The sequence below is a fragment of the Doryrhamphus excisus genome, linkage group LG14, assembly GCF_037039965.1.
Source record: "Doryrhamphus excisus strain RoL-2023G ecotype Guam linkage group LG14, RoL_Dexc_Guam_v1.1, whole genome shotgun sequence".
In the NCBI taxonomy this organism is placed as follows: Eukaryota; Metazoa; Chordata; class Actinopteri; order Syngnathiformes; family Syngnathidae; genus Doryrhamphus; species Doryrhamphus excisus.
Window position 1 is genome coordinate 13,327,728 of NC_136370.1, and position 137,864 is coordinate 13,465,591.

Here is a 137,864-nt window from a genome sequence, read left to right on the forward strand (position 1 = left end):
TTTCATATTTATTTGAGCCAAATTTTGAGGAAATGTGTGCATTTTACCCCAAATCCTTAAAGTATTTCTCTCCATAATTCCTCTTTTTTTTTATATATAGATTTTTTTTTACAGTATATGCATCATGTTTTGTCTTTAAGTATACATTTGGAATTCTTGTAATATATTGCAACTAAATTATGAAAAAAACTTAGCTTTAATGTAATTATTTTGTCTTCCAATGTAGCTTTGATGCACTAAAAAAAAAACTTTTTTCTCTATGAACCACGCCCGACAGACTTTGTTAGTGAGATGATATATCTAAAGCTTTAAAATTTCCAAATTTGCCTTCCTGCGCTGAATAAGCCATTTAATTTTTGCACTAATTTTTATCTCTCTTCTTACGCCATTACAGACATCAAAAAAGCCTACCAAAGCAATTTATAAAGCACATTTCTGTACATATTTGCTGAATACATTCATTCATGCACGGTTCCTAATGAGACACCCATGCACATACAGTACATGCGTGTACTCACGCATATGATACTTCAATCCCTGAAGGAGACACAGTGTAGGGATGAAGGGAGGCGGAGCGGCGTCAAAGTGGTGTCTTCTTACACCGATGGCAATTATGCAAAAGAAGAAAGCCGTTCGCCGTGCACAGGCCCCTTTGTTCTGGAAAAATCCGTAAGAATTTTGAAGCCCTGACGGCCTGTCGCTTGTGGTCTAATTTACTGATCGCTGGTGCCAGGGGCTTCCTGACTATGCCAATATTTCACACGTCTATGCAGGATCATCTTGGTATGAGCCACACTGCGGTATTTACAGCATGTATCAGGTATCTTATCTATGAGAAGATCTTACACAACGTGAGTCATGACTTTAAAAGAGGCTTTGTAGTAAAGGCCAGAATAGAGAATAGAATCCTAAAGTCCTGTTATGTTATGCAGGTATGCAAACATACTAGCCTTTTCCTTCTTTTCCTTCCTCCTCGCCCTCTTTTCTTCTTTGTGGTTGAAGACTGTTACGATAGTTAAAAAAAAAAAATCACACAGCTAGAGAAACCAAATACATTTTTTTATGCGTACAAAAGCATTTGCAATGAGAAAAGTGTGTGGTAAAAATCTTCATCTCTGATGTCAATTGTTAATGTAACAGTAGGAATCCAAAATGTACAAGTGAACTGTAATTTATTGTATATTGGATTAATGAGCACAATGTTATTTCTTTTTCTTTTTAAAAGAATTTTCTTTCCATATACCCAAAATATTAACTTACTTTCCCTGTCTGTTTCAATGCTCAAAGCATGTACATCTGATATGTTAATTTAAAGAATCTCTGTATGTATTAATATCATTCATGTTTCCATATGGAGTGCTTGTAAAGTTTTCAGATAATGTAGTTTTTAATAATTTTAATTAAAAAATGTGTTACAGTTTCCATTGCATTTATTTTAATAAAGAATGTGTGAATGAGAGGGACCCAAGAGGAAGAGTGAGGTTACAGGGAGAAGAGATACAGAAGGTGGAGAATTTTAAGTACCTGGGGTCAACAGTTCAGAACAATGGAAATTGTATAAAGGAGGCGAAGAAGCGAAGAATACAAAACTGTTGTGAGACCAGCCATGTTGTTTGGTCTAGAAACTGTACCCCTGAGGAAAAGACAGGAGGCAGAACTGGGGGTAGCAGAGATGAGGACGCTGAGGTTCTCATTGGGAGTGACCAGGATGGATAGGATCAGGAACAAGTACATCAGAGTGACATTACATGTTAGAGACCTTGGAGATAAAGTAAGAGAGGCCAGACTGAGATGGTTCGGACATGTCCAGGGAGATATTGGTAGAAGGATGCTGCGCTTAGAGTTGCCAGGTAGGCGACGTAGAGGAAGACCAAAGAGGAGGTTTATGGATGTAGTGAAGGAGGACATGAGGGTAGTTGGTGTGAGAGAGACAGATGCAGAAGCTAGGGTTGGATGGAGGAGATTGATTTGCTGTGGCGACCCCTGAAGGGAAAAGCCCAAAGAGAAAAAAGTTATGACAACTAATCACTCCTCAAGTCCTTTTTGGAGGAAAATCCCACCCAAGTTTGATTTTTGGATCAGTATTCATGGACACATTCTTCAACATTATTTTCTTAGCTCTTAAAACAATACCATGTTGCAACAGTTGAAACTCAATGCTGCCATGTCTGGATTATGAGGCCTCTTATAATTGAACACAGGAAGGTGTTTGAAGAGAAAATGTTCAACAGAGGGTAGCATACTCCTCCAAAAACAGAAACCTTCATATGAGATGAGCAGAAACCAAAACGTCATAAAGGTTAATGATACAATTTAATGCCAGAATGTCTGCAGTATTTATTTATTTGTACTAGCCGGGTGACATAGCGTACATGCCAGCACCTCCAATTCATTACAGCTCATTCTCAGAAAACCTCTTTCATAAGCACCCTGCTCTCTGCCATTAGTGATACTACCAATTAAGCACACCTCTCAAAGGGTACAAAAACTGTCAACACAGTAGTACCCAGGGCATAAATAAAGCACAAACCTGGAATTCAACTCCACCCTCCCAATGCCTCAACGCCAACACAAATTCCCACGAGTAAAAGTATCATGTAATAACAGTTTCCATTGAGGTTCCATGTTCCAGCCACAATATCTAACTGATGGAAGGAAATAACAATAAAATAAAGCCTGAATCTAACCATAAAGATGGTTTAAAGGAATGTTAGCGTAGACCTGCCAACATGTACAAATTTATAGTACTCTTGAATATGCTTATACGCTCTTCATTTTGTCGCATTTTCCTAGAAGTTTCAGGAAGTTCAATTCAAGATTGTGGATTGCAGTGCATCAAAGAAAAGGAAAGCCATCCCAGTGGAAGTGAAATTAGACATCGTAAAATGGTCAGAAAGAGGAGTCATATCGACTAACAGGGGACACATGATTGGTCTAAGCCAGGGGTCTCAAACACGCGGCCCGCCGGACACTTTTTGAGCCCCCCACCTTGATATGAAAGTTTAATGTTAGTGCGGCCCACGCAAGTTTGATATGGTTGCTGTATGGTATCATGTACCCAGAAAAAAATATTATGTTTGATTAATGACCCTCGTGAGGAAAAAGCGGTAGAAAATGAATGAATGAATGAATGAATAATGTTCATGTTAAATGTTAAATAACTGTTAATAGTTATCCTCCCTAACTGTGTGGAAGTGGTAAGTTTTTGGCTATTTAAGTTTAAAGGAAATAACTTGAAGGCTACTGTTTAGGTCGCTAGCTCTCTAGTTTGCGAGTTAGCATGTGTCTCAAGACCCTGCAGTTGCGCAATATGTTGTAAATAAAAAGAGTATAAATGTGACTATAGTCGTGTTTTGTCATGTCTACAGGGCTCTAATAATGCTTTGTTCATTTTAATCTGAAAAAAATAATTTGTCTACCCACCAACTATATGTGGTTTCTTAAGTTTTTATTATTTGCTGTTTTATTATTATTATTATTATATTTATTTATTTATTTATTACTGATTGATTGATTTTCTTTATTCTTGATTTGTTTATTTATTTTTCATCTTATTTTGTGTAGAAAAATAAAAATTAATATATTTGAGAACAGTGGAATGTTTTATCAGAGCTTTTCTTGTAGAAAATCCGAACCAAAGCACTGAAAAAGTTTGTATATTTTTCTGTTTTTAATAAATGCGTTTTTTTTGGGGGGGGGGCTAGCCCAGACCCTAGTTCCAGTGGCTTCCAGGTAAATTGAGTTTTAGACCCCTGGTCTAAGCCATTCAACTGTCAAAAATAACAATCCTTGAACATGTGCAAGGATCTGCTATGAAATCGACAGTGTTAGCTTAGCAGGACAGGGCAATATTTGCATCAACAAATTTTATATGTTTGCATTTGTTTGGACACTCTAATGCAATTGAGTCTGAAAAATAAACATACGAGATGCTACCATAGTCAGTGTTTAGATTTGAGGTCTCTTGTGGTTAACCAGAAATTGAATAGCAACTAATTCTCGAATACAACCTGTTGATATGCCAAGAAAGGCCTCTTACGTTTCACAATTTTCTTCTTTCTTCTTCCCATTTAGATCTTTTTTTTTTTTACTTTTTTCATGTAGACTTTTGTTGCGTAGATGTGAGAACTCTGTGTGTGGGGCACTGTTGGCAAAACAACAAAGCCTCGGGATGCACACTGCCTTGATCTACACTGTATTCTATTAAGTTTGCACACTGAAAGCATCTCCACGCACGCAAGACGCTATCTGTTACACACACTCACACACAGGATCCCTTGCTGACAGATTTTACACTATCTCATAGCCCAGATATAGTCTGAGCTTCCCAGTGTGTCTGACAAATCCCCGTAGTTTTCTTCAAGGCTCCCGACTGTGTGCTGCGAGTGTCGTCAGCCTCTACCTTTTTTCCTTGCCAACACACCCCGAGATCCACCCACCCCACTCAATCCCCGCTCACCAAGCACAAAGAGAAGATGATAAGCTTTCAATTAGACGGGGCTCAGGGGGATTTTCCAGCTGTCTTCACATGTTCTGTGAGAGCGGTTCTCTCGCTCGTCCACATGTGGGGAGCAGAAGAGCTCTCATCTGGACATATACAGTACATGAGCTGCTTTATATTGTTCCTCTCAGTTCCTGCTTATGCTGTTCTTCGTGAAGGGAAAATGATGATAAGAAGATGGATTTTGCTGTAATAAACAGGTTTTTATTTGTACGTTTTTTCCTATGTATCATCACATGGCTTAATCCTCCTCAATTAATCAAAGTTCTTTAGGGAAAATATGAGATTCAAACTTGGGCGCAGGCACAGAGAAAGAAGGCATAAAATGAGACAGTGTTCCATAAGACATTTTGTGTCACTACTGTTTTTAACAAAAAAAAAAAACAAAAAAAAAACGCATTTATTAAAAACAAAAAAATTTAAAAACTTCGCTTTTGGTTCCAATTAAGAAAAGCTCTGATAAAACATTCCACTGTTCTCAAATATCTTACTTTTTATTTTTCTACACAAAATAAGATGAAAAATAAATAAACAAATCAAGAATAAAGAAAATCAATCAGTAATAAATAAATAAATATAATATAAAACGGCAAATAATAAAAACTTAAGAAACCACATATAGTTGGTGGGTAGACAAATTATTTTTTTCAGATTAAAATGAACAAAGCATTATTAGAGCCCTGTAGACATGACAAAACCCGACTATAGTCACATTTATACTCTTTTTATTTACAACATATTGCGCAACTGCAGGGTCTTGAGACACATGCTAACTCACAAACTAGAGCGCTAGCGACCTAAACGGTAGCCTTCAAGTTATTTCCTTTAAACTTAAATAGCCAAAAACTTACCACTTCCACACGGATAGGGAGGATAACTATTAACAGTTATTTAACCTTTAACATGAACATTAATCAAACGTAATAATTTTTTCTGGGTATATGATACCATACAGCATCCATATCAAACTTGCGCGGGCCGCAAGGTACTACTACTGTAGTACCTGCATACAAAGTTACCTCACAAGCACCGACTGAACTCTCCTACCCTAAACGAACCCATGAGAAGAAGCGGGCTAGAACCGGTTCAGTTTGTATGCATGGTACATGACCATGAAGTCTATTTTCTAACCGGACTGGTGGTGGGAACACAGGCAACAGTCCAAAACCAAGGTTCCCACAGATTGATCACGAAAAACAGGGGCCAGGGGCTGAGAAACCACCAGAGCTGTGATGCAACCGTTCTCACACCGACGCCTGGTGCTGCCTCACGGACCGCGAAAGGGAAGGAAAGAAAGAAGCGTTCGGAGGGATCCCACTGAAGGTAGTTTCTCATCCATGCTCGGTCTACAGAGAGTACTCTTGTGTTACAATGCAGCGTTCCCACAGTGGGGCTCCTCTCCGTTGGTTTTGGTCTCAGAGGATCACTTAAAACTAAGGGCCACATGGAAGACAATTTACACAGTTGCAATTAAAATGTAGTTTTAGGTGATACACATACAAGATTCAATATATATTCAATTTCTTTAAGATGTAGTCTTGTTTTTATCCAATAGCATAGTGTTACATCACAATCCAACTCGGAAGCAGCTCAATGCAATGCCTCAAGGCTCATCTAAGTTCATGGAGCATTATGATATTTGTAGAATAATTGAGCATAATCTCGACTGTTTGTCCCAACCAATGCATCGTTTTTTTCTGGGTCCACAGATAATATAGGTGTGGTCTCCAAAGTCAACCACAACAATTTTTATATCAAACCAATTTTTTGGTCATTCATAACTTTAATTTAAATTTTAATTTAATCTCTATCACCATACGTGTTAACGTTTGCATTTGAAAATAAGGAAGAATGGAACAAATGGTCTTTTGACTAAACATGCACCAACCGATTGGCGACCATTTCTTCCATTTTGGGGTTCTGCGATCGGTTGCGGGGGTGCTGGAGCCTCCTATCCTAGCTGTCTTTAGGTGAAAGGCAGTGCCAGCCAATCACAGGGCACATATAGACAAACAACCATTCACACTCACATTCATACCTATGGACAATTTGGAGTCGCCAATTAACCTAGCATGTTTTTGGAATGTGGGAGGAAACCGGAGTACCCGGAGAAAACCCACGCATGCACATGCAAACTCCACACAGAGATGGCCAAGGGTGTGGGGCCTGCGCGCTAACCACTCGTCCGCCGTGCAGCCCCCGATTCTTACATATGAAACCTATTTTATCCACCGATCTTTCAGACCTTTGCAAAGGTCATTCTGCTCTTCCAGACTGACATCTACGATCCAAGTTAAGGTTAAAAGTAAAGCTGGGAGGAGCGAAGAACCCTTGGCCCACTGTTAGCTACAAGCAATTCTTGCATTCTTGCATTGAAATACAAGAGTGATAAGAAAAAAGGAAAATGAGAGCATTGACTATAAAAATAGCATGATTTATGAATTATTTTTGAAAAGCCGGGCTGGCAAGGGCTTACCGTATCCATATTTGTGTAGATATGGCTTTATAGTGAAGTGGGGCTATCAAACAGGTAATAGTGCAGACTGTCATCAAATTCACCCTGGGTTAAGTCCCAAAAGCATACACAAATTCGTCTTGTTTATAAAATACCCATGATCATGTTGCTATGGCCTCAAGTGTCATTTTCGGACAGTGCTCATTAAAAAAAAAATGCTGATAAAGTTAGAAGATGACTCATCTGTTCTCTCATTGATTTCCAAAAACCCAATAAGTTGACCAGAAACCATAAGAGTCTTAATAGAAGCCAACAGACCACAGCATGGCGGTGGACCAGTGACCAAGACCTCCGTAAGGGATACACTGGCTAAAACCACAGAAACCTGTATTTAAAAGCCGAAATCGATTTAAGCTTGCCAAATGTGTCCACCCAATTAACCCATCATTGAATTATTGGTGTAAACTAGATGTTGTCGTACTAAAGAGCTTGTAGTTTTACTGAGACTTGTGGACTAAAGCTACGACAAGTTGTATTTTTAAGACTTTGCAGTGAACCTAAATATGGTTTTACTAAAAGAGTGGGTCAGTTTCCCAGAAACAATGCGAGTTGTTTCCCATGCACGTTCATGAGAAATTACTTTTTTTTCTCATTTTCTCGGAGAAAAATCACAATAATGATCTGTATACACTGTGCACGCTGCTTGTTGTATAAAAGAGGAAATTAGCATTAACATGTACACAGAGCGCAGTGCCACACGTTGTAGCTACTGTATATGTGCCAGGCTTCTTTCAGTGTCCTCAACCCCTTCTCGGGGGGGTCCTGAGTAAAATGGCAAGGGGGGGAAACATATTAGGTCCCAGTGGACCAGGTCTCTGCTCACTTCCTGCTCGGGGAACACGCTAAATTGTAGTTCACATAAACACACTTTCTATCTTTCTATCTTCCGCACTGTTTTCATCCAAGTGCGCATGCAACATGAGGATGATTGTTCAAGTCTGTTTTAAGTCACATGGGAATGAGACTGCCATTGGCTTGTATTGTTCCACTTATTTAATTCCCACTGCCTCGTTCACATAGAGCAAAGAGAGTTAATACATTTCAATTGTTATTATGAATGCATTTGGTAATAGTAATGGATTTATTACATTTGAACATGCATCAGATTACAATTGAGTGCATCCCATAATCAGTTCACAGTTCCACATGTCCAAAAGGAGTAGGAAGAAGCAAAGCTTATTAAATCCTAGTGGTAGTTTTACAATCAGTAACTGTTACATTTGTTCACTTCCTGCTTTCCTAATATAGTTAAAGTTTTTTGTAATGTTTTTTTATTTATTTATTTATTTTTATTTTATTTTTGACACATATCAAAGTACGAGGTGATATGACCATACAACAGGGGACTCAAACACGCGGCCCGCGGGCCAAATGTGGCCCGCAGGACATTAGTTTGAGGCCCCCGCCTTGATATGAAAGTTTAATGTTAGTGTTAATTAATGTTCATGTTAAAGGTTAAATAACTGTTAAGAGTTATCCTCCCTATCCGTGTGGAAGTGGTAAGTTTTGGGCTATTTAAGTTTAAAGGAAATAACTTGAAGGCTACCGTTTAGGTCGCTAGCTCTCTAGTTTGCGAGTTAGCATGTGTCTCAAGACCCTGCAGTTGCGCAATATGTTGTAAATAAAAAAAGTATAAATGTGACTATAGTCGTGTTTTGTCATGTCTACAGGGCTCTAATAATGCTTTGTTCATTTTAATCTGAAAAAAATAATTTGTCTATCCACCAACTATATGTGGTTTCTTAAGTTTTTATTATTTGCTGTTTTATTATTATTATTATTATATTTATTTATTGCTTTGTCTATCCACCAACTAATTTGTCTATCCACCAACTGCTTGTATTGTTTCTTGAATTGGCTCATCGTTGTGCATTGTTTGAGGGTCTTGCTCAATCCATTCCATAGTTTGAGTCCACATACTGAAATGCTATGGCTTTTTAACGTAGTCCTAGCATATAAGTGTTTCAAATTTAGTTCTTCCCTGAGATCATTTATCATTCATCACAATCAAACTGTATGACAGTTTGAGTCTTACTACATGGAAGTAACTTCATGACTAAGCACATTCCCAAACTGTCTGACGACTGCAGGCAGTCACTGAAGTGTCCTGCATTGTTGCTGGACAAGTGAGGTGATGAAAACGGATTGTTTTAGTGATTCTGTCTCCTGCTTGTTCTGTGTGTGTGTGTGTGTGTGTGTGGTTGTGTTACACACCCCCATGTCTGGTCAAGGCTGCCCGTAGGCCCCTGCAAACCAGTTCCCATGGTTCCATGGTTCCACTATACTGATGACCTCAGGGGACACCTCCCACTCACTGGTTTGTTTTCATCCTTAATGGGAGATCATTTTACACTCTTTATAGTGTGTGTGTGTTTTTGTGTATTATACATGCACCTGCACTGACAAAGGCAAATAATTATTGACTGTGTGTATTCCTCATACTATGATGACAAAATATTCGGTACACCATGAGATTAAAAAAAAAAATCGACATAGCTCTCATAGGGATGAGTAGAATATGGTCATTATGGCGGTTCAACTACACTACATTACATTTTTTATACATTGTTTGAATTTGATCCCATCAGTTTTCTATAAAATAACAAATAATATGCAAAAGGCCTATTTTTCTCAAATATTGTTCACAAATCTGTGGCTACTGTTGCTGTAAGGGTGTTGGATGTACTGCCAAATTTCCTGAAATGCTGGAGATAACTTTATGGTAGAAAATTCACAAACAAGACAACAGCTCTGGTGGACATTCCATGCCTATTTCACGCTCCCTCTACACATGTGTAGCATTGTTCTACGTGGAAACAAGTGCACAGTTTGGAGTGGCCTTTTGTTGTGTGCAGCCAAAGACACACCTGTGCATTAATCATGGCGTCTAATCAGCATCATGATATGCCACACCTGTGAGGTGGACTTTAGAATATTTCACTTCAGTGTGCCCCTCATACGAATACTTCCGAGATTAAATGTGTCATGTATACAAAATAAAGTTATATTGAGTGTGCAACAGGTTAAAGCCAGTTTATTTATGATACTGCTTTTAAAACCAGTATCATAAATAAACAAAGCTTATTTTGAGCTGACACAAATAAACAAAAAACATGTTTGTGTCAGTGAGAGTTCGCACTCGCTCACATTTTGTATTTGTTGAACGTTTGTGGCCGAGTTTAAGAGCCAATATGGTAATATTAAAAAAAAAAACAGTAACACAAAAATATGCTTGCTGACTGTATTGTTTTAAATAATCCCAAATTGATAACCTTTTACATAAAATTTTAATGTAATTATTGTTGTAGTTGCACATCAAATCGTTTACCACAAATAGATAAAAACATATTCATGTCTGCTTTTAAATGTGATTAATTGTGTTAACTATGGACAAAATGCGATTAATTATTTTAATCGATTGGCAGCCCTAGTTATAACAATGAATACTTTTAAGTTCACATTGATAGAAATACAAAGTGATGCCCAACTAATATTATTACATATGATAACAAATAAGTTCATTATTTTTCGACATAGTTTTGCTATAGTTATCGCTTTTATATAGTTATTGTATTTAATTTTTGTATAAAGGTATTGTGGATTCACGGTGGACCGGTGGTTAGCATGTTGGCCACATTGCTTTGTCATCTATGTGTGGAGTTTGCATGTTTTTCGTGTGGATTCCAAAAACATGCGTGGGGATATTCCATATATTCCAAAAACACGCATGTTAGGTTAATTGGTGATTGTAAATTGTCCATAGAATGTGACTGGGAATGATTTTTTGTCTATATGTCGCCTACAAGTAGCTGGTGACTAACCCAGGGTGTACCCCGCCTCTCCCCGATTGTCTCCAGCATACTCCTGTGACCCTAACAAGGATTTATATTGTATTTCAGGGTTTTTTTATGTATTTGTAATTTTTTAACTATGTAAATTGGTCTTACGGATTACAGACAATAGTAAAACCAATGCCAAAGAGTGTAAATATGTAAAATCTTGGGTTGGGTTGGCTCTGTGTGAGTTGAGCGACATCCATACAGCAAAGTGTTTCATGATTGTTGGCCTGTAGACAGCAGACACCTTCAGTTCTTCTCCTTTTGTTTCTGCCCATGAGGCATGGAGGAAGATGAAGGAAGAACATTTTTCTGGAGAAGTCCTACAGGGAGCATTCTTATTTTGGAATAATCGCTTTTAAGTGCTGGGATCTTACAGCCAAATAGTCCATGGAACAAAGAGGGTTTGTAGGGGGGGGCGGAAAATGAAGAAGCTACATTCAAGGCCTGGTAATGAAGGGATTTTCCTGAAATGACAGTGAGGAGGCAGATCAGAGGGAGACATGGGAGAGGTAAAGCAGAGAGAATATATCAGATCAGGGAGATGGAAAATAGCTCCACTGATCCTAAACAGGCTTTTTATGAATATAGATGACCTCAGCCTATGACATACTATGACCAGAGGGCTGGCTACATTAATTTAAGTGTTATATTCTCCTCTCAGTTTGACGCCTGCAGGTGTTTGTGCTTTGAGAGAGGCCGTACACCTCACTTTAGCAGGGGTAACGCTGCTTGTGTCAGCCAGGAACATATCAGGCTCTGGGCTCTGTAGTAAACGATACAAAACACCATATTTTCTACATAACTGGATGTTTGCCCAGAAGGTTCACTTCACAAACATGGCAGACGTGGAATTGTTATTACTTTCCCATAATAGTGTACATTACAATAATCCCTCATTTAACACGGTTAATTGGTTCCAGACCTGACTGTGATAAGTGAATTTCCATGAAGTAGAATTCCTTATTTATAAATGAAATATTTTCATAGTTACAGCAGAGTTAACCTGTTTACAATCTGTTAGAACCCTCTAGACCAGGGGTCTCAAACTCAATTTACCTGAGGGCCACTGGAGCTAGGGTCTGGGCAAGGCTGGGCCGCATCAGGTTTTCCAAAAAAAAAACCCATTTATTAAAAACAGAAAAATATACAAACTTTTTCAGTGCTTTGGTTCCGATTTTCTACAATAAAAGCTCTGATAAAACATTCCACTGTTCTCAAATATTTTCATTTTTATTTTTCTGCACAAAATAAGATGAAAAATAAATAAAAAAAATCAAGAATAAAGAAAATCAATCAGCAATAAATAAATATAATAATAATAATAATAAAACAGCAAATAATAAAAACTTAAGAAACCACATATAGTTGGTGGGTAGACAAATTATTTTTTTCAGATTAAAATGAACAAAGCATTATTAGAGCCCTGTAGACATGACAAAACACGACTGTAGTCACATTTATACTCTTTTTATTTACAACATATTGCGCAACTGCAGGGTCTTGAGACACATGCTAACTCGCAAACTAGAGAGCTAGCAACCTAAACGGTAGCCTTCAAGTTATTTCCTTTAAACTTAAATAGCCAAAAACTTACCACTTCCACACAGATAGGGAGGATAACTATTAACAGTTATTTAACCTTTAACATAAACATTAATCAAACGTAATAATTTTTTCTGGGTACATGATACCATACAGCATCCATATCAAACTTGCGTGGGCCGCACTAACATTAAACTTTCATATCAAGGCGGGGGCCTCAAAGTAGTGTCCTGCGGGCCACATTTGGCCCGCGGGCCGCGTGTTTGAGACCCCTGCTCTAGACATAAAATAACATCCCTATAATACATTTACAATCATATTACCCAATAAAGTAGACATAATAACGCTTGTTTGTGTCGCTGTAAATGTGAAGGATCAGACTGGTGGGCGGACAGGAAGGAAGAATTGAGTTTTAGCTTAGCGTGGGTTGCAACCACAAAACAATAGCCTGTGTTTTTATTAGGGAATATTGTGCCTGTTGTGAGATAGATAATTCAAACTTGCAATGAAAGCTTGTTGTTCCCAATTAAGTCCAGTACAGGGTTGTAGACGTTGCATAATCTAGCCATTCACTTTGTATGACCTCTGCTTAGTTTTTGGATAACCCCGCACAATGGTGACCTAAACGCCTTCTGTCTTAAGTGTGTGACAGGTAAACAAACAATATGACCAGTTTGTACTTATTACAGTATATATATGAAATATGTGGGGCATTTGGTGCAAAACTGGAACAATACATTTGGACTGTATTGGACTTTTTATGATAAGTGCCACTCCACTGTGCTCCAAAATCATTCTGTGTTATGCCAAACAGTGGCCCTGCAGTTTTCTTTTTGTGGTTTCTTGGAAATGCCCCCACTTTTCCGGCCTTGCTCCAATTTTCTTTAAATACAACAGTAATTGGTTTGATTTCCTACCTCCGGCCTGGTGGTGAGGAGGAGGTAGGGGGGGTTATGAGGAGTGGTGGGAGCGAGTGAGGGCCAGGCAAAAGGGGACCACAGCAGGCGGGCCACACGCTTGGGTGGTAATATAGTTTAGACTCGAATGCCAGCTCTACTATTCCCCCATTTAAATGCTGTTTATGGGCAGATCCTGGAAGCCCATCAATGGAAAACTGGCATAAATCAGCACCACAAAGCGAGCCAACACATTAAAACACACAATACTTCCACAGACGGGTGACACATTGAAAGAAAAGAAATAACATTAAGTGTCTAATTGATGTGTTGGGCCACCATGAGCCTGAAGAAAAGCAATGTATTTTGGCATCAAGTCTGCAGGAACAAACACGGTTCCTGCAAAAATATTTAACCATTTGGTTTTCTGGAATTCTGGGAGACAATTAAAACAACAGTCAGCTCCGAAATCAAAACCAGTCTGCAACATATCATATCTGAACTGCTATTTCCTGCTCTGTCGGGAGACTATAGCAACCATCTAAAAAGAATATATTTGTTCTGATGGCACTGGTAGCATCAAAATAAAATACTTGTCATGCACTGGACTGTGGCGTAAACCAGAGGAAGCCACAATTGTAGACCTCCAAAATCAGTGGAGATTTTAACACTATACACACCCCTCCTGAAAAAGCAGAGTGCATATGGGAGAAACTGGATCCGCATGTTGAAAAGTCCCCAGTCTGGAGTACGAGAGGTGTTGATTTTTACCGTAACCAGCAGCGACCCAAAGAAGACTGGCACGGGCTAGTCCAAGGCCAACGCATGCTTTTTACTGTCCAATGGGGAGACAGCGGAGGAGTTGGACTCCTTATGATGTCTGGAAAATAAAACAGACACTTTTCCAACCAAAGCATGATTCTGAGGTATGTGGTCCAGCCACAGAAGAAATGGACCCTGAAGGCTTCCGTAAAGCTTGTGTGTTGGTGCAAAGCTCACATAAGAGACTTTTCTAAAAATGGCATAAGTACACATGCACACGCATACACACGACGTGCGGCTTTCCCGGCAAGCCACCATCCTCTTGGTGGAAAAATATGGTAAGCGATGCATTTAAGCCCAGAACTTTGACGGATTGCAGGGACATAGTGGCATTAAAGACAGGCAGAGTGGGGGAAACTAAGTATCACAATATCCAGGGAGAAGACGAGTTTATAGAGCATTAAATAATCATAGCATAGATTGACTTTTATTTTCTTGATGACAATATTTTGGTATGATAAAAAAAGAAGTTGCATGTTTTGCTCTTTTTGAATGCATCGCTTGTATTGTTTTTTTGGGAAGGAGGCACATAATTAGAACATTCCAGTAACTATTTTACTCTCCCACTGTGCATTTCTATGCATGTTTGCATCCAGTTTATGTCAACACAGTCCTATAGATTCAAATGGCCATTGTGAATATCGTATGCCAGCATATGTGAAAGCCAGACCAACCCAATAATTACAGTGATCTGAAACAGTGAAAACCACAGTCCCTTTCCATGCAAAAAGGAGAGGCACAACCTTTATAAAAACAAGCTGGTTTTGGAAGCAGAACCAGGAGTCAGCTAAAAAACAAAAAGATTCCCTAGTGCAACGACACCCATGCCTCTCGTCTAGGCTTTGTACAACACAAAAGAACAGTAAGGATTTTTCTTTGCTTTAAAAAAAAAAAAAAGATAATGATGAAAATATCACCGGCCATCATCCGATGGATCGGAATGGCTGTCCGTCAAGACATTAGTCAATCCTTGGCCCAAATAAAGGTTGTTAATGCGGCAGAATGCAGTCCAATAACCATCAGAACAAGAAACATCTTCAAAGGCTTTGTCTCCTTCAAAGCCCAAAAAATACATATTAAATTATATTTAAATTATATAGAGTACAGTTCATTGGGACAATGAAAGATGGCTTCCAACGTTACTGACATGACAAAGTGAAAGCACAGTGGAAGGGGCGCCATCATGATCCGAGGTGCTTTTGCCTTCAATAGAACAATGGAACTTCAGGTTGTGCAGGGGTGTCAACAGGCTTATGACTGAAAACCCACATTCATTCATTCATTCATTTTCTACTGCGTATCCTCACAAGGGTCGTGGGTGTGCTGGAGCCTCTCCCAGCACACCTATTACCAGCATCATGATGCTGGACTGGTCGCCAGCCAATCACAGGGCACATATAGACAAACAACCATTCACACTCACATTCATACCTATGGACAATTTGGAGTCGCCAATTAACCTAGCATGTTTTTGGAATGTGGGAGGAAATCGGAGAAAACCCACGCATGCACGGACAGAACAGAGATGCTGTGTGCCTTGCACGCTAACCACAGCCTGAAGGCCCACGTCTTAGAACCTCCTTAAGATCAGTAAAGTGTAAATTCTGGCAATTTTTCCAACTAGTCGTGAAATGTTGATCATAACATATAACATATAATACATGCCATGCCGCCATATTCTAAAATTGAACCACAGAAGATTTACGCAGGTCCATCTGAGAAGAGATAGACGCATGTAAACATTTTCTAAACTGCAAAGTTTGTCTTAGGTTGTCGTGTAAACGTATCCCTAAACTCTGAACTCATCTTGTAAGATCTGAGAAGTAATAGCGACTATCTGATTATTGCTTAAAGCATTCAGACAAAGCCTTTTGTTACTTACTTAAACCACACAGCCTGCAAAGACCTAATGGAAGTCTAAAAGCCATTAGACTGCAGGGCTTAGCCAACACAAACCATGAACACGGGCTTTGAAGGGGCAGCTAAGGGCGATCAATATACCTCTACTCCTTCTCTTTTGCTCCACCGGTGTTAAATCTAAATGTCACAGCATCCTCAATGGCTGCTGGCGTGTAAAGTAGACCCTTTGGTTAGGAGAAAAAAACAGGGAGGAGGAGCCTGCACCTGCAGAATGAAAAAAGATCACAAGCGTCCATTAACTTAAGTCGATTGCCTATTGCTGCAGGGTTGTCACACTTATTTGGACGGTGCTTAAAGGTGTTTCAAGGTAAACTTGAGCCAAAAAATGCAGGCATCAAAACAAAGCTTGATTCTCAGGGATGTGTTGTTATTCAACTACTGCAGACATAATGGCAGGGAGGAGCCATTCTGCTAATGCAGGACTGGCAAGGAAAAAGTGGCTTTAAGATGGATGGCAGAAGATCAACTTCAAAGACATCATGTCATCATCAATGTGCCAAGTCGCTCGGAAAGGGAAGCTGCGAGTTCACTGTTGCACAAACTTCTCCTTCTGACACACACACCTGGAATTCCTATCTATCAAGTATTTGTTGTATAATTGCAGTTTTCATTCATTCATTCATTTTCATTCATTCATTCATTTTCTACAGTTTTTTTTCTCACAAGGGTCGCAGGGGGTGCTGGAGCCTATCCCAGCTGTCTTCGAGCAAGAGGCGGGGTACACCCTGGACTGGTGGCCAGCCAATTACAGGGCACATATAGACAAACAACCATTCACACTCACATTCATACCTATGGACAATTTGGAGTCGCCAATTAACCTAGCATGTTTTTGGAATGTGGGAGGAAACCGGAGTACCCGGAGAAAACCCACGCATGCACGGGGAGAACATGCAAACTCCACACAGAGATATCCAAGGGTGGAATTGAACCCTGGTCTCCTAGCTGAGAGGTCTGCGCGCTAACCACTAGACCGCCGTGCCGCCCTTAATTGCAGTTTTACATCTGTAATTCTCCAGCTACCAAACAGAAATCCACTTCAGACTTGACACATTGAAGTAACATAACCTGCCAGGTAACGCTAAGTGGGCGTGGCTGCTGACACTGCAAGTCTTTTAAGTCAAACCGTTTTTTCCCCGGCACAGACAAAATAAAACAGGCAGCTATTGTCAGCTCTGAAAGAGACAAAACAAACCTGACAAAGGCCCTTCGGAGGGCTGACATACCTGATGTCACAAGGTATCATACAAACACACAAGACTTAAGAGATGCCCCTTTGTGTGTGTGTGAGTGTGTGCGTGAGTCGTGGGCGTGTGCGTGTGTGTCTTTGAAGCCTTACCACCCACATGTCTTTTTATCCCTCCCTTTGCACACAAACATCCCTCCCATGCTTCCTGTGAAAAAAAAGTGCTGACAGTGGAAAGGAAATGGAGGCAAAACCTGCAGATGCTGTACTGTAAAGTGGCTTTACTGTGACTGAGCACTCTCTTGTGGCCGAAGTCATGAACTGCAACGTTGTCTTAAAACCTTACTGTGACTTTACCAACCCAACTGGCAGCAGTTAACCGCAGCTTTGCCACAGGGTATAACTGCAGGACCCACTGGGGTGAGTGGTCAGTCAGGAATCAGGGGTGAAGCAGTTTTTGTGAGCAACCCAAGGGGGTCTACCACAGCCCCCCTATCTCCCCACCACAGTAGCCACCGAGCCCCGGAGAGAAAAAAGCCACCCCACCACATTTTAATGAGGGCTAAAATAAACAATGTGAGCCCACAAAACCCACCCTGACTGGTTGACTGTAGGCATTGGAGGAGGGCAGATAAGCTTTTACTTGGTGGTTTGGGAGTTGATGTGGTATAGCTGATGCTCCAACAACACTGCCAGAGAATTGCAGTTATAAGGGTGAAGTTTCATAACCTTACCACATGCAATTATATGAACCATTGCCGGAAAGATTGTTTGATCAAATGAATAATGGCAATACAGAGATAAAATAACACATTTATAGTCAAATTCTGTACACATTTAACGCCATTGCTTCCAAATTTTTTACATCAAGGGCTGCATATTGAAAAATCTCACTTAATATTACACAATATTATAATTTTGTTATAAGCCTAAAAAAATTATTTTATTTGTACATGTACAATAAAATATGAGCAATAAAAAATTAACATTGGTTGAACAGAATATAATTTTACAATATTTCTTATTGCACATAAATCCTACATGACACTTACAAAAGGAAAACTGCACTTTGCACTTTTGGGATGGCTGTGTCTTCCAGCACGATACATGTGCTCCAGTTCATTCATTCATTTTCTACCACTTTTTCCTCACGAGGGTCGCAGGGGGTGCTGGAGCCTATCCCAGCTGTCATCGGGTGAGAGGCGGGGTACACCCTGGACTGGTCGCCAGCCAATCACAGGTCGCATATAGACAAACAACCATTCACACTCACATTATGTGCTCCAGTTGTCGGGTAAAAAAAAAAAAAAACACTGACAGCAAACAAGCATCTTGTTGAGTCTCCGTATCGAAATTGACAGCAAGGTATCCGCTCTTCCTTCCGTGACTGCACACAAGCGGCTAGCGAGGCGTTGCGTTAATCCGCCAGATAAATAAAATTCATGTTGGCTGAGACAATAAGAATATTGCTGTTTGTTTGTTTCTTTCAAGTTTTTCCTGATTACGGAGTTGCCACAGCACATCTTTTTGAACCGTATACTGATTTTCGGCTTGAGCCCTTCCTCACGAATACCGATGATGCTTACTTGTAAAGATTTGAACCCACGGCATCCACTCCAAAGTCCAGAATGCTAACCACCACACCACGGCAAGCTGTAGCTTGGTTAATATACAAGTCAGTTATTTAAATAGGACACCGTTGGCATTTTTTAAATTGGTATCTCCCATGATGTCCATTGTTAGCTAGCTCAAACTAAGTAGTTTTCTCCCGTTGCACAGACAAGGGATCGTGAATGATGGGCAAAATTTAAAAAAAACAAACAAATTCACAGAGGGAATTTGTGAGTACTAAAATTGCTTGCATTTGCCAATAATATTTGACATCTTATATTCTGGACAGTATCCTTTTACAAGGTTCTCCATTGGTGCCTCACACAAATGTATGTATTATATCTAATAACTATAATAAGGAGCTTTAGATTTTTTTAATTATGTCTTTTTTTTCCATGAACTGAACCTATAAAAGCACACAAGCCATGTATACCAGCCTTGACACCAGATGCTCAAATACTGACATTAACTGCATTTGAAACCCATTTTGAAAAGCCAAATATATAAGAATATTCTCCAGTTTCATGCTTTCCACCAATGTGCCACTGTCAATTACTCTAAGCATCCTGATATGTCATGCAGAACTATCAAAGGCTTATTTATGACTTATATATGCCCACCAGACAAAACCCCTCTGTGGCAGCCAGAAAAGACATTAAGATTGATGGGTCAATGACAGCTTGTATGATTTTAAAGCATTTGGCAAGAAAAACACACCTTTGCTGCAGGATCAACATGGCCTAAGCACCCTTCTAAGCAGTTACAGATGAAGGGTTGTGGAAGCCGATGCCAATATAGCTTCTGACAGAAAGCCAACGTTTCTGTAGGGCCAAATAAAGGACACGGTATACATTATATTGTGCGTGGCACCTGAACTATAAAAGGTATCGACCAACAACACACAACAAGGTTCTGTGTGTGTCTGACTAGCATCCGCTGGCACAATAATTTATATTATCCATCTATTTTCAGTACTGCTTGTCTTTTGTTTTTAATGTGAGGACCTGGAAAAAATGCCTCCAAACACTGGGAGAATATTGAACAATTTACACTTCATTTTTTAGTAATTCTGGGTGAAAAATATCAGTACATTGCAAACGGTGATACCATATAGATCCACAAATGCACATCGTCCAACTTTTTTCACACATTGCAGATCCAGTACCCACCTGGGATATCAGTGTGTACCCTTGAGCAAGCTACTTCACCAGTGTAAATATTTAGCCAGCTGTATAAATGGCTGTTGTGTAAAACGGGCAAAGTGAGAAAACCAGGGAAGAAATAGTTAATGAACAGAAAATGCTCCAATTCGAATTGTCTAGGGGATTTAAACATCTTTGTTGTGTACACTTTATGTACATCATGTGTATATTATCATCTTAACAAGGGAAATGTGACAACATACAGTAACTGTACATAAAATCTGTTTTATCTTATTTCAGGTATGTCTAAACTTTTTATATTGTTACTTTTGTAACATTTATTTAAAGGGGACTGACCTAGTATGCTTATTTTTCAGCCCTTTGTATTGAGATGTGGACTCCTATAGAGCAGCTACACATGAAAATTCACACAGAAAGCTTTCTAGATCTTACAGAATGTGCACCTATTCCAGTTGTATTTCCTTGGATTTCCTTGTTTTAATTCATTCCATCCACGGCCCACCTCCAGGCACGCCCACTCTAATTTTGTTACCAGTTACCGGTAGCTCATGAGATACTGGAGAAACTTGACTTACTGGGGTTGAACTCAGAGTGGTAACGTAGGTCCGCGTTTATGAAGTGCAGACAATCTTGGCACAACATCAGTAGTGGAAATGAACAAGTTTTTTGCGGGCCTACCCATGTTTTAAGAAACTTGGGTGGTGAAGGCTATTGGGCAATTCGCAACTGCAGACATCCATGAGCTTGTATGCACGTATGCACACTCTATAATGCTACTACACAAACAACCACTACAGTGTTAGGACACTGAGTACATAATGCCACACAAATAACCTCTTCCTTACACAAAATAAACAGGAGACTGATAAATTGTTGCTTACAGCTTGCGTAAAGTTGGAAAGGCAGCAACAGTTTGACGGTAGATCAGCTTTGCCAAAACATGTCCAATATTTTTCTCTTCACCTGGAATCTGCAACTCCAACCGCTTCTGGTCACCTCTTTAGGTAATTTAAGATATTCTTCAAACAAGAACCAACTATTTCCTGGAAGCCATTAGCACTAGCTGTGAGCTAAGAGTGTAAAATCAGGGCAGTGAAACAGTGCAGCAGAGCGGGGGAGGGTAAACATACAGCTTATATCCGGGAACGCCCATATAAGGATGTCCGGTTCACTGTGAAGTCACAGGGAGCCAGTGTTAGAAAAAATGACTCACAGCCATCCCAAACTTCTTTCAAGGCTCACTTCCAAATGCACAAACCTAATTATCTTAAACTTTGGAATAGTTTTACACAATAATACAACATTCCGAAAAGTGGAAAAGGCATAATAAACAAGCTTTTTTTAAATCAATTATTAGTATCAACATGTCAGCCTTTTCTCTTTACATTGTGCTGTGTTTCCCAATTTTTGCAGGGTTTTGTTTCTGTTTCTACAATCTAATTTAAAAAAAAAACAGCATGCCACAAATGGCCCTCGCTTTGTCGCCCTCTCATGGTGGGTGATGATGGAGCATTCCACATGTAAGCACAAGCCGTCTTTACAAAATAACTCCTAAGCATTGACACTGACCCTGCGTGTATTGAGTGTGTGATCTGAATGACAGACAACCTTGTTGTGTCTCCTCCTTGCACACCCCCAGACATGAACGCCCAGTTTTGTCTGGGTGAAGTTCCTCCATTTGAATTAGAGGTAGGGCCTGTCTTCTGTAAAGAGGGGGAGGTTGGAACATGAAACGTGAATCATCTGGAGAGCATCCAACAACTACACGCCCCCACATTCAAGCTACAAAAAAAAGACTTGTTTGGTCTCCACAACTGTCTGAATGTTGGTGGAACACATGGTGGAAAGTCTTTCATCTCTGTGTGGAGTTTGCATGTTCTCCCCATGTGTGCCGCTACATATTGCAAAAACATGCTAGGTTAATTGGCAACTCCAAATTGTCCATAGGTATGAATGTGAGCGTGGTGTGAATGGTAAGACAGCTGGGATAGGCTCCAGCATGCCTGCGACCCTCGTGAGGATAAGCAATGTGACCTTCATTATTCCTATTAACGAAGAACTACTTTATTGGTGTAGTGACACCTCGCCACACAACACCGACAGGAAGTTCTGGTCATGCACATATTGACCAAAGTACAGCAAAACACCTTATCATGAATGTACCTGTACTACATGGTCACAACATGTATATAAAACCATAAAAACTGATGTAACAGACCTTGTAGGCACAATAAGTATGTCCATTTACATGCTTTGGTTGGCAGATCTCCTGACTGTATGGCCTTGGTATATCATTCATTTTCTACCGCTTATCCTCACGAGGGTCGCGGGCGTGGTGGAGCCTATCCCAGCTGTCTTCGGACGAGAGGCGGGGTACACCCTGGACTGGTCACCAGCCAATCACAGGGCACATATAGACAAACAACCATTCACACTCACATTCATACCTATGGACAATTTGGAGTCGCCGATTAACCTAGCATGTTTTTGGAATGTGGGGGGAAACCGGAGTACCCGGAGAAAACCCACACATGCACGGGGAGAACATGCAAATTCCACACAAAGATGGCCGAGGTTGGAATCAAACTCAGGTCTCCTAGCTGTGTGGCCTGCGCGCTAACCACTCAAACACCGTGCAGCCTGGTATAACATTGAAAACAAATTAAAACACATGAGAATTCCAGTAAGAAGTTTATTTCAATTTGGTTTTTGAAAACAATAAAAATAACAGCAGACCTTGAATATTATCTTAGGTAACAATGGCAAACGAATGCATTGAAACGATCCTGTAAAGACAAGTAAGGCAAAGAGGAGAAAGCTCATGGAAAATTTTAATCTGAGCGGCCAAGAAATGACCCCATGTCCTCAAACCGTGACCATGAAATGTATAAAATTTGCACAATCAAATCAGAGCAATCAACACATATTTACAATTCCTTTTATCAATTGTGTCTGATAACAAAACTTGTGAATGCTAAAGTACTTTTTGATCTACTGTAATCATTAACATATATTAACTACTCTAAGAATAATCAGTCAACTGGTGATTTGTTTTCATACTATTCTGCTTGATCCCGTTTGCGTCTTAAATATTTTCAGTGTCACCTGTATTAGCACATAACTGCAGCTTCTTGTCTTTCCATTCATTTTTTATTTATTTATTTTTACATCAGGAGTCATGTTTCCACAGTGAGACCAGAATAAATGTGCCACTTTGCTACTCCAGCTGGACACTTAGCTTCAAAAAGCTAAAAAGTGTTCTGTTTGGTGGACATATTCTTTCAATGGCAATATGGTGAAATCATACAAGGCAACAGTGGACAACCATTTGTGAGCTACATTTGATGAACATGTGAGGGAACTCAGGTTCTGCAGTACCTACACATCTGAGCTACAATAACTTCTCACCTTTTCGAATACCAGGTAGCTTTACCTGGAATTACAGATTTAGCAGATCCATTAGATCACAGATTTGGATGAGTTTTTGTTAAAAAAAAAAAAAAAAAAAAAGACACTTCACAAGCCAAAAGAGCAGAAACTGCTTCTCAGCATTCATTTTATAACCATTTTACAATCAAAGAGCAGTTCATGGCCTTGTCCCTCCTGACACAGGAAAGGACACGTATCAGGGAAAGAAAGAAATACCGATTTGGATACAAAGGGTCTGGCTGCTGTCACTGTGCCTCGCAATTCATCAGCAATCCAAAATGAAAGCTATTAATGTTGAATAAAATGTTGCTGAATGCACTGGACATGTTTATGTAATCAAAGATGAGTTAGGAAGGTAAGAAAAATATGCACTTTGTCTTTCTCATGTGTAAGCACTTCAAGTCCATGTGCTGCAGAGTAGGTGTGTAGCGGTACCAGTGGTCAGGGAGTTCAGGACAGGTTATCTTATTTGACGAGCCTCTTAGCTACATCCGCGTATGCGATCTCGATCTCCCTGTCGCCGGGACAGGTGTTGGTGAACTCTTCCCGTGTGTAGGCATTGTTCAGGTACTTCCAGATAGCAGTCATCTCCTTGGGGATGTCAAAGCCTCTGTACTTCTTTGCCACCACCTAAAAAGGTACAGTGTCATGTAAATTACAGTAAAAAAATACAAGTGTCTCAAGCACTATAATGTTTTTGATGTCTCCTACAATCAAAAACATGGAATACATTAAGTCAAGGTGTTGTGGGCATATTTTATTCCACATTCATTGCTATTGGTTTTAGGTAAATTCAACCAATATTACTCTCTTTTCATCATGTATCTGGTCCAAAAGGTCTGACGAAAAGTTCTGGCACTTTGGATTACAGATTCCTGTAACACCCAGAAATACACAGTGCCCTTGAATGCCTCATCAGTATGCATTGTGCAATTGTTACTTAACAGTCGTTGATTATTCTGTGTTTGTTCTATGAACAAATAAACAAATGACACACATACAAAGCTGATTAAAGGATTCCCTAGCTGAAATATGTCCTCTAAGAGAACCTTTACCACTATCCATACTTCATAGGACAGTCAGAAATTCATAGATGCTTTGTTTAGGCACTCACTTCCACGTACTAATAATTTGTTAGGTGCACTGTGTGGGAAAACAGAGGTTCCTCTGTACAACACAGATCTGTTGCGGTTATGATTTCATTCGTAGTAGGTAGCAATTCAAATATTCAAAATTAGTTACAGCATCAGTTACAGACTCAAGAATGTTTTGTATAAAAAAAAATACTCATCAATAGTATTTAGTGCAATGGTTTCAAAGTTTACCGCAAACATTTTACATATACAAGTATGTTATGTTTTATAGTAATCATATCAGGGTCACTAAAAAGTGTGTGCACCCTAAATGTACAATGTACATACATAAATATAGAAAATATTTATAAAAGGAAGTAGAGACCTTTGGGGCTTTGTCATTTTAAAAGCAAATAAAACCCCATAAAAGCTCCTTAAGATCCAACAGTGAAAAATGTGAATACTTTTCAACTGGTCTTAAATGCTGATCAAGCGTGTATACAGCAATATCACATACATAACAGAAATCAGGTAGAGGCAGCCAACTTGGCTAAATTCAACTACCAACTATTTCATGCTGCTGGTACACTTACTTTGACGATATGCAGCTTGGGAAGCAAATTGCAGTCGGCCAGGGTCATTTCCTCCCCATCCAAGAACTTGCGAGTGGAAACCTTGACATCCTCAATGCTGTTATGATCGATCTCGTCTGGCAAAGGTGAGCGGAGATACTCATCCAGTTTCTGCAGAGTCTTCAGCAAACCTCTCTCCAGAGCTACACAAAACCACAAATACTTCATGCTTCAGCAGGGCCTCCACAGTTTAAATATCATGTCCCAACACATGGGGGCAGTATTTCATCAACATGCATTGTGGAGATTTTTTTTTTTTTTTTAAATGGAGATATATGATTTTTTTTGTACTGTGTGCCTCTTTAATGTTTGATAGCAGTAACACTTTCTTTTTCTTCAGTTCAGACATAGTTCTGGGTATATGTTTAACATAAGGTTTTGTCCTCAGCCTGTATATATTCATTCATCTTGGGGTTGGTTATTAACAAGTCATGGTATTGTTGAAAAATATGTCATGAATGTCTGTGTTCCAACTGTTTCACAGGGCCCTTATCAACGCTGCATAGCATACAGCCCCATGCTGTTTACACAGTCTTGCCTTTCAAATTGCTCAATATTGTCCTAGGGCGGCGAATAGCCAACTAATGTCACAAGATCATGCCATTCTGTGATTACAGTTAACATCCGTTACAGCACGTGAACGCAAATATTATTGAAAATACAGCTCCTGTGGGGGTGAACTGGTTGATAATCCCAAAGGATGCAACTATCATCATTAGTTCATGCCGAGTAGAGCTGCTCTTTTGTTTGTTCCACAGTGCCCTAGCAGGTGAGGAGCCTAAGGACACTGGGAGGCAGCAGAACAAAAGCTCTGTGTTTTTGATTCATGCCTGAAAGCAACCAATCAGGGCTGGGCAAGCAACGTTGCTAGGTAACCTGAAGAATCTCTAAGATTGGTGGATGGGTTTCTGGCAATCTGTACATCACATTATGTGTACGTACATGTACATAGTAAGAAGAAAATGAGTATTAAACAGTGTTAATCAGGAATTCCTGGTACACGTTTGTATGCATCAGAGGGGATGCCTACCTTCATTTGCATCTGGTTTTGAGTTCTTAATGAAGGCTGAAAACTTAGCAAAGATGTCCATACCAGCTGTGTTTGACTCAGGGTGTCTCGCACCAAGTTTAATGTACCTGCAGGAGAAATTATACAAAAAGAAATTCATATTTACAGTGTGTTTTGCAACAGTTTGCATTGTGACCACATACAAGGTCATGGCACACTGCTATCACAAAAGGTGAGAGAATGCTCACTTGGGCGGGCAGAGGACATCCTCAAGAAACTCCTCAATCTTGTTGACGTCTGTTTTGACCTCGCCATTGAAGGTGACGAAGGGAGGGTGTGTGCCTGGGGCGAGGTCCTGCAGATCCGCAGGCTTCCTGCAGGACACAGAGGGAAGATTTTCAGTGAGGTGAAGATTACAAGGCCAAGTTTGCCATACCACACTGAGCACTGCTGTGCTATAAAATTGTTGCATCCTCAGCAAATGTGTCTTATCTGTGGAATTTAAGCCTGCATTTGCATTTCAAACCAGATGCCTCTTTTGGCAAAAGACAGACACACACAGTTATGAACATGTGTGGAGTAATTAGTGTGTACACAGACGCTTTATTTCTCTTTTGTATTTGACTATTGAAAGGGCCAAGAGCTGGAGGAGAGCTGTGTTCTGTGACTTTATGAAGCATGCGGAGTTTGCCAAGTTTTGGGACAAGGCATCCAAGGGCACAAAAACAGGAAATAACATAAATCCTTAGGCATGCAAAAAGGAAGTGGCACCCTCGGCCAGTGATATCACTGAGCAGCGGTAAGAACTGAAGCAGCCACTGAATCGCAGGATCTCATTACTGTAATAAAACATTTGACCTGGAAAAGGAGGTCAACTCATGAGGGTCAATGGTTTTCGACTTGTACCTGTGACATTTCCTCCTTCGGACCCAACAATGTGATGGTCTTTAAAATGAATGCAGTGGCAAGAACAATTACATATGCTGCTGAGTATGCGGCCATCCTCCATTGCCTTTTAGAGGATTTTCTTCAGCTGTTTTAGGTTACACACCCTTTGGCACTGTATGTTAGGCAAGCTATATGAAGGAATGGCAAAGTCAATGCAAATTGCTAGGCAAATATTCTACCTTTTATTACAAGACAATTTATCATGTGTATTTGGCCAGGAAGCTGTGGCATAGAGGTGGTGAGCAGCTGCCACAAGCTTTGATATAAAATGGAGGGAATCCTGAATGACAGTCAAATTGACACATTCAGGGACATCGGTAGAGAACAGATGTCAAAAAGACCATAGCCGTAAATAGTCTGGCGCTTGGATGCCCTGGCTTGGCAAGTAGGAAAGAATTCCAACAACATTTTAGATGTATCACACTGAGGAAAATGGTGTGGGTTTAGTAAAGATTATCTGGAGCTGGAATCCACTTGTTTTCTTGCAACTGGGGAGGAAATGCAGTGAAAATTGCAGAGCATCAACCATATTTGGATCTCTGTGATGATAAATGACATGTTGTCCAGCAAAGCAGGCAGGATGTGTGTGGAGTCTGTAGCCTCTAAAGAGCCTAGTTGTTTGGTTTACTCAAATTTTGTTCAGCCTGGGAAAGGGTCATGGGAAAACCAAATAAACAGTGGGAGGCAGTGAGCATGTCAGGGGTGTGGTATATCAAAGTGTTACAGGAAAAGCTATGTGTGACCAAATAATAAATCAGAACCCTTGATATTATAATAACCAATGCTTTTTTTAAAGTACACCCTTAACAGGGAAGCCTATTAAATGTGACATTTGCAAGTGTAGGGCAACCTCACTACCAAAACAAGTCAGTTGAGATATCTGAGGAGCAGAGTAGGACAAGCATACCTCTTGAGGTCTACTGTGGTAACGTTGAAAACGACGCCTTTAAGCCACAGGATCATGAAGAGCCTCTGGGAGAAAGGACAGTTCCCGATGCTCTCGCCATCGCTTCCTGCCTATAATAGACACAAGCACAAATTTAAGAACAGGAATGTTGTATCACATCGTCAGAATAAAAGAGATATATACAGATGACACCATTTGCAACCATGTACTGTAATTCTAATAATTCTCAAATGTCTCCAAAAATGCACAGTGAAACATCACCATGCGTTCATATCTGTGTTGCACAAACATTATGGTCCATTTGTTGGCATTGTACATGGTCAGAGAGCCCTTTACTAACAAAGACTTTAACACACATGACTGGCTGCACTAAAAAGACTGGGGGGCCGATGGCCTTCTCTAATGCTCCAGCACACTATGTCTCCATTTATCTGTAGAACAACTTTGCAGAGTAATAGGAAACCTCTGATGTGACTTAGCCATGCTGTCTTCTTCTTTCCTCTAATTTGAGACTGCACAAACACAAGAACGTACAGTGGTGGTGGGAATGAGATCAATTCAAGTGGTGTGGACCCGCTTAATAATGACAAAGCTGACTGTTCGGTGGTAGACCAAAAACACAACACAATTTTGTCAACGTGTGTTTTCTGGAATAACATCTCGACGAAATGTTGCCATTTTTTTCAAGCCACTACTTATAACTTCAAGACCAGCACCAGTAACTTTTATCTTGAATAAACCTGGAGGCAAGAACTCCAAGTTGAATTTGACAAACTGTCCTTGTAGATTTGTCCTTACCAAATATCATGACATCACGACTATTAACAAAAATAAATAAAATGGAGGTACCTCAGTACAAGTACAAACAGTGGACCCAAGGGATTTAACTTGCCAACAAAAGGTATCTTCAGCAATGGTAGAGGTCTGGTCATCGTTTCTTAATAATAATCGCAATAATTAGCGTGCGCCTCTAGTAATCACCTCAGATGTGCAGAGACAATGCATAAAAGTAAGGTTGATTTCTACTTGAGAACAACAACTGTATGAATTTTAAAAGTGGATTGTCATGACCGTTCTTCAATGGAAGACTTTGTTTTGGTGTTCTGGATCAGTACAGCAGCTCCTTGCTGTTGTGCACAGGCCGGCTGCTGTTGTCCTCTGTGTAACACCCTGTGGGATGACTCTCTTTCATCTGCTGGCCTCTATTGTACGCCGCCTGTCCCTCTGCATCTACCCACCCGCCCACCCACCCACAATCACTTTTGAATTCAATATAAAAGACGCGCATCAGTGCCTCTGTTCGGCAAACTGATGAATGAAATCATAGATGCACCTTGTTTTATACAAGTGGACTTTCAATACCTGGACCCGAGTCCATTTCAGTCACAGCACCACTAATATACAGATTCAGGTCAAGAACAAGGGTGGCAATGCGGTAGAATAACTGTTACCATGACAATGGCCAGGCACATGAGTGGCAGGGAGAGATCCGGTGTGATGGACCAACTCACAGGCAACGATTACTTCATTCTTCAAATGAAAACACACAATGTGATTTACAAATCAGGACAAGAATGTTTTACATCCAAGACAAAGACACTGGCCATTGTCCACATCTCTAGAACCCTGTTATCATAGCCGCGGCAGTGCTTTCCTCTTATAAAGACTCCAGAGTAGAGTGCAGTGTTCTGCCAAAGACAATGATAGCAGGGATTTGATACAGAGTGAGAGACACAAATTGTAGGAAATGAGGACACCATTAGGCATGGTAGGTAGTGTTATTTGACAGGAGGGAGAACCAGCAGTAATAAATGCTTGAAATGGGAGGGAGAAGGGGAAAAAAAGACGTTTGCCATGCTGCTCAGTTTTTCCTCCTCCTCCTCCATTCCATCCCTATCCTTATCCTTATCCTTATCCTGGGCCCCTCTGAGTCAGAGGGCGGGGCGTGTTGGACACTGGAGGAGTGGAGGGAGAAACTATTCCAGAAATGTCACTTCGTCCCGCCAGAAAGTGTGCTTTGTTTACTTGAAATGATGTGACGATGCTGGTGGTCGGGTTAAACTTGACAAGCTGTGCTTCTGTTAACAATAATCTGACGGTTTACTGTATAGTACCACCTTCAACGTCATTGATCTAACAGTACAATTAATTTTAGAACATTTTTGTAAATATGTTAAATAGTATAAAAAATAAAACATCTTTGTTCATCTTTCCCAGCGAGAGCACCACTATAAATAGTACGGTAGTCAGCAAAGGGCTCCTACCGAACATTCTACACAGAAACAACACAAAGCAGTTTTTGTGTGTACTTTTAGGTACATCACCAGTTCACAACTAACAGGAATGGGCTTGGGGGTTGCGGGGTAGTTGACGCCCCAATAAAACACAGGGGGGGGGGGGGGGTAAGGCAGAAAAGCTACATGGAACAAGTTAAACACTTGTAGAGAATGACGCACATTTTTCCAAGTAAAATCAACATCCACAGAAACGGTTAGTAGTGGTCATGCTCTTGCCTGGTATGTCACAGACAATGACTCGCATATTGCAGACGGTTACATCATCTTTGACAGAGTTGACCCCCTGATGTGAATATGAAACTTCCAGGCAACAGGACAGCTGACTAGAACAAGCTCAAAAGGATAGCCCTTAAGTCAACATGGTTTGTTTGTTTAATGTCAAATGACATATAACTAACTGCACAGTGGAGGGTGTGACTCGTGCTGAGGTTGACGTTAGCTTGGCGCTAGCAGTACAATGATATTACATTGGGAAAATAATCTTGTGTGTCTTGATATCATCTCTTATTTCTATCATCAGATACATTCCATATTAAAGTGGCCATTTCAGAGATATCAACAATAATGCAAAGGCTATATCTCAGCACTGATGATGATGGTGATGATTGGCTTTGCAGAACATGACCTACCACTGGAGATGATGTGCATGTTTAAGAGAACAAAAGGCATCTGTCTTCTTCACAAGTACAGACCTATAACATTTTGCGAGGTGGCACTTAAAATGCTGTCTTGCTCCACCTGCTTCCTCAGCTGTTGGGTTATTTATGGACACAACAAATATAGAAGTGCAACATTATGTTTTATAGGTTAAATTTTACAATAATAATACAACTTGAAGCCATATTTTTTTCCAGACTGGTGATGGTAGGAGGCAGCAGGGAGGGGATAAATGAATCCTGCTCAGCCCAAGCAAAGTCCACTCAGTCAGAGCTCACAGCCTAATTTTAGTAACTTGGCGGCCCGTGCGCAGCTCTCCCCAACTCACTTTATATTCTAAAATTGGGTGGGCTCCTCGGCAAGTTCAGGCCACATTTTGACCGAATAAGGAGCTGAGGACGAATGAGCTCAACAGCTTTCCCCTCTAGGCCCTGACACACAGCAGGGATTTTCATTTGGGACGAGTGCAGCTATGGCAACCACATGGCCCAACTTGCTGCACAGTGCACAGGCATGCAGACTGGTATAGTATTGGGCCTTTGACAGTAACCGGACACAGAAAGTGAATGTTTATATGGGTGAATGAACTAGGCAGTTATTTTTAAATGGAAATAACTTGTATAACTTAATAAATTAATATTTTTCAGTATACAGATAAAATCAAGACATACTTGTTTAATAAGTAGATAATGTTCTAGAAGAAGCCAGATTTAATGCATGACATGATGCCTGAGCACATTTCATTGGGTAGAAATGTATGAAAACAGACCTATTTCAATACCAAACTTCATTTTTGCATTCAGAATTTTATCAAAATGTCTGTATTCAATAATCTGTGATAAGTAGACAACTACAATTACAGCGTTCGATGTCAGAAAAGCATTCAAATTAATTACAGATTATTAGTGGTTAAGGAGGCCCATAATCAATATTTGGAGCAGATCTTCATTTGCAGTGAAAATGTAAAAATGTGGAAAAATACAAATTTAACTTGGTTTTAACTGCCTAAAGCATATTTCAAAAGCATCTCTTAGAAGTTAAATAAAAAGCTCCCTGATATGTCTCCACAGTACATATTTACATAGAACATTTATAGTTTTCAGTTCAAAACACAACAAAAAGTACATGGCGTTATTAACAAGCTCAGCAGCCACTCTTGTAAAGTTATCTTAAATCTTCTACAATAGCTTCCAGAATTTTTTTTCAGCCTTCATCTTATCGTACTTCCTTGCAACAACACAAGACTGAAGGGGGACGGAGAGAAAGACAGAGGCGTGGCTGTATCCAAGCCAAAATAACCCAGTTTTAAAGTGATTTCCTCATATCGGCCAGTCAGATTTAATAAATATCAGCTCGGCCATTAATAAGCCCCTGTGGAGTACCGTAACTTAAAAAGCTAAAGAAGATGTCATTTAAACACACATTAAATGTTACTGACCACATATAAGAGCCATGCAAAGTTACAAAAAAAGAGTTGCACTTTTTTCCAAACTTAACTACTGTAATTAATTATTGAATTCATTAAAATGTGCCTGTATTATCTATGAGTAACCAGCAGTGGATGGAATGGGTGATGACTATACTTGGTCTCTAAGCCCTACTATGGCCAGAGAGGAGTACAAATACAATTCAGATCATTCCAGATTGCGGCAGGCCCATCATATCCCATAACAAGGCTCTGACTCAGCATGACCTCACTCAGTGGAAACCTCTAGACATCCACTCAGACACAGGACTACGGTGCTAGTGCACATAAACAAAAGGAAACTATCGACTTGGAGTGGAAAACTGAGAATGGATTCTAAAAGAGGGGAAGAGTAAGTCATTTTAGATCAGTGTAGAAATGATCACGTTCACACTTTAGAGCTGTTGCCAGCGTCTTATGTTGACACGTCTTACACACTCATTAACTTCAAAGCCAGATAAGTATGGCAGCCACAACACACAGGTTGCAGAATATGCAGTACCATCATAGACCATTACTGGCGTATAAACATTTGATAGCGCTGTTCTTTTAGAGACAACAAAGGCCATGATAAAGTATATTGACCATTGAGGTTTAGTGAACAGGAATTAGAAGTCATCTTATCCTCACTGTTCTGGTAAAACACTTTGCTTTACATTCTGTTTGCATTAAGGCTCCTCTAAGATGAATAACAAAGCTGAAATACAAGCACACTGGATTGTGTTGCGAATGATTGAGTTACAGGTACTGTATTATGCTCATGCGTGGGCTCATACACATGCAGCAATGTTGATGGGGACTCACTACACTGAAAACCTAAGACCAACAAGTGCTAAATAGAATGGGTCCCTGGGAAATTCAATGGGTCACTAATGGAAGAAACATGTATTTGTATTTCTTATATTATTTTTATATTGTAGTGTCCTTTGATGGTGGTATGGTATGATATTTTTCTAATTATCAGATGTATCAATGTCAAAAGTTTACAAATACAATACCAAACACAGGCAATGTTGACGTACTGTCGCTAGGATGAGCAGTAGTACTGTAGCAGACAATACACTTCCCGTGCGAGCTCACCGCACAATGACACAGCAGTCCAGGCACAGTGAGGGGGAACTACCACTGTAGCTACAGAACCAAATATCCAACATCAAACGTGAAACTAATTTTATCACGGTACACTGCGGATACGTCTGTATGGTGGTGTTGCGTTTTCTTCTTCCTGAGAGTTGCTGGAGTCCAGTGTCCACCAGCTTCGAACCGCATTATCACACCGACTATGATTGTGTGTGGTCCAGAGTTGCAAACGTTATACCGCACCCGGATCAGCCCAATCTTGCGGGGAAGACAATTTTATCCGATCTTCAACATACAGCGGATCGCCAACCGATCAAGAAAAAACCCTAAAAAAAGTTTAAGTTGTATTGCCTCAGACATTACCCATCCTGATCATCCTCTTGGTGACCAGGTACTGCATAATTTCTTTCAGGTATATTCCAAGCTTTCATCTCCATGGTACGCATGAGACATACACAAACACAAAGAGGCATTATGCCATCAGACATAAAGGCACCTCAAAGATGTTTAGTGGCTTTCACTATTCACTTGGATTAGTGACAGTGTAACATGGCCAAAACATGAAGGCAATCAGAGAAGAAACTATTCTTCATAAAGACCGACCAAGGATGTAGTGTTTCCATAAGTCCAAAGGATTTCTCCTTACCACCCCATGACATGGCCTCATTGAGTGTAAAGCGGAAGTGTATAAAAATAGGCTGCCACCAATATCTAATCCTTGCTTGGATGAGGCCAAGGGTCGATCCTCAGTCTTTCTTAAATAACCCACACAGTATTTTACAACCAGAAACAATAAACACCAACATCTTAGGAGTACCAACACTTGGGAGTTCCCATAGCAACTTTTGACAATCATTGCAACAAACACTGCAGGGAGCGCTTTTAATTTTCAAGTTAAGCTCTCTCTAAAGCAACTTGTGTTTGACTTGCAGTATTTGTGTGCTTTGATTTGTGGCAGTACACAGGCAGATATAGCAGTGTTGTATGAAGAGTACGGTTGGTTATCAGCTCCAAGCATGCCACACTGCCCCCATGGCAACCTGCATGACTACAATCATCACTGTGTCTAACACAGCACATTAAGACCAGCGGCGTCAATAATAGATGTGGACATGCCAGACACTTGTGCAAAATACAAAGAATAAAAAAAACACATGAGACTATCAAACTTATGCAATATGTACAATTACAAGCCACTTTTTCCAAACCAATCCAATTTGATATTTGGTGCTTATAACAGCTACAGATCCATAGACTCACAAGCTTTGCATTTGTATGTCATTTAACATTAATACTTGTAGGACAGATTAAGCCATTCGATTTTCACCTACACACATTTGAGTTCAGAAAAAATGTCTGCGATATTGTGTCAATTATCTAGTCAAAACATTGAGTTTATTATCCAAGGTTGTCATCCTATTAACAACCAAGTGGGATATGCTTTTGTTTCCACCTCCTTTGTTGTGTCTTCAAAACCAGAGTCTATGAAGGATGCAGTTCTTGAAAATACCCAATCGGGCTGGGCATCGAGTCTCAAGCATCAAAGGGAACCTGGACTTACATCTCCCTACTCCCGGGATCATTCAGTATTTCTATTGCAAGATTCAATGCACACTTAGCCAACCAGAATAAATAGCCGCGAACACCAACCAACAAGAAGCAGCTAAAAATGTGGCTCAATTTCATAAAAAGGAACAGCCGGTTCAGTACATTATCATGCAAAGGAGGGTGCAACCTGATTAAATGTTGGAAGTCAAACAATAAATTACATCTGTCTAGTGCCAGCGTAAACCAGGGTTTATCCTACTGATGAGGAAGGACGAGAGATACTGCTTGGCATGTTTTTTTTCTATTGACAATACATTGATTAGCATTGCAATTAAACGTACTGGTTACACTAAATGGTGCTCCGTTTTGCAACAAAAAGGAGGAAAAAGAAACTTGTTCATAGTCCAAAGAAGGAGTGGCAGAAGTAAAGGGTTGGCCGTTGACGCAACCTCTCATAAACCGTCATAGAAATGTTCTGGACTCTAGAAAAAAGGGGCCCCTACACACTCATCCCAAACAAAAAACTGCACTGCACGTCAGCAGCAGTTGGAAGGAGAATGTTCCTATTTGAATCAGCGGTGTGCTGCGCCTCTCGCTCAAAGACAGCTAGGATAGGCTCCAGCACCGTAGTGAGAATAAGCGGCATAGAAAATAAATGGATGGATGAATGAATCCAGGAAAAATGGTAAACTCACAGAGACCAACCAATGTAAATAAGGTATCATTGTATAGCACTACAGCACTCCTGCCTCTGGTGTGCCAATCACACTCCCCCTACTCCGCCTTTCCCGCCCTGCTTAAGAAAGAGTCAAAGGCCTTGGGGTTTACATCTGCCTTGAACAATGCCAATCAAAAGTCCACATTAAAGAGACAGTGTTCCTCATATAGAGAAATTATCATACAAGTTGTTCTTCGCAACAGAACAATACACAATGCAGATCAGTCCGCAGAATTGTGTATATATTCTCTATACAAAAGCACTGTCATGCCAATGACATTGTGGCCACGGTTTATATTCATATACACAGTACAATGAAATTCTTTGCGTTCCACAATGAATGTCAGTAACACATAAAGGAATAAAGAGAGAGGGGGAAACTATATGTACAGTGCTTTCAAAATAAGCCCAATTTTTTTACATATATAATGGTACACACAGTATAACTAAAAGAAGTGACTGCCCCTTTCTTTCCTACAAGGCGATGGGAGAGGTGCATCCGCCCTGCCTGTGTCATGCAGGGGTAATGTACGGAGCTCCAACTGCTAGGAGGCTCCGCTATGTAGACAATAGCACATGAACTCAAAGGCTAAAAGGGACATGTTCGCTATGCTTAATGGTCTTAGCCCAACACGTGGCAAAAGCTAACGTTCCCTTCATCCTCAAAGCAAAACGAAGCATACAGTTCCGCGGTTATTTCATTATCAGACTCATAAAATATAATAAAACTTACCTTCACAAAAAGCTCAATAACAGGCTCCTTATCCGCCTTTACGCCGTTCTGCGGTACCGACAGTGACATGGCGACCGCTACTTTCTTGTAACTTTAGCTAGCAAAAATACTACTTTTCGTCTTGGACTACCACACCCGACTCAGCTCGGTCCTCTTCTCCACCAACACCCCTCTTTTTTCCCCCGCACTGAGGTCCACGTTATGCTTTGTCTGCCCTGAAAGAGTCCGGACTGGCTGCTGGAGGTACAATGCCAACAAGGAGATAGCGGAGACGATCACACGCTCTTGTCCCAACGTCGCCGTAACTTAAAGCGATGATGTCACAGGCGCGCAAGTCTTGCTCATTAAGCAAAGACAAGCTGAGAAGTGGATTTTTTTTATGGAGTGACGTCGTCAGCAGCGCTAAAATACAAAAAAATGTAGTGGGAGGGTTTGAGGAGTCTCCTTGATGGGAGGGACATAATATGGGAGGAGGAAAGGATACCCACCGAGAAACACACTGGAAAAATGTACTGCACTCAGTGACGTGCATTCAGAGGAGGTATTTGAGGCAGAGCCACAGCAATCATGATGAAATAAAACAAAACAAATAACCATCGTTAATATTTGTCAATTTAACTGTTAAAAATCGCCCGTGTAATGTCTTTAGTGTATTTATCAGGGCATTCAATACCGGTAAGCATTGAGCTGGAAGATACGTACATGCCACTGTTGTTCTAACAGAAGAAAATAACTTTTTAACAGCAGCCGCTCGAACTGGCAGAAAGTCGATTGCATTGAAGATATTTTTATGCCCTGCTGAATAAATGAATTTGTCTGCCAAGATGGAGGATCATATACTCACTCACCAGGTGGTCACACTTCTGCAGAACTTCTCATGTAAAAGGCAGCATGTACGTCATATACAAATAAAAGGTAAGAACACGCCCTCCAGTTACTAAAATAAGACAGAGAAATATTTGATGACTTTTAAACAAAAGTGAGTACTTTTATCCTTTTAACAAAAAAAACACGACTCATCACATCACTAACTGTTATTGTCCTCATCCCGTCCCCCAACTTTTCAGGTGGTAGTTTTAGTAGCCATTAATACCAGTAATATTTCCATTATTTAATGAAATTCATGTTTGGGTGTTTTATTCAATTATTGCATGTGTGCTGGCTTGATCGAATGTCCTATTAGTGTTTATAAGCATCTCGTTACCCGTTAAATGCTTCCGAGTGTTACCCCTCGTACATATTGAAATGGTATTTGATAGAGCATTCCATTAAAAGAACAGAAATCCTATAAAAGGTTTTAATTCTGAAAGGATGACAACACAACTCAGGGTACTAAATACAAAACAAATCAGTCTCACATGAATTAGCTTGGCTCAAGGACGTGAAAAATGTATCAGTTGAGATGGCTAAATTCAAGGATCCTCTTTAAAACAAACCAAAAAACAGCTGGTTAAACCATTGTGCACTGCTATAACAACCAGACTGTGACTGCTCAGGATGTAATAGAACTGTGTATATTGTGTGTGTAGTTTTCCTCTATATGCCATAGCCAGTGGTTCATGCACATCAGAAACAGTCACTGCACATGCAATCACTTCAGGAGAATCTACTTTGGGTTCTGGGGAGGGGAGGAAATGATACCTGTGCATCTCTGCCATCAGTATACATCATTCCCATGCTAATCAATGTAGTAGTTATAGACAACACACTTTTTACAGTTTAGATAACAGGCTGACAAATCACGCTCAAAAGGAACACCTCAAAATGTAACAAATCTGTATAAAGAAAACAAATGACTGCAGAACTGACAGTTTGTACATTCTAAAGCTGAATCAGGTTGATCACAAACATGAAGGTTACACGGAAACTTTTTTTCAAGGGGGGGGGGGGGGGGGGGGGTATTAGGACATTTGTGATGGAGACACCTGGGCCTTTCGCATAGAACGCAGCGCTTTCTCTCGCAGGTGTTTCTCAAGGTCATCCAAGCTGTCATCTACTTCACTCTCTGATTCCTGAAAGAGGACACCATTTCATTTTTACTAAAGACATAATCTTGTTTTCAAACAATACACCCATTACTGTCATATTGTACACAGTTTACTGAACAGGAATTAGAAACCCTAGGGCGCTTAGGAGAACATAACAGACATAACCTTTCGTGATTCACCATCTTCATCCCCACCCTGGTTCTGCTGGCTGTCTCCAGTCCCTGCGTTGCCGCTCTTCTCCTTCTTATGCTTCTTGTGCTTCTTATGCTTCTTGTCTTTCTTATGCTTCTTCTCCTTCTTCTTCTTCTTTTTCTTTGCGCTGCCATCAACATCTGAATTCTGCAAAACATTTTAAAATGTAATTAAAAGAAACTCCAAAAATTAAGACAGTATGGTCTGAAGGAAGAGAGTAGTAATAAACTACCCATCTAACAATTACCTGCATTGCCTAAATATTTCAGTTGTATTGGAAAACGTCACACAATGACATTCTCGACTTGTTCAGTTATGTGTATGTAGATAAACTGGAGAATTTTAGACTATGTTCATGAGAATCTTAGGCCATGTTCACATGAATATGGATCAGAAAAACACGCACACCCCCTTGTCTACATGCAAACCTCGGTTTTTGTCTTTATTTGATGATTCAGCTCAAGTCCCACAGATTGCAGTCATCCCATTACAACCACTCGTCTACTGTTCGGCTACAAAGATTCGAATGAAACAATGACAGCAGCTTCTCTATGTTCTCTCTATGCTTCTAAATATGTCGTAGGTACATTCTAATGAAATATTTTCAGCTATCACTGTGGTCCACATACTGAAAGACATTATAGAGCAACTCATTAAGCAAATGTGAACTACAGTGGATAGACGTTTTTTTTCCCCCCACACTAGAATGGTGTAATCATGTGTTTTTAAATATAGGAAAGTAGGAAATATAGGAGTAGGAAATTCAGCGTGTGTAAATATGTTAAAACTGATTGTCCTGCATAGTATTTAGAAAAAGCAATGGTAAGTTAAAATAATTAAATGAATAACCATTAACATAAAGCCAACCTTGCTAGGTGACCGGCTGCCAGAACCACTGCTGGCCTTCTTGGCTGGTGGCGGGGACACACTGGCAGAGCGAGATGGTGACGGGGAGGCGGACGCAAGTGCTGGGCGTTTCACAGCTGCTGGCTGAGGGGAAAGGGATCGAGACCTGGAGGAAACCCTTCTCAAGGGCTGGGCACTCGGTGAAGGTCTGTGGTAGAGCAAAGTTGGTGATAATGGGCCATTTATATAAAGACACAAGTACAATCAAATCATGTTCCTGTACCAAAAAAAATGGCACAAGCAGTGACGTACCTCTGGTTGTTGCGTGGCTCTGGGGTACGTGAAACTCGTCTGATAGGCTTTTCATTGTGTGATGGTGAGTGTCTTCGCTGGTTGGAGGTTTCAAAACGTCGCACAGGACTGTTGGAACCTCTGATAGCGCGGCTGCGGCTTGCAGGGGAAGTGGAGCGACGGCTTGAAGCTGCTGCTGGAGGCGATCGTGCATCCCTACTTGGCCGACCGGAAGCTACCATGGGGCTTCTTCTCTGTCTAGGGGGGGAAGAAGAGGAGGGAGGTGTGCGCCTCCGCTGAGCAGGAGAGCCTCTACGTTTTGGGGATCTAGAAGTGCGCCGTTTCCCTCCCGGTGAAGCACGCCTTGTGGGAGAGCTAGATAATTTCCTCTTCTGAGTCGGAACAGGTGAAGAGCTGTAACGACGCTGGATTGGAGGTGAATAACGTCTGTTGGAAGGAGATCGTCTACGGGGAGGTGGGGAAGGAGACCTGTAAAGCACCACAAAACATTTAGGCTTTAAAAACGTGCTGAAAACGATGGGACTCGCAATGTCCAATGAAGTTGTGAAGTCACAATTTTTTAACACAAGCAAGTTAGACAAGTTAGCTTGTTTGTTCTAAAAATACTACTATTTAGTTTAAAGAATATTTATAAAATTATTTTTTCAATTAATTTATGTATATATTAAAAAAACAGACCACTTGACATTTGGCTTTTGTTTTTGGTCCATATCGCCCAGCCCTAACGCAGATACTATACTGAGAACACTTCAATACCTTCGTCTCGGAGAAGGCGATCTGCGACGCCTTGGGGGAGTTGGAGAACGGCGTCTGCGAGCACCAGGAGATGGTGATCGCCTTTTCCTGAAAGAGATCATCATGATCATGACCACCAAGCAGTCAATGTAAATTTCTGCAGTGGTTGTCCAACTTTTTACTGTCATATACCCCTTCACACATTTGACCTGAAGCTCTATACTATACAGTGAAGAAAATAAGTATTTGAACACCCTGCTATTTTGCTATTTCTCCCACTTAGAAATCATGGAGGGGTCTGAAATTTTCATCGTAGGTGCATGTCCACTGTGAGAGAGATAAACTAAAAAGAAAAATCCAGAAATCACAATGCATGATTTTTTAACAATTTATTTGTGTTATACAGCTGCAAATAAGTATTTGAACACCTGTGTATCATCTAGAATTCTGACCCTGAAAGACCTGTTAGTCTGCCCATTAGAAGTCCACCTGCACTCCATGTATCATCCTGAATCAGATGCACCTGTTTGAGGTCGTTAGCTGCATAAAGACACCTGTCCACCCCATACAATCAGTAAGACTTTAACTTGTAACATGGCGAAGACCAAAGAGCTGTCCAAAGACACCAGAGACAAAATTGTACACCTCCACAAGGCTGGAAAGGGCTACGGAGCAATTACCAAGCAGCTTGGTGAAAAAAGGTCCACTGTTGGAGCTATCATTAGAAAATGGAAGAAGCTAAACATGACGGTCAATCTCAATCGGAGTGGAGCCCCATGCAAGATATCACCTCGTGGGGTCTCAATGATTCTAAGAAAGGTGAGGAATCAGCCCAGAACTACACGACAGGACTTGGTCAATGACCTGAAAAGAGCTGGGACCACCGTTTCCAAGGTTACTGTAGGTAATACACTAAGACGTCATGATGTGAAATCATGCATGGCACGAAAGGTTCCCCTGCTTAAACCAGCACATGTCAAGGCCCGTCTTAAGTTTGCATATGACCATTTGGATGATACAGAGGAGTCATGGGAGAAAGTTTTATGGTCAGATGAGACCAAAATAGAACTTTTTGGTCATAATTCCAATAAGCGTGTTTGGAGGAAGAAGAATGAAGAGTACAATCCGAAGAACACCATCCCTACTGTGAAGCATGGGGGTGGTAGCATCATGCTTTGGGGGTGTTTTTCTGCACATGGGACAGGACGAGTGCACTGCATTAAAGAGAGGATGACTGGGGCCGTGTATTGTGAGATTTTGGGGAACAACCTCCTTCCCTCTGTCAGAGCATTGAAGATGGGTCGTGGCTGGGTCTTCCAACACGACAACGACCCGAAGCACACAGCCAGGAAAACCAAGGAGTGGCTCCGTAAGAAGCATATCAAGGTTCTAGCATGGCCCAGCCAGTCTCCAGACCTGAACCCAATCGAAAATCTTTGGAGGGAGCTCAAACTCCGTGTTTCTCAGCGACAGCCCAGAAACCTGACTGATCTAGAGAAGATCTGTGTGGAGGAGTGGGCCAAGATCCCTCCTGCAGTGTGTGCAAACCTGGTGAAAAACTACAGGAAACGTTTGACCTCTGTAATAGCAAACAAAGGCTACTGTACCAAATATTAACATTCATTTTCTCAGGTGTTCAAATACTTATTAGCAGCTGTATCACACAAATAAATTGTTAAAAAATCATGCATTGTGATTTCTGGATTTTTCTTTTTAGTTTATCTCTCTCACAGTGGACATGCACCTACGATGAAAATTTCAGACCCCTCCATGATTTCTAAGTGGGAGAAATAGCAAAATAGCAGGGTGTTCAAATACTTATTTTCTTCACTGTATATACACCCTTTAAAATATCAAAATTAAAATAGAAAGTTTGCCAATAATGACAAAGCATCTAAATTATGAAAATGCATATGATAAATGCCTGATTTTCAGGAGGTATCCTCCAATCATAGTGACAGGTTTCACTGCTGCGCCGTGCAGGGATTGAAACACATATATAAAATGAAATCCTCAAGATTTAAAAAAACACGCTTAATGCAAAAATAATCAAACTATGCAACTTTGCTTATATGATGCACACAGAGCAATGACCAACTTAATGGTCAGTTATGGTCCTTTCTGCTACGTTCTCCTTGCACCGTGAGGCATTCACACCTACTTGGGGGGTTTGCGTATCATACTTTGGTAACCTAAGATTTTCTGCATATAATAATATTATACTGACCTAGGAGAGGCATCTCTGGGTCGCCTACGCATGGAAGGCGTGTGGCTACGTCTCTTCCGAACATCCCCATTTCTTGCACCTGGTCCTGCCTTTGGCCTCTTAGATATTTCATCTTCTGAGGAGGAGGATCCTGAATCTGAAACCAACACAATTGATTTTAGGGCAGCACTTAATAATAAAGCAATCAGTGAATGTCATGGAAAGACTTGCTGCGCTATGTGAAGGGAAAAGATCACAGATAAAAATGCATACAACCTGAAGATGACTCCCGATTTTGTCTGCGATATTGTCGTCTCTGTTGCACTGAATCTGCTGCTGTGCCTTTCTCGAGTTTATCCTCATCTGAAATATTTCATTTTGAAAGGGCCAATATCAGCGACAATGGAACTTAGTTTGCAGAAAACCAGCTTAATGAGAACATACTGGGTCATTGTGTTGTCTGATACCTCAAGACATTTTTTTCTAAAAGCACCTACCTGATTCGGACCCAGAGTGCCTGGTTTTAATGTTATCCGAAGGTGAATCACCCCTTGCATCAGCTTTTCTCTTAAAACCTAAAAAGCAAAATTAGATAATGGATTAGGCTGTCATGGCTGTATGTACTTTAAAATTATGCATCTGTAAATAAATCATCACATTTAGGACAAAAACAAACACAAATGTAGAGGCCTTTACCAGATGATCTGGGAGGAGATGCTGAACCTCTTCCCCTTCTTGCCCGTGGTGATGGCGATCGCCTGTCTTTCCTGGGGGGGCTAATAGAGGCATCAATAATGTGGGGGGGTTTTCGCAGGGGTGAGTTGGATATTCTTTTCATTAGTTTTTTGGGTGAGTGAGAGCGTGAGGAGCTACTGCCATATGATGAAGCAGAGCGAGAGCGCCTCCTGTGGGACACAGATGAAAAGACATTCATTTAAATTTAAAAGTACAAGTACAGGTATGGTGGAAACAACCGTGGCCCAGTAGAAACATAAAAGTTTTGGCAATGAATTAAAAGGAATACTCAAACCCCAAATAAAGTCTGAGAAAGCACCAACCTGCGGACAGGAGAACGCCTGTGTCTGTTTCTGGAGCTGGTAGGGCCCCTTCTGGGTGGGCTTCTTCGACGTGGAGACAATCTCCTTCTGGGACTCTGCCTTCTACGTGGAGAGTAGGATCTTAAAAAAACAAAAAAAACAGGAATATTAGGGTCCTTTAAAGCAAGTATTGAATGAACTCAAACCAGCAACAAATATGAGAAATAACCTTGAACGAGAGCGTCGTTTGCGATAGTGGGAATGAGAACGGGAGCGGCGGTGAGGTCTTTCCTTTCTACTGTCTTTCTCCCTATCCCTGGACCTTTCCTCTTTCTTATTTATCTCATGCGACGGCTCTTTGTCTTCAGTCACAGAGTCTGCTTTCACACACTCCATAACAGTTTCACTGGAGGTCAAGAAAAGGAATATTAGCTTTAAAGCAACCTTGAATTAGTTCAAATGTAGATGATACAAAGTGTACTCAACTATACTAACTTCAACTAACTTCTAACAAGTAAAACAGACCTCGTGGAAGATGCCTCTTGGATGACTGGTTCTGGCATGGATCTTCCTGATGTATCAGGCTCCATAGACTTCTCTACAGGTTTTGTGGGCAGCTGCATCAAGGGTGGAGGAGGTGAGTTTCCACCAGCTGGACTAGCTTTGCGCCTTGGGGACCGTGAAGGACTACGCTTCCTTTCCCGCCTCACTGGTGACCTGCGCCGTGGAGATGGTGACCTTCGTCGTGGCGATGGTGATCTCGTCTTCCGTCTGGACAGAAAAAAGGAGAAAGCTGTGATTCCTGCACATATCCAAGCTTCAGTCCGAGATCTTTCCCAATATGAACTGTGGTGTTTCCCCCAAGTCAGCTGGTTAATTGTAGCAGTGTGTTCTAGGGTTGGGGGTGTGTGTTAAGATGGCATCTTTTGCATAATTGACCACTTGTGTGTGTGCGCATTATGTTATGTTTTCAAAACTTTTTAAACAACAGAACATGAAGTACTTAAAGGCATACATTTAACTACAAAGGTTAAAAAGAGGAAATGGCCCAAAGGAAATGACAGGAGCTGTCAAAAGTTTGGGATCATTTGAAACTCAAAACCGACATCCGGCCTGTCAAAGCTTTTCATGTGGCCCGCTAATGACCCAAATAATGTAAACCCTTCAGTCTAACCAGAAAGGTGCTCCTTTATGCAGTAGTCAGTGTTGACAATTTGTTGACTACAGCTGAAGCGTTTGTAATTATGCAGTTATGATGCCATCTAATGGATGGTGGTCTAACTACATTCCATTCAGTTTATAAGTATGTGTGGCAGCTTTTATTTGTGAAAAGGGTCCACCACAGATAATGGAATGAATGAATGGGAAAACCTGGACTACATTACCTTCTTGGGCTCTTCGACTGAGCCCTCTCTCGTGAATCCTTTTTGTCGTCCTCCAGTTTCTTCAAAGATGCAAGCTTCTCCTGTTCAATCTGTAGGAAGAGCCCAACACAAGCCTCACTAACAATACAGCATCTATCCCAAAATAACATTAATAAGATGGTTACTGGCTGTGCACTGCACTGCACTGCCTAAGTGAGGTTATTTACTCATATCAAATTATACTGTATGTGTCAATTAACATATAAAATAAAGAGGTTCATAATTGGGAGTACATCCCACCTGTCGCTGTTTGATTTCCTCTTTTTTCTGTTCCAAAAATGGAGTTGGGATGCCAGCAATGTTCTCCTGGGCACTCAGCAACAGGGGCCAGAGGTCTTTCATAAACTCTCTGGCATTTTTCCCATTCAGGAAACCCGTCAAGTTAATCTGCATCATCTTGCTATCCGGGTGCTGCAAAACACACCAAGTACGGAAGAGAAGAAAAAGCATTTTGCTTTTGAAATAATGGAACAAATAACATCACAAAGAGGTAGAATCCATCTTTCTACCTTCTATTTCTCAAAAATATACCTGAGATTTTCATTAACTGTACAAAAAAATAATTTGCTAATACTTAAAGTATCTTAATCCCAGAGTACACTGGGGGAAAACGTGATTCTATCTGAACTCCAACTCTTAAATTTGATAATGTGAGATAACTCAAGAGAGAGAGTTCTAACAGATCAAAACTTGCATGCACTATTGCTGTCAATGCAAAATGCAAATTTTAGTTGTTGCTCCTCAAATATATACACTATCAGTTACTATGAATCAGATCTTGTGTTTAAAATGTCCTCAACGATATCCCCTCGACTTAAACCTGTATCCCTTCCCATCCCATATTCCCTTGTAGTCTCCCCATAGTCTACCTCAGGAGTTTAATAAATATCCACAATACAGAGTGCATTAAAACCCAACACTTTAAGCACAGTTCCGGTGTCTTCAGTGAGTCCCGTGGGATCAGTGGGCATGGAGCTCCCTTGGCTTGCTTCCGCCTCACTACAGCTTGAGACTCAACCACCTTGAGCTTAATGTTATATCATTTATCTAAATTGCAAGAGACGAACAAGCAATAATGAGTACAGAGTAACACAAAAAGGTGTTATTCAACACATGAATGTCAATTCAATGATCAGTCTTACTATTATCAGAAGTGCTATTTAACTTAGCTTAATCAATCATACCTACCCATGAAATATGTAAACAGATACACATGTGGTTACTTGTTTTATGGAAAATTCAAGACTAACTAGAAGGCCTCTGACAATACTGACTTCCACCAAGATTAATTAAATGTAAATGCGGCTTGCCTATCAACACTGATGCTTATTACCATTTCAAAAGGGAATTAATTGTATATTATAGTATTCTGAGATTACAGTGGAACCTTGGTTAGCATCATGAATTAATTCCAAGGGCCAAAACAAAAGGATGTTGACCGAAACAAATTTTCCAATAAGAAATTATGTCAATCCTACTATGCCATTCCAAAAAAAATTTCAGAGTCAACTCCTGACAACAAAGGATGTTTTGTCATAAAATAAAAAAACAGTGTGAGTCACACAGCATATTAATATGACAAGACACGTACTATATTATAAGCTAACTGGAGAATGCATGCAAACAGAGGCAAAATCTTGGTGTAACCGGAAGACATGCTAACTGAGGTTCCACTGTACATTAAAAAAAAATGTACTTGGGGGGAAAAAAAATTCTCAGACAAGTCAAATTTAAAAAAAAAAAAAAATTAGATCGATTATTTATGAGGATTTGTGAACATTACTAAGCTATGGGATGTTTAATGTCTTAATATCCACTTGGCATGTTCATTATATACAAGGGTGTGGTCACAAACCCATTTGTATCACAACCAGGTGAAAAACACCCGATATTTCGAAAAAAATTGAAATCAGTTGAAAAGCTTCTGTGTTAATGCAAATAATTAAGAAAATTTTTACTCTTAAAGATCTACTGCGCAGTCACAATGTACAAATGAAGAACTCAGACACTGGGTGCCTTATTATTATACTGTACATTCTATGCTTTGTTATCAGCCATTTATAAATTACCAACTAAGGGTATATCAGATGGGTTTTCTGGGAAAAAAATGCCTCTTTTGAAGACAAAAAGCACACAGGAGTGAGTTTTCCAAAGTAAAAAAAAAACGATTTTAAAAATCTGCAAACTTGCAGGGTTGTGAATATGCGGGGATCTACTGTACTTTAAAGAAATATGCAACTCCCCCCCTATATACCTACATCTTCAGCCGCATTTAAAGGGATCTGGACATTTTAATGATGCCCTGTAAATATCTCAAAAGGACATTATTATAGCATTTTTTAGGTGTGTCTATCACTGGCATGATATTAATGATCCCTACATATAACTCACCTCAAAACACACACTGCATCATGAAGGGAGAGTTGGGCTCAGTGACTTTGGGCTCAGGAGAGAGCTAATTAGGTGTTGGTGCTATACTTCTGATGCAAGGTATAACATCCATATTGGTTCAGGCCTTTTAAATCATAAATCACATCATCATTAGAAGTATGCTGAATAAAGGCACTTTTTCACATAACAGCAAAACATTGTTGTTATCATCACACCAATGGCTATTTTAACCACTCATTTTGATTAAGGTGAGCACTTCCCTCAGTTGACAAAAAGTGACAAGTAACCACAATTAAAAGCAATACCTTATCTTCAAGCTGGTTAAATATGAACTCTATGACGACATCATCCTCGAACCCCAAAATCTCCGTCACTCGTTGGGTAATCCAGGGCTTTATGACTTCCAGGTTCACTTTGGTCATATCCACCTATGAATCGGTTAAGATAAGCAAATGAAAAACTGAAGTACACAGGAACAATTTCAGCTCTGTGATACTAACATGACGTTAATTGTCCAGATACGGAATTTATTCTCATAAAATTGCTATTTTTTCTCATTAGAATGCAGTTTTTTTCCTCCAAATATTTTTATTTATTCTTGTAGAATTACAGCTGTTTTTCCATTTCTGATGGGATTTTTCCACCAACTATTCAACTTTCTTCTTGTGCATTCTCTTTCCTTAATTAGGGCTTTATTCCCATAATATTTAGACTTTATTCTTGTTACATTACAACTTTTGACACAACCTAATTTTGCCCAAATATTATTCTGTTCATTCTTCACAACATTTACATAAAAACAATGTATTTTCCTTTAATATTTCAAATTATGCTACTAAAATTAATTAATTTTTCCTCATATTATATTGTTCTCGTAAATTTAAAAATGTTTCTTTTAATATTGTGATTTTATGCGTGAAAATCATTTCCAATTATTTTCCTTGTAAAAGTAAATCAGTTATCCTTACAATGTACCGTAATCCAATAAATAAATATAAACAACCCGGCCCATAAATGGCTCCTTTGCTGCACTTTTGACACCCTGCTCTAATCCTGTAGTATAAAAAAAACACACACACACACACACAAGCTATACCACAAAACATACACTTGGGCTAAATGTTGATCAAACGTGGATTTTGTGTACCTTTTTGTCGAGACATTCTGCAAATTTCAGCTGCTTCAGTAGCTTCTTGTGCTTGTTGCTAAACCGGTTGTCTTGCTCCGCGCTAGTGCCCTGTAAAAATACATGAATGAACACATGTCATCTGATCTAAAAGCATGGCAATATGACAACACATGCAAAGGCCGTATGTGTCGCCCATCAGACTGTTTCTGTTTGGATGAAAATAACAATTCTGGGAACATACAATTACTGCAATTGGATATTTAATGTATTGGCAAATGACTGAGCAGAGCGGCTCGAGGAATCGGGTTATTTCAAGCAATAAATGTAACATATGACATTGATAGCGTCAAGCTAACTTTGGCTAAATAAACAGCTTGTGTAATCCTGTACAGACAAAATCAACAATATAGCCATTGGCATTTAAAATATGTTCAATAACAGATTGTACATGTTTTACGATGGACATTAATACTGCTTGTATGTAACCCAACATTAGCAATGGAAGCAAGGCGCTCACGAAGGAGGAAACGACGAACCAGCCGGTCGCCATCTTTATTAGCAAAGGCTAGCCGTTTACGTTAGCCAGTTAGCAAAGTTGGACGTCACTTTCAATTCAATTGTCAGGCGAGACTAACTTTAAACTGAATTCACGGTTATAATACGACCTTACAAGTTGTGCTATAGTGGTTAACCTCCGGTCAAAAGACAATTTGTGGTCAAGGCAATGGTGCCTCTCACCAGTTGATAGTCGGAGCCCTTACACCGCAACGTTTGTGAGTCGTTCGCGACCAACACGATATGCAGATACCGAATGTACGCACAGAGCAAAATATAGATCTACAGTAACATAGTTCTTAAAACAACGAAAATGTAAAACAACTTACGCGGAAGAAACCCGCGTCCATCTTTGATGAATATGAGAGGATCGAAGGCCGCTGCTGAGTGAGACGTCTTCAGTGCTGTGGTAGCCTCGTGAAGAATGCGCCTCTATCGGAAACACCGGGAACTACAACCACTGGAGCAGCTTAACTGTGGAAAGCCCACAGTTGACCCTTTCATGCCTTTACCCTAAACACGACGTGTATTCTTCTTCTTTTGGTTTTATGGCAGGTGGCACCCAACGTAAAAGGTGGACGTGTGTCCTTTCAACAACAAACAACATGTCTGCCTTCAGTCAAATTGACATTTGATCCTTGTTTATCATAATAATAATAACAATACATTTACATTACACTTAAACACAGGAAATAAACTTAAATGGCAAAATGTGAACACATAAAATCTTAAGCGTCAACATGGAGAAGGACAGTAATTTTCATTAAGGTGGAGCAAGGTGAAGCTAACCGATATTGATAAAATAAAATAAATAATATTTGTGAATCAGCTAGGAGACCAGGGTTCAATTCCACCCTCAGCCATCTCTGTGTGGAGTTTGCATGTTCTCCCTGTGCATGCATGGGTTTTCTCCTGGTACTTCGGTTTCCTCCCACATTCCAAAAACATGCTAGGTTAATTGGCGACTTCAAATTGTCCATAGGTATGAATGTGAGTGTGAATGGTTGTTTGTCTATATGTGTTCTGTGATTGGCTGGCGACCAGTCCAGGGTGTACCCCGCCTCTCGCCCGAAGACAGCTGGGATAGGCTCCAGCACCCCCGCGACCCTTGTGAGGAAAAAGCGGTAGAAAATGAATGAATGAATGAAAAAAAATTAAAGTAAGAATTGCAAAATTTTCAAATTTCCCAGTAAAATAAAGAATAAAACCTAGATGGGGCTGCCATAAATGTCTGCTTGTGCAAGTACAAATACACAAAGTCATAATACAACAGTAAAATCATACATAGCAATACTGAGTACATTTATTTTTTTATATGAAGTTTTTATATGAAGGTCTGATTTAAAGCACACAGCATTTAATATATATTTTTCAAAGTAATTACAAAACAGAAGGTTTTAATTGTCAACTGGTTTTCACTCATTACCAAAACCACACTATTGGCAAAGAGATTGGAAAAAAATCTCTGTTAGATGTTATGGTATAGGTAGAGAAGTGTGTACAATATTTAATGTTCGTTCTATTGTGTGAATGCTGAGAGTCAACCATTCACAATTTTATTCTATGACAAAAAAACACAAAAGGTTATAATGGGCAGAAAAGCATTGTTTATGGTATTGTATGCTTAATCACAGACAAGATGATAGAAAATGAATGATCTGGCAATGGCGGAATCTTGTGTTCACGTTCTCCATTAACTTCTTACTTCAGCTTGGTGACAGCACCTCTCAGCATGCACACAATATTTTTGCGAGAAATTGCAATTACTAGTTTATAAAAAGGTCAGAACACGTCATCACAATCGTCAATGAATGTTACATTTTAACAGCCTGAGCTTCTCGAGTTAAAAATAATGTTTTTTTTTTAAATCCATACCAATTTTCAGTTACAACGACAAATAAAACAACACAGATGAGTATGTAACAGGACAGTATGTACTTCCTGAAACAGTCCTAATGTGCCCGTGTGTGTGCAAATGTATCATATTGTCCATTTTACACAGTTCTGCATGATAATTCAGGATGAAACCAACAGTAGTGTAATGGCAGAAGGTTGAGGAAAAGTTAGTTAGTCCATAGAGCAGATATTGCTAGCTGACTGGTGAACACTTTTCTGGAATGGAGTGCAGCATATCTGAAACCAGCTCCTCAAGCCCAAACGCTGGCGCCCAGCCCCAATCTCTCCTGGCGTTGGTGTCATCAAACCTCACTGGCCAGCTGTCTGCTGCAGAGATGCAAACATAATGACAGAGTCAATGATGCTCAACCTTATATATACTATATAACAGAGTCATACCAATGGTCTGACGAACAGCGTCTGGGTTGTAGGTGACCTTGAGATGAGGGAGATGCTTGCGGATTTCTTGGGCCACTTCCTCTGGAGTGAAGCTCATGGCAGCGATGTTGTAAGTGCGCAGGGACAGCTGGCACTCGGGAGCCTGCATAAACTCTATAGTGGCACGGTGGCAGTCAGAAATGTGCATCATGGGAAGACGAGTGTCGGGGCGCAGGTAACACTCATGGTGACCCTTGCTGAGGGCATCATGGAAGATCTGAACAGCATAGTCTGTGAATAAAGAGGTTGCGAACGCTTACTCCTTAACACCTGACATGATAGGACAGTATACAGTAAATTCAGATGTACCTGTTGTACCTCCCCCAGGATGTGTGTTGAAAGATATCACTCCTGGGTAACGCAAGCAGCGGAAGTCCAGTCCATATTTATGATGGAGGTACTAGAAGAAGTGTATTGATGTGTTATTCTGTGTCAAACGTTGATGTGGATGTTGAACGAAAGGGTCTTTTAAATTGATCCACCTCCCCCATTAGTTCGCCATGAACTTTAGACACCCCGTAGATGGTTCGTGGTCTTTGGACGCACAGGTCAGGCACAGGGTCACGAGGAGAAGAAGGACCAAATGCTCCAATGGTGCTGGGCACAAAGAGTCGCAGACAGTTCTCCAGAGCCAAGTCCAGCACGTTATGAAGACCTTGATAGACAACAGAAAATCAAAGCTACGTGAACATAAAAAACATTCAAAGTGTGACTGATGTAAGTGCGTCTTTTTACAGCTGACCTGTAATGTTGATTTTGCGTGCCAAAGCCACATTTGCCTCCCCGACAGCACTCAGCAGGGCACTGTAGTGGACCAGCCAAGTGATGTGGTTATTTACAATTAGTTCTCTGAGATGTTTGTAGTCCAACACATCAGCATATACAAATGGACCTGATGGAGAAAGAAAACAAGGAGTCCTGTCATAATTCATGATCAAATGTGCTAGTAAGAATACTGGATAGAAGTTGTGCAAGTTAAACAGAATATACCACTCTTAAAAACATGGGGTGGGGGCTTCTTTATATCTGACAGGATTACGTTCTCTGTTCCATACTGTTTCCTGGCCAACAATTAAAGCATAGAGTCATCAGATTTTCAGGCATTTTACATAGCAAATTAATTATGAATATAGCTCACCTGAGTAACTGTGCTAGCCCCACACCTAACTGTCCGAGCCCACCTGTATGAAATGTATGACATGTAAATTATAAAATTGCATGGAGTTTTACATAGAAGACAAAATCAGTGTTGTTGTTGTTGATACTTTGTATTCTTACTAAACAAGAAAAATTATTGTTCCAAATTGTAATCCACAATTACAACAGTTAATAGAAGAGCCAATCTAAGCAAACTTTGTATTGTAAAATATCTATCCCTAGTTATTGGCTGCAAGAGAAAGAGATGTCTCACCAGTAATGAGGACACGGGGGTTTTCCTGGGTTTGTGGTGGATTACAAGTCTCATTCCTATTCCACCTGCTTGTATTTCCATGTATGAAGCCAAAGCTGCGACAGGACAAATTCTGAACCCAGTTGAGAAAACCTCGGCAAGACATACCCAGACCAGGCAAAGCACAGGCTCGTACACCAGATTGCATAGCCGGTAGCTGTCCTCAAAAAATGTAAGTAAACTGAACTTGGAGCATGCTGACAGCACGAAAACTGTATCGGTCGTGTTCAGAAGGAACACTGTATAAAAGTTGTGTTGAATTTCATTAAGCGTACACCCAAACTGAGCTAAAACAGTTGGTACATCCACAAAAAAGATTGAGTAAAGTTTAAACAAGTATTCTAAAATGCAAAGAAGCCCACCCGGCCGGTCACCCGTAAAGCAGCGCCAGTTGTAGAAAGAAGCTTTGTGGTTCTTGTCTACATTTCACATTCACTTGCACTTGTGCCCCTTGCCTAAACAGGATAATGCTGACATGCTGTGTACAGGGATTTGTATTGTGAACAGTGTTTAGCTGAGCTTAACAGGACTGGGGGGTGTGTCCATGATGCTGCCTTTACTGATAATGTGCTGTATATTCAACAGCAGGGAAGTTTACAAAGGTAAGCAACCGATTTGGAAGGATAATAACCATGAAAAAAATAGACTAACATTATGCACATGGGGATTTACATTGTGAAACCGATTTCTTCTGCTCACTTTTTCGTCAAGTGCATACCAACATATGACAGATTGAAGAATCGTGGTGTTCGTGAATGATTTTTATTATTAGTTATTTTCTCCCTTGGACACAAATCCCAAATCCATCATTAGTTTTTAAATAGTTGTAGACTATGGCTTTATACTCAAAAAAGTGTACATTTGTACCAGTCGCTGAGATGATGTTGACTATATTGTGTACTACTTTTAGTATATAAATTTATATTAATATTAATTATAATATATATATATCAATAGTATATATATAATATTATATTATATAATAATTATAAATTATAATATTAATTAATAACATTTATAAATGTTTAATTTTACTCCAGATGTAACAACACAGTTATGAACAAAAATATTATTTTTTATTTCAGTGTCAACAGTAACTGAGTCTTACATTTACACTCAAAAACACTGTCCAGTCAATGTTAATGAGGACCGATGTAGGAGTCAAAATTGGAAAGTCAAGGTATACGTTGTATCATTCCTTCTTATAAATACACCTGTTGATGAACAGTCATTAGCTGAGTGGCATCTTCCCCCACTCATTGACCATGTTCCTTATTTCCTCCTGGACCTCTTCTAAGTGACGGGTCTGTTGGGTCCACCTCAGAAAAAAGCCTGTAAAAAGCCACAAACTCAATGGGATATAGAATAATTTAAAAAGAAACATAGGGTATAATTGTTGTCGGTTATAAAGAATGCTGACCTCCACCAGGGCTGAACTACTGAAATGCGAAACTTTGTTTTTCACCCGATGTTAGCAGGGAACTTCATGGTTCATGGAGGATGATGTAAGACATTATGATGGATGAAATTGTACCATTTTTGGAAACAACGGCTTGTTTTGTTTTCAGAGAGCTACTTGCAAGTTTCCCTCACCAGACCTGACAACACTGATGCATCATCATCATCAAACGAAGCTCACCTCTCCATAGCTGTAAGGACTGTGGGTGAATTGAGGGCCAAATAGCCAACTTGGTGTGCTCATACAGTGGGTTGGTGTACTGCTCTCTCTCCTTTGGCTTCAACAGGGCCCGAAACAAACAGTGAGTTTTCTTCTTCACTTCTAGTGCACAGCTGAGCAGACAGGACAAATGTCATAGAATTAGATGTTTCATTCTGAACCACATGGAAAAAATCAGGACACTTACAGGATCCTGATGAGATGAGATACAGCATGTTGCTAAAATGTTACAGATACTGTATGTGTTTGTCAGTGTCCTAAATGTGTTTAGCCAAAACTGTGTTTTTCATGTATGGCTGCAAGAACTACAGTTCCCATGATGCTTAGAGTAGTCAAACAGACAGTATCAGACATGTCCGCAATGTCACAATTCTTATGCAGCGATCATGTTTGATCTGACAAATCTTAAGTAAGTTTGATCAAGTGTAGAATTACTACAACTTCTGCTTGAAGTTGAATTTGAATTTTGGTGAAAAAAACATCTCACATCTCACAGTAGCTAACGAGTGATGCAAGTTTTAAAGTGTCTCTCTGTGTTTTTCTCCTTAAATTTGGTGGGTGCGACTTTCCATGACTGTAAGTACAACATGGTGTTTACCATCAATTCAAGAATCAAGACAAGACTGACCGTTCCATATCACTGTTACAGAGGAAGGTGCCGTAATTAGAGGCATAAGCTTCAGTCGCCAGCCTCAGTAGCAGCGCCTCCGAAAAGCCGAGTGCAAGTGGAAACTGGCGCCATAGCTGCCACACACAGTCCAAGAGCAAAAGGAAGATTGGGGACTCTTGTTGAAGACGAGCATGGGAAAAGGCTGAGTGGGCGCATCGCTGTTGAAATGGGTGTCCTGCCTAAAGGGAATACATACAGTATATATTCATATGCAAAATATACAATACATATACTGTATCCATTCATCTCTACCCATTATCCATTGCAGGGTCATGTATGCAAGGACAGCCAGGACACATATTAACATATTATTAACATACACTTGTACACGCAAATAATTTACATGAGCAAAGGCAAAATACATAAATTACACACTCAATTACCTGTACACCCATTGCTCACATACTGCTCACAGTTGTCCCTCGCTATACCGCGGTTAGAAAATCTCTCCCTTTCACACTACATAGAGACTGGCTATGAAGCCAGCAGAGTCGAGCCGATATGCCACAGCTGAGAAGGACATGCTATCCACTCGTTTTATGTGGAAGTGGTTTATTTTTTCCCCACTCCCAATAAGTAAATTGGAGAGGCAAACTAGTTTGGTAGCTTCCTATGCTAGATGCAGCTGTCTGTTATGTCCCTGCAATAGTGTGTAGAGTGTCCAGAGTGGCTACTGGGTTGTTATTATATGTCTGCAGGGCCCTTATAATGTTTAAACCCATATTTAAAAAGTCATAAATATGTTTTCTGTGCTCTTTTGTTTATTAATATTGAATCCTACTTTGCGGAAATTCACATAATGAGGTCTGGTCTGGAACCAATTGACCGTGATGAACAAGGCAGGACTGTATAATATTAAACACTCCTGATGAAAATATTAAGACCAGTTGAAAGATAGTAAGAATGTACATTTTCACAGTTGGACCTTAAAAAGAAAAAATGTAACCTTGACTGTACTGGTGACTTCTAACGTTACTGGCATGACAAGGAGATCCCAACTGAGATGTTTTCCCACACAGCACAGAGGAGGGGGCGCCAACATGATCTGGGGAGGTTTTTTTCTTCAATGGAACAATGGAGATTCAGGTTGTGCAGGAGTGCAATAAGTGACTTAAGTTTTTTAAGATCCAAGAGTGCAAAATATAAATTCTTGCAATTTTTCAGCAATCTTGATCAGGAGTGTATACATGTGGTAAAAGAGTATAAGTATAAATACTGTTGAATCAATGTATTATCTGTTAGTTTCCTCTGTGGCCAATCACTGGGAGGTAATCTTTAATTGCTTTATCAACATGCAAACAGAAAAGTGTAACACAAATTGTCGTTCAATAAAACTAGGCTTCAGTGTCTACCATGACCCTGAACACAACATGTAGTACAGAACATTAATGGAGGATTTCTGACAATCCTTGCATGCACCTGTACAAACTCCCTCTCTAGAAGACCCAGGAAGCCATCAAGTGTACGACAACTTGGGTCCATGATGATTTGTGCAAGAGTGCTGATAAGAAGAGTGCAGTCTATCCCATCAGAGCCGTGAACCAGAACAGAGTGACCATCCCTGGGCCAAACACAAAAACAGAAAACAGTAGGCCGTACTATAGTAGTGAGGATACACGTGGACTGTATATGCATGTGGTAAACACCGCATGGAACAAATGCCTACCTCTCCACACACTCTGCCAGCAGGCCAGCAGTTGACAGAGCAGTCTGGACGTGAGACAACCACTTGGAATTTTCTAGCTTACTGAGCCAGCGGTCCATATTATGGGACTTGTCAGCACAGGCCTCCACCAGCTTGATTAGACTCTCTTGGAGTGTTTTCCCCCTATACAAACACAATTAGTCATTACATGTGCATATTCAGATGGTTCTTGTATATCATGACACTGTTAAGGTACTTCTTTCTCTTTGGGCTTTTCCCTTCAGGGGTCTCCACAGCAAATCAATCTCCTCCATCCAACCCTGTCTTCTGCATCTGTCCCTCTCACACCAACTACCCTCATGTCCTCCTTCACTACATCCATAAACCTCCTCTTTGGTCTTCCTCTACGCTTCCTACCTGGCAGCTCTAAACGCAGCATCCTTCTACCAATATATTCACTATCTCTCCTCTGGACATGTCCGAACCATGTCAGTCTGGCCTCTCTTACTTTATCTGCAAGGTCTCTAACATGTAATGTCACTCTGATGTACTTGTTTCTGATCCTATCCATCCTGGTCACTCCCAATGAGAACCTCAGCATCCTCGTCTCTGCTACCTCCAGTTCTGCTTCCTGTCTTTTCCTCAGTGGTACTGTCTCTAGGCCAAACAACATGGCTGGTCTCACACCAGTTTTGTATACCTTTCATTTCATTTTAGCTGAAGCGCTTCTGTCTGAAACTTTTCTATTAAATATGCAACTCAAACTCATGACACTGTGAAGACAGGCATCTGTTTTTTTTCCTATACACACCTTTCCATTTGTCTGTGCAGTCTCTTCCAGTTGCTGTAACATGATTTGGATTCAAACCCGCCACCCATCATGCGGGCCTGCTGTGCCTTCTGAGGTGAGCGTGTGTCAATAATGTAACCTTTGTCTGAGCCCTCAATCACACACCGCAGGAGCAGTTCATCTTCCTTGCAACGCTTCCGATTGGCTCCCACCAGCGGCTGCCCACTGCGCAGGATTACCTGAGAATAGATTTTTGTTTTTTATTCAAACCCAATAAAGCTAAAAAAAAAGTGTAGAGAATTAAGGGAGGACACCAAGGCCTCACCATGCCATTCTTTCTGTGGTAGTAGCAGAGGACAGGGAAGCGTCCACCCTGCCTGAATTTGGCCACCTTTTTTAGCGCGTCATCACTGATTGCCGTAGGCACAATGACAGCGGGGGGGTAAGATGGACATACGGAGTAGTCTTGATTCACAGTGCTCAGTCTCCACCTCTCATGCTGCAAATGGGACAGGGTGCCATCAAAGCATATCAACTCAAATAACAGCAGGAAATGTTTACAAATAGAGCATAGTGACATTACATAGCATCTAATCAGTTTGCTGTGATGTCATCTTAGTACTACATACAGCCTCTGTGATATGCTGTCACACATACAACATACTACTTTTCTTTTTTTTATATATGCTATTGTTGTATAGCTGAAGAAAGGAAATAAGCTGTACATGTGTGGTGTTTACATGCAGTAAGAGACAATGCATCTTTGCAGATTTGGACCAAATTATGATGCACAGTACATTGGGATGTTGACTTTTAACACTGTCAGGATTGCACAACGGTAATCTTTGGAACAAGGGATATCCTGAATCTTGACCCACTACACAGCACTTTTTCCCTGGCACATTCCTGTCATGTGATTGTTGGCACACAATTGGGAAAAAGTTGTGTTGTGTTGTGTATTTTCTATCTTACAAGCTCCTTTGTTTCCGTGTAATGCTTCTCAGGGTTTGAGAGGCCCCACTGGTCCCAAGGGATGGCATTGGATGGTCTATAAAAGAAAGGGTACATCTCCACCACACAGTCCAGACAGGACAGAGTCTGGAGAAAGCAAAAATGAAAGTTATGAAAGCTGCTTGGATAGTTGTTTCATGTCAGTGATGTATCGTACCTCGATAGATTGTGCGATGTTGAGACACTGCTCCATGCCTGGGATGTCAAACTGGAGTACACACAGATCCTTACACTTGATGACGATGGTCCCTGAAGATCCAGAAACCCTTAAAAAAAAGGCAAACAATTGCAACAATACTCCTTTTAGATGGCCCATGCTTTGCAGTGCAGAAACGTGGGCTTGCACAATGTTGTTAAATGGGACTTCCTTTTTGCTGTCAAAAACTGTCAAAAAGTTTTTAAGCTGCAGATGACATGAAAAAGCTGTTAGTAGTAGCGAGCCACACACACAACAGTGAGGGAGAACAGCAGCAACAACAACATATTTCCTGTCGGCTGCAGGTGCAACACTTTGCTGACACATTGCAACACAAATGATCCTCCAACCTTTCGCTGCGGCCCGTGTTAGAAAAGAGGCCGTAGTAGCTCAAAAGGTTTTCCACACTGCTTAAAAGACATTTGAGGTGTCATTAGATATCAAACAGTTGTGAGTGACACATAAGTAGATCATGCTCTACCATGCTGGGGGGATAAATGTCATGCTTGTCTATTTCATGCTTACATACTCACTCAAATGTCCTCACCTTTTTTCAATAGCATCAATGTTTCTGAGGAGCACCAGAAGTTGCCGAGGGCTGTCCTCCTTCCGGTCCGAGAAGAGCAGGTGGTGGCCGGTGACACACAGGGTGCCTCTGCTAGGTGGGTGCAGAGGCTGCTGGAGCACAACATCTTCTACATTGGCAGTCTTGATATGCTCAGAAAACTCCATTCACCCCAAATCAAGCACTAGCAAGCTTTGGCTGCTAATGCAATGATCACTTCCTTGCCTGCATGAAAATGAAAGCAAACTCCCTCACTGTTACTCCTCCTCTCCTTCCTTCTACTGGCCCGGCTTCAGCTGCATGAAAAGAAATGGGTGCTTCACTCCGCTTCTCCCCCCCGAGCATAGGCCCTAACATGCATTACATGTTCTTAATACTGTTGCAAGCCGTTGCTTGCTCAGGCGGCAACTATTATAAGTGCACATCTTCTTTCTCTTTCGTTCTTTCTGTTTTCTTGTCTAAAGAGCCTGATGTTCAGATCTGTTAGACACGAGTCACGTGTCTTGTGCAAGTGTAACCATACCATGTTCCTTATTGTAATTTTGTTAAGTATGTTCAGAATGAACTAAATCATTAGCACTTATTCACATCTATTTATGAATGTAAGTGCTGGTACTATTTATCTACTTTTTGTACTGTAAAGGAACATCACAATACATTTGAATATTGTGCAAAAGGTTCATTTCAGACTCTAAGTTGTGAATGTGAGGGTTAATGGTTGTTGTTGTCTATATGTGTCCTGTGATTTGCTACCGCCCAGTCCTGTAACCCGCCTTTTGCCTGAAGTCAGCTGGGATAGGCTCCAGCATACCCACGCCCCCTGTGCAGACAAAAGGATGGATGGAGTTCAGACTAACAAATGGATGTGGAGCTACTTTTACATTTCTTCTTAATTTATATATTTTTTACAAGTATTTAACTTTACTTTCTTCAAGTACATTTTTTTCTCAGAATATTTTGACTTTATTGTTGTCATATTGTAACTTTTACCTAACCTATTTTTTCATTTTATTTTAAACTGCACTTTTGTTTGGTTTGTTTCTCATAATATTATGATGTTTTAAATGATTATTTTCAAACAGTATTTTAGTCTTTAATATTTCAACTTTATGCTATTTTTGTCTGAATGTTATGATTTTATTCTTCAAATATTTGGTGTTATTTTTGTAAAATTATTGCTCTTTTTTCAATTTTTGCAGTATTTTTGTTTTCTTGTTTAATTGTATTTTTTTACAATGGTGAGAGACGATTAAAAAAAAACAGGCCATAAGTGGCATCATGGCCGCACTTTGGACACCACAGAATTAAAGGCTTAGGAAGTTTGCTCACCAGTAGTTTACAATATGTTTAAAAAATTTGATACTGAATCTTATTAGCTGTAATCAATCTACACTGTAAGCATCAAAAATATTTTAAAAAATACGTTTTTGAAATACTTGCGTAATGAATCTATGAATTACTAAATGAACTTTTCAAAGATATTTTAATTCATTAACATGTACTTGTACACACACGGAAAGAAAATGAAGTTATGACTCAATCATGCGAGGACAAGGTGTAATGTACCAAATAACCACTAGATGGCGGCATGGTAAAATTAAGTTGAAAAGCTATCTCCGGCTGAGTCTAATTTTAACAACATAGTATCCATTTCTTTTCTGTTGATTCGTTATGACAACTGATGAAAGAAAACACAGTGGAACATCACAAAGCATGTGATCTGAAAGAAATGTAGTGTGTGCGGCAATCCAACGTAATCGTTTTTGGAGGAGTGGTAATATATGTTCCTGTTTATTGAACTTCCACACACAAGGATCCTTATGGCAAGTGGGATGGGCGGCCATTGCTTCTAACCGCCTATAAAAAGGAGTTTCTGACCTGTGGCGCTTAAAAAGGCAGGTCTACAGCAACAATTTGACACTGAGATCATCTCTGCTCATATGGAGTTACAACATTCAGGAGGCGAGGGAGACACGGGAGGTCTGGACAAGGTGAAGGCGCTGACGGAGAAGCTGAAGTTAGAGACTCGCAGACCATCCTATCTGGAGTGGCAGGAGCGGCTCCAGAGTGGACCGTGGAAGGGCAAACACCCACCCGAGCCTGACAACCAAAGTGCGTTAAAACACAGCAATCCGCAAGTGATCCCAAACATCTGTGGCTTTGACACTCTTGATGACGCCTTGCAGTTTCTCAGGAAAGAATTGGTGAGTCCGACAGAATTTTAGCTAATTAATCTAGGTGGTGTGTGATACTGCAAACTTTGGTATTGATTTGATATAAATGACACATATGACACATATTTTGGGTAAATAAAAAAAAACGATTCATTTTTTTATTACATACACTTGTGGTGTCTTTCAAATGCTGCCTTCAAAGCCCTCCTGTGTCCTATAGCTGTAGTTCCAATGTAACAATACGAAAAACAACCCAAAAACACAGATATTCATTCAAATAAACATAGAAGAGAACCGTCAAATATCATATACTGATACTGAAATCCAATCCAATGCTTGATCGTGCACTTCCTTATTTGTATTTTATTAGGGTACATTTGCTTTACTTTCCCCCTCAATAAAGTATCAAAGTATTCTGATCCTTATTTTTATCTTCAAATACAGAATTTCTGATTCAGTGGATCTCTTGAGATTGTGCAGGTGTACCTAATGAAGTGTATCCTAAGTGTAAATAATGTAACCTGGTCGAGTGTGTTTGGGTTCTGTTTACTTTACTTCTGTCTACTACTTTTTCTATGAAAAAGCCTATCTGGCTACGGTAACAAGCGGATGCTGGAGCCTATCCCAGTTTGGGTTCTGTTTACTTTACTTCTGTCTACTACTTTTTCTATGAAAGAGCCTATCTGGCTAGGGTAACAAGCGGATGCTGGAGCCTATCCCAGTTTGGGTTCTGTTTACTTTACTTCAGTCTACTACTTTTTCTATGAAAAAGCCTATCTGGCTACGGTAACAAGCGGATGCTGGAGCCTATCCCAATTTGGGTTCTGTTTACTTTACTTCTGTCTACTACTTTTTCTATGAAAGAGCCTATCTGGCTAGGGTAACAAGCGGATGCTGGAGCCTATCCCAGTTTGGGTTCTGTTTACTTTACTTCTGTCTACTACTTTTTCTATGAAAGAGCCTATCTGGCTAGGGCAGGGGTCGGCAACCTTTACTATGAAAAGAGCCATTTTACCCAATGCCCACTGAAGAAAAATAGCCTGGAGCCGCAAAACATATAGTATGTTTAAAACAACATTGGAGGGAATTTGGGGGTATCAAAGTAGTTCAGATAAGAAAAGACGAGTTGGAGTACTCTTGCTAGTTTTGGAGATAAACTTACATAAATGTATGTGTAAACTACTGTAAACGTAAAAACAAGTTCCCATGCCGCTGTTTTTAAATTATCTCAAATTTATTTTTTAGATTTGTAGGTAAGTATTACTTGTTTTTCTTCATGTACTGAACTAGATAGCAGTCAGAACTCACTCAGGATGCATTCATGGTCTCAGACAAAGTTGGATTTTTTAAAACTCATTACAAAAGACGTGCATTTTCCCCACTCGGGTGTTAAAAATATTCAAGCATCGCAAAGGGAGCCACAATAAAGAGGCTGAAGAGCCACATGCGGCTCTGGAGCCGCAGGTTGCTGACCCCTGGGCTAGGGTAACAAGCGGATGCTGGAGCCTATCCCAGTTTGGGTTCTGTTTACTTTACTTCAGTCTACTACTTTTTCTATGAAAAAGCCTATCTGGCTAGGGTAACAAGCGGATGCTGGAGCCTATCCCAGCTGACTTAGGGCGAGAGGCGTGGTGCACCCTGGACAATAGACAATCATTCACACGCCATACCTATGGACAATTTAGAGTCGTCAATTAATCCATGACTGACATGTTGTCCATCTACACTCAAGTGTTTTCTCTCAACCTGAAACCTTGATGCTCTACATACGTCAAAGGTGATACTGTAACGGCTCACTTTTTCTCTCTCCTTAAGAGGGAAATGCAAGTTCAGGACAACCATCTGGCTCGTCAGCTGATCCGCCTTCGTGGGGAGATCCACAAGCTGAAAGTGGAGCAGGTGTGTGAGCGCCACAAGGAGATGCTAGACAATGCAACGTACGAGCTGGAGGAGTGTGACGAGGAGTCCGATTTGCTGTGTGACATCCCCATGAAGGCCACCTTCGCTCTGTCCACCCCACTGAAACACCTGGGCCTCACCAAGATGAACATCAATTCCAGACGTTTCTCACTTTGTTAAAGTTTTTTGTTCCATTTCATACCACCAAATGTTGAGTCCATATTTACTCTTTGGGAGGTCTAAACTGTGTCAACAAAGGGAAGCATGGGTGCAAGCTATTTGCAAAATACACAATGGCGTGTCATCCATGGAAAGTACACACCAGCATGCAAAAGCTAGCACAGATGCACCACTACATGAGGTACATTTGCAAAGCAAGGGATGTATCAGACATTATATTCCTCATGCTGTCACCAGCGAGTACATGTACTCTTTTGTCTAGTTAAATTTAAAATGGAGGTGCTAGTACGATCATTTTGAGTACCATTTATTTGCTCGTAAATTACACTAAATGTTTTGTGTGAGCTTTTGGCCACATTCCCACATTAATGTGTTTCACTTGTGTCACTTAGCAGCATTTTGACACCTCTTTACCAACCCAAAGCAACCATGTCCTCCCCACCACAGTGATCACAGACAGGAGGCGGGTCTTATTGTGTTTTTTCCATGACAACACACACACACACTGCTAAGTGCCTATTTTAAGCTTTGTGTCTGCAAAGAGAACAAAATATGTTCCTTATCTTAGCCACAAATGACCAATAGCTTTAATGAAGAGTTACATGTTTTCTTGTGAGGCAATGCATGCTTGTTCATACAAAAGATCTAAATTGCAAATAATGATGTACATTTTAATTGCAAGTCAATATTAAAGACACCAAAACAGATTTTAAAAGTCTGCATGTGTTGTTATGCTCTTATTCGACCTTTTGACACTACATCGAAGGTTTGAGGACAAGAGATCACTATGAATGTGGTTAAAATTTTATCAGGCGTAAAATAAATAATGCAAATACTGGTATTTCACTATTTGTTTGGCATTGTTGCCAGGCAACCACTTTGAACTAAAGCACTTATCCGGTTAGCTTGGCTTGCTGGCTGCTGTCAGTACTTGCCAGTCGTTTATTTGAAAGAATCTGTCAAGTCTGTTCTGATCATCTGTTCCTGAAATGTAGTGAGGAAAAGCACCAAAATAGTTTAAAACTCAAAGTATCAACAGCAGACTAAACTAAAACATTGTGGTTGTACCATTTTCTCGGGACAAATATTCCCACAGACACACGCCAACATCTTGTAGAAAATCATCCCAGTGGAGTGGAAGCTTATCTGGTGTGAAAGAGGAACTGTGACCTACTACTTTTGTCCATACACTGTATCATGTACCCATGCTTTTGAAGTCACCTGACACCATCCCAGTGTAACATCCCGACATGTGAAGAGTAGAAGTACAGATATTGCTACACACAATTATTGGTACAAGAAATCAAATATGCCTTGGCAGAGTGTAGCCTCTGTGTGAAAGAGAGCACGACTAGGACCGTCGCCAACGTGGCATACATCAGGACATGGATGACCTCGTGTGTGCCTTGGAACCTCTACAGTGGAAATGAATATCATATAGAAAATGGATAGAGGTCACGGTATTGTACCCTGTGGCTTTGTTTGTCATTGAGTTTCTTTACAATAAAGTGCTGCTTACTTAGGTTTCTCTTGCCACTCTGCTCTGCCCTGCAGCTTGTTTCCCTTGACATTTTCCCCACATCTTTTCCACATTGTTATTATAAGAGCGGAGGCTGACACTGGACTGGAAATAAAGCATGTCACAGATAAACATATCAGGACACTTGATTTAATCTCGAAACACATTTCAAAGACGTCACTGAAGTAAACGCTGCTTTAAAAGGTTTATACAAGCGTCAGTGTGTCATATGAACGTGCCTGCACCTGCTTAGTCAACATGGGAGGTGAAAAAGACAGGAAACATTACGCATAATGATATAATCATAGTGTCTTACTTTAACTGGAGAATAGAATGATTTCCTGTAAAATTTCCAAGCATCAGTGCTGATGAGGAAAATGGGAATACCCTTCAAGTGGGATGTTTTTCATTCGATGTACCAGATGACCAACTCATCTCATACGTACACCACACACTTCATTTGTGACGCCTGTAAAAAGGTCAAGAAATCCTAATCCTAACACAGCATTGCTCCGTTTTTAGTGGACATTTGGTATTGTGGTGTATAATGTAATATACAAAAAAAAATATTACTTACTTTCAGTATGTAGAATCTGTAGTACCTTTGACACTGCCAGTTGTAGTGGTATTTTTATGTCGCTGTTCTGTATAAATGGGTGGATCGACCCAAATACAGCGAAACCTTGGTTAGCGTTCACCCTGTTTTTCGGTTAACATAAAAAAATTACAGCACAACTTTGCATCACTTTACATTCTGCAGTTAGTGTATAATAATCTGCACATTTTGTTGTGTTTCCATGCATTTATTGTTAGCATGGAAACAGGAACTGGAAGTCAGCTACGTTGCCCTTTTATGACATAATCAGCGGCTGACTCTCAAGTGCATTATTTTATAGTGCATAAAACTATTCTAAATGCAAAAGATGACAAATGAAAGGGATACATTAACATTTAAGCTTTAAAAATATTTTAATTTTAATTTTAATTTTAATTTTAATTTTAATTTTAATTTTAATTTTAATTTTAATTTTAATTTTAATTTTAATTTTAATTTTAATTTTAATTTTAATTTTAATTTTAATTTTAATTTTAATTTTAATTTTAATTTTAATTTTAATTTCTATGCCTATGCCTATGCCTATGCCTATGCCTATGCCTATGCCTATGCCTATGCCTATGCCTATGCCTATGCCTATGCCTATGCCTATGCCTATGCCTATGCCTATGCCTATGCCTATGCCTATGCCTATGCCTAAGCATATATGCTTATGCTTTTGTGCTTAATTTAGGTTTAAAAAATGCAGAATTTGCCACAATATGCATATTTTTCTATTGACAATAGCAGTATTCAACAAGAAAACAGCATGATTTAAGTTTAAATGTCTAAAAGGAGCCAGTTCACCACTATTTTGGGTCCACTTGTTCTTTGTGTGGTGTAATACGTGCAAACAAGCATTTCATATTCAGACATTAGGATAATTCAGTAAATAAAATACACATTCTACACTGTCAAAACCAGTCTGTTCTAAGGCAGTCCTTCATGCACACACTTCAGAAGACTTCCTGTCATGTTTGGACTCACTTCCTATCTGTGCATGCAGTGTTCAGCATCTCACCACAAGAATAAAGATGTGGTCCACAGTGGAAAGGTTTTTCGAAAGATACCTCACCTCTTCAACCTGACACCAGAGTTTGCAGTTTGTGACAGATGAGTAGTGTCTGGTAAATTATATTAATGGAAGAAAAATTTAAACTAAAAGACCACATGACAGTCAGTGAAAGACAATTCTAAAGCTCTCTGCATGTAAGTCAACGGTTGGTGCCAAGACTGTTATGTATAGAATAAAAACTGGAACTGGATTGTGTACTGGAACAATCATGTCTTAGTGTTGTGTTGTCAAGTGTTGTCCTAACCCCTTCACCACGAGCCAAACGCTTCTCCAGCTACAATGCTTGCACACTAAGCACCTGTTAAATGCTTGCAGAGCAACCCTCATCCTCTCAACGACAGGAAGCTCTCCTCCGCTTCTTCAAAGTGTGTTCCTTTGTGTGCGTGTCTGTGTGTGTGTACAGACACACACCGACACTCGCAGAAATGAGTTAGTTCAAACAAGACAGGCGGATGATGATATCTTTACTGCACAAGTGATGAAAAGTGATTACTAGATAGCTGCTTTTATCGAAAATACCTATGGCGGAACCTAAATTCTGATACTATTGGGTGCGTGAAGTCACGTTTTATATCAAAAGAGGTGAGTAGAGCATTGTGATCATCAATATAAAAAACATTACACATAAACGTATGTATATGATTTTAATTACAAATGATATTTGGATTGATTATTTTTTGACAAATTCTATATACTATATAGCTACATATGTATATACAGCCTATTTTGAGAATTTTACAGAGAGAAACAAATATTTACAGGTGGAGATATGGTCTTTATGAAAAAAAGCCAACAATGTTTATCATATAGAATTATAATAATTCAGAATCCTTGTTTTATTTAGCATCAACAGTGATTACACAGTTTTCAGCATCTTTCTGGATGTTGTTTAAAAATAGACACAAAAATACAAATCCTTCTTTGGTCAGTACTGTCTATCCATGAAAAATATCAAAGAATAACAATTAGCGGGGTTTATTTTGGAAAAGCTTAATCTGCAGGTCATAAGAAGAGGAGTCCCTCAGTGGAAAATGCTGACTTTGTTTGCAAAAGCAACATTTTCCACTGAGAGCATAAGGAAGAAAGTCAAGAATTTTGTGTTCCTTGGAGTCTTGGGCCGCATGATTTTTTTTCCCAAGACTCTGAGACTTTGGGGGAGATAGATTCTACAGTTATCCCACTGACCTGGTTCTTTTCCAATGTGAACCATGTGATGTTGATTTTGAAACATTTTGGTTTAATCTGTGGTAGTTTTGTGTTTCTTGTGTCCTCAATGCAAATCTCTGAAATTCAATGTTTAGAATTTTATATAATCATTAATACTAACCATTATGAATTGTTATATACAGCATGACAAAGTGAAGTTATCTTGCAGAAAAGATGGGATGCAACTGCAGTTCAGATTACTCGGACACTGAATGGATCGAGAATTTGGATGTCATTTGTGAGCACTGTAACTGTCCCATACCTCCACGATCGTGCAACCCAGTAAGTGCAAGTTTACACTACAGCATTAACTTCCTGTACTATAGTTGTTACATGAATGTGTATTATAGTGGACTACAAAATGTTGCTGTATAATACAAAGTAAAATTCCCACAATTTGTTTCATGTTACCTTTATCCTGTCATCTATAAACAGGATATAGATCAACTGATTCCAACTTCACCACCTTCATCTCCTCTACAAGGTACAGTAGTTTTTTTCAGTTTCTGTAACAGTACACTACAGTTCAGTATATGCCTTGGTTTTTTCAGGTCACAGGTCAATTCATTTTTAGTTCAGTAAAGAATAAAAATGCAAATCAAACTGCCTAGCATTGATCATGTTTTCACACTTTTTATGGCAGTCCTTAAATGCACCATAGTCGTCCTGAGATGCAAAGGTTTGTTGCAGTAGCTAGCACTAACCTGACAACTGGGTTGACTCTGATTTGTTGTCATCTTAGATTATCATTCACTAGTGGTGCGTACCCATACATTTTATACTTGAAATACATAGAAGCATAACCTAACCCTGCATTGTGAACTAGTTGAACAATGGCAATTGAAGAGAGACCATGACTAATTACAACAGTCACTTTTATTGTAAATGTTGATCCAAATTTGGAGGAGAACATCACTTTTTGGCATTTGGTGGTTGTCCCGGCAATAGGTCTAACACAAAATGAATTATTTGTGTAGAGTAATCATGAAAGGACGAATGTTATAAATTAATTTAATAAATTAAATTTGACATTCATCAGCTTCATTATCAAAAACCTCTGCCGGCCATCCATTTGCAGAGAACCTGGCGGTGGCCTGCTACAGCTATGAACCCACACATGATGGTGACCTGGGGTTTGAGAAGGGAGAAAAACTCAAGATAATTAACAGGTGAGCTTTGACCTCAACATTTTGTTAGGGGATAATTATGTCTCTGTAAGTCATGAGTCTGCTTTGCATAAGATGATCAAACAGAAACTTACTAGGAATTTCTGCTTAAAGGGGACCTCTTATGCTCATTTTTCTACCCTTTGTATTGAGTTGTGGTTGCCTATAGAGCAGCTACACACAATAACCCGCACAGAAAACTTTCTAGTTATTCCAGAATATGCACCTATTTCCTTGGAATTGTTCTTCCCTGTCAAAACAGTTTGTTTTAATTTATTCAACGGGCATGCCCACACAAAGTGCATACTAGCTAGGAACCATATAATGAAATCTGCCCCTCTGTGACATCACAAAGGGGCAGTTTTACCACGCCTTTTGAAACAGAGCATTTTGAGCCATCCCAAACTTCTTTCAGGGTTCACTTCCAAATGCACAAACTTCATCATCTGACACTTTGACATTGTTTAACACAAGAATACAACATTCTAACCACATTTATAGGCCAGAAAAGTGGAAAAAGCATAATTGGCCCCCTTTATTATGAAGTTACTTTGTCGGTCAATTCTTACTGAATGGGTTTTTATAGTACAAATTATCCAAAGCTTTTGTTTGCCAGAAGGTAAGAATTTGTCCAAAAAATTGAAGACTTTGGATAAGAAAATTACACCTATATTGTTTTCTGGATTTTCCATTATTTGAATTTCAATATTTTTAAGACGGAATGTGTTACAAACAACAGAACAATAATTCATTCATTCATTCATTTTCTACCGCTTATCCTCACGAGGGTTGCGGGGGTGCTGGAGCCTATCCCATCTGTCTTCGGGCGAGAGGCGGGGTACACCCTGGACTGGTCGCCAGCCAATCACAGGGCACATATAAACAAACAACCATTCACACTCACATTCATACCTATGGACAATTTGGAGTCGCCAATTAACCTAGCATGTTTTTGGAATATGGGAGGAAGCCGGAGTACCCGGACAAAACCCATGCATGCACGGGAAGAACATGCAAACTCCACTCAAGTCTCAGGAATTGAACTCAGGTTTCCTAGCTGTGTGGCCTGTGTGTTAACCATTCATTAATTGGATTTACATTATTTCCTATAGGAAAAATTACTGCATTTTTTGCATGTGTCATTTTTTGGAACAAATTGATAACAAAAAACAATGTACCTGGTAGCATGCATAGTACATTACCAAGGGTAACTATTTCACGGTACAACTTTGTTTTTGACATCCAGGGATGATCCAGAGTGGTATATGGCAGAATCTCTTACCACGGGACAGCGGGGCTTCATCCCACACAACTTTGTTGCAATGAACACAGTGGAGACTGAACCGTACGTCACACATGGCGATAAAATGATACCACAGTACCAGTTCACCAGCCTGAAAGCATCGCTAAGCACCGTTCAGCTGCTTTTTGCATATTGCAGGTGGTTCTTTAAGAACATTTCTCGAAACGACGCCATGAGACTCCTGCTTGCTCCTGGGAACACAAAGGGCTCTTTCCTTATTCGTGACAGTGAAACAACCCCAGGTGACAGATGCATGCCATCACTACACAACAGTAATATGTACTGTACTATGCAAAAACCATAGCCATCTTGGTTTATTTTTTTTAATGACTGAATGACATCTTAACAAGCTATTACATTTTGGTTGATAAAGGTGTGTGTGTGTTCCTTCGAGAGAATGAAAAAAAAGTAGACTGTTTTGTGGATTTTGCCCAAAAGCCCTAACAGTTTCCTCAAAATTGTCACCACAATTCAAATTTACAGCTTCGATATTGTCAGTCACGGTTATCATTACCATGATTTTTTACCATGATTTTTCAGAATAATGGACATTAATAATTCATACAGTGGGTATGTAGTGCAGCAGCACAAAAAGCATATTTTTATTGCCTTAGCCCAGGCTCAATTCCTGGAGTTCTCCTTTTGCAGCTTATAGAGCAAAACGTATGGAAATTGGAAAATCCAATTTACCAAAATGAACTCGAATGGCACACAGCACAGTACAGTAAGCTAAGGTTGAACTGTTGAAAAAAGTGAAAAAAGAACGGTGGTGTGTTTGTGTTTGTTTTTCCAACCACATTGCAACAGGTGGCAGTTTCTGCAGTGAGAAGCGTGTGTTTTGACAAGAACGAGGCAAAAGATGGAGATCTAAACCATCCAAACTACACTATTTTTGCACTTTTTTGTTGTTTCAGGGTCATACTCCTTATCAGTCAGGGACTTGGACCAAAGCACCGGTGATGGAGTGAAGCACTACAGGATCCGAAACCTAGATCGTGGTGGCTTCTACATCACCACCAAGTTATCTTTTAATTCACTGAAGGAGCTTGTCCAGCACCATTCCCGTATGTTTATCCAGCACCCATTGACACATGCAGTGTATATCTTCAGGTTCTTGTGGTAATGTCATCTAATTCACTTTTCATCACCCAGGTGATGCGGATGGTTTGTGTACCAAGTTGGTGAAGCCATGCCAGTCAAGAGCACCTCAGAAACCTTGGTGGCAAGATGAGTGGGAGATCCCTCGAGAGTCCTTGAAATTGGTGAAGAAGCTTGGTGCAGGCCAATTTGGAGACGTCTGGATGGGTAAGAGAGACCTTTATGTCTGCAAACTGGACATATTGCTGTTTATGTGGAAAACACATCAATGCCAGCAATCAAACTTGTATTTTGTAATATACCGATTATTATTATCCTTCTTCTATACGCAGTGGCCACTTTGATACATTTCTTACATTGAATATTCTAAAAGCAATCCAATGTGGGTCAGTTTATGATGATGTTATTCATTCATTCATTTTCTACCGCTTTTTCCTGGAGCCCATCCCAGCTGTCTTGGGGCGAGAGGCGGGGTACACCCTGGACTGGTCGCCAGCCAATCACAGGGCACATATAGACAAACAACCATTCACACTCACATTCATACCTATGGACAATTTGGAGTCGCCAATTAACCTAGCATGTTTTTAGAATGTGGGAGGAAACCGGAGTACCCAGAGAAAACCCACGCATGCACGGGGAGAACATGCAAACTCCACACAGAGATGGCCGAGGGTGGGATTGATGATGTTATTTGAAAAAATTTAGCTTTGTGTTTCAGATGGCCAAACAAATTAGTCTAAGATTTAATAACGCAGTAGAGACCAAAAGCAACCCCATGGTCCCAACCCCATTCATAAGGCAAGAAACTCCACTAGGCAACATCTATGAAGTGAAAACAATTAAGATATTCTTAAGTGTGGGCAAGCTTGACCCTGAGGATCAGGCAAGGGATTCCCCTGTCATGCAGCATAACTAAAACTCTATGAATCTACCTTTCTGTGGAACTTCTGCAGTTGAGGAATTCTTAGTTAACAGTAGATGCATTGTTCAAGTTCACCCAGAGGCCAAGTCGTTGTTTAAATGGGTAAAAGTTATATAATCTGAGTCACGACCCCTGTATCATTAATTGGAGGCATAGTTCTTTTCTTTTTAAAAACGCCCTCATACCAGCTTTGATGAACTATTGCCACAGTGTGTGTGGAAAACATGACCAACACTTGAACTTGTCAGCATATTGCAGTCACTTCATACAGTGGAATCCTTAAGATTCAACACAAGCTGATCAATTTTAATACATATAATATTTCTCTCCCGAGCAAGAAATTGAACTGGTAACGTAATAGCTTCTTCATATATGTCACTGGTTACCCCGGAAAGTAAATATTGAGTTACTTTTTTCAAAAACAATTAAATAAGAATTTGGGTTTAGCTTTGTAGTTTCTCAGAGAGATGTTTTATGAGATTAGAGGCTGAGGGCTGAGCTCGTGACTAGCAATTCTCTAGCAAACCACTAGAGGACAGTGTTTTCCCGAGAGTCAGCACGCACTATTTAGCTTTCAGTGCAGCTACTGGTCATTTTGGCTTTGTGGCCCCCCCTGGTACCCATCTATCCTTTTGGGGAGTGGTGTCTGGCTGGTTTTGGGGGCTGGGTCTTGGTTGTGACCACCCTCGTGGTGCTGCCTGTTACATGTACACACATGCGCATACATATATGCATGTATACAGTATATACATGCAGACATGCAGCAGTCTCAGTAGGGAAGCCCAGACTTCCCGGGCCCCGGCCACCTCCTCCATCTCCACTGGTAGGACACCAAGGCATTCCCAGGCCAGCTGTGAGACATAATCCCTCCAGCGTGTCCTAGGTCTGCCCCGGGGCCTTTTCTGGGCTGGGCATGCCCAGAAAACCTCACCAGGGAGGCATCCAGGAGGGGTCCGGACTAGGTGCCCGAGCCACCTCAACTGGCTGCTCTCAATGTGAAGGAGAGGAGGCTTTACTCTGAACCCCTTCCGGATGACTGAGCTCCTCACCCTATCTCTTAGGGTGAGTCCAGCTACCCTATGGAAGAAACTAATGTATCTGCGATCTCGTTCTTTCGGTCTCGACTCAAAGCTCATAACCATAAGTAAGGGTGGGAACATAAATTGATCAGCAAATTGAGAGCTTTGACTTCCAGATCAGCTCTGTTTTCACCATGATGGTCCAGTACAACGATCCCGATCCAATATGTTTTCTCAATTTTTGAACACCTGAGTGCACCTCAACTTTAAATCTTGACTTGCTTGTCAGGTTTTTAGACAACCGGTTCAGAGAGAGTGTCATGTACAATAATCTGAATGTAGTATATCTTCTTGTGGTTTCTCCATTTTCAGGCGTCTACAATAATGACAGAAATGTTGCCGTTAAGGTTCTGAAGATCGGCACAATGTCAGCAGAAGCTTTTCTGGCAGAAGCCAACATGATGAAAAACTTACTACATCCTCGCCTTGTGCGCCTCTTTGCTGTGGTTAGCCAGGAGCCCATCTTTATTGTCACAGAGTACATGGAAAACGGTACGTATGAGACTTTATGAGACATCTGCCAGTAAGAGGCCTCAACAGATAAAATAAATCCGAATTTGGTCGATGGGTAAATCCAAAAAACGACATTGGAGCAAGCACAAAGACAGTGTTATGTCAGCCATGTTCAGGATCAAACATGTCAGTTCGGTTTCAGTCTCTGGTTTGGAGGACACATGCTTGAACAACACCCGGACTGCCCCTGGTGTTTTATCTTTTTCATGAGTCATATTGTAGAGTAGATTTCATGTGTTCTCCTCTAAAGTGAGTCAGTGAATTTTGAAGACCTTTTCAACAGTCAACCACAGCTAGCCACCATGTTACCGTATACAGCACATGGTGGAGCACAATCAGCCAAATATAGACAAACTACCGTAAACAAGAAAGCACTCAGTAAATCACACCTCCTCCAAGGCCAAACAGTCTTATTCATATTTTTCAGACTTGCTTGGCTGACAAATCATGTCAGCAAGTTTAGCTTGCTGAATCTGGTTGGTTATTTGGCCTCAATGCAAGTGAAGTGTAACAGCAAAAAGTGAAAACACAGTTTTGTGCCAGCAACTTTACTTGGATCATCACCAAAATTAATTTCCTGGCATGTGTATCTTCAGAACGCTTCATGAAAACGGGTGGGTGAAGTTTGACTGATTTTGCATGCTCCTGCAGATGTTGTAACATTACTGGTGTTTACTATAACCAAAGGGAAGTCCCTCTGGTCTAGTGGTGGGTGTTAGAGATGGAGAAGGTAATTCAGCAAGTTATTGTTCTCTTGATGATGATGATGATGATAACTGGCTCCTCTCCAGAAACAGTAGCGCTCACATGCATCCGCAGGGACTAACACGCATTTAAGAGCACATGCACTGACACATGTCGTCCAATCCTGGCCAGCCCAGTTTCAGGAGTAAACAACAATGGCAACAGTTTGTACCGTATCTTGCCACTGGATCTTGCTTTCGTTTTCTTTTTAGCAATAACAATAGGGATGTGAACAATGAGTAAACACACAAGTGATAAAAACATTGGCTAAGTAAGGTTTAAGGTCAATCTCCGGAGGTTGAATATTTCTTGTCACACACAAAACAATGCCAAAATTAATTGTGGTGTTGTCCTAAACCACCTTGGTTTTACATCTCGACTGAATGGAGTTCCTTTGTAAAAGTCCAGTATGAGTGGCCTGTAAAAACCACCAGCAGCGGCTCTACATGAGCGTCTCTCTTTGTCTGCCATCCACGTGAAGACAGGAAACAATTGCTGCCTCTGTTGTCAAGAGAAAGGATGGCTCGGAGTTCCCGTCTTTTCAATTTGTGCCTTTCTTTCCCATCGACGACAACAAAGATGGAAAAATAACAAGCGTGTCGTCAGAGCCTCCTTGTGTGACCTTGACAAAGAGCATTCATTTGGGCTCTGCGACTTCAAAAGCAATCGAGGCAAAGGGCAGCAGAGCCTCTTCTTTCCTGGCGGAGACATTCCTTTTTTTAACTGCTTCCTTTTGGGTTGATGTGGCTAGCTGGCATGCAGAGGTATTGTTCTGCTCTAATCATACCACCCCCAAAAAAATCTCAGGAAGTGCAGTCGACTGTCAGACTTAGCATCAACTTGACTGATGCTACATGTACTTCCTGCCACTGTTCCCAGATATGAACTGCTATTGTGGTCCAAGTCCATCTGCTTACGTACGTATATGCCTGCATGCTATTGCATTATGAGGAAATTGTCAGCATTGTTCTTAAGAAACTAATATTATTAACCTGACATTAACACATTTTATACACACATCATTGCATTAGTAAAAGTAGTAAAAGTAAAAGTAAACACCTCAGTCAAAGCCACTTACAGTGTTGTGAAAAAGTGTTACATTGTTTAGATCAATTTAAATGCAAGCCAATGAACACAAAATAATCCAGAAAAGGTCACAAAGCAATTTCTAAAGCTTTGGGACTTCAGCTAACCATAGTAAGAGCCATTATGACCCCAACATCTTGATGATTCCCAAGACCTTTGGGAAAATAGTGTGTGGTCTGATGAGACAAAAGTTTAATTTTTTGGAAGGTGTGTGTCCCATTACATCTGGTGTAAAAGTGCATTATAATATTGGTAAAATATAGTGGTGATAGTGTGATGGTCTGGAGCTGTTTTGCTGCTTCAGGACCTGGAAGACTTGCTGTGAGAAAGGAAACCATGAATTCATCTGTATGTGACCTCAAGCTGAGACTAACTTGGGTTCTGCATCAGGACAATGATCCAAAACATGTCTACCTCTGAATGGCTGAAGAAAAACAAAAGGAGGACTAGTGGCCTAGTCAAATGTACAGTCTTTGAGATGCTGTGACACCTTAAAAAGGCCTTTCAGCTGGAAAACCCCCGAATGTGGCTGAATGACAACAATTCTGCAAAGATGAGTGGGCCAAAATTCCTCCACAGCGCTGTAAGAGTCTCATTGGAAGTTGTTGCTGCTAAGGGTGGCCCAACAAAAGTCATTATAGTTTATACTGACTGTATATACATCAGCATCATTACCTCAATTTAATGAAAACAAAATAGATTATGTTCTAAGAGCAGTCTTAATGACTCTATATACTGTATGTTGTTGACAGGGAGCCTGCTGGATTACCTAAAAACAACACCGGGGAGTCACTTGTCAGTGAAAGCATTGATAGACATGGCATCTCAGGTAAGGCAGCTCAGGGTCACTACTTTATTTATTCTTTCACTTTCTGTCAGCAAGAACCTAACAGAGGTCAGCCACTATAGCAATGAGGCATAAACTACTGATGGAAAACCTGATTAATCTTACTTAGGGACTCAACTCAAGTTCTTTTGAGTCACCCAGAAGAGCGAATCAAGTAGTGTTCCTTCGCTACTTCACAGTTCACCTTTCATGAATTTGCATGGGTTGTGATCTGCATCCTTGTGGTGTATTAGAGTGATCTATCGGTGTTCTGTTGTATGTCTCTTGTTATTGCAATTTTACGGGGTGTGGACACAGAGGCCCTCAGTTTCCTAACTACGGTGCCAACCACTGAAGTCTTCAAACAGACTGGTGCACATGTCAAGTTTCTGACAAGTCCTGCTGGGCCAATGGCACCTATGACATACATTCTTTACAGGTCTGAAATGTGCACCTCAGACCAAGTCAACAAAATTCTTGAAATCCCATCATTGTTTATTTTCCAGGAAGCTCATCCCTCAATTTTATCAAAAAAATTGGTCAGTTATATCAAAAAAAGCAGTTGTGACAAGAATTAGGCTGTATCGCTGGTATGCTTTGGCAACTGGGTAAAGGTTAAAGGGAGGGCTAAACTAGGAAAAGGCAAAGGTGGTGTTCATCGGCCACATTTGTGTACCTGGGTGGAGAACATGGGTGGAGATGAGAGATGCTGTCAAGTCTGGATGAAAAATTACCCTAAGGAAGTGTTACCTCCCTGACTTGGGAGATTTCTGTTCAGGCGTCCAAAACATACACTGCACAAATAGTTCTACACACACACACACACACACAAACATTCATGCTGAATAAATGCCGCAAAAAGCTAAACCTGCAAAAATATATTGTGTAATGAGCTCCAATATAATGACTGTAAACAAGCACACTATTACTTTCTGTAAATAATTATTAAATTGATATAAATGATGGTACTTTCAACAATAAACGTTGGCTTAGTATTTTGCACAAAAAAAACTTTCTTCCACGTATTATAGTCTACATCCTGCAGATTCTGACCTTAATGCAAATTGTATTGGCATCGTTTATTACTATTTGACAAGCATGCAGGTCACTCCGTTGTTCTTATCAAATGATTTATAGCAGCAGATCAAAGTTTATACAGTCTTAAATTAATTCAATGAATTGCTTATTAACTATTTTATTGGAACCACAAATTATACGATTGGAGAAGTATTTAATATAATCCAACATATTTATCACAGTTGTAGTTTTCAGTGGTGTAAAGTTGCACAGCCCTGTAAAATATATATAATGTATATTTCATGTAGCTATAACTAAGCCAACTTTAAATTATTAGATATTATTAGAAATACATCTCAGTATGACACTTTCATAAGGTGTGCAGCTGTACCTAATGAGGGGTCCATTGGGCTTATACAGGAAAACACAGTCGATCCCGGTAGACACTGGTGGTTTGTCTCCCCCTGCAGGTGGCAGACGGCATGGCGTACATTGAGCAGAAAAATTACATTCACAGAGACCTGCGTGCTGCCAACATCTTGGTGTCCCATGAACTCATATGCAAGGTGGCAGACTTTGGACTTGCTAGAATCATTGAGGACAACGAATATACAGCCAGAGAGGGTAACAACATGTCCCTTATTCACCAAGATGCTACTTATGAGTGTTTATGAGTTATATTGTTCATATGTGAATAGGTGCAAAGTTTCCTATCAAGTGGACGGCCCCAGAAGCTATTAATTATGGGACATTTTCCATAAAGTCTGATGTGTGGTCATTTGGGATCCTTCTGACAGAAATAGTGACATACGGACGTATACCATACCCTGGTAAGCATTTGCATCTTGAAGTTTTATTGGGGTCGCCAAGGTGAGACCACCATTGGCCACTGATGATCATGAAAATTATGTAACTTTAATACGAAAGACCACTTCTGTCCTTGTTCAGGTATGTCCAACCCTGAGGTGATCCTGAACCTGGAGCAGGGCTACAGAATGCCAAAGCCAGAAAAATGTTCAGATGGACTTTATAATATCATGTGCCTCTGCTGGAGGGAAAACCCAGACAATAGGCCCACCTTTGAGTACCTGAGGAGTGTTCTGGAGGACTTCTTTATTGCCACAGAACATCAGTACCAAGCATAGCCTTGACTGCTCAGAAGGTGGATGTGGTTGCGGGGTGGACTCTTGTCATGAGTCAGCTGTGTTTCATCAGTGTTCTTTCATGCTTTACTTTTTTATTATTAAAATGTGTTACCTTGTTTGTACAGTAAAAAAACTATACTTTTCAAAGATAACCACCATTATGTATCAAAATAATGTGTCTAGTCATATACTGAAATATACTGATTGTATTCACTCTGACTGTTTTTTTGTTTGTTTGTTTTAAAACTAATTATTACTGTACTATTTGACTATTTCAAGTAATACAAATACATGGCATACAAATTGTTCATTTATTTTAGTGCAAAATTCTGTCTATTCTGTCACCATTACACCACATTAGAGCAAACTGACATATGTCTATACTGTAAATTGTGTTTTTAAAAAAACTCTCTTGCCAAAAGTATTGTTCCTTTATTTTAATAGTGTATATTTTTGGGTTTATGTTTAATATATATTACACTGTTGCAGACACTGCACATTTTCCTGGGTGATTTCCTTTGTGCAAAAATCAGCGACGAAGAAGAAAGTGGCAACTGAAATCGCCGCCCTCTGGTGGAGGCTGCAAGGGTTGCAGCCAGTCCATTTGAACGCCATACAAAATTGCGGTCCGCCTCTCGTCACTGTAGTCTCCCGCGGGTGAGCAGTGAAAACCAACCAAAAAGGACTAAAATGGCGCTTAGTCAAGGAACAAAGAAAAAAGTTTGCTACTACTATGACGGTGAGTTCCATGGTGTGCGTGTATTTTGAGCAATAGTTGCAGCAATTTACCAAATCCGCCGTATGTCGCCAACAAAGGTTTCATTAATTTCTCCAGTCGCTAATCACGCACGCTAGCTAGCGTAGCTAGCTTAAAGCTACAGCTGCTACTATTGTGCCTGGATGCACAACACAACACTTACCCTAGTGGTAGTAATGTAGTCTTTATAAAATGGCTCTGTATGCATCATATGCGTCTGTCGAGTATATTTTATCTCTTCTACCAATGAACTTTACTGCTTGCGCGCAAACAACGACGATATGGGTCATTGTCAACACAATTAACCTGTAGCTAGCATTAAAATCGCACATCATTGCACCTCAAGCTAGCAAGCAGTGAATCACATTTCTAATCTAAATTAAAGGCTACTTGCACAAATTTGATTCTCTCTTCAGCTCTATTATACCGAATATTGTTCCATAATCGACGAGATTCGTTCTTATGAAGTATTTTTAAATGTGAAACTACAGAAGCGAGTTGCGTGGATTTCCTCATTTTCGTCGACACGCGTCACTGCTGTGCACGGGAATGTGAGTGTTTGCCGTGTCTACTTTACGATGATGTTTCAATCGAGGTTATTTTGACTGTTCTCATTTCAGGCGATGTTGGAAATTATTACTATGGCCAGGGTCATCCCATGAAGCCCCACCGCATTCGCATGACTCACAACTTGTTGCTCAACTATGGCCTCTACAGAAAGATGGAGATATATGTATGTTGTTTGCGGTAACTACGTTGCAATTCTTTTGGACTTGCAAGTGTTGAGAGCTAATTGTATTCTTACATTGCAGCGTCCACACAAAGCCAGTGGTGAGGAGATGACCAAGTACCACAGTGATGACTACATCAAATTTCTGCGCTCCATCCGTCCAGACAACATGTCAGAGTACAGCAAACAAATGCAGCGCTGTAAGTTGAGTCGCACATTCGATGTAGATATCTCAAGTTTGTGAGTGATTGCTCATTCGTTGCCTTTTTTCAGTCAATGTAGGAGAAGATTGTCCGGTGTTTGACGGTTTATTTGAGTTCTGCCAGCTCTCAGGGGGAGGCTCTGTCGGTAAGATGTAATGTCCCACTGGACGGCAACAGTTATTAACCTTGGTGGAACCAGGTTGCTAATTTTCATCTTCTGCCCCTGCTTCAGCCGGAGCCGTGAAGCTGAACAAACAGCAGACGGACATAGCAATCAACTGGGCAGGTGGCCTGCATCACGCCAAAAAGTCTGAGGCCTCAGGATTTTGCTACGTCAATGACATTGTGCTGGCCATACTGGAATTACTGAAGTGAGCACACAGGTTTCCATACTTACAGCAATCCCTCGTTTATCGCGGTTAATTCACAATAAGCAAATTTACACAAAGTTGGATTCGGTATTAATAAACACAATATTTGTGTAGTCAGAGCATAGAAAACCTGTTTATGACTGTCTCAATATGATTTTTACCATAGTCACATTTACACTTATGTTATCAAATATAGTGGGTATAATCAGACAAATAAGCTGTTTAAGGCATAATTATGACTCATGCGGTTTGTTTCAATAAATGTCTTATGGACATATGAACAGGTGGTAATGTCGGGGATCCAGAGTTGTGTTTTAGTTGTAGTACAGCTACAACAGTAGCCCGTGTTGCTATTGTTATGAAGACGACTATTATTACTTTTTATTGTTATATTATTGCGCCTGTTGTGAGATGAGTAAATATAAAATAATAGCTGGTGATCAAGTCTGTATTTTTTGACATGAAGCAGTGTGGTACACCAGTAGTGACTTTATCAGCTGCAAGTTTTTGGTGTATACAGTAACGGCTGCACATTTAGTCCCCCCATTTAAGTGTCTTTGCTAACCACACATGTAAGTTAATAGCTTCATACCGTATGTCCATCTGAAGTAAAGCCCGCTGTATTTCATCAGGTACCACCAGAGAGTACTATACATAGACATTGACATCCATCATGGAGATGGTGTGGAGGAAGCGTTCTACACCACGGACCGTGTCATGACTGTGTCTTTCCACAAGTATGGAGAGTACTTCCCAGGCACTGGAGACCTGAGAGTATGTGCCGGACAAGTACAATTCACTAGTGTCTAAATTGCCATGTATAGTGACCCTTTCACCCCCTTTCTGCAGGACATTGGGGCTGGGAAGGGCAAATATTATGCTGTGAATTACCCACTGCGAGACGGAATTGATGATGAGTCTTATGAAGCCATATTCAAGCCTGTGAGTAAATTAAAACAGATATTTGATTGAAAGAAGCCTTTTCAAGCAAGGGGTATTGTCACGTGCAGATCATGGCTAAGGTGATGGAGATGTATCAGCCCAGTGCGGTGGTTCTGCAGTGTGGAGCCGACTCTCTGTCGGGGGATAGACTGGGCTGCTTCAACCTCACTATTAAAGGTACCTGAAACATTTATCTTATGCGATGCTTTAATGATCAGTTTTATCTAACAGCCCTGTGATGTTTGCTCAGGCCATGCCAAGTGTGTGGAGTACATGAAAAGCTTCAACCTGCCCCTGCTGATGCTGGGAGGAGGCGGCTACACTATCCGAAATGTAGCACGCTGCTGGACGTACGAGACTGCCGTCGCACTCGATACATCCATTCCTAATGGTGAATCTTTTGTTTAGGTGTTGTTTTCTTGTTATGCATGATTTTAAATGTCAAGCACAGAGCCGCTGATCACCAGTTAAGTTCATTAAGGTGTATAGGTGGTCCTCAGGTTACAAACAACTCCTAAGTCACTCACACTGTACACAAAATACATTAATAGTTTATAAAACGGTAATAAATGATTAAATATAAGTATTGAAAATACAAATAAAAAAATCATGAACAAAAATATTTTTACTACCTCATACAAAATAAATGCATATGCTGATGAGTATTTTGTGTGGTTTTGCATCCATTTAGAACTCCCATACAATGACTACTTTGAGTACTTTGGACCAGACTTCAAGCTGCACATCAGCCCATCCAATATGACCAACCAGAACACCAATGACTACCTGGAGAAGATTAAGTATGTTTGCATCCTTTCTTAGTAAAAATAGCTATTTTTCTTTGTTGTGTAACATTTTTATTTCATGTTGCATATCTCTTTTTTTAATATGAAAAACTGCAGTGAGAGCGAGGCTGTACAAAATGTGAAGGTGAACTTGTGACGCGTGTTGTACTTTTAGGCAGCGTTTGTTTGAGAACCTGCGCATGCTGCCCCACGCTCCAGGGGTACAGATGCAGGCCATTCCAGAAGACGCCGTACAGGAGGACAGTGGAGATGAGGAGGAGGAGGACGCCAACAAACGCATCTCCAGTAAAAACCTTTCAGTCTTGATTGACATGACCAAAGCTGAACATGAATCCATTCAGCTATTTATCATTTGTTTGATATGTCAAGATTAAAAAAAACACCGCCTTGTTCATATTCAGTTCGTGCTCATGACAAGAGGATAGCTTGTGAGGAGGAGTTCTCCGACTCCGAGGATGAAGGTGAAGGTGGCCGCCGAAACACAGCCAACTTCAAGAAGGCCAAGCGAGCTAAGACTGAGGGGGAGAAAGAGGCTGAAGAAAAGGAGAAGAAAGGTGAGGAGGAAACAAAAGGTATTTATTCATTTTTTTGTTTTTGTTCTCATCTCACTCATTCAGCTGGCTTGTGTTTTGTCTCATTTGATGCTTCAGTTCAAACTCTCACTGGTCACTCACTTCTTCACGTTAAACGCTGCTACAACTGCTGTTTTCTTACTTTCTGCTAGACACTTTGATGCTGCTCAGTAGCTATTACAGCTGGTCCTCTGGTTACATACAACTTGTAAGGCGTTGTGTGATTTGCAAATGTCTTTGAACATGGCTTGTGTCCTGACTGTGGGTGTGGATGTGGGAGGAGCAAGGTGGTTCCTTGCAGAGAGGACAACTCAGTTTGCTGGTGGTGTTTTGCCGTGGTTTGGTCAACAGCAGCCTGTTTTTGCAATAGCGTGCACACAACCAACGTAATGCAAAATATTAACCAACTGCCATGTGTATGTGAGCTCTAACTATGTGCTTTCCAGCCATTTGCAAAAACATCATTTCTCAGACACCGACATTGAAGTAGAGAAGTATAAACAATCAACTGACATCACAAACGCTCTACTGCAAATTGAACCACTAGCTCATCTGCTCTGAGGGAAGGGGTGGTGTCTTGTTTGATGGTTGTGAAGCACGAGCAAGAGGATATGGCCTGCACTGGACAGGCCAAAATAGTTGTCAATTGGATAACCAATTCATCTTTGCAACTCTGCAGCCATTATTCATCTTTGAAATAACATCACGTCTTATCATATTTTTATTTTATTCGTGTTTTATTTACAATGAGTGAAATACAGTTTGGTGCTTGTGTTACCTTAGAGTGTCCACATGTACAATCGATGAAATACGTATTTTAAGACACTTTCAGAGCTGAAGTGCACCTGTACAGTCACATCAGTAAATACGTTCCCTTTGGAAAATGTCTCAAGTATGAGCACAGCATTTGTTGTCACTGCTTTAAATGGCTTAGTTGCAAATCTGTTTCACAGAAGTGAAAGAAGAAGAGAAGGCCCCAGAGGAGGAGAAAATGGACACATCAAAGTGAGAAAAACACACTTAACATCCATGTTGTCCAAGCAATAGTTAATCATGCCACATACTGCTCCTTTAGGCCGAAAGAGGAGTCGAAGACACCTTAAGGTCGTCTGCACCTAATGATGCCAATGCTGGGCAGAAACGATCTTAAAGCAAGATTCTTTTATTTTGGGAATTTGGGGGGGGGGCTTTGTGGTATAGGATATGAAATGGGACAGGAAACATTTCTTTCTTAGGACACCTTTCCAATATTACTGTTTATGGACTGAAGTCAGAATAAATGTTTTGAGTATTGTTTTATTTTCTTTTTTTGTAAACTGCTCATCCTCACCCAAATTTTTTATGCTTCACTGTTTGCATTTCCTATGTCAGGCAACTGTTAAAATGGCTTAGCACATGTATGGTTCTGTATGTATCTCTATGTATCTGACAGATTTAATTTATTTAAATCAGATTCTTTTGGCTACCCCTTTGTTTTTTTATATATATCATTTTCTTTCAGTCCCACTGTCCCGTGCCTCTGCGTTCATGCATGTTTGTATAATAGATACTTTTCTATAATACTTCTGTGTCAGTGGTCTTCTCTGCTTGAGTCTCTTTGAGTATATTGTATTTCAGATGTTAGCACTATTTAGTTATTCTAAATGGCAGATTTTAGATAGAATTCCATTTAGAATGGACTTCAAATACTTTCACTTATAAGGAGAACCTTTCTAAATAAATATGCTTTAATTTAATTTAAGTCACAAACCTTTAATACCAATAAAATACCTACAAAGGTAATATAGCATTGTTCTGTAAGTGGAAAAAGTGACTGCTGTATTAACAATTTTAATACACAATCTGATCAGTATATAAAATGGCAGTGCTTAAACAAGTCTTTTTTTTTTTTTGCATATGTAGGAAAATAAGACTTTGCATTTGGTGGCTCAAGTCCTAGATTTAAAAAGTCCAGTTTCCAACCTATCTCATTAGGTTTAACATGCTCATAGCCAGTGGCTCTGCTCCGGTACAGCGTTGCTGTCCAGTAGCTCATCCTGCTCTGCGGCTTCAGTGTCGAGCTCAGTCGGCTGCTCTGATGGAGGTGATTTGGGAATTTCAACAGCCCTCTGGATGCGGACCTGAAACACGATAAAAGTCAAACACACACTTTGACAATTTAACAAAATGACAAACAATGTTACATTTTCCCCCTTAAAACACCCAATCATTTGTGAACTATTGTTCCTGAAATCATGAAACTTATTTAATTAATATAGATTAATATTGCTGCAAGTGACATTTGTGTTACAACATGCAAAGTAATTTATCGGAGCAAGAGGTTGATTTCAGTATTGGATTACAAAAGAAAGAAAATAGGGTTTGCTTTCGCAGGATTTAGCCCTAATTGGCACCTAAAGATTTTGGAAAAACTACACTATTGTAGGTTATGGCAGGTACGTAAATAGTGCAGTTCTGTGGTGATGGCAGTGAGCAAGAAGCTTACCCTCTTTGCCAGAGTGGGCCTTCGCCTGCATGGACAAAGATAGAGGAACGATGTACAGGCAGCGAAGCAGCGGAATGAAAACACCATTTCCACCACGGACATCAAGATGAGTGGCACCCACAGAATAATTGTGGTGCTCTGTCAGGGGAAAATAAGATTATGTATAATTGATCAACATTTTTTTTGTAAGACGTACTGATGTACTCACATAGATGCGGGTGGGGTCAAAGGGGCATTCATAGGTTATACTGGAAGATCCAAGATCACCCTTGAGAAGAGTGCAATGTGTCAGCAGGATCCGTCCTTTATGAATAATAGCGGTGACCACAGAAGCCAGCAGCCCCAAGGTGGAGGCGACAGCCAAGAGCCCTGCCACGAAGCTGAACACCAGCAGGACCCACTTCTGCAGCCACAGCACAACAGTGTAATCAATATCAGGCAGAATTTTGCATGTTTTAACGTGGCTTGACTGTAGGAGGCAGACTATTAATTATTAAATATAATATGCATAATGTATTTTACACAAATCCTTTTTTTTAATGGAAAGAATTAAGAGATTGACCAGCCCCAATGACGTTGGAGGTTGTTCTGTACATGATCCGCTCTGTTTTGTTACACTCAAGGCAAGTTCAGACAGGAGCATGCAAATAACAGATATAAAGGCTTTTCAAATGTGAGATAAACATGGCTCACCAGGATCCTGTTTTTCTTGTTTTTGGAAAGGACAATGGCAATTATTCCACCAATAATTCCCTGAGGAGCAGAAGACACACTTACAGTATTTACTTTTAACCATTCAGGAACAGTTGCTTATTAAAGGATGAACTAGCACATAATTAATACATGAATGAAGCCATGGTATCTTACCATTAGTCCGGCCACAATGGCAATGACATTAGAGATGGCATACACCATGATGCGGGCCTCGGTGTGCACGTTAATGTGCCTGAGCACAGCACCGTGCACCAGCGCCCCGAGGAGGAAATTGACATGGCCCACCAGCACCAGCCCCAAGCCCATCTTCATCAGGGTTTTGTTGTCTTTGAGGCTGGCGCAGCACACTCCTGCACAACAGAAACTATTAAGTAAGGGTGTCACAAGAAAACTTTGGCGGTACCAGACCTGGGGTGATAAATAAATTAATCACACAATAAATGCTGTGGTTCATGGTTTCAACAGTTCTACCAAAAAGTGGGCTATATCCATTAAAACGCAACACCTCTGAGCATATGTTTATAAAATGATCGAGCAACTATAATCTGCACAATATTACATTTTTTCTTGTGTTGTCATTTCCTACCACAGATGACATGTAACCCCCCCACTACCCCCCTCTTTCAACAAAGCGAACAAAAGGTTTGGGTGTGGTGTTCTACTCTACATCTTCACTGAGGGGTCAGGTTGTGCTTTTTACCTGCTGCTTGTTCAACTATGCCGACATACTGACAGTGTTTGGGGTCATAACATTATTAGTGTATTGTGTGTGGCTATTTACATTTGCATGTAAAAAAAACTGCAAGCCAGAACATTAGGTACACCTATGTAATCTAAAGAGCTCTAATCCAAGAGCTGTACTCAAAATTGCAGTTGTGGTAAAATGATTTTTGTCAAAAAAAAATATGTATAACACAGCGCACGGTATATGTATTTTCTAAATATAATACTAAATGAAGCATTTTTCATTATAAAATTGCAAAATTAATTAAATTACACACACACACATGCATTGAATTTCAAATTGGGACATGCAGTACTGTACACCGACCACTAGGTGTCAGTGGGTGAAACACACAAGCACCAGACTTGATCAGCGGAAAAATAAGCTTTTATTGCAGGTTTGAATTATCTCAAAACAGGTACAATAGTAATAGCATAATAATTATCACAATAATAACACAGTCTACGGTTGCAGTCGTAATCCAGCTACAGATCAACTCTGACGTCACTTCCTGTCCACACCTGTCCACCTGGCTTTGGGAGGTCATAAACATTGTTTTATACGAAAATATAATCCTACTTCGCCGAAATTCACTTATCACGCCTGGGTCTGGAACCAACGAACCACAAATGTCAAATATCCCAGTGCCTTCTCATACTACTTTGAGAAGCAGTGCTCTAGTTACTACATTCGCATTAGACTGATTAGAGTTGTGTTGTGTGACTTTATCATATGCTTTTGGGAGAGCGTGCTTCCCTTATAATTTCATTGAAAACTGAATTAACTCAATAAAAAGATGACCACATGATGATGTACAACACATGAGTTAATATATGTGCCTCTTAGTAAACAACCCAGATGTCTCATGGTCTAGCACCGTACGTGGAGACCACGCCTAAAGTTTACGAGCACGTCGCTGCCATTTCAAGTGAAACAAAGCAAACATACCCATGTTCACCATCATTGACGTCCTCTTCTCTTATGTCATTTCACACTACAAGTCTCTCTGCTGACATTTATGAGAACATTTAAACAACAATTCGCATATGTGGGCGACGACTTCCCTTCAACTGTCGCTCACCTGTGGCGCTTCAACCACAGACAACCCCCTACTTCCGTACCTGAACGGAAGACCCGCCCCTCTGCACGTTCACATGACAATTACTACACTTTTGGGGGGCAAAATATCAGCTTCAGTAACACCTTGAACCGAACAGTGAATAGTTTATAACGTATTCTATAGTGAGTGGCATTTATTTTATTTGAAGGACACGTGCACGCGCACGTGCCTTGGAGGTATGGCAAGTCTGGAGGGACAAAACAGTTAATTTTGACACAGTGACGATATGAACTGATAATACGAAAATATTTTTTGACTTGTTTTGCAGTCTTTATTATATAATATTTATAGCTGTACACATAAGATACTTATATGCACATAAGATACTTATATTGTACTGTTGTACTGTTTTCTCTTTAATAAAAGCAATAATATAAAGTTATCTCAGTGAGTGCACTTCAATATCACGGCAAAATACAACCACAATAAATGACATATACACCTCTTTGACCAGAAATATATTATTTGCCTATTTGCTCATTTATTTGTTATATTTTGGGATATGTTGTGTCAGTTGTTGCATCCTTGTCCCCTCTGTGTGTTGCATCTGGTAATAAACTAGGTTTTCTGATTCTCACTCATTCTTTTATTTGTACAATGTATTGTAGCCTCATTGTAAGCAGTATGTAAAAGCATTTAGTATGCTTGTAGTTAAAAAAAACATTAATGCAGGTGATTCAATAGTTTCCCTTTTTTTTAATTATCTAAAAATCGAAAACAATATAAATGAGGTACGTATATGTAACAAGTATTATGTAATGACGTTATTACATCATATATAATGATCTAACTGATGTTACGTGAAAAACACGTCTAATAGCATGATCTAATGTTTATGTTTTCATGTATGAAAAAACCTATTGGTTTTGTAAAGCTTTAATTTGCAAGAATGTCCTCTGACAGACGCTGGTAAGAAGGTTGACGTGCAGGCGTCACCAGCGTACACGTGCCGACGTACTGTGACCGTGCAACTCTGTGACAGAGAAGAGGAGCCCTGTGGTGCGCCAACACTCGCCTCGAGGTACTAGACAGCTCTAGTACCGTAAAATACCTCAAGTAGAAAGAAGACTTCAAAAGTTCCCTAGTATCTTCTATTGTTCCATCCTATCCACGATGAGGGAAATCGTTCACATCCAGGCTGGCCAGTGTGGAAACCAGATTGGTGCCAAGGTAAGTCAGTTCATAATTAATGTATTTGCAATTGCAACTACTCAGACATAAATCAATATTAATCACATACTGTTAAATATTAAGGCATGAAGAAAGTTCCCATGGACAAAATTGAGATGTAATCAGCCTTATTTCTCAAGTCATTTTGGACAATTCTGTTTGCAACTTGGAGAAAACATTTAGTGGAATATTTTTTGTTCCAGTGTCTAAAGGCATGGTTCAACATCAGTGCCTTTTTATAAATGTCCTCATGGATGAATTGACTATATATGCTGTTTGTTGTGTGTGCATGGAACAATATATATTTACATCTCAATTAATTTGTTTCACTTGTTTATTTTCTACATATTCACTATACACCAGGGGTCCCAAACTCAATTTACTTGGGGGCCACTGGAGCTCTGGTCTGGTTGAGACTGGGCCGCATCAGGTTTAAAAAAAAAAAACGCATTTATTAAAAACAAAAAAAAATGTAAACTTCACTTTGGTTCCAATTTTCTACAAGAAAAGCTCTGATAAAACATTCCACTCTTCTCAAATATCTTTTTTTTTTTCTGCACAAAATAAGATGAAAAATAAATAAACAAATCAAGAATAAAGAAAATCAATCAGTAATAAATAAATATAATAATAAAATGTCAAATGATAAAAACCCAAAGAAACCACATGTAGTTGGTGGGTGGACAAATTATTTTTTTCAGATTAAAATGAACAAAGCATTATTAGAGCCCTGTAGACATGACAAAACACGACTATAGTCACATTTATACTCTTTTTAGAGAGCTAGCTACCTAAACTGTAGCCTTCAAGTTATTTCCTTTAAACTTAAATAGCCATAAACTTACCACTTCCACACAGATAGGGAGGATAACTATTAAGTTATTTAACCTTTAACATGAACATTAATCAAACGTAATAATTTTTTCTGGGTACATGATACCATACAGCATCCATATCAAACTTGCGCGGGCCGCACTAACATTAAACTTTCATATCAAGGCGGGGGCCTCAAACTACTGTCCTGCCACATTTGGCCCGCGGGCCGTGTGTTTGAGACCCCTTCTATACACAGAAAGATTTCACACAATGTATTCATTTCCTCATTTTCCTTGTAAACTACTGGTTCATATTCAAGTATAGCAAAAAAAATCCAGAAACTTTATTTAGTCTGCAAAAAGCAAATACGTTGCTGTTTCAGTTCCTGAGTAACAATAACAGTGCTGTTTTGTTTACCACTAGATCAAGACAGTGTGCTTGGTTTGGGTTCTGCTAACCTGTACTTAAAAAAGTACTCTGTTAACAGCTTCCTTTTGAATTTTGCAGTTCTGGGAAGTGATCAGTGACGAGCACGGTATTGACCCTACTGGGACCTACCATGGAGACAGTGACCTACAGCTGGACAGGATCAATGTTTACTATAATGAAGCCACAGGTTCATGCTTACGACTGACACATTCATGTCTATTGATCAATTTCATCAATTCCTGTCTATTTCTGACTTGGATCGTTGTCATTCTTCTGCTTGAAGGAGGTAAATATGTGCCCCGAGCTGTTCTTGTGGACTTGGAACCAGGCACAATGGACTCTGTGAGATCCGGGCCTTTTGGGCAGATATTTCGGCCTGACAATTTTGTGTTTGGTGAGTTATTTAAAGTGTGCTAAAGTTTGTCAGACTTGATTAAAATAAGTATCGCTTTTTCCTATGTAGGTCAGAGCGGTGCTGGTAACAACTGGGCCAAGGGTCATTACACTGAGGGAGCTGAGGTGGTCGACTCGGTCCTGGATGTTGTTCGCAAAGAATCTGAAAACTGTGACTGTCTGCAAGGCTACCAGCTTACTCATGCTCTAGGTGGGGGAACCGGATCGGGCATGGGAACGCTGCTCATCAGCAAGATTCGCGAGGAGTATCCCGATCGCATCATGAATACGTTCAGCGTGGTGCCTTCCCCCAAGGTGAGCATCGTTGTAATACAGCACGTGTGTGAAGATGAGAGGCTGAGTATGTTGTGTTCCTTCAGGTATCTGACACAGTTGTAGAACCCTACAACGCCACTCTGTCCATCCACCAGCTTGTTGAGAACACAGATGAAACCTACTGCATCGATAACGAGGCTCTCTATGACATATGTTTCCGCACACTCAAACTGACCACGCCCACCTACGGAGACCTGAACCACCTTGTGTCCTCCACCATGAGTGGTGTCACAACCTGTCTGCGCTTCCCCGGCCAGCTCAACGCTGACCTCCGTAAACTGGCAGTCAACATGGTGCCTTTCCCTCGTTTGCACTTCTTCATGCCGGGCTTTGCCCCCTTGACCAGCAGGGGGAGCCAGCAATACAGAGCCCTAACCGTTCCCGAACTCACCCAGCAAGCTTTCGACGCAAAAAACATGATGGCGGCGTGTGACCCGCGTCAAGGCCGCTACCTGACCGTAGCCACTGTCTTCCGTGGACGTATGTCCATGAAAGAGGTGGACGAGCAGATGCTCAATGTCCAGAACAAGAACAGCAGCTACTTTGTTGAATGGATCCCCAACAACGTGAAGACCGCCGTTTGTGATATTCCACCCCGTGGACTGAAAATGGCAGTCACCTTCATCGGCAACACCACGGCCATCCAGGACATGTTCAAGCGTATCTCTGAGCAGTTCACAGCCATGCTGCGTCGTAAGGCATTCCTGCACTGGTACACAGGTGAAGGTATGGATGAGATGGAGTTCACTGAAGCTGAGAGCAACATGAATGATCTAGTGTCCGAGTACCAGCAGTACCAGGATGCCACCGCTGAGGATGAAGGGGAAGGCGAGGAGGAGCCTGAAGAAGATTAAAGCTTACAGAAAACTTTATTTTTTAAAAAAAGATTTTATATGTAGAGCTTTCAATAAATGGGAATCCTGTTCACATGTTGTCATCAGTGTCTTCATGCAGCACTTTTCAAAATTTGGCAGGGAAGTTCCAAGCCATTCATTTAAATTCTGTTGCAACATACTCCACAAACATGGTGGGGATGCTGAATTGCCATGGCTGTGCTGGTAGTTGGAACTTTAGAACGGGGGGGGGGGAATCCGGCCTGCAAGATGCGTCCATTAAACACTTTTAATGAGACATGGTTTAAGTGGCTTTAGACAGGGAAATTTGCATCTCCACTGCTCCTTGTATAGCAGTTTAAAAGTGTAAAGAATATAAGATAAATTATAAAAAAGATATGTATATATATATGAGTTTTTCCATTCTCAAAAAGATATGAGTTTTTATATTTTATCTTATATAAAATTATATAATATATAATATTAAATATATAAATATATAATGTATATATGAGTTTTTATATTTTATCTTATATAAAATTATATAATATTAAATATATAAATATATATATATAATTACATTTTATATATCTTATCTTTTATATCTTTTTGAGTTTTTATATTTTATCTTATATATATTCATAGACGCCATATATACTATATATATATATATATATAATGTATGTGTGTGTGTGTGTGTATATATATATATATATATATATATATATATATATATATATATATATATATATATATATATATATATATATGGTTCATGTGGCGAGCCAAACAACTTCCTCATCCCTAATGCCAAATGAAACACAAGCACAAGAACAAGTCCACATATACTGTATAAATTGTTAGCGTTCATGAATTGTCATCTTGAACGCCCCACTTCTGCTTGCCATGAGTTGATTGGCAGCACCTGTTGCAGCTTATTAATGACACATGGCTTTCACACAATCTTTAGAGTGGTGGATCCATTTTGAGCTTTGCAATGGAGGTTCTGAAGTTACTTTTGTGTGTATTAGTCAGTCATCTCTTTTGGATTCATTCGACTGAAGCTATATTTTCACAGCATGTGCCTGGATTTTTTCAAAACATACTGCCTTCTCCGTTTAAAATAAGCAATAATTTAAACCCGTTTGATACCATCTTCAGCTCCTTGAGGGCCCCGGAATTTGACATATTTGCTGAGTTGTCTTCTATGATGGAGGTTCCTGATGTGCAAGTTTATTGTGATGAAAGTGAACTAATACTGCTGGTGGACAAAAGAATGGGTGATGTCACCCTCAAAAGAGAAGAGATCCAGTTGGGTGATGGCTGCTACAGCAATAGCGAGCTACCAAACCAAATGATGTTCACTTACAGCTTTGATCAATGTGGAACAAGTCATGAAGTGTGTTGACCAAATTCTCATTGTCTTTGCTGATTTATATATGAATGTGTTTTTTGAATCTATATTGTCTGACAGATTCGAAATGGCTTGGATGTGCTCTCCAATGCTCTCCACTTTAATCGCAGAGAGCCAGTCTTGAACAAGAAGCTGACACCTTCTACTGTGCATGTCTCCTGCATTCCAAACGGGTATGTGTATATCATATTCCGAAACAATGTTCCAATACCTTGGGGTCACTGCAAAGCCTTGAGTATCTGACTTTTAGGTTAAAAGATCCAAACCTGCCTACCTCTGCAGTACGCCCTGATTACGGAAGACGTTTCAGTATACGGGCTATGACTTGTAAGTATAGGAAAACTGAATAAGTTATGAGTTATTTATATAGTTATTTATTATATAAGTTATTTAAGTTGTGAATGCCGCAGCAATCTCAATGTTGATCTTACAGCCTCGTGGACAAGACCAACGGAATCCAGCGTCTACGCTCGGGGCGACATAATCAATATGGAGGTGTCTGCTAAAATCAGTCCTCACCAACGTCTCTTCATCCAATCATGCTTTGCCTCCTCTTCTCCGGAGCCTCACACTAAACCTCGCTATGCTTTTGTAATGAATAAAGGGTAAGTATCATTAAATTGTAGTATATGTGGATGTAAATTTATATGAATCCTTGCAGGTGCACGGCCCTTCTTGCTTCATCTTATCCTGCTGTAAAATTTATTGACTCTCAGTATTCAGATGTGGTGAAGTTTGCACTGAACACTACTTATCTCAATTCTGAGGTGAGTTTGCTCCAAATTTTTTCACTGTTTGACTCAACGATGTAACACCGCCCCCCCGTCTTCTCTCTTTGAAGATGTACATCCACTGCACTGTGATCATCTCAGACCAGGAGATAACCAGTGGCTCTAAGTCCTGCAACTTTGACTTGGTCAACTCCAGGTATTTTGTAAATTGCCGCATGCGGTGCAGAGCCCTATACCCAAAGTGTCGTCCTTGGTGAGATTTTTTTCATTTAAATACAATTTGTATTCATTTCAGGTGGGAGGAACTGAGTGGAAATGTGGATGTGTGCAATTGCTGTAGTTCCAAGTGTAAAGGCCTGTCAGTCAAGCACCTTCCTCAAGGTCTGTTATGTCTAAAAAAAAAAAAAAAAAAACACAACTGAACTGCATCAATAGTCATAAATCAATCAAACTTGTCCCAACAGATGCAAAGGCTGTTGTCACAACTGGCCCATTCTACATTGTGGAGATGAACCAAAGACTGGAACCCGAATGGAACTCCATGCAGTCAGATTCTGCAGCACCGGAAAAAATAAACTCTGAATCCCAGTGGTCCTCTCCATCACAGAGCGTCGTGGTTGTGAAGCAGGACCCAATCGGCAGTCTGACACTTGTTTTACCTGCACAGATGGAGGACACCGAGCATGGTGACAATGCCGCTTCACTGAATGAACTCCAGTCTTCCAGCCAGAAGCAAGAAACTAACCCGAGCAATGTGAAAGGTCAAAGTGCAAACTGGCCCTCACACAGACTTCTTCTGCCTGAGAGGACAAAGGACTGGAATCATCACAACCATACTGTGAAACGGCAAAAGAGAACCAACCACGTGCTGCCAATAATCCACTCAAAAATCCAGCTGTCCAAAAGCCCAGATGGCTCCCACACTCTGAGTTATGAAGAAGAGGTGGCAGCACAAGATGGAGGTGAAACCAAAAGACCTGCAGAAGCTGAGAGTAAATGGAGGCCACGACGCAAGGGACTGTTGTCCATTTTTCTGGATTTGTTGAGGTAACTACATGGTGCACACTGCATGTGCTTGTTCCTATTTCTTTTTATGTACTGTATATAATGTCCACATTAGGTAGACTTCTGATGGTGAAGGCAAGGCAACATTATGTGAAAGTACGATTATTGTAGCTACTGTAAAACTGTATTTTCCAATAAACCTGGGGGTGGAGCAAAATGTACAAAGCTGAAATGTTGATACTAGCCTCTTTGATACTATCAAAGTGGCCCCTGCATCCTTTGATATTTCAGTATGTCCCCTACTGTATACGTTTTGAGCATTGAAGTCAAATTCAGTTTGCGGTGTACCTAATAATTTGGCTGCTAAGTGATTTCTCTTTTTTCTTCCATTCTCAGGAGGATGAATGACGTGGAGTAACTTCAAAGAGAATAAATATATTACAATAAACTTTACTCTATACCATGTACCTTGTCTTTTTTTAATTTAATATACTGTGTACTTGGTTTTGTTCCTACTTCATTCCTGAATGTTTAAAAAGCACTTGTCATTGCACCACATTGACCTCTAGATGTCGCTGTCGTAAGCCGAACCGTTTGGTTGGGACGCTGTTTCTTTTAGAATGCGCATGCGCAGAGGCATGTTTCTCCTAAGTTTGACCCTGTCACATTTCCTCCACGCGCAGCACAGGGTGTATAAAGTGGCCACGCTTACCCAATGCAGTCTCTTTCTACAGCCATCAAACCACCGTGAGTGTTCAACTCACTGTTCTCGAAAAACTTAAAAATACATAAAAAATATAAAACATTAGAAAACCTTCATAAAAAGAAACGAAGTGTTACAATTAAGCCAATATAAGCGTTAAAAAAATAGCAAAATTGTAAGGAAAAAGAGACCGACAGTCTAAAAAAAAAAAAGAAATACTTTTTTTCTGGTTGACATTTTTTTTTGTGGCAGCACGTCTTCGTAGGTGAGTGGACACGGCGAGTTTTGGATCAGAACCGCTTCTCCATTTCAACCTATTGATAGAAAATTCGCTTAGTTTGCCGCCTGAGATATGAACACTGCAGCGGGGAGTTATCCGATGGCTTCTCTCTACGTTGGCGACCTGCACCCAGACATCACGGAGGCCATGTTGTATGAGAAATTCAGCCCAGCTGGACCGGTGTTGTCCATTCGGGTCTGCCGGGACATGATCACCCGTCGGTCCTTGGGATACGCTTATGTCAACTTCTCACAGCCAGCGGACGGTAAGAAGGATTTATTTGCATCATTCATGCCGTCAAGGTTTTAATACCTGTCTATAACTATACATATAGATATCTTATTTTAGCTGATGACGGAATCAATCATATCAGGGTCTCCAAATTGACCTTATGTATTCTCATTAAATATGATTTAACATTAGCATGACAATTTGCCTTGTTAGCTATAGCACAAAACTGAGTCAAATATGGTTACATACATAGTATATTTGACCTACATTGTATTTGTGTGTAAATAAGTACAATTTCAAGACTATCAAAGAAAGGGGGGCTTTTTTGTATGTGCGGAAAAAACAGTTGGACACCCCCTAAACAGAAGTTTACCAATACTTTGATCCTTTGGTCTTGTTCTATATTGGCTCATTTTTGACCCATACATGGGAACAACACATGTTCCCATTCCTGTGCAGCGTAATCTATGGGACCCTTCCAGCTGTTGAGAAACTATGACTCCTTAATAGAGATATGTCTCATATATTTTAGTAAAGTTTGACAGTCATGGCTACATGCAAGAAGCATTGAGTAATAGTGTTTACATTGTGTGTATGGCCTTTTCACCCTCTTTGTATCAGGCTTGCACCTGTCCCAACAGGTGGACAAGAGGGACCAAAAGGTAGTGATGGCTTCCAGAAGTTTTGGTGTCGCTGGTTTAAGTGTAAGAAGACACATGGATGAGATGACACCATTTGTTGTTAGAAATGGTGGTGGGGGTGCTTCAGGGAGTGAATTTAAAGTACAACTTGGCTTACAACTACTACTTTTAACATGACTTGTCAAGTGGATTTAGTGGAAGGTTTTGGTGTTGTGTAAGGAGTGGGTTTGATTTTTTTTGGGGGGGGGGGATCAAGGCTGGAAGTGCTCACGAGACCTGGTGTTGCTCATCCGAGCATTCTTGTTGACTGTGTCTCTCTCCATCAATGGTAGAGAATTCTCCACTCACACTCCATGCCAGCACATACCTCTCAGGACCCCTCTCTAAATATAGAACATCTCTCTGAGCTGCCGAAAACCTGCCTGCGCTTTAACGACTTCTTGGAAATGACAAGACAGAAACGGGACAGAGGTTGATATTTCTGTTAGATTTTTAGTTTATTTGGCCCGTTTTTAATTGAATGGACTTTGTAAAAATCTTTTATCTCAAAGCACTCCAGGTTACACACACTATTTTCCCTTTTAAAGCCAAGATCGAAGCATCAGAGGTCGCGTCTGACTGTGATCACAAACCTCTGAGCACACTGCTTGTGAAGTACAATTGCGAGCCAAACTGCTGATGCCAGCAGACGCAAGGCAGCTCTGTTTTGTTTACCAGACACTTTTTTTTTTGCAGGGGAGCCTGGCCTCCGAAAGTGTGTGTGTGAGACCAAACAAAAGCATGTTAGGCCCATACAACCACATAGACATTGGAGCCTCTCCTATTTATCTTTGGCCTCACATACTGAGTAGAACCTCAGTGAATTGTTGCAGTTTAAGATGGGTGTTGAACGTAAGCAGATGTCTTCACACCACAGTTATCAGGGGGCCCTGTGTACTGTGCCACTGTGGGATGTGTCCAACAGCATGTGTTGAGGCAGGGAGGAGGCCCGTGTGTTCCCTGCTTGCCCACAACAGCTGCCACCCCCCCCCCCCCCCCCACACACACACACACTTGTCACAGCTGCTCTTATAGACAGCGTGTCTACCACGTGGTCCACTACTGTTTCCTCTGTGTGGGTTATTATAGACGGTATTAACAGCGGTCGAGCGTTAAAGAAAAACTTGACTTTTTAAAATAAAATTTTGCCCATCATCCACATTATCTGACACATGAGCACACATCTTTCCCTTTTGTGTGTATTAAAATACATTTGCATAACATTGCATGTCATGGTACACAAAATTCGACTATAAAGCCCTCCTAAAAAAAACCAACAACTCCATTTTGTTTTACATACATGCTGTGGCCATGCAGTACATGTGATAACTACAGTCATTTTTAACATTTCCGTAACTTCTTTCCTGGGCACATTGATTTCACATCTAGTGCTACGCCCGTCAACAACAGCAATGCTGTTGTTGCTGGAGAAATGAGGATCCAGAGCCTTACCTTTTTGCCCTTGAATATAGGGAAGACGAACTACTGCCACTAACAAAAGAAAGTCATCACACCGGTATGACTTGGTGGTTTCCCAAGGCATGCCAACAGAAATCTGCTGCAAAAGTGGAATACTGTGTTACCATGGATAGAAAGACTTTGTGTGTCTGGCGAGGAGGACACTGCTCCAAAAGAGATTGCATCATAACGACCGAAGCGCTAACAAACCTTGCAGTGATTGAAACTTTTTTCCACCTACCCACAATTAACTGTAAAAGACGACCTTTCGGTAGTGGCATGAGGCACTACATCACTATGCCAGAAGAATAGTTCTTTGTGTTAGCTGCTACAATAGCAATGTCGCTGTAATTTGGTTTATGTACAGGGTATTTATGTAAATACAACATTGCTGGCGTTTTTTTAGGGCTTTAAAGTCAAAATAGGTGTGTCTTGTTAAACATGCATTAGTCCCACATGCTAGCTGAGTGGAGTAGATTGACTTGAAACAGCACCCTCTGCTGGATTTAGTCACGTCACTGCAGCTCTTTTCCTCCTGCAGATAGCACCATCAAGCCACTTTTTTATTTAACTTAAAATGCTAATTTACAATTTATGCTAAATGGTCAATGCCAAAGTGCCAATAGGTGGTGATTTCCTGTCTGTGTTGGCAGCTAGTATACCTTCAGCTTTATTTGCAATGGAACGTCTTCACAATCAATGGAACGCCTTCACAATAATCTACATGCCATATAAAATAAAATGCATACAGTACAAGCTTTCAGTCCAGCCCCTGAAAAATGGGTTTAAAAAATCTATTAATGTCTAATTAAGTGTTGCAGTTGATGGAAGTTCTGAACTACAGTTTCAATGATTTTGTTGCTCCCAAGGGGAGAAAAAGTGCAACAAGGATACCTTGCAAAAACAAGTCTTTAGCCAGCAAACTAGTTGAAACTGACTCCACTATGCTGGTCTGTCGACTCCATTGCTTGAGGTGTACCAGACCACATAAAAATTCCACATGGGCGACAGTAGTCTTAAGAAACAGGAGGTTGGCTAATCTCTTTATGTCCAACCCTTCTTGACAAAGTATTTGCTCTGTAGTAGTATTTGTTCTGATGTGAACGTGTTAACACACAATATTAAATGCACCAACATGTGACCCCTTATAAACAAGCCTTCTTATCTCACCTGTGTGCCTCTCTTTCCCCAACTAGCTGAGCGAGCCTTGGACACCATGAACTTTGACGTAGTGAAAGGAAAGCCAATCAGAATCATGTGGTCCCAAAGAGATCCCTCCCTCAGGAAGTCTGGAGTGGGCAACGTCTTCATCAAGAACCTTGACAAGTCCATTGATAACAAAGCCCTGTATGACACATTCTCTGCCTTTGGAAACATCCTCTCCTGCAAGGTATTTTTACCACAAATAAATACATAGACAGATACCGACTGAATCAACAAGCGCGTAGATACACATCAAATGTGTAAAGTTGAATTATGTTCAGTTGAAGTGTACTTATGTAAAGACAAGTAAAAATACATTGCAGTAGATTATCCATCCATCCGTTTTCTATGCCGCTTATCCTCATTGGGATCACAGAGGTATGCTGGAGGCTATCCGAGCTGACTTTCGAGTGGTCGCCAGCCAATTGCGGGGCACATATAGACTGTGGGAGGAAACCGGAGTACCGGGATAAAACCCACGCACACACAGAGAGAACATGCAAACGCCACACAGAGATGCCCAAGCGGAGATTCGAAGCCAGGCCTTCCTGATCTCCTGACTGGGTGTCAATACATGCTACCCACTTGCCCACTGTGTGGCCCTACAGTAGATTAGTTTTGAATAGATGCTACCATCACCTGTTGTGATTGGTTAGGATGGTTTTATGCGACAACTATTAAGTAATCAAATGTGGAATTACTACAGTTTGCTTGGACACAGAGGCAGCTGTTCAGCGCGTATTCTCAGTCATAGCACCCAACCTGACTCTACTTGTATAAATTACATTATACTATGTGATAATCCTTTTATCCTCCAGGTTGTGTGTGATGAAAATGGCTCCAAGGGCTACGCCTTTGTCCACTTTGAGACCCAGGATGCCGCTGACCGAGCCATTGAGAAGATGAACGGCATGCTACTGAATGACCGCAAGGTGTGAGTGTCTCATCATTGTATTACCTTTCATTTGGTCTGCTACATAAGAATATGTTGTGTCAGGCGTCAGAGTGTTACTTGCCAATCTCAACTTTCCTGTTGTTCACCTGTTGAGTGAATTGATATTTTTTCAGTTGGTGAATAATACAACTAATAAGCCCCTCTTTCGCTTTTGTCAGTGTGAAGATAACCCCTGAAGTGATGAAATAACCAATTAAAACGCTTGTCTATTTCCCAGAAACATTTCCTGCAGCCTCATTCGTGCAATCTCTGGTCACCCGTCTAAGCGTGTTTGTGTGTATGACCGGGCTTGTGTGTGTTAGTGATGGATCGAATGCAGGAATGCCATACTGGATGGCACAATGGGAAAGGTCATCATAGCAAGGTATATATAAGATCATTTGGTCCTCCTCAGCTTTCCTTTGTATTGTGCGACACCGTTCCTCCACCCTTCTCCATCCACTTCCTTATCATCCTCCTCATTTCAGACCAAGGTGGTGCTAATGGTTATCACTGTGGCGTGTCAAGCATGTGAGCATACCTGCCTGCCTGTGGTGATCTTAACATCATATTTAATGTATATTTCTTCATTGTTTGCCCCAGCAGCGTTGATGAAATATAGCTGTGTTTTGTGAATATCAAATCCTCTCTAGCTAGTGTGGACAATGTGGATCTTCAACTGAGAGAAAGTGTTATATTCTGGTTGGATTTCCCAGATCAAACAGGGCTGTTTTAAAAGAGTGTGTGTGTTGTCGCTCTTTCTCCATTTTCAGGTTTGTGGGTCGCTTCAAATCTCGCAAGGAACGGGAGGCTGAGCTTGGTGCCAAAGCTAAGGAGTTCACCAATGTCTACATCAAGAACTTTGGGGATGATATGGATGATGAGCGTCTTAAGGAGCTTTTTGACAAATATGGTAAGTTGTATTTACTTGGCCAAAAAATCATCCAGACTCAACTGGTTTGCTGGCATGGGAACGCCTCAGCATCCTCCAGGTGGAACTGGAAGGACCAGGAAATCTGGACTTCCCTACTGAGACTGCTGCCCCCCTGCAACCCGCAGGCGGAAGAAAATGAATGAATGGATGGAAGTTGTGTATTAATGTGGCATTTTGTGCCAATGCACAACATTTTCAGTCACAAACTTATGTGGCAAGTGCGTAACATATGTGTAAACAGGATGTAAATTAGCCACCAGACTTCCACTTAGCATGTAAATGACACATATTGAGGCAAACAGCGGGACACTAAAAGTTGTTCACTAAACACTTCCAATTATGTTTTTATTTTATGGACTTTGCTTTAACAGTCATGCTGGATCTAAAAAAGGGCCTTCTTCAAAACGTTGCCCTGATTGCTTTACTTAATGTTATATTTATGTAGAGAACATTAGAACTTTTATTAGCTATTAAATCTTATTTATTCATTCACTGTACCCTCCTACTTTTCATTTGTCTCTAGGCAAAACACTTAGTGTGAAGGTGATGATGGACCCCACAGGCAAATCCAGAGGCTTTGGATTTGTCAGTTATGAGAAGCATGAGGACGCTAACAAGGTATTTTATAGGTATCATGCAAATGTGTCAAACATCTGTCATAGTCCTGTTCCCGCTGATGATAATACCTTAATCTTCAGGCTGTAGAGGACATGAATGGCACAGAACTCAACGGCAAGACTGTGTTTGTGGGACGCGCTCAGAAAAAAATGGAACGTCAGGCAGAGCTGAAGCGCAAGTTTGAGCTGCTAAAACAGGAAAGGATCAGCCGCTATCAGGTCTGCAGGACTCATTAATACAGTGGTTTTTAGTTTGGGAACCACTGCATTAATAAAACAAGCTTGAGTCTGTTCATGTTATATATATAAACCAGTCTGCTTGAGATCATGTATTCTTTTTAGGGTGTTAATCTTTACATCAAGAATCTCGATGACACCATCGATGATGAAAAACTGCGCAAAGAATTCACTCCATTTGGGTCCATTACAAGTGCCAAGGTGATTTTAAATATGACAAGGAAACATCACTGCTCTGGAGTTGTTGTAAAAGTTAACCCCACTGTCTTGTCAGGTGATGCTGGAGGAGGGTCGCTCCAAGGGCTTTGGCTTTGTTTGCTTTTCTTCCCCGGAGGAGGCCACCAAAGCCGTGACTGAGATGAACGGACGCATTGTTGGTTCCAAACCACTCTACGTGGCCCTCGCTCAGCGCAAAGAGGAGCGCAAAGCCCATCTCACCAACCAGTACATGCAACGCATCGCTGGAATGAGGGCCATGCCAGCCAACACCATCATTAATCAGTTCCAGCCCACGAGTGGCTACTTCATGCCAGCTGTGCCACAGGTATGAGCACCGAAGCCAAAATATGGATGTTTTTGTTTACATGTATCCCTCTCAAAGACACATGGGTTTAAAGTTGTTCATCTACAGCAGAGTTCACCAACCCGTCAGTCGCGACTCACTTTGTCAATCTTTGGGACATTGTCGGTCGACACTGTAATCAACTGCAATCAAAAAAGCTTGTTTGTGTCAGTGTGAGAGGTCTCACTCGCTCACATTTTGTATTTGTTGAACCTCTGTGGTTGTGGTATCGTTGTAAGTGTGGATCGAATCATTTACTACAGAGATTTACCCTACTTTTTATAGGTAAAAGCTTATTTCTATCTGTGACTAATTTGATTAATTCTGAGTTAACTGTGGACAAAAGGTGATTAATCAACAAAATATTTTAATCGATTGACAGCCCATATTATATTACATTACATTACGTTACAATATAATATATGATATATATTGTGGTTAGCGCGCAGACCTCACAGCTAGGAGACCCTGGTTCAATTCCCCCCTCTGCCATCTCTGTGTGGAGTTTGCATGTTCTCCCTGTGTATGCGTGTTTTTCTCCCGGGACTCCGGTTTCCTCCAACATTCTAAAAACATGCTAGGTTAATTGGCGACTCCAAATTGTCCATAGGTATGAATGTGAGTGTGAATGGTTGTTTGTCTATATGTGCCCTGTGATTGGCTGGCCACCAGTCCAGGGTGTACCCTGCCTCTTGCCCGAAGACAGCTGGGATAGGTCCCCTGTGACCTGAGGATAAATGGTGGAGAATGAATGAATATTATATTTATATGATATTTTTGTATTAGAATTCAAACAGTATCTTCTGTTTCTTTGGTTTCCTGACTTGGTTTTCCTGTCACCAGTGTTGCAGTTATTTTCAGCAGTGTGACTTTGATTCCCTGCCCCCAATTTAAACTGCAGACTGACACACTTAGCAACATGATGAGCAAATGGGACATAAAAAGGGTTGTGTCATTAATGGACTTAATTAATGAAATTATCATCTTTTACAGTTGTCATTCTACTGCAAGCTTTTTTTTCTTTTGCTCCTCAGGCCCAGAATAGAACAACGTACTATGCACCCAATCAACTGGCCCAAATGCGACCCAACCCTAGGTGGCAACAACAAGGTGGCAGAGGTCAAGGTGTGCATGCAGTAACAGAGTTTTAGCAATTTAAGTGTGCTTTACACAACATTTTAGAAGAAGACGCTTCTGTCATTTCTAGGTGGTTTCCAGGGGATGCCCAGCTCGCTCCGTCAACCGGGTCCTCGTGCCAACCTGAGGCACATGTCTCCAAGCAGCACACAGGGCCCGCGAGGTGGGTTCTCTCTGATCCTGGAATTATCATAGGAGTACATGTATGAACTTAATCGCGGCTGATGAAGCTTGGCAAGATATTCGTTATTGAACTTTTTTCTCTATCTGTGGTGGGGAAGGTGCAGGCCAGGGCATTGCTCCTCGCCCGTCAATGGGGGTACCAGGCCCCCGTGCCATGCCGCCTTACAAATATGCCACCGGTGTGCGCAACCCTAATCCTCCAGTGGTCCAGCCTATTGCCTTACAGCAGGTATAATCAGAAGTACAAAAAAAATAAAATATCATTGTTTATTGTCATTTTATGTCACTTCCATGTTTCCTTGTAGACTCAGCCAGCTGTCCATGTTCAGGGCCAAGAGCCACTCACAGCTTCCATGTTGGCTTCTGCACCACCGCAGGAGCAGAAGCAGATGCTGGGTACAAACTAGCCTCAATTAAATAACTATGGTTTCCATATTCAGTCTAGATTTTTCTCCTTTATCATTTCATTGTTCTGTACAGGGGAACGTCTATTCCCGCTGATCCAGGCCATGCATGCCAACCTTGCAGGAAAGATCACAGGCATGCTGCTTGAGATCGACAACTCAGAACTGTTGCATATGCTGGAGTCTCATGAATCATTGCGTTCAAAGGTACGTCATTTCCTGTATCTTCTCCGTTGTTTTTTTTCTTTTCTTTTGTTGTTAGAAGGCAGTTGTCTATCGTTTTGTCCTGTGCAGGTGGAAGAAGCTGTTGCAGTGCTGCAAGCCCACCAAGCAAAAAAGGATGCAACTCAGAAAGTGGGCAGCATGGTTAATACTGGTGCTGCTGCCACTTCCTGAATACTGAATTCAAACTGGTATGGTAGAACACGAGATGTACTCACCAACACGGCTATATACAGTACATCACAAAATATCAAAAGAATTGTGTTATTGTGTATTCCAGGCTGGACGACCCAGACAAGATCTGGAAAGACATGCTACACTGACACCAAGAAAGTTCTGCACAGTTGTGCAAAAAAGTAAATGGATAAAAAGAGGAAAAATATGTTTGAAAACTTACTTGAATATTTCAGGAGAAAGTGAAAGGTAATTATTTTCTAACTAATAAACTGCATATCAAACACAATGCAGACCTCAAGGAAAATGACTCTCTTTTATTTCTTTGCTTGAAAGTGTATTGTTTAATTTTAACTGACAAATTCCTGTAGGCCTTTGGCTTTGTAGCATTCTCAATAAAGAAATTATATCAACGAAAAGCATCCCGCATTGTTTGTGTTCATTGTCCTTCAGATCTACTTTGTAAGCTTATGTTAAAATCTATTACTGTGATGGGACGTCATAGAATGTTATTTGTGTTATGTCCAGACATTTCTAGGATGGCATATTAATTTGTAAGATGTATTCACCTGATTTCTATTTTCAAAATTGATTAATTATAACACATTTATTGTCCTACCACTACATTTACTGTCCATTGACCAATTCACAGCTAGAAGCACAGTTATTTTATCTGTGCATGTGATATTAGTACAAAATCATCTAACATAACTACAATGTCTTCGTATGGAGAAAAGAATACATGATTCCTTCATGTATTCTTCGTCTTCTGGCTTACTAAAGCTATTGGCAACAATTGAATCATGTATTTAATAGAAGCCTATTCTTGATTTAACCGATTGATGGGTGGCGACTGTGTAACTGATTTTTCCAGCCGACATCTACATTTGGCGTAGGTGAAATATTCCGTTTTAATCGATAGATGGCGCTCGAGAGCAAGCAGAAGCAAGAGGCGGGCTTTGGTTCCGCTCTACCAATCAGAGCGCGGGTTAAAGTTGAAAGGTCATTTAATCATGGCGGCAAGCAAGCGAGTGTTGTATGTTGGTGAGTTTTTTTTTGCTAGATACATAGCTACAAATATAAAGTCGGCGTTTGTATCGTTTATCGAATATACCAAAATCTGGTCGATTTAAATTAGCCGGTTGAACACGAAGAAAGTGTTGGGAACTTCGTGCAGTTAAAATGCGTCTGAGGTTGTGTGATAAATGTAGTCATTGAAAGCGATAATCAGTCTCATACACAAAAAAGCCCGTCTTGAATGCTTGTGTACTGTACTACGTCGTTAATTCTTTTGATTCTAGGTGGGTTGGCAGAGGAAGTGGACGAGAAAGTGTTGCATGCTGCTTTCATCCCGTTTGGAGATATCACAGACATTCAAATACCACTCGACTATGAGACAGGTACAGTCGACAGTCTCTGTGCGTTCGTTGACATTACAATTTCAAGTTATATATTAAAGTTGTGGCATTTGCTCAATTTTCAGAAAAGCACAGAGGATTTGCATTTGTTGAATTTGAGTTGGCAGAGGTAAGTTGAATTGTACTGACTGCTCTATATTTATGTTTTTCAAATATCACTGACCTCATTTTAAGTGCTTTATGTAGCTCAAACATATGAAGTTATATAATGTTTGACATGAAGGTCTCCACTATGAAAGGGGACCTATTATGCTAATAATAATAGGTCCCCTTCCACTGACACTGACAATGTTATGCCATGGTGGCCCACAGGGGCAATGTCCAAATGTGCCAAACACACAAATGTCATAAAACAAACTGCAACACAAAAATGCTGCAAATAAACAAATTGAAAATCTTTTTTGTACTTTTGTAGGATGCTGCAGCGGCTATTGATAACATGGTACGTTGGGCTGTATATATGTGTGAAGAAAGACCAGGTCAGCATGTGCTGCTTCTGTGTTGATGTTCTGTTGTTGTTCCTCACCTGTATCAGAATGAATCTGAGCTTTTTGGAAGGACTGTCCGTGTCAACATTGCTAAGCCAATGAGAATCAAAGAAGGATCCTCTCGACCAGGTGACTGAAGAAAGCCCAATTTTTTGTGGAATGAGATTGAGGTACTTTGATTCAGATTTTTAATCTTTTTTTTTTCCCTTCTCAGTGTGGTCGGATGATGACTGGTTGAAGAAGTTCTCAGGGAAAACTGCAGAAGAAGTCGAGGGGGAGGCTACAGGAGCAACAGCTAAAACTGTTGCACAAGAGGTGATATACCTTTTATTTTTTAATTGTGCAACTAATTGTCCAATCAGGTTAGATTTAAGGATGCTCTGATCTGGATTTTATGCGCCTATTCCTATACCAATCATCTATGAGTGAGATCAGCCTATGCCGGTAACGATCACATGGATTAACTATAGATTCTTTAATTTATTTATGTTGAGGGGATTGAAAAGTTATAAAGCTGACCCCTATCATAGTATCTCCATCATAAAGCTGGACACACTGACAACACAAATAGTGTTTTGACGATGAGACATGATTAGCATAAAAACAAGAGGGAAAATTGTTCAACACACTTGAAAAAGTTAATTGTACTTGTGATAGAACGTGATATCCACTTCCCCGTGGGACAAAACCAATCTCCAAACTAACTGCATTTCTTGTTTGTTTTTAAAACATAATGTTACTGTACTAGTCACATTTGGAGTCCAAAGACGAGAAGCTAGACTGATAATTCTAGCTAGCTGCCGCCAGTGACGGCTAGGCAAAGCGTGTAAACAAAGTTGCAAGAAATGACGGACAGCAATGGGTTTGATGAGGCCGTGGTCAAACACGCTGGCATCGATTGGTGTAGCCTGTGTCTAGCTGTCACACTAAAACCATTGAGGTTTTACAGTGTGGATTCTGACAATACAGTACAAAGTGTGTTCTTTGTCGGCTCAATGCGGAAGTTAGCAGCCTTACCTGACCCAGCACACATGTAGTGTTTGTTGCCACACACCAATCGTTTTTTGTGATTGGAAGGCATTTATCAGTATATGTTGTTCTTTGTTTTTTAAGGATACTAATCAATGGCCGATCAATTGAAGCGTCCCACTTGGGTACAATTTTCTTGTTTCTGCAGGCTGAGCCTCCTGCGAAAAAGGGCAGAGTCAATCCACAGGTCTACATGGACATCAAGATTGGCAACAAGCCTGCGGGGAGACTTCGCTTCCTCCTTCGGGCTGACATCGTTCCCATGACAGCAGGTCTGTAGGCTGCTCTGATGATGTACATGTAGCACTGAACCTCTAAAGTTGAGCGCCCCGGAAGTTTTCAGAACCACTCACCTCAGGGAACATTTCAAGAATGAACTCAAAGTGTGTTTGGATATCAATTATGGCTAAGAGGATGAAACCAAAGAGGTACACGTCTCTGTCCTGGATGCTTAGTACAATACGGTTACACCAATAACATTGACCCCATCACTTCACTGCTTCCCCTTTCCCTAAAAATGAGCAATGCATCCACCTCTTTGGCAGGTGGTTTGACAGTTGGTTTGAGTCACAAGTTAGTTAGGACAAGTTAGAGTTGGTTGTTTTATTTTGCAGAAAACTTCCGCTGCTTATGCACCCATGAAAAAGGATTTGGCTACAAAGGGAGCAGCTTTCATCGCATCATCCCGCAGTTCATGTGCCAAGGAGGTGACTTCACCAACCACAATGGCACTGGCGGCAAGTCAATTTACGGTCGGAAGTTTGATGATGAAAACTTTATCCTCAAACACACTGCTCCAGGTGAAGAGCTCTCCTTACATTGTGGAGTCTAGAAGTGGTCTGGTTTGTATTTACTGGCACCATGCTAAACTTCTGGTGATCTTAGGGCAACTTTCCATGGCCAACTCAGGGTCAAACACCAACGGTTCCCAGTTCTTCATCACCAATGACAAAACAGACTGGCTGGACGGCAAACACGTGGTGTTTGGAGAACTGGTGGAGGGGATGGATGTGCTTCGAGCGATGGAGGTGAAGATTGCATTAATTTTTTGGGGGGCAGCAAAGAATGCAACATTAATCTGAATTTGTTTTTTTTTCTCGTGCTGATTATATATATATTTCCTGTCATTTTTATTGCACAGGCTCAAGGATCAAAAGATGGGAAGACAAAGCAGAAAGTGATGATCTCAGACTGTGGAGAACTTGTTTAAATGCTATACATTTGAATGAATTTTGTGTCCGTATGTCTTGAGAGAATAGTCATCCTTTTACTTCACTTTCACTTTGAAACAAAATCATTTGCAATGTAAATAACTTTTTTTTTTTAATAAACTACAACATTTGGACAGACAGTGTCTAGATTTAGGTAATTGGAGAGGCACAAACCACTTACATTAGCAACATCCTAAGGCAAATACAGATTATTTTATCTGTCATTGGTACTAAACACATGTTATTGTATGTTATGTTATTTTGTTGTATGTTATGTTATTTTATCTGTCATTGGTACTAAACACATGTTATTGTATGTTATATTATGTTATTTTATATTATTATATCTGTCATTGGATCTAAACACATGTACAGACTACACAGTGAATGGGCATCACTTGAAAGCTTTAGCTTGCTAGCAGGCACACCTTCAACAAAAATCACTCGGATTCTTTTCATTATATGAAGAATATGTGAGGCACAAGCTATGCACTTGTCAGGATTTTAATAGTGACCATAAAAAGTTCTTCATATTGACCAAATTAATAACAGGCGTTAATAAGCGTTTATATACCAAAGTCCGCCACTAGGTGGAGCAACTGCACTAGTCCCATCAGCAGCTTGTGTATTGGAATGTTACGTGTTACAATATGTGAGCTATAATGTCTGTGGCCGTCCATTTTGTAGTTTTTTTTTATTCCCGTACTGTTTGTTTTGTTTGCTGCGTAGACACGTCTGTGAGAGATATAAAAAAAACAAAAAAATCGACTCATACCATTGAGAACTTTCTGGTAAAACATAAAAAAAACGTACTCGTTTAGAATACGCAATATCTCGCGGCATGATTGCACGAGGACACCTGTGTCCACCTCGCTTGTTGCAAAGACATGGCAGACTCCCACGAGCTCCTCCCTCCACTCGTCTGTCCTGTTGACAAACCCACTCACATTCTCATCGGTGAGCTTCATCGGAGTGCCGAACCTCCGCTACTGCACCTACAACACCGTAAGTACTGTAAACGTATTTTAATGCTACATTGTGTTGTGTTTTTTTGACGATTTTAAAAACTTTCTCCTCGTCATGTTAAGCGCTCATGTTGAAAAGATAGTTGACGAGTTAACTATGGTTCCCTGAACGCAACGCAAATGACATAGAAATACAAGCTAGGTATTTCCATTGGGATATTCAAACAAATCAGTTTTTTAAATTGGTCGTTTTGAACTGCTTTACACAAGACTCGGGTTTTATTTCACTTTACATTTGTCTAGAAACGTAAACAAAATAATATCTGTACTGTATTTCCAAAACACAGATACAGTAGCCACTATTTGCATCAGTAAAGTTAGTAAGTTTATGTTACTGTGAGCTGAATAAAAAAGATCCTCTATGCTCTTTTTATTTCAATATTTAGAATTTTCACCAACAGGAATCCACAGAAGCAAGCAATAGTGGTTCGACATGAACTGGGCTTTCCTCCAGGGCCTCCTCAGCGGGGTGAACAAGTACTCCACTGCCTTTGGACGAGTTTGGCTCTCCATTGTGTTCGTCTTCAGGGTGCTGGTGTTCGTGGTGGCGGCTGAGAAAGTGTGGGGCGACGAACAGAGGGACTTCAAATGCAACACGGCTCAACCGGGTTGTCACAACGTATGCTACGACCACTTCTTCCCCGTGTCCCATGTGAGGCTGTGGGCCCTGCAGCTCATTTTCGTCACCTGCCCTTCCTTCCTGGTGGTGATGCACGTAGCCTACAGGAAGGACCGGGAGCGAAAAAACCGCCTCAAGTTCGGCGAGAACTGCCGCCGCCTCTATGAGAACACCGGCAAGAAGCGCGGTGGCCTGTGGTGGACGTACGTCCTCACGTTGGTCTTTAAAGTCAGCGTGGACACCACGTTTGTTTACCTTCTGTACCACATCTACGAGGGCTACGACTTCCCGTTACTCATCAAGTGCGAACAGAAACCGTGTCCTAACAAGGTGGACTGCTTCATCGCCAGGCCCACCGAGAAGAGAATCTTCACCATCTTCATGGTGGTCACCAGCATGTTGTGTATCTTCCTTTCCATTTTGGAGATCATCTACCTGGTGGGCAAACGCTGCCGTGAGGTGTTCAAGCCCAACCATCACTCCCACCACATTGTCACCGCTAGTGGAGGCAACTTCATGGACTCCAACGCTCTGAACGCTCTCTCAGAGAAGAACACCCCCCGAACGCCTGCCCCTGCGTACAGCGTAGCTGTATCTTGAGATGTTTTTTTGAGACTTTTCTTATAGACATCAGGGAATGATCTGCAATGAATTACTGTCTTACAAATGGAGGTTCTGCATGACAAGACGCCTCCATCTTGCCCTGCTATGGCGCATGGCGAGGACACAAAGAAAAGGGCAAGTTAGTGCAGCGTTGAGATCATTACATGAGTCAGCCCGTGGTTTGGATACACTCTCAAACACACACACACACGTACATTCTAAAACGCTCAAAAGTTTTGGGACACTACTCTTAAGACCCCCCCCCAACACCAGATAAATGGAAGGACATCTGGCGTCAAAATAAAGTCATGGCGAGTGAGGCTGTGAATGTTCTGAACTCCTATTTCCATGCCGAGTTGTGCCACAGCGAGCGACCAAAGAATGTGACGTAGTGACTCCAACCCCCATCAAACCATTTTGGGATTATAGTTTATACACAAGTATTCCCAGAATAATGTGTGCTTTTTTCCACCCCCCCCCCTTTATGTCATGGCCATGTGTTTCCAATACTAGTGTTTTTTTTGTTGTAATTTATCACCACTTTGCTATGAACGATACCACGTTTACACTGTTAAAATGTATATATTTTCATTAAATACATTTGTTTTCCACTTCTTGAGCTGTGAAGACTTCCGTCTTTCCACGCTGCCATGTTGCTAGGAGCGACGCCGTGGTTGTTTGTGTTGTTTGGTACTTCACGGAGGAAAAAAGGGAGGAGCCACCTCCTCGCTCTTCGTTTTTTTTTTTCATCCCCAGTGACGTGCAGGGCCCACCCCGGGCAGGAATCCGTTGGTCGTGCGGCCTCTGTATAGATGATTCTTTTATTTGCACTGGAAAGTTTGTTCAGGCTGAGAATAAAAGTAGAGGTTAGATGACCAGAATGCCTTGCTGATAGGAGGGTGTTTCTCAGGAGAAGCGTGACTCAGAACTTCATAAGTTCTACTTCTGGAAGTACTTTCCCTGCGTACAAAGGTCCAATAGCCACATTTTCACATAAAATGTCTTGTTACCTTATTTGCTAACACTGAATCATGAAAGGGCGATACTGCAAAGATCTGATACCACAAGTCAATACAGTACTGCAGATACTGATACTATTCAAGACTATTGAATGATTTAGTGAACTTTATTTCCATTTTTTTTATCATGCAAACAAAAAAATATGTATAGCAACGGAATATTTGGGCTCGTCCAGTAAGCAGAGGGATCCCGGTTCGAATCCCACGTCACTGCTGTTGTGTCCTTGGGCAAAAAACACTTGATCCACATTACTGACCAACATGTCTGGATGATGGCGGCCCACTACTTACTAAATTTCACCATATTTGTTTTTTTTTTCTTTATGAGTGAATCATTAAACGGTACAAAGATAAAACTGGTGAGTTTTCAACACATCCAAAATAAGGGTACATTTCCTTCCTCTGACAACACCAGCCGTGTGTTGTGACGCAGTGGCGCATGTTGGATCCTGTGGAAACTCGCTGGAAGAAGCTGAGCAAAGGTGGTACATTCCTCCAGGTGTGTCCCAACAGGACTGACTGGACCAGTTTGTTTTTTTTTTTTATCTGGAGCCAAAAAGTGACTGTTTCACCCCTCCCCCTCTCTATAGTGTGTAATCCTCCATTGAGAATGGATAAATTCACGTGCTCGAGCATGTCTGTGGATTTCTGACGATATTGTGTGAGTTTTGAGCTGACTGCTGCAAGACTTTGAGAGGGGGCGTTTGACTGCGCTACTCGGTGTCCTAATCAAAGGGTGCAAGGGAGGGGTGCAATTATTTTGGAAAGCAACACAAGACAAAAATGTTTTGTGGTAAAGATGGAAAAGTAATATGATATCTTTTCACCCAATGTAATGTCCCCAAAATTAAAACATAATTTTGTTTCTCATGATATTACAACTATAAAAAATATATAATATATATGTACATAATATAATATATAATTATATATATATATATTAATAAAAAATTTACTTTATTCTCATAAATTATGGGTGTTATTTTTTTTTAATCTTACGTCATTCTTCTTTTAACATTATGACTTTATTTTTTATTTTATTTCCATAATATGATAACTTTTTCCCAAATCTAATTTTCCAGTAATTATAACTTTCTTAAAATATTATGACTTCAAAAAAATATATATTTTCCTTAATATCTCAACTTTATCCTATTAATATGACCTTATTTTTCCTCATAACGTTCCATCCATTTTCTGTACCGTTCATCCTTATTCGGGTCATGGGGGTATGCTGGAGCCTATCCCAGAAGACTTCGGGCGATTCCCTGGACTGGTCGCTAGCCAATTATCCTCATAATGTTACAACGTTATTCTCATACCACATTTTTTTTAAATATTTTGACTTTATTCTTGCTAAATGACTTGTAAAATGACACACAACCATTGAAGATTGAGAGTTTATTTTTTGACCAGGAAGTTGTGCGCCACACTTGAGAAGGACGAGACAAGGATGTAAAAAGATTTTCAGTGCTATCTTGATCATCAGGTTTCCTGTTTTTTACAACAATGGGATGAAAAAGAGGCATTGTTACAGTTCACATATTCTATGAAAAGTCTTTCCTTGTCTTGCTTTGAATTTGTGGGCTTGTTTGACAGCGTTGTTGGCTGAGATCATCTTTTCATGTGCTTGACTGGACTTGACGCTCCAAATAAAAAAAATACCATGGTAATCACATCTGAAAACAAGCTCCAGGATGCAAGTGTCGGCATGCTGGCTTCATCAAGCTGCTACAGTATTGGACTTTTTTGCCTCCCAGTCCCAACCTTGTCTGTAAACACCATTGGTTCATGTCTTGTCAGGGGCCAGCGTTATTTGCAAAATATGACTCGTTTTTGTTCAAAAAATTATTTTTACTTATCTGAAAATAGACTGTGTCATCCTCATTCACCCTAAATTTGTAACAATGTATAAATATGTGATAATACAGATAAAATATACAGCATACATGTACTGTGTATGTTGTAATGATTGACAAATAGGCTGCACGGTGGTTGAGTGGTTAGCACACAAGCCTCACAGGTAGGAGACCCGAGTTCAATTCCATCCACCCTTGGCCATCTCTGTATGTGGAGAGATGGAGAACATGCTAGGTTAATTGGCGACTCCAAATTGTCCATAGGTATGAATGTGAGTGTGAATGGTTGTTTGTCTATATGTGCCCTGTGATTGGCTGGCGACCAGTCCAGGGTGTACCCCGCCTCTCGCCACTAAAGACAGCTGGGATAGGCTCCAGCACCCCCCATGACCATTGTGAGGATAAGTGGTGAATGAATGAATGATTGAGAGCTAATGATGATCTGTCACACTTTGTTCGACAGTCCTTGAACGCACCGTAGTTGCTGTGAGATGCAACACCATTTTTGAGATCTAATAATTACAAGAATCAGTTTTATAGGAAATGTTGATCTGAAATGAAAGGAGAGCGAGCAGGAGTGTTTAATCCTTGAGGGTTTTTTTTTTTACCATTGATCTACTGTAGGACGTATATAAAAGAGGTGTGTTTTGATTGTTTCTTATTTTGCCCGAAAACACCACCACAATGGATATAAAATAAATCAGTCAACATGTGACTCTCAGCTTTATTAAAATATGTTTTTTCACAAAAATATGAAATGTACCATTTAATAATGACCTTTTAACACCCTGTAGTCGGTTGAATGAGTACAATGTGAAAACCTTGCAATAGGACTTCATTTCTGTGCCTCAAGCTACTCTCTAAACTTGTACAACTCCCAGGAGTATTTACTTTATTCCAATGTAATGTTCTACCTTTCCCAAAGGTGAAAATCTACAGGCATGTTCCCACAATGAGTGAAGATTCAATAATGATCCCAGTCATATTAAATGGTAATTTACAGCAAAATATAATAATGATAATAGTGATGGGTGTACGTCATTCTTACAACTTCCCCAGTTCAACTGTCCAATGAGTGCTCACAACTCACGTGCGCACACTGATTTCAGCAGTAGTGCCAAGCTGACGGACGAGTTCTGGCATTTTGTTTCCTCTCCGGGATGCCGAGGGCATAGAAGAGTGAGTCGGCTGCATCTGCTATTCAGAAGGCAGCGGATGCGGCTGGAGGGGCCCAGCAGAGACGGCCAAACCTGCTTTTCATTCAGGTTTTCAGTTAATGATATGAGAAGATTAGAAATAAATGCATTGCGAAATATTGTTAATACATTTAATTGAAGTAACATCACATGATTACAGTATCACATTTCAAGTATGCGGAACCAAAACAACAGATTACTATTGATACTAATGTTCATAATTGACCTACTTTCCGTGAACACATTAACATCGGATTATTCATGACCGACATACACTGAAGTGTATGCTGAAGTGCACCATTCATTCATTCATTTTCTACCGCTTTTCCTCACGAGGGTCACGGGGGGGTGCTGGAGCCCATCCCAGCTGTCTTCGGGCAAGAGGCGGGGTACACCCTGGACTGGTCGCCAGCCAATCACAGGGCACATATAGACAAACAACCATTCACACTCACATTCATACCTATGGACAATTTGGAGTCGCCAATTAACCTAGCATGTTTTTGGAATATGGGAGGAAACCGGAGTACCCGGAGAAAACCCACGCATGCACGGGGAGAACATGCAATCAGGACTAATAACCAGTTTTGGGGGCTCCTTGAAATCTCTAGGCGCTAAAGGTAAGCCCGCCCCTGCTTGCAGTAATACATTTTGTGTCCAATGAGTGTATATTGATCACCATACAATGGCTGTTTTGCAATACAAATAAAATATCGTGATAATATGGTATCATCATGAGGTTTTTTTTGCTGAAATGACGCACGCCCAGACATTCACCAGGAACACAATATGTTGAAATGTTGGTTCATGCATGTATTGAGTGGAGGGTGTGTCTGTCTCACCATCTATGAGGCATGTGGAAACAAGTTGGAACAAAAGAACACTTTGGTTCCTGGTAACAGGGAGCACAAAACATTACTTACAAAGCATAGTCACTGGGCAAACGCGCTAGGCGTACCTTCAAAAGACACGCAAGAAGGAAAGGTGAGTTTAGGTACTGACTTGGAATAGTTTTACACCGTTTTGATTCTTTTCAAGCATTGGAAGTGTGACTTGTCATGTAAAAAAAAAGACTGCAGTTTGTGTGAGACGGTTGGAGTGGGCGGGTCGATACGGACATCGATAGTATTGATACCAACGACAGATCGCTCCAACCGTGGTATCCATATAGTGTTGACATTCTTTTGCCGCGAAAATTGTACATAATAAAAGGGAATGAGGAATTAGTTAGATGATTTTGTCTTATACTTATATATTGTTAAATAAAAATACAGTCTTCCTTTGCCACTTTGTGGTTCAAGTCCACGGCTTCACTTTACCATGATTTTTCTAAAACATTTAATCACTGTTTTATGATTGGCTATGGCCAAAAATTGATAAATGAAAAAAAATATATAAATCCAGTACAAGGCATTCAGAAGCTGTGAAATGTACATAAATTGGCCACTAGGTGTCAGTAATGTTCCTCTGGGTGCTAGGTGCTAGCATGCTAATTGCTAGCACATGTTGGAATTTTGGCTATTTTACTCCTGTTTAAAGGCCTGATAGTTGTCATGATGTAGGAATGCTATCTCTGCACTTTTGGTGCTAGCATGCTAACAGTTAGCATGTTAACATTTTAGCCGTATTCCTCACGTCTAAAGACTCGCTAAAGAGCCATCTCGCTAGATGCTAGCATGCTAGCATACAGTTAGCATGTTAATTTATTTTGCTAAATTCCTCATGAAATGTACGCACGGCATTGCTCGTCGCCCACAGGTTGCATGCCCGTCAAAATTTCAGCAGGAATTTTGTAGTTGTTATTATAATCATGACGATCAAATGAATAGGCAAAACAAATGTATACAGAACTTGTATATACTTGGTATCAGATCGATACCACAATTACCAGTATCGACCACTCCTGGCATGAGACATGCAAAGAAGGGAAGAACGTCTGCTCTTTTTCTTGTTGGATTCTAACCACACCCCCCAACACACACACACACACACACACACACACACATTTCTCAAGCCTGCTTTTCTCTACCTGTCTTTTTAGCGGCTGCGAAGGATTTCCAAAAAGAATGACGGGATGATCGGACACCGGTCGTCATCTTGAGTTAAAATGGACCAACACTTTTAGTTGCCTTTTTCTTGGTAAGATGAGAACCTCAATCTCCTCTGGTGCGTTTGGGTGCAGTTTGTAAATTCAACTTTCGGCTAAGTGGAAACCTTCTCCAACGTAATATGTCACTTTCGGTCATGTTTATACTTATTTATATGATTGAAGTCGTGAAGTGGAATCGAACACGTCAAGAACAGTGATAGATAAGCTTGTGTGTAAATGATGTGTTTTCTATGGCGTCCTCTTCTTTTTAGTCGAATCTACTGTTTGGTGGCAAAATATGACGAAATGTACTTACTGTATACAATTATTGGTTACATATGAACTATGAGTGTAAGTTCACATCAATATGTTTGGATTGTAAACATCATTTTCAACATAAAAAGTATCAACTATACAAAATAGCGTAAGAAATTAATTATGCACATAAATAGTATGGAGTAAACCCTGATAGTTTTACATATATGAATCAAATCTACCATTAAATGTACCTTATGTTATGTTAACTAGAATTCTTTGTTATGCAAAACTATATGTTTTACTAGTTTTACCAGTGGAAAATCACAGACAAATGGCAAAATGTACTTTATGGGGTATTGTGTACTTTAATGTGGCAACAAAAGACAATCCATGGGGTCAAATAATAGAATATCATCAGTCTGGGTTGGTTGGTTCTACTAGTATGGCCTTGTCGTGTTGATGTACTGTAAATGTGAGAATTATGACAACATCTGGATCAAATTTGAAAAACATGTCCTCTCCTTTCACTTTAAGCCTTAAAAGAAGCCATCTGACCACCGCCAGTCCCAAACATGGACTGGAAGACCTTCCAAGCCCTCCTAAGCGGGGTCAACAAGTACTCCACAGCCTTTGGCCGCGTATGGCTCTCTGTGGTGTTCGTCTTCAGGGTGATGGTGTACGTGGTGGCGGCGGAGCGGGTGTGGGGCGACGAGCAGAAGGACTTTGACTGCAACACCAAGCAGCCCGGCTGCGCCAACGTCTGCTACGACCATTTCTTCCCCATCTCGCACATTCGTCTGTGGGCCCTTCAGCTCATCTTCATCACTTGCCCGTCCTTCATGGTGGTGATGCACGTTGCCTACCGTGAAGACCGTGAACGCAAACACCAAGCGAAGCACGGCGAGAGCGCTAAGCTATACAACAACACGGGGAAGAAGCACGGCGGCTTGTGGTGGACGTACCTCATCAGTCTTTTTGTCAAGACGGGTATCGAAGCCACCTTCCTCTACATCCTCCACTACATCTACGACAGCTTTTACCTCCCCAGGCTGGTTAAATGCAAGGTGCTTCCTTGCCCCAACATAGTGGACTGCTACATCGGCCACCCCACTGAGAAGAAAGTCTTCACCTACTTCATGGTGGGGGCCTCTGCACTCTGCATCGTGCTCAACATCTGCGAGATCATTTACCTCATCGCTAAGCGAATTGTAAGAAGTGCAAACAAACACATCCGCCGCAGCCAGAGGAACCTTGCGCCGCCAGATGACAGGCACAAAGACGAAACCTTCAACAACTGCGTCCAGCCTCCCTCCAAGATGGACCTCAAGGATAAGCCTCCGTCGTTCAAGTCGGCAAACAAACCAGACTACAGGCTTTCCAAGCTGAAGCTCGAGGAGAAGATTCGGGCCTCAGCTCCAGATTTGACTCTTCCTTACTGAAGATGAAAACCATGAGCAGTGCTTTGGACTATGACTCATTCGGTACACACATTCACAACTACGAGCCAATCCGTAGTGCGTGTGGAAAGTTGAGTCACTGAGCACCACCGTGTCCACACAAGACTCGTGAACTTTGCAAGTCATCATCTTCAATACACATCAGCTACAGCAGGTTGATATCTTCTACTGCAGTGTTTTTCAACCTTTTTTGACATTGGAAAACATCACTAAGTCTAACGTATAGGAGGAACGAGCTAGGTGTTGCCACACGGACCGATATTACATTGCTCTGCCAGTCTTTACACCACGGACACTCCACAGTAGCCATGTTTACATGAGGAGTTTTTCCTCTTTCCGAATGACTTTTCCGGAAACAATGGTATACATGGAAAGGAATATTCCAATCTCTTGTCGACATGCGTTGCTATAGTCAACCAGAATAGTCAATGGGGCATGCCCAGTAAAACGTAAACATCAATATCACTTGATACCGACTTCCCCGAGTTGTTCTTTCACTTGTTGGAATAATTTCCGTATTGCCAGTTTTTTCGTTTGTCCAGTCTTGAAATTTTGTTTGGATCAAAAACAAACTTTCCGTATCAGTCCAGTGCCGATTGCTGGCCTCTATTTTTAAAACTGAAGAACATCTGGAGCTGCGTGTTGCATCATATCTGAGCATGCGATATGATAAATGTAACCAGGAAAGGATCAAATTCAATCTTGGTAATATTTTATAATTCAACTCGGTACATGTTTTATATAGATATATGTTTTCTTTTGACTTATGGACATATGAATGGCGTATAGAAGGGTTTAGATTCTGTTCCACAGATTTCGTGCGCTAATGCACACGAAAGCTGCTTGCCAACCGCCAATAAACAACAGAAGAAGAAGGCAACTTTCCGTTTGAGCGGGTACAAGATACCTCAATCGGATTGGGGAAAGGAATATTCCACCCCTGTGAATCCGATTATATATTCATTCGGATTGGCACTATTTTTTCGGAATGAGGCGTATACAAAAGGTTAAATTCTTTCAGTTTGAGCAAATAAACCAAATGCAATTGGAATATTTGGGTCCACGTATACATGGATATTGACATAATATTTGCAAATGATGATTAATAAATGTTAATTATAAAAAGTGATATTGGATAATTCCTCAAGGCACACTAGTGTGCCCGCGGCACAGTGGTTGAAAATCACTGTTCTACTGTAACGTGGGATTCTTCTGGAACACAATGGTCTCCGTGTCTTTTCAGTGCCGCTCGCTCGCACATCCTCGCATTGTTCTTGCTGTTTATTGTGAGGCGACATATTGTGATAACACAGGGAGGTATGACAGGTGTATTCAGCTGTACATTTCATCGAGCTTTTCTACTTCATTTTGAAACATTCCCATGTTGATGTGACGATGACGCCTTCAAGCAGGGCCCAGCTTACTGAAGAGTGGTAATGATTCTGGAATGTGGACACACAACTATGGCTATGAACTGTCCTTAAAAGTATGCCAACTGGCCCCAAACTTGTTTTTCAGTGTTTTTTTTTTTTACCATGACTGGACCTATACAGGTGACAAAGTACATCGCCTGCCTCTTATTGTGTTCAGTGCTGAGTGGGATAACGCTGCGGGGATAATGGACTGATATCAGTGTCCCCATAGAATTGTACTATATGTATTTTGTCACTTGTTTATTTTTTTATACATATTAAATTTATTGAACTAATGTCTCTGGTCTAGTTACAGACATCACACTATGACACTTCTGACCCCAAACACTCTCCTCCCGCAACCAGATGAATTATTTTGGACATTTTTAGCAGTACTTATGTCCCAGTTCCGCAGTAAGAATCTCAGTCTGCCTGTCAGACAGGTTCCTATGAGGCGTGGCAGGAAAAAGGAAAACTGTTTACTCACAATCACTTCCTTAACAAACTGTAGAAGTCAATTGGAATTGCGAACAGGAAAGAAAAAAGCCATTCAAATCGTGAACTATGAATGAGAATTTAGTAACATTGAAGTGGTAGTGTGTATAGCTTGGAACTGCACATTAAGTGTTTAACGCACACTATAGACCTTGCAATCCAACATACCTTGGAGTTCCCAGCGTCAGTGAATGACGTGTTTTTTCTGTCGCCAAATGTTCCAAAAAAGTGGCTAGTAGGGACAGCTGGCAACAAGCAGAAGCTGTAGTAACTCTATGTTTGATCAAAGTTACTTAAGATTTGTCTGATCAAAACATGTACATGTTTGGATTGAGTGCCAACTTGACAATCACTAACTTCATAAATTTAAACACTGTTGCTTTATTTAGCGAGGAGAGGAACAAATCAAAAGTGAAAGTCTGGAAGTATTTCTTGCTTGGAATATCCGTGACCGCATTTCTGATTATACGCAAGTATCGTCCTTCCTGGCAAAACCAAGACAGACTGGCTTGCAGATGCGTGGGTGTCCAAAAAGTAGCACAGGGGCCATTTGTGGAACATGGCTCATCAAAGGAATAAAATCAACAAAGAACCCAGAAAAAGTATAAAAACAGATGGAAAAGCCATAATGTAACTAGAAATAGAACCAGAAAGCTAAAATGTTTATAGTAATGACTAATATAACAGCACAAGAAAATGTCATAAATACCACTTCCACAACTTTATAGAGTGAAAGATGGCATATTAAAGAAAATCTTGCATTATTATATTTATTATTAGAATATATTTATGTGGTCTGAAAAATGTTGACAATAATGTTGTCTAGCTTAAAAAAAAATTCAAAAAACACCTACATTGTTTTGTGACTTGGTTAAATAAATAACCCATTCATATTTTGTCATAATTTTTCTAAAATTAACCTTAAAATCTCTTGTCTCATTCTCGTGGACCCAATCACGTGCATCATCTGGTCTTGTCTTGTGACACCCATATTAAAGTCTTTATTTCAATTATGTACAACATTATATACAGTATATGGATGGCGTTTAAAAAAAGAAATATACACAGCGCTTTAAAACTAACTAGCCAGCTGAACTAACAGAAAGGATCGTAATTACTGCACACGAAAGGATCATCAAACAACACTTTTCACATTTAGCTGGCCTGCCTATAAAGTCACGTTAGTATCAAGACAACCACAGAGGAAAGCCTGTACTCTCTTTAAGGCACTGTTCCATCTACGCCATCATACAGTACACTGGCAACTTGGAAGTAGTAACTGATGTGTGTGACCAGGAAGAAAAGAACATCTGATGGTTTCTGGTTGGACTGTGCTCATTAGGTGCCTCACGGTTTGGTTCGGTTCTTTCCTACAGTTTGCAGGTGGCCTGTGCCACTTTAGAACCGGTCTTCCTGTTGAGGCTTCGACAGATGAAAGTTCCCGCATCCATCAATTTGGAGAGGTCCACTCCCTTGGAAGAAGCACAGACTTTAAAATTTAAATTATGCAATTATCTAACCAAATGTGTTTTATACAATTCGATCATGATATCTGTCCATCCGTTTTCTATAAAGTCCTCATTAGAGTCAAAGGTGAGCTGGAGTCTATCCTAGAAAGATTCACACTCACATTCATACCTATGGGAGATGCCCAAACAGGGATTCAAACCCTCCCACATTCCAAAAATAACCATGTTAGGTTAATTGGACACTCTAAATTAGGTCATACTTCTTCTGCCTGTAGGCTACTTTTAGAATGAGTCCCAAAGATCTACCTCCTACTATACACATTGAAAATGTACATAGTAGTTGATGTATACATGTATTTATGTATGCTGTACATGAAACTCAGGGGTGCTTTTTCAGCATCCTTATACTAAATACTACACAGCAAATCAGGAGGGACGTCTGAATGATGTCATAATGACATTTATGCAATTGACGTAATGGTCACCGCTGCTCTAAATTGTCCATAGGTATGAATGTGAGCGTGAATGGTTGTTTGTCTATATGTGCCCTGTGATTGGCTGACCAACAGTCTACAGTCTCTCATCCAAGGTCAGCTGAGATAGGTTCCAGCATACCCCTGTGAGCCCAGTGAACATAAGCGGCATATAAAATGAATGAATGTAAAATGATTGCTGATTTTTCCAAAGACACACAAACCGCATTAGGACATGCCTGGCTTTCTGAGTCAACAACCAGAGGAAACTGCTGCACTATGATATCAACAAAGTGGACCTGCTTACAGTTTGAATTCCAAGTCCGTGAAGCATGTAGACAACATCCTCAGTTGCAACATTCCCAGAAGCCCCTTGTGCATACGGGCAACCTCCCAGTCCAGCTATTGAAGAGTCCACCACACTGACTCCCATCTGTAAACAAAATGAAACTAAATAATACAGACAATCATATTACTAATACATGCATTTTTATATTTGCAAAGGCTGCATTTTGAAAGATCTCATTTGGAATGTACAGGTGTACCCATGTTATATCAACATATATTGAGACGTTCCAGTTCCAGTGTAAGTAACACAGACCTGCAAGGCTATGAGGATATTAGCCAGGGCCTGGCCATACGTGTCATGGCAGTGCACCGCCAGGGCAGCAACTGGCACTTCTCGGCTCACCACCTCCAGCATTTCCTGCATGCTGCCTGGATTGCCAACACCGATTGTGTCGCCGAGGGAAATCTCATAGCAGCCCATGGAGTACAAACACTTGGCCACCTGAACAGAGAATATGGCTGGATGTAATAATGTAATGTGGCATCACATCTACTACTCTATAAATATGCAATTTAAAAGAAAGCATGAATAATTTAATTAAATGTTGGCAGGTCTGCCTGAAAGTACTCACATGTGCAACCTTGGCTGGTGCGACCTTGCCTTCATACGGGCAGCCAAGAACGCAGGACACGTAGCTATAGGGTGATAAAAAAAAAAAAGCATGTGTGTTCATAAAGAAGGTATGTCAATATCACAAAATCATCTTACCCTCTTACTGGCACTCCTGCCTCTTTCGCAGCTTCCATGACTTCACCAAAGCGCTGCAAACTCTCATCCACTGAGCAGTTGATGTTCTTTTTACTGAACAGCTCCGATGCAGCACCAAATATGGCGACCTCCGAGGCTCCTGCCTTCACCTGCATGACGCCAGAACGTGAAAAAGATCATTGTAACATAAAAGGAGGTGATCTGGACTAAAGTTTGATACCCACAGCAGCCTGGAAGCCCTTGAGGTTGGGGGTGAGGACGGGGTAAGACACGCCAGGTTTCCTGCAAATCCCCTTCATTACTTCCACCTGGTCTGCCATCTTGAATGGAGAAAACATCAACACAGAAACCAATTATGCTAACTTTCATGGGTGGGATTATTGCAGTGGTACTATTTTGCATGTCAATCACAGAGCGAGAAGATACTCACCTGTGGAACCCACTTGGGTGATACAAAGCTGGTGGCTTCGACTACTGACAGCCCAGACTCTGACAACAAATCTATCAAATGGATTTTTGTCTCTGTTGGGACGATAGTCTAACAAGGATAATGTGAAATAAGATTGAAGTGGATGAAAACCCCTTACAAGAACATTACACCCACTTTGAAACATGACAAAAATGCATCATAAGATACCTTTTCATTCTGAAGACCATCTCTGGGTCCAACCTCTACTATTTTCACTCTCTGCGGGAGCGTCTGACCTGCTCTGACACCAGCCTACACACACAATACTTTAGGTTAAGGCTAGCAACAATTGACTTTGCTCACTGAACGTGATTTATTTAACTCGGTGGAAGTTAAATAATGCCAAAAAGCCAATTTCAAACCTTTGCTGCACAGCTCAACGACAAGTATTGCTGTCCCATTGCTGCCGAGCCAAAAGCATTTTTGTTGACAAATCGCAACACGGCCGCCATGTTGGCTCAGTGTCTAAGTCTGACGTCACTACTTCTTCGTCTCCGGTTCCGATCAACGAAATGAGTGGCGAACGACGCCATCTAGCGGTCAATACATTGACATTGTCTACACTTCCGCACTCTATCACAATGTGTAGATTACTACGTATGCTATCTAGTTAACTCTGTAATCATTTTGTTTAGAATAGGCCAATAAAAACACAATTATTCAGGATTACACTGCTACTCATTGAAGTCTAAAAAAATAGCTTTAATGTGTTCAAAGGTTAAAAAAAAAGATAAATAAATTATAATTGGCTGTACATCATAGTGCATATTTAAGTGAACAAAATGAGCAAGACATGGGTAGAAAATGAAAATCATTGAGTCCTCCATTATTCATTCCTTCTTATTTTGTCTTGCTCAAGTGCCAACCTTTACCAAAGCTGACTGTGTTGAAAAGTCGTTATATAAACTCATGTCATATTATAACACTTATACAAAGCAAAGAAAACACTTAGGATGCATGCTTTGGATACTGCATATGCGTGATAAGACTTAACAAAGGAGCTTGTCACAAAAGTACAAAACAATCTCTTTTAAATAGTGATCAGCCAGTTATGAAGCTTACAGGGTAATAAGATAGTAAATCCATACTGTATAATAAAGGTATATACACTGACAGTCAATAGAAACTTTGAGACGCCCCCTCGACTGTGGCCCCTTCTCAAGGTTCCTTGTTTTCCCCCAAATGGGGTTTTGAGTTTCTCCCTGCCCGGATGGGGGTTCAGATCCGGGCGTGGCGTCGATTGTTGTCAGCCTGTAAAGCCCTTTGAGACTCTTTTGTGATAAATAAACCTGACTTGACTAACTTGAGTCATTTGTTTAGGATATTGGCATACAGAAACAAAAATATAATGTTTGAAGAATTATTAATTGAAAAGAAAATGGCAGCTGCCAAACAAAAAGTCAGAACAGTCAATACAGTGTTGGCCGTTGATCCGGTTGTTGTTCCTGCCGGGTGTTTTCCCGTGCAGGAACAACCTCTCTCTCACCATGGATCTAGCGTCAACAGAACCTGTCGTGTTATGGCGTTCATGCCAGGTTTTGTTCGTGGGTTGGGAAAAGCCCGTATGCCGGGCTTTGTCACTGTAGCTCAAACTGGCCTCCACTGTAGCAGTTCACGGAGACATTCATGTGATAGGCGTTCACTGCACTAACAATACTGGCCTTTTTGGGGGCCTTTATATAGGCCTCCAAAACCAATCCTCAAATAATGCAGACTTAATGTGTATTTGGTGCAGTTCTGCAACATTATCTCGACTACCCGAGCACTAAGTCAAGAATACATCCACAAAGTAGTATTACAACCCTCCTACAAGTAGAAATACGCATCCATTTCTACCTCAACGCTTCTATTGACTGTCAGTATATTTAAGGGATGACATATTTAACGCATACATTCTCAGGTATGGCTTGAACATGCTCACCCACAGTCAATATTTGCACATGCCTCTGCACACACACACTCCAAAGCAAACACACACACACACTTTGGTCCAATATCACTGCAGCTCCTCATCGCTGTCATCCACTTGTTGAATGATGAGGTCAGCCCCCGAGTCCTCTGCCAGGTCGTCGTCATCTGTAGCCATCCAGGCCCTGTTACTCTCCTCTTCCTCACCGTCCACGCCCAACAACAGAGCCGGCTCCTCGTTGGTTCCTTCCAGAGTGTCCATGGGCATACTGTCGCAGCCTACTTCCTGGATGCATGTGGAGCACATGCGGAAGCGTCTTGTACCCTCACACACCACGTGCCCCGTCTCTTCTGTCACCGGACACTTACACTTTCTGCACACCAGCTTCCTAGCTTGATGAATCTGGCAATAAGATGTGAGGAATCAGATCTAGTATTGATCATGAATGTATATATACAGTACATGTTGAGGAAGCTGAGTTCCTTTGGAGTGAACAAAAAATTTTTGCTGACCTTCTATTATGCTTTTATTGAGAACATTTTGACCCTTTCATTCATTTCATGGTTTTATTCACTGCATCAACAGGACCGGACTCGTTTAACCGGTATTTCAAAAGTTTGTTCCAAAATCATTGGCCATCCTGTGAAGAGCTCTTTCTATTACACTGTGATCAACAAATAACCCGGACTGCATACAGGATTCTACAGGACCCTTCCCAAGTGCTACACCCCGGGTTTGAGTGGCTTCCATCGGGTCGGAGACTAAGATGCCCACGATGTAGAACACAAAGGAGGAGGGCTACCTTTGTCTCTACAGCCGTCCGGCTTCTGAACTTGGACCCCTCCCTATCCAGATTTCGCACAACCTTCCTTTAGCTTGTTATACTTTTTAAAATTATTTAATTACGGGCAGCACGGCGGTCTAGTGGTTAGCACGCAGACCTCACAGCTAGGAGACCAGGGTTCAATTCCACCCTCGGCCATCTCGGTGTGGAGTTTGCATGTTCTCCCCGTGCATGCGTGGGTTTTCTCCGGGTACTCCGGTTTCCTCCCACATTCCAAAAACATGCTAGGTTAATTGGCGACTCCAAATTGTCCATAGGTATGAATGTGAGTGTGAATGGTTGTTTGTCTATATGTGCCCTGTGATTGGCTGGCGACCAGTCCAGGGTGTACCCCGCCTCACGCCCGAAGATCGCTGGGATAGGCTCCAGCACCCTCGCGAGGAAAAGCGGTAGGAAATGAATGAATGAAATTATTTAATTACTATTTATTCTCTTAGGAACATGTGTGTTCAGTAGTCTGCTCTTTTACTTGTCCTTGTCTGCTTTCTACATTTTTATTCCATATGCTGCTCTCTGTGTCCTTTAAATTGCCCCTCGGGGATAAATAAAGTGTTTTTGAACTTTGAACTTTGAACTTGAATATACACGTATGGACAAATGTGATGACTTGGTTTACCTTAGGCACCCAAATGACTAAATATGCCCCTTTAGTCCATTATCAATGACATCTGATGCTTCTTATAAAGGGACCAATTCCATATTGTTATGCATATTTGCTACTGTAGCTGCTCCAATTCCTTTGTCCATATCATGTACATACAAATATTATAACAATTCATACATACTGTCTCAAAGTGGCTGCGTAGGTGCTCCAGGCGTGTGAAGCGCTTATTGCAGGCCTGGCAGGGATACGGCCTCTCGCCCGTGTGACAGCGCAAGTGACGCTTCAGGTCCGCCTTCCTCTTCACCGTGTGTGTGCAGAAGGGGCATTTGAAGCGCATGATGGGGTTGGACTCTGTAAAGAAAAAGGAAGTGGAAGTCGGTCCCTGGTATGGTTTGTTTATTTCTATGTATCTGCTCACCTTTGTTAAAGTGTCCGATAACACCCACAATTGGTGGTAAATTGTTATAAAGCTCCTCTGCCTTCTCTGCCTTTTGTGTTCTCGCCTCCTGGATGTCCAGGTCTTCGTTCTGGTTGGAGCGGTTGCTGTTGGCCGCCTTTCTTTTACTCGCACCTCTGGAACGCCGCCGCTCAGACACTGGCAATGTGTACAACGGGTCCTGTGGGTCCTCGATGTCTGTGTTGAGGTCATTGGCAGGACTGCTGGGGTTAGTCTTCAATGCAGAAATGTCTTGCTCCAAGTCCTTCCCCATGTAGCTAGACTGGGATCTGGAGCTATCCCTGGTCCAAAGTGCTGGCGGTGGACTGACAGAACGCGAGTCTGCATGCTGCTGCTGTTGCTGCTCTCCGGTCTCCTCTCCAGCTCCGCTGGTAAAGCTGCAGGTCTCCGACAAGCTGTGGCAGCGATCGCTGTCCTCATCTTTTGCACTGATGTCTAGAGAGGATTTTATGAAATTCTTGCAGTAGTTGATGACATTGTTCATCTGCAGGTAACTGGCTGCGGACATCACCTCAATCACGTTGTGACTGGAGAGGTCCAGCTGGCCTGAGTAAATGAAATCCAGGATGACAGTGAACGTCTCAGGGCTGAAGACGTCAAACGTGGCGTTCACAGAGTCTGACATGCCGTCGGAGCCCTGGGAGAGCAGCATACGGAAGTAGCCGCTGCTGGCGAACAGGACGTTGCGGTGGGCCCTGAAGAGGTGGCCCTCCACCAGCACATTGCAGTCACAGAAGAGCTCCTGACGCCTCTGTTGGTTGAGCTGCTTCAGTAGGCTGGTCTGGTGAGCCACTGTGATGTCGGCCGTGTTGAACCATCTCTGAGGCTGCCTGCAGGACACAAAAAAAATGCATAACAATTTGAGCCTCATTAATTCTCCGTCTCATTAATCATTCAACAAGCCAATGACTTCATGTGTATGCATCTTGTACGCTTTTAGGGCGCCAGAGCCTTCTTTTTCCACATAATCTGGGAAAACTGCTGAAACAGTAGAACTCATTCTTCTCCTCCCAAAAAACAACAATAATTCAAAGTCAAAAACAGGAATTTGCATTCAAAAACAAGGATGCTGATAATATAGTACAACTATCACCTTTTCAGTGTCAATGCCAAATTATGAATTTGTGTACATTGACTGGATGGATAAGGCTATTGTGACGGTCATTGGTAAGTTCCTGGTAATGGACTGTTGTTCTTCCAAGGTGTGAACCAACCACTTGCCAGACATCAGCTGGAATAGGCTCCAGCTGGATGGTTGAATTGTGGATGCAATTTGTACTGATACTTTGGTTACTTTACTTATAGACATGAGAGGGGCAAAATATTACAAATACAACTCAGTATGTCATCAAGATTTATATTTATATTATATATCGCCTCATAGGTTGAATATTCAAATATATATGTGAACGTTGAACGTTTTAATTCAAGTATGCCCCTAAAAAAATAAGTATAATTTTACCTTGCTGTTGTCCACACTCACAAAGCTGCCCAAGCTCCGCCCACTATAGCTAATCCTCCATTACTATTGGCTCCAATGGCCGTCAATCACAAGCCGTCATCAACAGGGCTACACCCGACACACCAGGCAAGGAGCTTCGGGTGACAAATCCGTGTATTCACCCTTATTGGAGATGCGAAACACATTGAAAATCCAATGCTTCAAACACACAAGACTCGAATATGATAGAATGAAATATTATGACCAGTCATCTTATTCTTATTCTTAATCTAAGCCACATTCATATGTATATATATATACTGTATGTATATATATTATTTTACAGTAACCTATTTTCCCATCCTCATGTCGACTTCGACGCGCATTCATTTATAATGATGCGATAAAGTGTGACAGACCGGTATAACCACCCGCCCGCATAGCACCACGGCGTCCCGAATAGCTAAATAAATGTAATATGTATATTTCTAATCCCGGTTCAACGGCAGAGCGCCGTAGGAGCACGGCAGTCCTGTGAGGGTAAAGCGGGCAGCGGCGTACCAGAGCAGCCCTGTGTCCTGGAGCGACGCCCACTTCAGGCTCCGGCCAGCACACAATGGAAAAAAAGACATTTCCGAACACATTCTAGTGATACCTAATGGAGAAATATTCGGCGTACACGCACCTAAAGGTTAGACGTGGCGAAACACCCGTTTTTTTATCCAAGTGGATCCCCCCTCCCCTCCACAGTCACACTTCTCGCTGGAGGTCCGGAGCACAACGAGCAGCGGGGAGGATTTTCTTCTCTTGCCCGAACGCATCGACTCTCTCCCGGCACGAGGAATCGCCAGGACCCGCTTACGCCCCTCGCCTAATCCCCGCGACAAAACCCATCCATACTCACTGGTGGTTGGATTCACCCGACGCCCGATAGAGCCGATTCGTCCCCACATCCGTCACCATGTCCATTTTTTAATTTCCTGTTTTTTTTCTTGCCTTTTCCTCTCGTCCAGGGTCCACAGTCAGCCACTTCCTGCTCAGCCCTAAAGACCGAAACCCGGCGAGAGAGACGGAGTGCTGTGCTGACGTGGGTGTTTTATTAACTGGGTGCCCGAGGGTGCAAACAGCCATTTAAAGCCCCAGCGCCCCGCTTAGGTTCTTGCAGATGAATGCTTTTTAATAATGTGTTCAAACTTTTGTGTATGTCTTAAATGACTTTTAACATAATTGCGACAGTCATTAAAACCATAGATTTCTTAAATCTGCAGTAGTGATCCTCAACAGAAAAAACCCTAACTTACAAAACACATACATTTTCACCAAAGTGATGATTTTTCTTTATAGTGGCCTTTAAATACAACTCAATCATACCAAATATTTGAAATAAAAAAAGAATCATGAAAAAAAACCCTGCTGCTAATATTGACTTGACATAATATTCACTCACATAATCTCTCAAAAACAGTTGAGTTTTGTTCTTAGGATATGTTGCAAATCGATTTTTAATCAGTGGAAATTGGACCTTATATCCACATTAACATACAGTAATAAAGATGACATTAATTGAATGAAACAGTAATAAAAAATAATGAATGTTATTGTTGATTTCACACACAGATCCTTTAACATGTTCAAGGATACAATCTTCAAGCAGTTTGCACATGCCTTGCAGCCGGTTTTTCTCCCTTTTCAGAGCATGTTTATGATGTGTGGTTTCACTTCCACGGTGGTGGCTTTCCTTTTCTTTGGCACACTACCCTCAGGAGACTGACTTGTGCTTGGGAGACATGATGAATGTCTCCCAAGCACATTAATGTCATTCCATAGTGTGCATGCAACTAGCTCTCGGATGACTCTTGTATTTGCAAACCAAGCTGCTCACACAGAAACATAAGTTTTTAAGTAATTTACGTCATAACGACAAAAGTCGTAAACCCAGGACTGCATTCCTGGACAGTTATTAGAGTAAATCAGAATATAAACCATTTCAAAAGTTTATAGTCATTTAATTATTAATCATAATCATAGAGATGTGTCAGTGTAATATATTTTATATTTTGCTATTAGCATAATTTTTGTTGATTTAGTTAAAATAAATGTTTCTGTTCTACTACCTCATGCAAGGTATTTCAGACAAATTTCAGACACCCACTGATAACACCCGCTAGTAAACAAATATGGATCATTGCCCCATAAAGTATTTAAAAAGTCAAGTATAAAGCATTTCCCTTAATGATTTTTTCATGTTCCAATGAATGCTTTGACCGTGGTGTCAGGAAGCCCCCTTGGAAAATCCGTTAGGGTTCATCGACTGCCAGCGCCACAGATCCTCACCTACATGCAAACAGGTACAAAATAATATCCATAAGTGTTCTACTTTTGAAAATCTACCTTTTTGCAGTAAGAGGGTATGATCAATTACACATTCTTTCCAGTTCAAAGTTAGCCTTCCAACCAAGCTCCTTCTCAGCCAGGCGAGGGTCAGCGTAGCACGATGCTACGTCTCCTTCTCTACGTTCTACAATCTTGTAGGGAACCTACGGAGAGACCAGATGTCACCTTCAACTCACGGAACCCCCATGGAGTGTAGTATCCGCTGGAGGTCAATTAATCAATTAGGTAGTCAATCAAATGTGGTGACTTACTTCCTTCCCTGATGCCTTCTTCATAGCATTTACCATCTGGAGGACGGAGTAGCCTACTCCTGTTCCTAGGTTGTAAACCTGTACATACAAAAATAGCCATGAATACACATTAACCAGCATGCCTGCACAATCCAATCAAATCCGAGTATCGACGATGTGCCCTATCAAAAACAATGGTCATTTGATGTACAATATCTCATTTAACATGTTTTTATTCCCATAAAGCGCTCCAGAATTTGTCAACCCTTGAAATGACAAAGTTATCTATAAATCTATTTACAACTGTACATTACTGCCACCTATAGGATAGAAGTGGAACAAGCAGTTAAAATGTACACCTGATCAAATTAATATCCCTCAGCGTCAGTTATCTACATTAGATACAAATACACAATGTACCCCACCTCTCGCCTGAAGTCAGCTGGGATAGACTCCAGCATACCCCCGCTACCACAGTGAGGATAAAGGGTATAGATGGATAAATGGATGGATGGACATGGACACAATCGCGATATTTCATCTCATTTAATAATCATTTTCATTGTGTTACCTTGCACCCGCAGTTCTCTTTCAGCTTCTTCAATGCTGCAATGTGTCCCTTTGCCAAATCGACAACATGAGTATAATCTCTCACACCTTGCAGAAAAAGATTTATTAGATAAAAATATTTCTAGCAAAATCTACACCCTCCCCCCATTACCTGTCCCATCCAGTGTGTCATAGTCATTCCCAAATACACTGAGGTACTGCCTTCTCCCAACAGCAACCTACAAGAAAGACATTTAGCAATGAGAAACCATGCATCCTTTTCTGCAACGACCATAAATGCTTGTGAAAGTGGAAAGAAAGAAAAACATTGCTCTCTTTAGTCACAGTCATTTATTAAACGGGACTTATTATGCTATTTTTTCAGGCCTTTGTATTGAGTTGTGGACTTGTATAGAGCAGCTACACACAATAACCCGCAATGAAACATTTGTAGATCTTCCATGATCTGCACCTATTCCAGCTGTATTTCCTTAGATTTCCAAAACCTTTTAATTTATTCCAGGCACATCCATGCCACTGTGATTGGTCACACTTATAAGTGTTTCTGAGGACTTCTGGACTACTGCCGAAACCAACTTTCTAAATTTGTCGGAATAGAAGTTGATAACAAAATGAATAAACTCTTTGGAGAGCTAATTGAAAAGTGGTTAGGCACTACTGGCTGGAGACCCCTGACTTACCGTGTATAAATGTGGGTCCGTAGGTCTCAGAGAACTCTGAAACTGAGCCTTCAGAGCCATCCCTCACTTCTTTCACAGCTCACTTTCAAATGCTAACCTCATTATCAGAAACTTTGGCATCGACTAACACGAGAATACAACATTTTAACATTTTTAGGTCAGAAGAAAAAAGCATAATCGGTCCCTTTTAAGTATAATGCACAACGCACAGAAACCCCAGAACCAAGGTTGTAATAGCAGTAAGGTGTAAACTGCTGAGCCAGCATTAATAGCGCTGATAGGTTCATTGTAAATAACAGTGCAGCAAGTGTAAAAAGCATGAGTTTCACAGCTTAATCCTGTGCATGCAGGAGGTAAGTCATAGAAAAAATTTGACCAGCCTTGTTTCTCCAGTTTCTCCTTCATTTAAATGCCTGGTAAGACTAAAGGTACATTTTTTTAGTCTCATGAGCTATTTTTTGTTATAATTATACGTGTCCAAAAATGTACCTTTAGTTGTACCAGGCATCAAAATGAACGGTAGGTTAATGCCAACATTTTTGACCAGATGCTAATGAGTGACCACAGCAGTTTATTTCCTTTTCTACACCAAAGTGCAGCAGACAACAGAGGCTAAATAATTGTGTTCATGCACCTGAGCGACATATGGCAATAGGTTGTTGGGAATACCCTGAGGATCTTCTCCAATGAGGCCAGAGGAATGAGCACCAATGGGGTTGAAATATCGCAGCAACACGGAATTCCAGTCCTGCTCACACAGCAAACATTAAAACACTCTATAGGGTGTTGGTATGTGCCTCTCCTCAGACACGTCAGTACCTTCTCAGCCTTGCAATGGTCCTTGATTATCTCCTCTATGAAGTACTTGGTCTTTCCATAGGGGTTGGTGCAGCCCCCTACAGGGTGCTGCTCATCGATGGGCAGACGCTCGGGGTCTCCGTAAACTGTGGCTGAGCTGCTGAAAACCAGATTGCGCACCCCGTGAGCCTGCATCACCTGCGGCACATGAAGTTAGATACAATCACCGCACACAGAAAGTACTGCAAGGGCTGATTTGAACACAAGATGAACAGACATGAGCAGACATAAATACAGATTGGTGGAAACTGGAATCACAATTTAGTTGGGTTGTAACTGACCTCCAGCAGATTCATAGTGGTGGTGAGGTTGACCCTGTAGTAGCGTAATGGCTGCTTCACAGATTCTCCAACAGCCTTGAGGCCAGCAAAATGCATCACGGCATTGAAAGAATGCTGCAAGACACACGAGATTGAGATGGTAAAACGATAAATGAAATGTTGATCATTCCAGATATGTGTGTGTGTATTATGTGCATATACACACCTAAATTCTTCTTATTTTTACTGACAAAATGTTTTTTTTTATGTGAGACCAGGTTTAATTAAAAACACAGATAATACATCTTGAAGGAAAACTGTACTTTCTTGGAATTTTGCCCATCATTACACACACATTTATTTCCCTTTTCATTGTGTGTTCCACCGAGAGAAAAGGAGCTAGTATGAGCTGGCTAACAATGCACATCATGGGAGCTACTATCCCTATTTTGATGCTAAAGCCCTAACAAAAGACACCAACAGTGCCCATTTACATAGTTACAGCGATATTGTTATTGTAGCAGCTAACACAAATAAACAACATATATCTGGCGGAGTAACATGATACTTCGCTAGCCGCTCGTCTTAGCGTCAAAGAGTGAATATCTAGCTCTCAATTTTGCAACCAAGACCCAACAAGATGCTCGTTTGCCGTCAGCATTTCCTACCTGAGGACTGGAGCACACGTCATGTGCTGGAAGACACAGCCATGCCAATGAGAGCGGTCATTTTAAGTGTTATTGTTGTTTCTATGCTGCTGTGGTTGACGAAAGTAGCGTAAGCTCCTGATATAGTATGTGAAATCAATTTGCCAAGGAAAGAAGTTTCGGTGATGTTTGAAAACATCAAAATACAACAAGATACTGTAAGTATTACATGTTTTCAATGATAACAGCATGTAGTATATCAAACGATACAATGTTGTTAGAGTTTTTTTTTTAAGAGGCCGTCATAGTTATATTGGTGCCTCCCAATGATGTACATTGCTAGCTAGCTCATACGAACTTGTTTTCTTTTGTTAGAATGCACAGAAAAGGGAAAGATATATGCGTTCATGTTTCACATAATTGTGGATGAAGTGCAGTTTTCCTTTAAAATTAGCAAATTCATTTTCCATTCTGAAAGTTTGACTTGCTAAAATGCTTGAAACAAGAAGAATAATTTTCTTCTCCATTACAAGTTACGGAATAATTAGACAAATAGTATGTGAACAGGCTGACCTTTTTAAAAAGCGCATCCAAGGCGGCCCTGTCCAGCAGGTCAAGTTCATGAAACTCAATGTTGGTATCCAGAATTTTTTCAATCCTGCGTATACTCTCTGGCACACCCCCTTGTCCTTCATCCAAACACACACACACACACACACACACACACACACAGACTGTTAAAGGATATGAGCATGTTGGCTGTAAACAAAACACATCTTAAGCGTCTTACCTCTGATAGCATTGCTGAAGTTATCAACCACAATGGGTTTGTAGCCTGCTTCAATCAGTTCCAGCACACAATGACTACCAACGTAGCCTCCTCCACCTGTGACCAGCACCTTGTCTGCCATTTTTCTGCACATGTAAAATGCAACATAAACATTTACAATGCTCCACTAGATGTTTGCACAAGTGATCTCAGGGTGTACTCTGAAGCAGCTCCGGGAAACCAGGACATCTGTTCAAGCACAAGGTGTCTGTATGATCTTTAGGAGTGATGCAACATGTCCATTGTAAAAGATAAAGTTGATGGTTACAGTCACAACGGTCATAAGCATAATTTAGGGCATAATACAGTAAACCTGCCTGACAACTGTACAAATCAGATAATGAAAATACACGGAAGGAGGAGGTGATGCAAATCTCGGGTATTTTCCATTTTACCAAAAAGTGTTCCTTATCAGAATGGATGAAATGTGGGCTGAACTTCTGCCACTGAAGTCACAGAAGAAGAAAACTCAAAGAGCAGCGCAAGGGAGGAGCAGAAAGATGCACTACCAACAGTAAAAATCAAGTGTGGACCCACTTTTGCTACTATATTGTTAGGTGAGACAAAGCTTGGTAAGGACTTTGGAGTATGTAAGATGTGTCTCACAAATATATGGCATATGGCCGGGACAACAGAAAGTTAAATAAATGCATTCTGACATACTGGACAACATTTTGTTTTGCTTGAAATAATCTATGAAAATAAATGATTACAAAGGAGTACTTTCTCATTTTGTAAAAGTAAATTTGACACTATTTACAGTTATGTTGCACTAAAATAGTATTGCTGT

At 40.7% G+C, this 137,864-nt stretch overlaps 17 protein-coding genes across 27 annotated transcripts in view; 9 read left to right on the forward strand and 8 right to left on the reverse strand.

The window, feature by feature from the left end:
- Positions 1-23,488: 23,488 nt before the first annotated feature.
- On the reverse strand, positions 23,489-36,883 carry clic4 (chloride intracellular channel 4). Its single transcript, XM_058090467.2, has 6 exons — positions 36,492-36,883; positions 27,994-28,103; positions 26,387-26,512; positions 26,160-26,266; positions 25,091-25,272; positions 23,489-24,054 (listed from the first exon to the last, which is right to left on the reverse strand). The coding sequence occupies exons 1-6, from the start codon at positions 36,558-36,560 to the stop codon at positions 23,890-23,892; spliced, it is 759 nt and encodes a 252-aa protein (XP_057946450.1). The 5' UTR covers positions 36,561-36,883; the 3' UTR covers positions 23,489-23,889.
- Positions 36,884-37,774: 891 nt separating this feature from the next.
- On the reverse strand, positions 37,775-49,780 carry srrm1 (serine/arginine repetitive matrix 1). 5 transcript variants are annotated; one of them, XM_058090461.2, is made up of 17 exons: positions 49,636-49,780; positions 48,770-48,859; positions 47,928-48,050; positions 45,472-45,642; positions 45,193-45,281; positions 44,333-44,578; positions 44,037-44,213; positions 43,829-43,948; positions 43,467-43,675; positions 43,268-43,345; positions 43,047-43,133; positions 42,792-42,927; positions 40,586-40,672; positions 39,830-40,297; positions 39,539-39,725; positions 38,674-38,818; positions 37,775-38,503 (listed from the first exon to the last, which is right to left on the reverse strand). In XM_058090461.2, the coding sequence occupies exons 1-17, from the start codon at positions 49,654-49,656 to the stop codon at positions 38,490-38,492; spliced, it is 2,448 nt and encodes an 815-aa protein (XP_057946444.2). In that variant the 5' UTR covers positions 49,657-49,780; the 3' UTR covers positions 37,775-38,489. The 5 variants fall into 5 exon arrangements, with proteins under 5 accessions (XP_057946444.2, XP_057946441.2, XP_057946447.2 ...); XM_058090458.2 differs by having other exon boundaries at positions 38,645-38,818; XM_058090464.2 differs by lacking the exons at positions 48,770-48,859; positions 49,636-49,780 and adding an exon at positions 47,623-47,746 and having other exon boundaries at positions 38,645-38,818.
- Positions 49,781-50,890: 1,110 nt separating this feature from the next.
- tdh2 (L-threonine dehydrogenase 2) lies at positions 50,891-53,554 on the reverse strand. Of its 2 annotated transcripts, XM_058090465.2 has the most exons (8): positions 53,052-53,554; positions 52,779-52,821; positions 52,631-52,701; positions 52,383-52,532; positions 52,123-52,295; positions 51,950-52,040; positions 51,602-51,871; positions 50,891-51,529 (listed from the first exon to the last, which is right to left on the reverse strand). In XM_058090465.2, exons 1-8 carry the CDS (start codon positions 53,236-53,238, stop codon positions 51,396-51,398), a joined length of 1,119 nt encoding a protein of 372 aa, XP_057946448.2. In that variant the 5' UTR covers positions 53,239-53,554; the 3' UTR covers positions 50,891-51,395. The 2 variants fall into 2 exon arrangements, with proteins under 2 accessions (XP_057946448.2, XP_057946449.2); XM_058090466.2 differs by lacking the exons at positions 52,631-52,701; positions 52,779-52,821.
- A 552-nt stretch (positions 53,555-54,106) lies between these two features.
- On the reverse strand, positions 54,107-59,917 carry LOC131140242 (myotubularin-related protein 9). 2 transcript variants are annotated; one of them, XM_058090478.2, is made up of 11 exons: positions 59,628-59,917; positions 59,431-59,487; positions 59,042-59,150; positions 58,846-58,971; positions 58,199-58,372; positions 57,895-58,112; positions 57,105-57,266; positions 56,858-56,999; positions 55,397-55,617; positions 54,730-54,881; positions 54,107-54,422 (listed from the first exon to the last, which is right to left on the reverse strand). In XM_058090478.2, exons 1-11 carry the CDS (start codon positions 59,810-59,812, stop codon positions 54,322-54,324), a joined length of 1,647 nt encoding a protein of 548 aa, XP_057946461.2. In that variant the 5' UTR covers positions 59,813-59,917; the 3' UTR covers positions 54,107-54,321. The 2 variants fall into 2 exon arrangements, with proteins under 2 accessions (XP_057946461.2, XP_057946462.2); XM_058090479.2 differs by lacking the exon at positions 59,431-59,487.
- A 1,463-nt stretch (positions 59,918-61,380) lies between these two features.
- On the forward strand, positions 61,381-64,601 carry fam167b (family with sequence similarity 167 member B). Its single transcript, XM_058090581.2, has 2 exons — positions 61,381-61,849; positions 63,635-64,601. Exons 1-2 carry the CDS (start codon positions 61,586-61,588, stop codon positions 63,896-63,898), a joined length of 528 nt encoding a protein of 175 aa, XP_057946564.2. The 5' UTR covers positions 61,381-61,585; the 3' UTR covers positions 63,899-64,601.
- A 2,913-nt stretch (positions 64,602-67,514) lies between these two features.
- On the forward strand, positions 67,515-79,561 carry lck (LCK proto-oncogene, Src family tyrosine kinase). Its single transcript, XM_058090242.2, has 13 exons — positions 67,515-67,669; positions 68,463-68,575; positions 68,729-68,777; positions 69,372-69,462; positions 70,706-70,804; positions 70,901-71,004; positions 71,677-71,826; positions 71,915-72,067; positions 74,177-74,356; positions 76,960-77,036; positions 78,521-78,674; positions 78,749-78,880; positions 78,999-79,561. Exons 2-13 carry the CDS (start codon positions 68,468-68,470, stop codon positions 79,193-79,195), a joined length of 1,494 nt encoding a protein of 497 aa, XP_057946225.2. The 5' UTR covers positions 67,515-67,669; positions 68,463-68,467; the 3' UTR covers positions 79,196-79,561.
- A 206-nt stretch (positions 79,562-79,767) lies between these two features.
- On the forward strand, positions 79,768-84,981 carry LOC131140172 (putative histone deacetylase 1-B). Of its 2 annotated transcripts, none has more exons than XM_058090352.2 (14): positions 79,768-79,934; positions 80,573-80,685; positions 80,765-80,882; positions 80,956-81,030; positions 81,118-81,256; positions 81,889-82,030; positions 82,106-82,198; positions 82,267-82,375; positions 82,449-82,589; positions 82,890-82,998; positions 83,159-83,289; positions 83,406-83,576; positions 84,530-84,581; positions 84,652-84,981. In XM_058090352.2, exons 1-14 carry the CDS (start codon positions 79,886-79,888, stop codon positions 84,677-84,679), a joined length of 1,470 nt encoding a protein of 489 aa, XP_057946335.1. In that variant the 5' UTR covers positions 79,768-79,885; the 3' UTR covers positions 84,680-84,981. The 2 variants fall into 2 exon arrangements, with proteins under 2 accessions (XP_057946335.1, XP_057946336.1); XM_058090353.2 differs by having other exon boundaries at positions 83,406-83,558.
- Positions 84,982-84,991: 10 nt separating this feature from the next.
- On the reverse strand, positions 84,992-88,628 carry tmem54a (transmembrane protein 54a). Its single transcript, XM_058090355.2, has 6 exons — positions 88,448-88,628; positions 86,929-87,125; positions 86,755-86,814; positions 86,270-86,464; positions 86,062-86,199; positions 84,992-85,696 (listed from the first exon to the last, which is right to left on the reverse strand). Exons 1-6 carry the CDS (start codon positions 88,461-88,463, stop codon positions 85,562-85,564), a joined length of 741 nt encoding a protein of 246 aa, XP_057946338.2. The 5' UTR covers positions 88,464-88,628; the 3' UTR covers positions 84,992-85,561.
- Positions 88,629-89,632: 1,004 nt separating this feature from the next.
- Positions 89,633-92,675, forward strand: LOC131140173 (tubulin beta-4B chain-like). Of its 2 annotated transcripts, XM_058090354.2 has the most exons (5): positions 89,658-89,789; positions 91,113-91,221; positions 91,318-91,428; positions 91,498-91,742; positions 91,808-92,675. In XM_058090354.2, exons 1-5 carry the CDS (start codon positions 89,733-89,735, stop codon positions 92,615-92,617), a joined length of 1,332 nt encoding a protein of 443 aa, XP_057946337.1. In that variant the 5' UTR covers positions 89,658-89,732; the 3' UTR covers positions 92,618-92,675. The 2 variants fall into 2 exon arrangements, with proteins under 2 accessions (XP_078652338.1, XP_057946337.1); XM_078796212.1 differs by having other exon boundaries at positions 89,633-89,789; positions 91,113-91,428.
- Positions 92,676-93,541: 866 nt separating this feature from the next.
- On the forward strand, positions 93,542-96,211 carry zpcx (zona pellucida protein C). The gene is made up of 9 exons (XM_058091133.2): positions 93,542-93,995; positions 94,071-94,183; positions 94,261-94,337; positions 94,444-94,615; positions 94,672-94,777; positions 94,852-94,937; positions 95,037-95,122; positions 95,206-95,788; positions 96,143-96,211. The coding sequence occupies exons 1-9, from the start codon at positions 93,594-93,596 to the stop codon at positions 96,162-96,164; spliced, it is 1,647 nt and encodes a 548-aa protein (XP_057947116.2). The 5' UTR covers positions 93,542-93,593; the 3' UTR covers positions 96,165-96,211.
- A 202-nt stretch (positions 96,212-96,413) lies between these two features.
- On the forward strand, positions 96,414-106,124 carry pabpc4 (poly(A) binding protein, cytoplasmic 4 (inducible form)). Its single transcript, XM_058091131.2, has 16 exons — positions 96,414-96,714; positions 96,787-96,994; positions 100,295-100,488; positions 101,120-101,235; positions 102,009-102,148; positions 102,693-102,787; positions 102,868-103,005; positions 103,129-103,224; positions 103,298-103,567; positions 104,620-104,710; positions 104,793-104,885; positions 105,004-105,134; positions 105,211-105,301; positions 105,386-105,516; positions 105,604-105,722; positions 105,812-106,124. Exons 2-15 carry the CDS (start codon positions 96,802-96,804, stop codon positions 105,703-105,705), a joined length of 1,881 nt encoding a protein of 626 aa, XP_057947114.2. The 5' UTR covers positions 96,414-96,714; positions 96,787-96,801; the 3' UTR covers positions 105,706-105,722; positions 105,812-106,124.
- Positions 106,125-106,694: 570 nt separating this feature from the next.
- On the forward strand, positions 106,695-109,989 carry ppie (peptidylprolyl isomerase E (cyclophilin E)). The gene is made up of 10 exons (XM_058090337.2): positions 106,695-106,749; positions 107,007-107,105; positions 107,189-107,232; positions 107,539-107,565; positions 107,659-107,740; positions 107,826-107,926; positions 108,789-108,912; positions 109,255-109,440; positions 109,526-109,668; positions 109,782-109,989. Exons 1-10 carry the CDS (start codon positions 106,719-106,721, stop codon positions 109,848-109,850), a joined length of 906 nt encoding a protein of 301 aa, XP_057946320.1. The 5' UTR covers positions 106,695-106,718; the 3' UTR covers positions 109,851-109,989.
- A 732-nt stretch (positions 109,990-110,721) lies between these two features.
- On the forward strand, positions 110,722-112,368 carry gjb10 (gap junction protein beta 10). 2 transcript variants are annotated; one of them, XM_058090369.2, is made up of 2 exons: positions 110,722-110,856; positions 111,263-112,368. In XM_058090369.2, the coding sequence occupies exon 2, from the start codon at positions 111,310-111,312 to the stop codon at positions 112,093-112,095; it is 786 nt and encodes a 261-aa protein (XP_057946352.2). In that variant the 5' UTR covers positions 110,722-110,856; positions 111,263-111,309; the 3' UTR covers positions 112,096-112,368. The 2 variants fall into 2 exon arrangements, with proteins under 2 accessions (XP_057946352.2, XP_057946353.2); XM_058090370.2 differs by having other exon boundaries at positions 110,767-110,856; positions 111,278-112,368.
- A 5,801-nt stretch (positions 112,369-118,169) lies between these two features.
- Positions 118,170-121,678, forward strand: gjb3 (gap junction protein beta 3). The gene is made up of 2 exons (XM_058090387.2): positions 118,170-118,311; positions 119,054-121,678. The coding sequence occupies exon 2, from the start codon at positions 119,092-119,094 to the stop codon at positions 119,956-119,958; it is 867 nt and encodes a 288-aa protein (XP_057946370.2). The 5' UTR covers positions 118,170-118,311; positions 119,054-119,091; the 3' UTR covers positions 119,959-121,678.
- A 1,042-nt stretch (positions 121,679-122,720) lies between these two features.
- hmgcl (3-hydroxy-3-methylglutaryl-CoA lyase) lies at positions 122,721-125,862 on the reverse strand. The gene is made up of 9 exons (XM_058090536.2): positions 125,714-125,862; positions 125,520-125,603; positions 125,313-125,420; positions 125,107-125,202; positions 124,883-125,031; positions 124,746-124,809; positions 124,427-124,615; positions 124,133-124,258; positions 122,721-123,355 (listed from the first exon to the last, which is right to left on the reverse strand). Exons 1-9 carry the CDS (start codon positions 125,801-125,803, stop codon positions 123,254-123,256), a joined length of 1,008 nt encoding a protein of 335 aa, XP_057946519.2. The 5' UTR covers positions 125,804-125,862; the 3' UTR covers positions 122,721-123,253.
- A 195-nt stretch (positions 125,863-126,057) lies between these two features.
- On the reverse strand, positions 126,058-131,783 carry zbtb8a (zinc finger and BTB domain containing 8A). Of its 2 annotated transcripts, none has more exons than XM_058091258.2 (4): positions 131,511-131,783; positions 129,127-129,995; positions 128,890-129,059; positions 126,058-127,662 (listed from the first exon to the last, which is right to left on the reverse strand). In XM_058091258.2, exons 1-4 carry the CDS (start codon positions 131,573-131,575, stop codon positions 127,348-127,350), a joined length of 1,419 nt encoding a protein of 472 aa, XP_057947241.2. In that variant the 5' UTR covers positions 131,576-131,783; the 3' UTR covers positions 126,058-127,347. The 2 variants fall into 2 exon arrangements, with proteins under 2 accessions (XP_057947241.2, XP_057947242.2); XM_058091259.2 differs by lacking the exon at positions 131,511-131,783 and adding an exon at positions 131,292-131,500.
- A 136-nt stretch (positions 131,784-131,919) lies between these two features.
- Positions 131,920-137,864, reverse strand: part of gale (UDP-galactose-4-epimerase) — a 6,353-nt gene continuing 408 nt past the window's right edge. The window contains exons 2-11 of the mRNA XM_058091260.2: positions 137,036-137,160; positions 136,819-136,934; positions 135,620-135,733; positions 135,300-135,476; positions 135,115-135,228; positions 133,952-134,018; positions 133,802-133,887; positions 133,252-133,329; positions 133,029-133,143; positions 131,920-132,940 (exon numbers count right to left, since the gene is read on the reverse strand). Coding sequence (XP_057947243.2) covers positions 132,879-132,940; positions 133,029-133,143; positions 133,252-133,329; positions 133,802-133,887; positions 133,952-134,018; positions 135,115-135,228; positions 135,300-135,476; positions 135,620-135,733; positions 136,819-136,934; positions 137,036-137,156 — 1,050 coding nt within the window. The 5' untranslated portion in view covers positions 137,157-137,160 and the 3' untranslated portion in view covers positions 131,920-132,878. The remainder of the gene's footprint in view (positions 132,941-133,028; positions 133,144-133,251; positions 133,330-133,801; positions 133,888-133,951; positions 134,019-135,114; positions 135,229-135,299; positions 135,477-135,619; positions 135,734-136,818; positions 136,935-137,035; positions 137,161-137,864) is intronic.

What these genes read in the sequence shown, in the direction of transcription:
- clic4 (XM_058090467.2), bottom strand. Translation starts at nt 36,560, where the DNA reads ATGTCACTGTCGGTACCGCAGAACGGCGTAAAGGCGGATAAGGAGCCT. An exon ending in GATGTCCTCTGCCCGCCCAA is followed by an intron (nt 26,267 to 26,386) that starts GTGAGCATTCTC and finishes TTTCTCCTGCAG; the next exon opens with GTACATTAAACTTGGTGCGA. An exon ending in CCAAGCTGCATATCGTCAAA is followed by an intron (nt 24,055 to 25,090) that starts GTAAGTGTACCA and finishes GTACCTTTTTAG; the next exon opens with GTGGTGGCAAAGAAGTACAG.
- srrm1 (XM_058090458.2), bottom strand. Translation starts at nt 49,656, where the DNA reads ATGGACGCGGGTTTCTTCCGC. An exon ending in TGGACGCGGGTTTCTTCCGC is followed by an intron (nt 48,860 to 49,635) that starts GTAAGTTGTTTT and finishes GTATTTTTACAG; the next exon opens with GGCACTAGCGCGGAGCAAGA. An exon ending in GCAGCCGGTCACCTAGCAAG is followed by an intron (nt 38,819 to 39,538) that starts GTTGGCTTTATG and finishes AATGTTTTGCAG; the next exon opens with AATTCAGATGTTGATGGCAG.
- tdh2 (XM_058090465.2), bottom strand. Translation starts at nt 53,238, where the DNA reads ATGCAATCTGGTGTACGAGCCTGTGCTTTGCCTGGTCTGGGTATGTCT. An exon ending in GGGCTAGCACAGTTACTCAG is followed by an intron (nt 52,702 to 52,778) that starts GTGAGCTATATT and finishes ATTGTTGGCCAG; the next exon opens with GAAACAGTATGGAACAGAGA. An exon ending in ACCCCATGTTTTTAAGAGTG is followed by an intron (nt 52,533 to 52,630) that starts GTATATTCTGTT and finishes TTTCTCCATCAG; the next exon opens with GTCCATTTGTATATGCTGAT.
- LOC131140242 (XM_058090478.2), bottom strand. Translation starts at nt 59,812, where the DNA reads ATGGAGTTTTCTGAGCATATCAAGACTGCCAATGTAGAAGATGTTGTG. An exon ending in ACACGGAAACAAAGGAGCTT is followed by an intron (nt 58,373 to 58,845) that starts GTAAGATAGAAA and finishes TCCCATTTGCAG; the next exon opens with CATGAGAGGTGGAGACTGAG. An exon ending in GTCCTTACAGCTATGGAGAG is followed by an intron (nt 54,423 to 54,729) that starts GTGAGCTTCGTT and finishes GGCTTTTTACAG; the next exon opens with GCTTTTTTCTGAGGTGGACC.
- fam167b (XM_058090581.2), top strand. Translation starts at nt 61,586, where the DNA reads ATGGAGTTACAACATTCAGGAGGCGAGGGAGACACGGGAGGTCTGGAC. An exon ending in AGTTTCTCAGGAAAGAATTG is followed by an intron (nt 61,850 to 63,634) that starts GTGAGTCCGACA and finishes TCTCTCCTTAAG; the next exon opens with AGGGAAATGCAAGTTCAGGA.
- lck (XM_058090242.2), top strand. Translation starts at nt 68,468, where the DNA reads ATGGGATGCAACTGCAGTTCAGATTACTCGGACACTGAATGGATCGAG. An exon ending in AACACAGTGGAGACTGAACC is followed by an intron (nt 70,805 to 70,900) that starts GTACGTCACACA and finishes TGCATATTGCAG; the next exon opens with GTGGTTCTTTAAGAACATTT. An exon ending in CGGACGTATACCATACCCTG is followed by an intron (nt 78,881 to 78,998) that starts GTAAGCATTTGC and finishes GTCCTTGTTCAG; the next exon opens with GTATGTCCAACCCTGAGGTG.
- LOC131140172 (XM_058090352.2), top strand. Translation starts at nt 79,886, where the DNA reads ATGGCGCTTAGTCAAGGAACAAAGAAAAAAGTTTGCTACTACTATGAC. An exon ending in AGTTTGCTACTACTATGACG is followed by an intron (nt 79,935 to 80,572) that starts GTGAGTTCCATG and finishes TTCTCATTTCAG; the next exon opens with GCGATGTTGGAAATTATTAC. An exon ending in ATGAAGCCATATTCAAGCCT is followed by an intron (nt 82,199 to 82,266) that starts GTGAGTAAATTA and finishes TGTCACGTGCAG; the next exon opens with ATCATGGCTAAGGTGATGGA.
- tmem54a (XM_058090355.2), bottom strand. An exon ending in CCATTGTGGCCGGACTAATG is followed by an intron (nt 86,815 to 86,928) that starts GTAAGATACCAT and finishes TCTGCTCCTCAG; the next exon opens with GGAATTATTGGTGGAATAAT. An exon ending in TTGACCCCACCCGCATCTAT is followed by an intron (nt 86,200 to 86,269) that starts GTGAGTACATCA and finishes TTCCCCTGACAG; the next exon opens with AGCACCACAATTATTCTGTG.
- LOC131140173 (XM_078796212.1), top strand. Translation starts at nt 89,733, where the DNA reads ATGAGGGAAATCGTTCACATCCAGGCTGGCCAGTGTGGAAACCAGATT. An exon ending in GCCTGACAATTTTGTGTTTG is followed by an intron (nt 91,429 to 91,497) that starts GTGAGTTATTTA and finishes TTTCCTATGTAG; the next exon opens with GTCAGAGCGGTGCTGGTAAC. An exon ending in GCGTGGTGCCTTCCCCCAAG is followed by an intron (nt 91,743 to 91,807) that starts GTGAGCATCGTT and finishes GTGTTCCTTCAG; the next exon opens with GTATCTGACACAGTTGTAGA.
- zpcx (XM_058091133.2), top strand. Translation starts at nt 93,594, where the DNA reads ATGGAGGTTCTGAAGTTACTTTTGTGTGTATTAGTCAGTCATCTCTTT. An exon ending in AATGTGGAACAAGTCATGAA is followed by an intron (nt 93,996 to 94,070) that starts GTGTGTTGACCA and finishes ATTGTCTGACAG; the next exon opens with ATTCGAAATGGCTTGGATGT. An exon ending in GCTTTTGTAATGAATAAAGG is followed by an intron (nt 94,616 to 94,671) that starts GTAAGTATCATT and finishes GAATCCTTGCAG; the next exon opens with GTGCACGGCCCTTCTTGCTT.
- pabpc4 (XM_058091131.2), top strand. Translation starts at nt 96,802, where the DNA reads ATGAACACTGCAGCGGGGAGTTATCCGATGGCTTCTCTCTACGTTGGC. An exon ending in GGAGCTTTTTGACAAATATG is followed by an intron (nt 102,149 to 102,692) that starts GTAAGTTGTATT and finishes ATTTGTCTCTAG; the next exon opens with GCAAAACACTTAGTGTGAAG. An exon ending in TCATGCCAGCTGTGCCACAG is followed by an intron (nt 103,568 to 104,619) that starts GTATGAGCACCG and finishes TTTGCTCCTCAG; the next exon opens with GCCCAGAATAGAACAACGTA.
- ppie (XM_058090337.2), top strand. Translation starts at nt 106,719, where the DNA reads ATGGCGGCAAGCAAGCGAGTGTTGTATGTTG. An exon ending in TTGAATTTGAGTTGGCAGAG is followed by an intron (nt 107,233 to 107,538) that starts GTAAGTTGAATT and finishes GTACTTTTGTAG; the next exon opens with GATGCTGCAGCGGCTATTGA. An exon ending in AGAAGGATCCTCTCGACCAG is followed by an intron (nt 107,741 to 107,825) that starts GTGACTGAAGAA and finishes TTCCCTTCTCAG; the next exon opens with TGTGGTCGGATGATGACTGG.
- gjb10 (XM_058090369.2), top strand. Translation starts at nt 111,310, where the DNA reads ATGAACTGGGCTTTCCTCCAGGGCCTCCTCAGCGGGGTGAACAAGTAC.
- gjb3 (XM_058090387.2), top strand. Translation starts at nt 119,092, where the DNA reads ATGGACTGGAAGACCTTCCAAGCCCTCCTAAGCGGGGTCAACAAGTAC.
- hmgcl (XM_058090536.2), bottom strand. Translation starts at nt 125,803, where the DNA reads ATGGCGGCCGTGTTGCGATTTGTCAACAAAAATGCTTTTGGCTCGGCA. An exon ending in ATGGTCTTCAGAATGAAAAG is followed by an intron (nt 125,421 to 125,519) that starts GTATCTTATGAT and finishes TATCCTTGTTAG; the next exon opens with ACTATCGTCCCAACAGAGAC. An exon ending in ATATCCTCATAGCCTTGCAG is followed by an intron (nt 124,259 to 124,426) that starts GTCTGTGTTACT and finishes TTTTGTTTACAG; the next exon opens with ATGGGAGTCAGTGTGGTGGA.
- zbtb8a (XM_058091258.2), bottom strand. Translation starts at nt 131,575, where the DNA reads ATGGACATGGTGACGGATGTGGGGACGAATCGGCTCTATCGGGCGTCG. An exon ending in TATCGGACACTTTAACAAAG is followed by an intron (nt 129,060 to 129,126) that starts GTGAGCAGATAC and finishes TTTTCTTTACAG; the next exon opens with AGTCCAACCCCATCATGCGC. An exon ending in TACGCAGCCACTTTGAGACA is followed by an intron (nt 127,663 to 128,889) that starts GTATGTATGAAT and finishes TCTTATTGCCAG; the next exon opens with ATTCATCAAGCTAGGAAGCT.